Source organism: Cryptomeria japonica, chromosome 9, assembly GCF_030272615.1.
Source record: "Cryptomeria japonica chromosome 9, Sugi_1.0, whole genome shotgun sequence".
NCBI classification, from domain to species: domain Eukaryota; kingdom Viridiplantae; phylum Streptophyta; class Pinopsida; order Cupressales; family Cupressaceae; genus Cryptomeria; species Cryptomeria japonica.
Window position 1 is genome coordinate 498,435,959 of NC_081413.1, and position 144,179 is coordinate 498,580,137.

A 144,179-nucleotide genomic window follows, 5' to 3' on the forward strand; every position below is an offset into this window, starting at 1 on the left:
TTCTTTGCCTTTTCGAGATTGATTGCTAGCAGGCATCAATAGATTTTTATAGTAGTGAATTCCTCCTCTTCTAACGGGGTTGTTGGAGGGGTGGTGGTTCAGGCCGATCTTCGTGGTAGGTGATGCAATTTCTTGGAAACAATGTGGGATTGATCCTTCCCCCACTATTAAGGCGTTGATTGAATGCTGGTTTTTGAATATAAGCTCTACTTCTCAAAGGTTCTTTGTCAAACTCGTTGGTTTTTCCTTAGAGATACAATTCCATATGACGCAAGAAAACATGATGTGATTTAAAGAGTTGACGATTGATATAGAGAAATTTACTCCTCTTGATAAGTTCCTTAGGAAAAGCTATACAAATGATCAAAGAATGTTGATGTTGATGGTTGATATGCATACTTCATTTTGAACACTCAAGCTTACAAAGTCGAATAGAGGGTTTGTTCAATAGGCCCCTATGACAAAGTGCATCAAATGATATGGATAAAGTCTCCCGATATGGAAACTTGATTTGACTAACTTGAATACGTAGCTAGGTATTGTTGTTGAGATAGTTGGATGATAAACTCTTGATCACTTGGTTTTGATACTCCTCTTAAAGATAATTGAAAGATTGATAGCCACCTCCATAGGTGCTTGGTTGGATTTGAAAATTTCTCTCACCTATGACTTCTCCTTGTTTTTGAACTAATTTTTGAGTTTGATTTTGGATGTTTTTGCAAGATATTTTAGCATGTATGATAAGAATACATAGCACACATGAAAACAATGACCATCCTAATGCTAAACATTGAGTGTATGTTGTGTTGAGGACGTGTTCAAATGCTCATTGTTTTCACTGGTTTGGATCGCAATAAATACACATTAGCTTGACTCTTTATTCAAAGGTCATTGACAATATCATAGCCCACTAGTCTCGATACTCCATCAGCTCAAACATCCTTGTCACCCCCTAGAGGGCGCCAGTTTTTTTGCCTTTTTCCAAAAATTAACCCAAAGTGAATTGCTTCACAATTGGGTAGTTATCTAGGGAGATATATGGTAAGTAATCTTGGGGGTGGATTCTTCCCCACCCTTGCACTATGATATTGCCAATGTTTGGCAACTGACTCGGCTCAAAGTGTCTATCGCTATGGCTTTTAGTAACGACTTATGTTCAAAGATACCCTTTGAAGTCGCGCAAGCGCGATTGAGGCCTATAGCCCAACAAAGTACCAAACAAGATGTAGTCATGCAAGCGTGATTGAGACCTCAAGGCCCTACAAAGTGCTTGATATGAGATAACTCAAATATGCTTTGTCCCCCAAGATTTTCATCTCAAAAGACAATTTTTTTATAGGGAGTTAGAATACTTCACTTTAGTCGTACTCACTTGGGTCGTTCTCTTCTCACTAGCCCCCTCAAGGCGTTCAAGAAGATAGGCCCTCTAGAGGATTTAATTGCAAGAAAATAAATAAAGCATGAAAAGAGTGGGTTTGGATTTTTGGTCACCCAATTAAGGGGAGAGAATATACCTACCACTTTCAAGACAAGGCAAACAATGTTCTTTTTATCCTTCCAAAGCAATGATTCTCTAGACTAGGAAGAGGAAATCCTGGTCAACATAAAGTAAAGCACGTTGCTAAAAAATAAATCAATTTGCAAAAATGGACAAGTTGATTGTTCTTTTTAATCGATATTGCAGAATGATGGTTCGTGTTAGCCAAGATAGTAGAATGGAAAGCTCTTTTTAAACCATCATAGCAATGTGAGTGTTTGTTTTAAACCAAGATAGCAAAATGTGCAATTGTTCATTTTAACCCTGATTGTGAAATGTGAATGACTATCCTAGGATTGATCAATTTTCCCAATTAGAATGTGTTAACAAAACAACAAGATTGCAAATGTGAAATTCTTCCAAAACCTGCAAGCAATGTATTAAAAAAACGCTCCTCGATGTCCTGCAAGCACAAGAAAATGGATTTAGAAGGCATACATGAAAAAAAATGCCTAATTCTTTTGCATAAATCAACCTTGATAAATCAATCTTGTATAAAATCCAATCTTGATAAATCAAAATCTTATTAATAAAACTTCAAAATTTATAAAGTCAAATTTTATAAATCAAAATTTATTAATAAAATTTATAAAATCAATTTTTATAAATCAAAATTTTAAAATAAAATAAAAAAATCACATTTAATAAATTAAAATTTATTAATAAAATTTTGAAATATAAAATTAGATTTTATAAATCAAAATTTATTAGTAAACTTTTAAAATTTATCAAAGTCAAGTATTATAAATAAAAAATTTAAAATATTAAAAATCACATTTAATAAATCAAAATTTATTAATAAAACTTTGAAATATAAAATTACATTTTATAGAGCAAACGTTATTAATGAAATGTTAAAATAGAAAAAAAAAATGAAATTTTTTATGTCGTTGCCAACTGTGTATTCCACAGTCACACGGACTGTGTGCTACACAATCGTGTGGTGTGTTCTACACAACCACATAGATTGTGTAGCACACAACCCATGGGACTGTGGAGCTCACAATCATGTAGACTGTGCATGAACAATCCCATGAATTGTGGGTTTCACACTCACGCGGACTATGTGTTCACAGTCTCTTGAACAAAAAATGTCGTCCCTTTTTTTTTCTTTTTCTAATTTATTTACTTTTTTTTGTTTTGTTTTGAACCAGCAAAATAAATGAATAAATAGAAACAAAAATCAGCTACTAAGTATTGGGTATGATACTTGTAAAATAGACACGGTGGGTGCCAAAAATGTGAGCACTAAATTGTGGAATATGCAAGAGAATCAAACAACAAACACACACACACATGAAACATTATGTTAGAGTTAAAAATCCCAAATAGAAACTGAACTAGCTAGCTTCAAAATAAAAAACCCCAAGCGCGTCTCATGTTCCTCTATCTCCAAGGATCCTTCAAATCAGGGTGGCTCTCATCTTGTAAGAGCACTTGATCTCTAGGATGACTACCTAAAGAACGAGAGACATGTATGATTCTAAAATCTAAATGGAATGCAACTAAGAGTTTAGTGATATGCTAAATGGATATGAAACTAGATATGTTACCAAAATGAGATGATTAGTATGATATTAAGCTAGTATGAGAATGTTATGAAGATGAGATTGATATAGCATGGAAAATAAACTAGTATGATATACTAAAACATGATGAAATCTATGCTATAATGCAACTAAGATGATCGAAAAATGCTAAGAGAAGACAATGGATCTCCTTAGTAACTTGTACAAAATAATTTAGCTATAGATTGGATGCAAATGAAGATGGATATTGGATATGAGACAAGGGCTCATCTTATAGAGTTGAAGGCTTAGGAATGGATGGCCAAGATTAATTACCAATCAAGGGTCAAGATTGAAGGAGGAATGTGGTCCCAAGTTGAAAGGCTTAGCCTTGTGACAAATGTCACAAAGGGGAGAGGGTGAGGATCAATGTGGTCCTAGATTTGCAAACTTAGCCTTGTGACAAGTGTCACGAGGGGGAGTGGGGTGAAACTTCAACGTGGTCCCACATGTGTGGTCCCACCTTGGAAGGAACAAAGGTCCCAGGGGGAAGGGAGATATGTGCTCACACATGTGTGAGCAACCTTAGAAGAAACAAAATGGATTAATTAGGATAATGAAGGGATTAAATAGGTTCTAGAAGGATATTAGGATTCTAATGAGAAATGTAGGAGAATGAGAGTGGGGGGGGGATAATAGGTATTTTTAGATAAAATAAAAGGTTTATTTTAGCCAAAAAGGTGCAACTTGCATATGTAGGTTTGTGCAAGTGGGGGGTTATTTACAAATAAATAATGGTTTATTTAAATGCAAGGGGATTTTTAATTAAATGTAAATTTAATGAAAAGGGAAAAGGCTATTAATTAAATAAATAAGTTTTATTCAATTAAGTGGGTAAAGGGTACTTAATCAAACCTTAGTTTAATTAGTGGGTTAGATTGGAAGAAATGGTAGTTAATCAAATCCTTAATTTGGTTAATAGGTCAATTAGAAGAATAGGGATATTAATTAGACCTTAGTCTAATTAATAGGCGATTAAATGATGATTATATGGATAAAACCCATTTAATTAGTTGTGCCAGTTTTAAGTGTCTATAGGTATTATAGTTGCCCTTGGTGGATATGTGGAAGTGGATGGTAGATGATATGAATGAAATAATGAAAATGATAAAATTTGTTGTGGATGTAAAGTGGAAGGGACTAAGTAGGATGGGTATGGTGGAGATTGTAATTATGAATATTGTGGTTGTTGTGAGCATTCATTTTGACATGCTTTGTAGTATGGAGATTGCTTCCAGTCACAATGAATACTAGGTGGAGAAGCATTTTTTGAAGAAACATATTGTCTTTTTAACTCAATAGAATTATACATTTTAAAATCATCATGCATACCTTGATCCTCCCAATTGATGCATGAAGTTGTTCTCGAGTTACAAAGAACACTTGTTCATTTCCATTGTTGTTGTGTTGGGGCTCACTTATAATGTCTATCTCCTTCACTATATCCTCTTGGATAGCTTGACATGTGCACTTATCTTCTTCCTTGCAACAAATAGAATAAATGGTCAAATTTTCATCTATTGGTTCATTTCCAAAAATCTATTGTCCCTCTAAAAATTCATCAATTATCTTTTCTTGCTCATGTATAGGAATACAATTATCCGTTCTTGCTCAATTATAAATTATTTGGGAGATTAAGATAATCTAAGTTGCATTCATTAGGTAGAGGAGATATAAAAATAATCACCTTGTGTGAGCACAATTTCCTCACCAATTTCCTATTTGGTTAAATTTGAAAGCGACAGTCTAGGGGTGGCAGCCCGCACCCCCAAGCACATTGTCTTTCTTATGTGGAGTTCAAATTCTACATTCTTGAAATATTTTTCCTTCAAAATTGACGTGTTCGAACTACCCTGAAAATGTAATTTTTTTAATATATATATTTTTAATTAATTTTTCAAATTTACTTCTTTCTTGTTAATTGAATCACAATAACGGGTGTGGATATAAATGGTTTTACCTTATAAGATCTACCAAAAAACTCAAACCATGCACGTATATGATTTAAAACAACACAAATTACCATTACTCGCCTAGGCAAGGTCGATAATTGTGTGAGCTTTCCTCCTAATGCATTGGTCATAACTCAACTCACTAAGCTAACATGCCTTTGACACCTTTCCTTGGCAACGTTGCCAAAATGATAGGCCAAAACTAGGGTAAATAATACGAGGAATTAATAATTAGAGTCATCTTGGTCTACATGTCAATCTAGGATATAAACTTGTGAAAGATGTCACAACTATCTGCACAAGGGTTGTAGGTAGTGAGATGAGTGGAGATGAAAATATACCTAAAGAAAATCACGGAAACTACTTCAGTGAAAATTTGATCTAGTTTCTCTCTTATGATTCTGTGATAGGAACTGCAACATGAATAGAGTTATAGGAATTGCTATAGGAATAGAGTGATAAGAACTGCGATAAGAACAATGCAACAATCTGTTACAATAACAGTAATAGTGGAAACTATTGCACGAATAGTAGCAAAAATTGTTACAAGAACAACACAAACTATTATAGCAATAGTAGCAGAAACTGTTACAAAAGAAAAAACTGTTACTGAAGCATAAATTGTTGCCATAAATTGTGACAATAAGTGATAGGAATTGTCACAATCTATTAAATACCAGCAACCTTTGTATACTTAAAACAAGATTCACACTTAAAATATTTCAACAAACAGACTAATGTTTAAAAGAATATCAATACTTGCAACCAATATAACCAATTTATAGCTAATTAAATGACAAAAGCATTACTAAAAATTAACACACATTACTGATTTAATTCAACTAAATGAAATCACTAAGTAACCAAAGAAGTGGGCTCCACCTTCTTGGTTTACTAGGTGATAGAATGATTTACTACAAACTCTTTTACTCCAAACTAGTTGATGTCTATTATTTCCTATCTGAAAAATACATTCTCCTTTCTCATGTCATTTCTTATGTATTATATAAGAAAGACATTTATTAATTTACATAATGCTTCCCTATGATCTCTCCACGAAATCAGATCTCAAATGAGAGATTCATGCAAGATATTTCTAACATGGTAGGTTTGTTTGGTAATGAATAACCAATATATCAAATTGGTTTTAATAACATTTATTTTTATCCCATGACTATAATAATAGGTATCATAAGAGTGGTTTATGGCCAACACATTACATTTATTTTATGGCCATTGCAATAGAATATTATAATATATCTATCAAATATTGTAAACAACATTTATTGGTTGGAAATAATTCATCGGAAAATGAACCCACATCACAAGTCATAGGAACCATGTCATAGGTTTGACAAGAAGTAAATGTTATAAGTGACAAGAATCATGTCACAGGTGTGACAAAAAGTTTGCATTCTTCTTCTTCAATCAACATGTTGCATTGTATAGTTTCTTAATATTGTTGAAGGAAGTATAAGTCAATAGAATCTAATAAATATCATTCATTTATATTATTGTATAAATAAGAACTATGTTATATATCTTTCAATTGATAATTTCGTTCTTCTACTTCAATTAAACCAAAATCGCATCTCTTAATTGCACCAATATATTTTAATTGTGTGAACAATTTCAAGCACATTAGCAAAATATAAGGGATCCTTGAAATTTCATTCTTATATGCAATTTCAACCACCTTATTATGTAATGTTGTATTAGGTATTATGGTTGCCCTTGGCGGATATGTGGAAGTGGATGGTAGATGATATGAATGAGATAATGAAAATGGTAAAATTTGTTGTGGATATAAAGTGACTGGAATTAGATAGGATAGGTATGGTGGAGATGGTAATAATGGATATTGTGGTTGTTGTGAGCATTCATTTTGACATGCTTTGTAGTATGAAGATTGTTTCTAGTCACCATGCATACTAGATGGAGAAGAATTTTTTGAAGAAACATATTGTCTTTCTAATCCAATAGAATTATGAGGCATTTTAAAATCATCATGCATACCTTTGTCTTCCCAATTTGATGTGTGAAGTTGTTCTTGAGTTACTAAGAACAATTGTTCACTTCCATTGTTGTCTCGTTGAGGCTCACTTATAGTGTTTATCTCCTTAACCATGTCCTCTTGAATAGCTTGGCATTTTCACTTATCCTCTTCCTTGCAACAAACATAACAACAAATGGTCAAATTTTCATCTATTGGTTCATTTCCAAAAATCCATTGTCCCTCTAAAAATTCATCAATTACCTGTTCTTGCTCATGTATAGGAATTAAATTTGTAGATGCATGTGACAATGGTAATGGGAGATTAAGATAATCTAAGTTGCATTCATTAGGTAGAGGAGATATAAAAAAATTACCTTGCACAATTTCCTCACCAATTTTCTTTTTGGTTAAAATCAAAAGTAGGGGTCTATGGGTGGCAACCCCCACCCCTAGCCACATTATCTTTCTTTTGCGGAGTTAAAATTCTACATTTTTGAAACATTTTTCCTTCAAAATTGATTTGTTTGAACTACCTTTAAAATGCAACATTTTTAATATATATATTTTTAATTGTTTCTTCAAATTTCTTTATTTCTTGTTAATTGACTCACAACAATGGGTGTGGATATATAAATGGTTTTATCTTATAAAATCTACCTACAAAATCAAACTATGCATCTATATGATTTAAAACAACACAAATTACAATTACTCACCTAGGCAAGGTTGACAATTATGCAAGCTTTCTTTCTAATGCATTGGTCCTAACTCAACTAAGCATGCTAACAGGCCTTTGGTACCTTTCCTTAGCAACGATGCCAAAATGATAGGCCAAAACAAGGGTGAAGAATAAGTGAAATTAATAACTAGATTCATCTTAGTCTACGTGTCAATCCGGGGGTAAACTTGCAAATGATGTTGTGGCTATCTGCACAAGGGCTATAGGTAGTGAGATGAGTGGGGATGAAAATGTAGCTATAGAAAATCATGAAAACTACTTAAGTGAAAATCTGGTCTAGTTTCTCTATGTTGATTTTGTTGCACGACCTGTGACAGGAACTGTGATAGAAACAAAGTGACAAGAATAGTCCAACAGTTTGTTATAGTAACAACAATGATGGAAGCTATTACAAGAATAGTAGCAAAAATTGTTACAAGAACAACACAAACTATTACAAGAATAGTAGCAAAAACTATTACAGCAACAGGAACTGCTGCCAAAACTGTGACAAGTATTTTGTCACAATCTATTAAATACCAACAACGTATGTATACTTAAAACATGATTCACACTTTGTATGTTTCAACAATAGACTAATGTTTAAAAGAATATGAATACCTACAACCAATATAACTAGATCACGACTAATTAAATGAAAAAATCATTACTAAAAATTAACACATCGCTGACTTAAATCAACCAAACTAAATCACAGAATGACCCTGCCTCCCTTGTTTATTGAGTGATAAAATGATTTACTGCAAACTCTTTTACTACAAACCAGTCATTGTGTATTATTTCCTTTCTAAAAAATAGTTTCTTCTTTCTCATGCCATTTCTTATGTATTATATAAGAAAGACATTTACTAATTTAGATAATGCTTCTCTATGATCTCTACACGAAATCAAATCTCAAATGAGAGAATCATGCAAAATATTCCTAACATGGTAGGTTTGTTTGGTAATAAATAACCAATATATCAAATTGCTTTAACATTTATTTTTATCCCATTACCACAATAATAGGTATCATAGGAGTTGTTCATAGCCAACACATATTACGTTTAGTTTATGGTCATCTAAGTTGTCGAATCGAGTACGGGTATGTGGGTACGAATCATCCATACGATATAAATTTTTTTGGAGGTTGGGTGCATGCGTGTGTGTGTGTGTGTGTGTTTGTTTTTGGAGGTTGTGTGTGCGTGTGTGTGTGTGTGTGTGTGTTTTTGGAGGTTGGGTGCGTGTGTGTGCGTGTGTGCGCGTGTGCGCGTGTGCGTGTGCGCGTGTGCGTGTGCGCGTGTGCGTGTGCGCGTGTGTGTGTGCGCGTGTGCGCGTGTGCGTGTGCGCGTGTGCGTGTGCGCGTGTGCGTGTGCGCGTGTGTGTGTGCGCGTGTGCGTGTGCGCGTGTGTGCGTGTGTGTGTGTGTGTGCGTGTGTGTGTGTGTGTGTGTGTGTGTGTGTGTGGCTAAAAACCAAAATAAAGTCTAGCATGCCATATAACAATACATATGCTAAACAAAAACATTACAAATTTTAATTTTGAAACATAACTGATAACATACTAATTTAAATTCAGTTTTCAATATCAAAAACTAAAAGAACAAACTACAATCACTAATCAGTAATCATTTATGAGTTCACTAATCCACACCATGTGGGTCATCACCAAAATCAAGATTGTCATCAACATTAACGTTAGATGATGGAATCCCACTACCACTTGCACTAAAAGTATGTTTTCTACTTGACTCCTCAATATCTGAAGATTGTGCAGCAATAGAGAGATCCAAGTCAGTATGCTCAGGTTCTACATCCCACAACTTTGTTGCTCCTTCCTTGTACTCATCATTTTTGTGAGCAAGAAGTCGCAAGTTGGAATGCACGTAGACTAGATCTTCTGCTTTGCTTGATGCCAATCGATTGCGCTTCACTGAGTGGATGAAGGAGTATGTACTCCAATTCCGTTCAAATGAAGAAGAACTAGCAACTTATTGAAGCAAAAGGAGCTCTCGTTAGAGTCTTTAAAACAACAATTTTGTAACTCAAAATTAAACTTTCAAAATAGTAATTTTTAAATTGCAACCAAACTTAGAGAGGGTAAAAATTCATAAGCTTACTTGTGATAAAACTTTGATTGTGAAAAGTTGGAGGTGTGGCATTTTGTGGCCATTGAGGTACCACCAAGAGTGAGCATCCTTCTTGTATTTGTCACGAAGAGAAACAGGAGTGTGACCAATGGAGGTTACAAAATCAGCAAATTCACTTGTGACTACATCTTCCATTTCAGCATCAGGGAAGAGTTTAGTAAGATCTTTCCTAAACCCTTCACCGACTTCTGTATCATGATATGGTGGCACTCTTGTTGGCATAGCAAGGATCTCTTCACTATAATATTTGGGAGTCAATGAGTAGGCAAGAAAATGGAGTGGGGTGGTCATTTTGTTCCATCGCTCAACACAAATTGACTGCACCTATTTGAAGAATGTTTCTTCAAGGTCTTACTCTTTTTCATTTATGATGGATTTTATTTTCTCAATCACTGAATCTATTTCATCATAAACCTCCCCCAAGCATGGCTTGTCTATGTCAGTATAGCGGATCAAACCCAGAATGGGCTCAGTGAAACTAAGAAGATATTCTGCATGATCCCACCAGGTGTCATCTAGAATCTTTTGCTTCACATTTGTTGCCCTCTCAGTATTGGATTGCCTCCATATGTTCCATGCTTGGCTGATAACCATACCAGAAAGTGCCTTCGAACCTTCACAAGTCGTCGCAAGACGATTGTGTTGGATGCAAATCTAATCTCAACAACCTATTTGAAAATTAAAAAACCAAGTAATTAAAGTAAAGAAGAGTGAATATATATAATTAAAAAAAAAAAAAAAAATTACTAAGCATAACATAAAATCAAAATATTACATTATTTGAAATTTGAATTACCTTCAATAGCTCTAGCCGTGAGAATGATCTAAAAATAGCTTGTGATGTGGTGGTTTGTTATGAACATTTGGATCTCTTCAGCTTTAGCATAGACTTCTTTGATCCAAGTTATTTTCGTACCCAACTTCTGTAGCATGAGGTTGAGTGAATGCACAACACAAGGTGTCCAAAATATATGTGGGAATCGTGTCTCAACTATCATACCAGCTACTCTACAATTCTTTGCATTGTCCATTATAACTTGGACAACATTTTGAGGACCTACTTCATTAATGCACTGTATAAGGATGTCGGCAATAAATTGTGCATCCTTAACTTTCCCCTCACAATCAACAACTTTTAGAAACATTGCCCCTTTAGGGCATACAGCAATCACAATAATTAATGGTCTATTTTTTGCATCCTTCCATCCATTGGAAATAATATACACACTCGTTTCTTTCCATGAGGCCTTAATGGGAGCTAATGTAGTTTCTATATGTTTGACCTCTTTCGACAGTATAGTACGCACCTTCTCATACCTTGGGCTCTTGTATCCCTTTGGACCTTCATTTATTTTTCTTACCATGTCTTGCCAATAGGGGGATCAAACCACATTGAATGATAAACCGTTTGCATAAGGCATCTAGCAATGGATCGGTCAACAATATCTCTGTCATCATTATTAGATGCCCTCTCCAATGGTCCCTTTGCTCTCTTTGAATGGCTTTCTACTACGATATCATGAGCTTGAGATGATGAAGTATGTGGTCTACGTAAGCCCTTTTTTTTGTTCAGTGGATGTGCCAATCTACTTTCAGCTTTTGCATATGCTTTTTCTTGCTCCTTAATATATTCTGCTACTTAAGAATCTAGTATAGGTGCATTTTTTTTTCCTGGACATGCTTTAATTCCTTTTCTGGGAATTCCACACAAATGCCCCTTCAACCAACTGGAGGAACTTGTATACTGAATACCACACCCCAGACATATCCAAATTCCTTTTCTGGGAATTCCACACAAATGCCCCTTCAACCAACTGGAGGAACTTGTATACTGAATACCACACCCCGGACATATCCAAATACATGTCCCCCCACCTGGAATATGCTCTACTATTTGTACATGCCTCCATAACGGTGAAGTCGGGTCAACGGTGAATGAAGGATTGACAACAAGATTGGAACTAGTTGCCATGGTAAAAAAATTTAACACCCTGCAATTTATATAGACAAGCTTCAAAATTATTAAAACAAATTAATTAATTAAATCTAAAATATTTACACAAATTTAAAATCTAAACAAAAACTACATATATTTATTATTTAATCTTGATATTAAAATATACTAATATATTATTTTAAAAAATTAATAAAATACTAAAAATATATATATATATATATATATATATATATATATATATATATATATATATATATATATATATATATATATATATATTGGTTAGTAATAGTTTATATTTTTATTGCATCATAAAAAGATAAAGGATTACATAAAGTAGATATTTGATCTTCTCATCCTTCAAAACAACCCATCTTTAGAAGAAACCCATACAACCATCATCATTAAAGGAACCTTCTTCACCTAAACAGACTCATAAACAAACTCATAACACTGTAAAAAACCATAAGAAACCCCCTAAAGCTGGGAGAGCCACAAAAGCCAACCATCTGTAGTAAACATATCCCACTATAAACCATCATTTTACAAAAAAGTCCTATTTCTGCTTATTACAACACGACTAAATAATATCTCTGTATATTTTATGACAAAAGAGAGCCGCTTATCAACATAACCACCTTTATTATATGAGATTTTTGCCACTGCCTAACCAGTCCTAGCTCCTCCTACAAATCTTGCACCAATCTCTTGCCTTCCCCTGATCTTGGTTCGCCTTCCTCTGGGAATCTCCCTCGGCCATGCTCGTGTCAAGCCATTGTCTTCTCTCTCATGGCACAAAATGACTTCCTTGAGTCTCTCCCAAGCCTGCGCTCTTTCCAACTCATAAGCCTCCTTGTCCACCTTCCCTACCCACCTAACAAAGGAGACAATGCCAAATTCGTTAGCATCCCTTACATCCTCAAAACCTTCAAAATAATCCAAACCTACACCAGGCACAACCCACTCCAAAATGGAATCCAAACCTTCTAACATCTCCTCTTCAAAAATTGAAGTGACAACCCATTTTACCATCTCTGTGTCATCCCCTAACTCCAGTCCCCAGGCGATGATCATGGATATTATGTCCAAATTGATTTTCCACCGCATTTTATTCTCCATAAAATAAGGCCCCAAGACCCCTAAGGCAGCGTTGATGACCTCAGCTTCCTTGAAGCGCAACAAGCCCTGCATTCTATCTTTACTTACGGGTCCCTTGAACCCCTTCTGTTGTTTTTTTGTGTTCACTGTGAAATTTGCTTCCATGAAATTAAAACTAGGCATCACACTTCCAGTTCACCTTCTCTCAAAACAGTTTTTTCAACTAAATAACACTACTCAACACTTTATATCTTAAGCCAAGCGAATTTCATCTCCTTAAATGCCAACTACAACCAAGATTACGAATCTAACAACCCACCCTACAAACATGCCAATTCAGTTCCAATCGTCCTTGGGGACTTCAAACCTACATTGCCAGTGGCCTGTACATGCTCGCAAATCCTTTTTGAGGATTTGGAATGAGGTGTCCCGAGAAAACTCGTACATCCACCACCATTAAAAAGATGGGATAAACTAAAACACCGCCATTCCCAACTTTAAGGTCCAATCAAGATCAAGTCGTCATTTCCAAAACATTTAAGAACCACCCACCACCACACTTCACAAAAATATCGCACGATTAACCACTACAAGATGACATCATCTTCCGAGCACCACACAACCACCATCCAACTGTCAATCATAACACTAACACTCCATCTAAAATAAAATCCTCTTGAAAATCTTCAATTCTCGATTCACCTTCCTGCTCAAAGATAAAGCCCATTTTGATAGTACGTCTGCAGTTTGGTTTCCATCTCTGCAAATGTGACTTATTTTAAAATTGTCAAAAAAGTTTAAATCTTCAATGATCAAAGAAATAAACCCTTGTAAATGTCAAGTTCTTATAGCCCCATTCATTATGGCCTGAATTATAATAAGAGAATCCCCTTCCAGATGAAGATTACAGATACCTAGACTTCTAGCCATTCTAATAGCTAAAAATGCAGCATGAGTTTTTGCCTCATTATTTGTGCACCTCCTTTATCTTTTTACTCCACATTTGATTAAGTCGCCTATTTCATCCCTAATAACAAACCCTGCCCCTGCCAAATTTCTACAAGCTTGTGCTGCCCCATCAAAATTGGCCTTGAACCAACCCTTGTCAGGAGGATTCCAACACACACCCAAGACCACCTTATTACTTACCTTATTACTAGACCATGAACCATGTCTTATTTTGATTCCAAGCCATGCTCTTTGTATTCTGCTATCCATAAATGTAAAAGGGGTTGTCAGTGCTAGGGACTGTGAGGCTGTCGCACCAACAACTTCTTCAATCAAGCTGTCACACCAACAACTTCTTCAATTGCTCGGTTGATTCTGCCCAATATCCTTCTAACATCCTCTTATTTATCCTGAAAAATTTTGCGGTTTCGCTCTTTCCAAATTTCCCATATGACTAAAGAGGGGCTAATATGCCACACACTTGAAAGAGTAGACTTACTTGGCTATCTTGGCCAACTTTCAAAGACTTCTTTAAGGGTTTGTTGAAGAAGACCTTGCCAGCTTAACTTCTCTTGAAGATCCAACCAACATCTCAAAGCTACATCACAACTTAGTAATAAATGATCCATTGATTCCTTCGACCTACTACACATCACACATTTGAAGGGCCCATAACCCATGTCGTTTCCTCCTCTCCCCGGTAAGAATTATGCCTTTCACTACTAACCATGTGAAAGCACCAGCTTTCGGAAGGCAATCTTTCTTCCAAAACAGATCCCAAATCCTTGAATGAACCTCCTCCCCATCTTCCAAGAATTGATAACCTAGTTTTACTGAGTAATTCCCATCCCGAGCTCCACACCAAATCACCCTATACTCTGATCCTGTGAGAAAAACCTTCCTCTGGTCCAAAACTTCCATGAGACGCAACTAAAACTGATTAAAGAGATCTGTTGAAGACAAATCTTTCCACACCCATTCCTTTCCAAAGTCCCCTTCTACAACTACCATATAGTCTTTTACACGGTCACCCCAAAGGGGCACCAAATGATTCTTAATAGTAGAGAAAGCTGCAATGTCTTTGATGGCTGAAAACCCTGCCCAAGAGTCATCCCAGAACTTAGCTTTAGAGCCTTTACCAATTTGCCAAGATAGATGATTAGTGACCACCCCTCTGCAACTCACTGTGAAATTCCATATAGCCGAACCTTTGGGAGGGTTACTAATTGTGAAAATTCTATGATCTTCTAAGGAGTCCAAATATTTAGCTCGCAAGACTTTAACCCACATTTAATCCGGATTAGTATAGATATTCCAAACCAACTTTGCCCCTAGATATCCATCTTGTGCCAATCTCTCAAACCTGCACCACCCTTAAACTTTGCTTGGCAAACTTTTTCCCATGCCCATAAGGGGATTTATCTTGATCATTTGCCCCATTCCATAAACAATTCATCATTCTTTGTTGGATCACACTAATCACCTTTTTCAGAATCTTTAGACACATCATTGAGAAAATTGGTATTGCAGATACAATTGATTTTAACATTAAAATTCTTCGAGCCGAAGTAAGCCATCTACTTTTCCATCCATCCATTTTATTAAGACAACTATCAATCAGATTTTTCCATAAATCAGACTTGTTTGCACCACCAAAGAAAGGGATGCCTAAATATTTACTGGGAAGGGTTCCCAACTTCATGCCCAAAATTCTACAAATCTCCCTATGTTTACACGGTTTGGTGTTGAAAAAGAAAATTTCGAATTTGAACCAATTAACGCGTTGTCCTGAAGCCTCTTCATAAACATCCAAAGTTCCCTTGATAATTCGAGCTTCTCTAGCTGACGCATCACCCACCAGGAAAGTGTCATCTGCAAATTGCAAGTGGGTAAGGGGGTTCACACCTTCTGCAATTTGAACACCTTTCCATAAACCTTCACTCCACTTCTTAGAGATCAGTCTCCCTAGAACCTCCGCCATTATGATGAAGAGAAAGGGGGAGAGAGGGTCACCTTGCTGAATACCTTTCTTGGACTCAAAAAAACCTTGAGGGCTACCATTTATAATAACAGAAAAGCGAGGGGAACTGATACAACTATTGATCCAAGCAATCCAATCCTTACTGAAGCCAAATTTCGAAAGGATTTGCACAAAAAAGTTCATATTTACCTCGTCATAAGCTTTCCTTATATCCACCTTAACCATCATCTTTTCTGTTCTTGCCATCTGAATAGAGTGGACAACTTCATGTGCAAGAATAATACCCTCATAAATTGATATACCTAGGGCAAAACCACTTTGTTCACTTGATATCACATATTCCAGAACAAGTTTTAATATGTTAGCCATTACTTTGGATATCACCTTGTATATGGTGTTACATAAAGAAATCGGGCAAAAATCATTAAAAGATGTGTAGTCCACCTTCTTTGGGATCAAGGCAATAAAAGTGTTATTGAAATCCTTTAACACAAAGTATATCAATTGCAAGAATGTCCCAATTTTTTTGATAAAAAAAGGGCAGGGAAGCCATCCGACCCTGGGGATTTATCAGATCCTAACCCAAAAATTGTTTTTTTCACCTCCTCCAAAGACACCAGATCCATTAGCATTTTGTTCAGTTCTTCCTTGACACGTGAAGGAATAACCTCCAGAATCTGGCGAAGATCCCCACCAGGGTTAATTTCACCATTAAAAATATCAGAAAAGTGTCTAACCGCCTCCAAGTTAATCAAATTCATATCTGAGACAAACACCCCATCTCTATTCTTAATTGAAAATATCTTGTTCTGAGTCTTCCTTGCCTTTACTGAAGTGTGATAAAATTTTGTATTTCTGTCTCCATATTTCAACCACGTTTTCCTTGACTTCTGTCGCCAAAAGATTTCCTCTCTGGCTAATACTTCAAAGTAGCGTTTATTTAGAACTTTTTCTTTATTAAACACCTCTTCATCCATTCCTTGATTGATGATCTGTTCATGGAATATTTTTAATTCATCTTCAATACCTAGCTTCTCACTAAAAATATTACTAAAAGACTCTCTATTCGATTTCTTGAATTGCTCCTTTAAGAACTGTAGCTTCTTGAAAAAGATAAAGGCTTTGTTACTAGATTTTTCCAGGATATAATGCCACCAACACTCCACTAAGTTTGTGATGTTACTATCCCTTAACCACATAGCTTCAAACTTAAACGGGCATCTATCCAGAGCACTGTCATCCTGAATTCTGAGGCATATTGGATAATGATCTGAACTTGTTATAGGTAGGATTTCAGCAACACAGTTCCAATGACTTTCTGACCAATCCCCAGCAATAAAAAACCTATCTAGCCGCTCAACAATATTAAAAAATCCACTCCTATTAGTCCAAGTGAAATCCCCCGTTCTAAAGGGAATTTTAAAAAGCCCACAATCCATCACAAAGGCACTAAAATCTGTATGACACTGTCTATTCCAACCCACACCACCCATCTTATCTAAGGGGCATAGTAGAGCATTAAAATCTCTGCCAAGAATGAATAAACTTTCCCTATCATGCCTCGGAATGTTAGATAGATCAGACCATAGCTGCATTTTCAAATTTGTATTATTAGGCCTATAAATATTTATAAGGAAAAAACTAGTGTGTCGTTGTTTTGATCTGATTTTTAGCCATTGCCACCATCTGTTTGTCCTGATAACATCCACGTCAACAACCGAGTCCTGCCAAAGAGTAGCAAGGCCTCCAGAAGCACCTTGAGCTCCAACAAGACTATATTTCCATGATTGGAACTTCCTAGAAAAAACACCAAAATCTTCTTCTTTAATTTTTGTTTGTTGTAAAAAACAATATCCGACCTAACTTGATCAAGACACCTTTTGATCAAGCAGATCTTGTCATGACATTCCACGATAGGGTCCTCATTGCTCCCGAGAAAGGCTATGCCTTTTCTCGATCTCAATTTACTTTGGTCTGCTGCATTGCCCGCCATCTCCAATTTGGCCTTATTAGATTTGCCTCCCCTCTTCTTCTTTTTCTCCCGCCTTAGCTTTTGTTTGGAGAGAAAGTGTCATCTCCAGTGATCTTTTATCTTGCATTCCTACGAGGGCCGTTAACCCCAGTTCATCCTCTCCATCCTACGAGAATGAAGACTCGCCCTCATAGTCTAAATCTAGGAAATCCCCTCAACTGTCCTTTACTCCTTCAAAAGAACTTTCCAAATTTCTTATCGGGGATATTTGAATGTCTTTAAAAATAGGTTCCTCCATATTTGATTTAGGATTGTCATTTTGCAATTCTGAAAAGACCTTACACGATCTGGGTTTGGGAGCATAGGGATCTCCATTTGAGTCATAACTATGACGTCTGTTGCAGGCATCACTGATGTTACAAGGGGTTCATCCCCGCCCTCCATAGGGGAAAAACCCTCTCCAAAAACCCTGAACTCCAGGATTGTAAGGAAATTTTTTGCTTCCTGATCATCAATGATTTCCCTTTGAAGATTTGTCCTACCCTCTGAGTTGGCCTCCTCTAGACCCAAATGAGCTACCTTCTCACACCTTCCTTGAGGAATTGTTGCACAATCAGATCTATTCATAATTAAGTCCACCTCTTCGTCCAACCTCATAGAATCTCCTTTGGTTAAACAACATGAATTTGAATCCTTAACAAAAGTTTCAACATCTTTCTGAAACTCAAAAACATCAGTCTTTTAAAAAACACTACCCGAGTCATTTCTACACTTGGAAGAATATTGAATCTTCCAGTCCTTTTCATTCCAGTGTTGTTCCCAATGATTACCTTCTGACAACCTAATGATTTCCTCCACTAGCTGAAAATGCATCACTATTTTGCCTTTTTCATCTTTTTTACAGGAACCCGGAGGATGAATTTTAGCAATACATTTGGAACAAGATTACATCTCTTCCGCTAGAAGTATCTTTTGCTTCCAAAACCCCAAACCTGTTTTAATCTATATGGTGTCAGGGAGATTGTGAATCGGTTGCCAATTTATACACATCCTAGAAACCATACTAAAATAAGAGGAATCTACAGATTCCTCTGCCATAACAAACTCACCTAGTTTGTTGCCAATTTGTTTTAGCGTTTCCAAAGCCTTATATTCCTGAGGAAGTCCTGGCAGTTTTATCCAAATGAGGACATTGTCCACCAAAGCCTCATAGGGGTTAAAGTTAGGTTTCCAGTTTAAGATGGTGAGCCCTTTCCCTTCCAAAAAAAAAACGGCCCATTCTCTATAATCCAGTCTCGATCTTGGGTTGTTGGGCAAACGACTTGATAGAAGTTGTTTCCTAGGGTTTTGAGATCCATCCCTTCTCCCCAATTTTCATTACACCTGTCCCTAAACTTAGTAAAGGTCGGCCATGCTCCTCCCCATTTAACAAAAAAAGCTTTATCAGGTAAAACACGAATTGACTCCCTCCATTCTTTATTTACTATTTCTAAAGAAAGGACCCTATTGTATTCTGCGTTAGGGTTTACCTCTAAAACCTTTGCTACTTCAGGAGAGGGTTTTGGTTGCCAAAACTTCTCTTGGACCATCTGAAAATCCACCTTTAGGCCTAAGTAAAGATCCTGATAGCCACCAAATCCACCAGATTTGTGTGCCCTAGTTGAGCTAACACCACACTCACCAAAACGATTCCAACCTTTTGAGGTCACCGGAGCCTTCCATGTCCATCTGTTTTGGCTATTTTGCTTTCAAAAACCATTATTCCAGCCATTGTTGAAGCTCTTGCTTAGAGGCCATCCGGATCCTGCACCACCTCTGTAGAGGAAACCCTCATGTTTCCTAAACCTAGACCTACCGCTCTAATCCGACATTATAAACTAACAATTTTAGGATTGAACAAAAAATAATATTGGATTATAGTGTCATTATTAGAACTAGATCATCTCTCCAAAGTAAACTAATATAATTATAATATGCTATTTTATATTGAACAAAACATAAAAATAAAACTATAAAATTAAAATTATAACAATGAAAATAAAAATATAAAATTAAAATAATAACAATTTATAAAACTCTAACAATAAAATTATAAATTTACAACAATAATAATAAAAATAAAATAACAATAAAATTATAGTCCACATTATAAACGATAAAATATTTATCGTGCAAGAAATTACCTGTGTTCATGTGACAAAATCCTCTGCCTGTTCGGACGGAATACTCTGCCTGTGCGAAATCCTCTGTGTGTGACGCCTTTGTTTGGCTGAGGCTCGACCCTGCGTGTCTCGCGTCTGTGTGGCTGTCGTCAGCTTGCGTCGTGCTTGTGTGTGGCTCCCGTGTGGCTCCTCTCTCGGCTTGTGTCGCGTCTGTGTGTGGCTCCCGTGTGGCTCCTCTCTCAGCTTGCGTCGCGTCTGTGTGTGGCTCGCGTCTGTGCAAGGTCGTGCAAATATATAAAAGAAAATGATGCAACGTGTAAGAGTTTTATTGCCATTTTTTGGCACTTCAAGAAGGCAAGCTGGTAGGAAACGAAGATTTCTTTTCAACTCGGGTCTACGTGGAAACGCTTCAAATCTCCACGTCGGAGCAAAAAAACTGGTAAAAAACGAAAAAGATTAGCAAGTTCGATTTTAGGGTTGAAAAACAATCTTGACCCGACTCCATTACGTAAAGTTGTAGATTTCGATTTCGGAGCGTTTCGTACCTGGAATCGACGGGATAAGGGCAATGATTCGGTAACTTAGATGGCCATTATAATAGAATATTATAGTATATCTTATCAGATATAATGAACAGCATTTATTGGCTAGAAATAGTTTGCTGGAAAATGCACCCACGTCACAAGTCACATGAACCATGTCACGGGTGTGATAGAAAATCTATCACAAGTCACAAGAATCATGTCACAGGGGCAACAGGAAGTCTGTCACAAAAAGTCAACATGCTTCTTCTTCAATCAGCATGCTGCATTATATAGTTTCTTAACATTGTTGAAACAAATATAAGTAAATACAATCTAATAAATAGTATTCACTTATTTTATCTAAAAACTAAATTAAATATTACTTATTTATATTTAATCATATGCAACATAAAATGGTAGAATGTTATGACATGGAATATTAAAATATGATTTAAGGCATAAAATGGAACATAAATGGCTCTCCTGACCATCCCTCCCATTTAATAAAATGTGCCCGTACTTTCTGTCCTCTCCAAAGAAATTTCTTTCAATATTTGTAGTGATTGAAAATTCTAAATGTTGGGTAGAGGTCTTAATATAATCACACAACAATAGGAAGATTTTTTTCCCTGTCACATTAATGGCAATGTGCTAATGTTTCATGCAAACTGTGGTCGCTTTAGTCTAAAGCGTGTGAAAGATGGTTATTTGGAGACTAGGCTTGGCTCCTTTTTTCACAATATGTTGCTAGTCGCTAGGAAGATTTCCTTGTGCTGCATCAGTCCAAGCTCGTTATATAGAGTAGTGTGGGTGTTCTTTGCATGAGTTACCATCTAGAGGGGTCATTTCAAGCTTACAAAGATACTTGTTATCCCCAATGAGGACACCCTCAATTTATTAAGCTAATTCTCATACTAGATGATTGGTAACTTCTAGACTAGAGATTTCATTCTAGCCAATTTTAAGGACAAATTGGATGCAAGGATTCCAAATGTAGAGGTGAGAAAATGGATTCAAAGCAAGGTATTGTCAGGAGTGGAGGACGTGATAGCTACAAGGAGTTGTTTGTGGATCTTGAAGAAATCCCAATTTGAGGTTTGAGTAAAGAGGATTTATCACTACAAAAAGGAAATTGTGTCATTTGTTTGTTAATTGACCTTGTACATTGGCCAAAAAAGGGTTAGCCTAAGAGATGGTTGCTTGAAGGTGTCAACCCTATTTACCTTGCCTATCTTCTCAACAAATGGGGTTGCCCATGCTAAAAAGCTAGTGCTTCTGAAGTTGGGTGTCCAAATGGCATGGAGCTGTTCAGGTCTCAAGGCCTAGATGAAGCAGACGATCCAGGGTCGTGATTTCTGCAGGTAGTTTGGACAACTGAAGATTTTCTAGTTTCCGTGTATGGGTTTCCCAAGGTGGGATGGTCTTGGGGCAAACTTGTCTTTGACTATTGCAATCAGATTCTAAGAATTTAAATGAACCTTATTTTAAGAGTAAAGCAAACTGTTCTCTCCAGTACAACTCGAGGCTACTTTCCAATTTCTGGCTCGAAGTGGAATGTAAACTATGTGTCAATAGTACAAAAGTTAATTAAATGGTCCACATGCAAAGGTAATTAAGTTTGAATGCATTCTATAGAGTGCTTCAATACAAACCAGAGCCTGGGTAGACAGACTGCTCTTATTAATTATGCATTAATATGCAATAACTAGCAAGAATTGAAAAATTACCAGCATCAGGCTTGCTATCTTAACTCTAATATCTAATCCCTGGCTAGCTGTAAAGAAAACTTTCATAAAAATAAAGGACTGTCCAATTTTGCAGCGCAAAGTTTGAAATGTCCACGAAAACTGTGTTTAATGATATGTAGAGACCAATGAATTTCAGCCCTATAAATCCACTTCAAATATGTATAACATGGGCCAGACAAAATCTAAGAAACTTGTTGCAGAGATAAGAAATTAATAAAGGCATGACAAGAAAATAATCTGCATTTGAATTATGAGGAAAATTGCATTTGTTGATTTTGTCAGAAAGAGATTCTTGACCAACATAGTTTCATACCCAGATCAAATAGTCTACACTCTACAGTATTTTTATTGACCAATCCTCATCAATCTTGACATTTGGTTTCCTCACAATAACTGCACTAGTGTATGATCTTGGCCGCAGCATAAGTGGACCAGACTCAATAGCAACTCTTCGATTTGATGGTTCGACAAAAGCAGTTCCTCCTGAGATCTTTGACTGTAGACCCAGTATTGTGATTCTCTCGATAATACAGTTTGAAGATAATGTTTTCTTGTTTGACTCATCAGATGCAAGGTTCATAGAGGTAAGTCTACCATTTAAGAAAACAATCCGTTGATGGATATACACCCCCTTTTCATAATCATAACTCCTCCCATCATCCACATAGAGCTCACCTTCGGCCTCCAATGATTGATTTAATGCTATGACCTGAACAACAAACGCACTCAGAGATGAGAACAAGTATTTAATAGCACCTCCACATGTTTATCATCAGCAGCAACAAGCCATTTAGTTTGTATAATATTCTTCTCAAATTCAAATCCATGAATTTCAGTTGCTTAAAAACATATCCTAAGATAGAAGATGATATACAGATAAAGATATTATAAAGAAAGACAAGATTGTAAGTAGTGTCACTAGCCAGTTTCCTCAACTTCTGAAAAGCCCACCTTGCTATTCAAGATTGTCAATATGTTTTTTGAAATTAACTCTCAAATGTCATTCTAATTCACATTGAATCACAAGTGCACTTATGAAACAATATTACAAGATGATATCAAAAGGTCTTGAAAATAAATCAGCACATAGAATTCCCAATTCGATTGGCTTAGTACATAACCCATTTAAACTCTATCTGGTAGTATACCCTTAACAGCCCAATTTGAATGAATTTCATATATGCCAGAAATTGTGGTTGTGTAACTGCCAAGTAATTTTTAAACGCAGATCCATTGTTCATCACTATCCCGTCTTCAAGTCTCTAGAATCTTTATGTTATTAGTGGTATAGCTGAAAGTCTTCCAATGAAAATGCAATTTATATCTATCCATCTCTAGAATGGTATGGTCAATTATAAATTTGTAAACAGAGACCCTCATTGTTATCTATTTACCAGATTTCTTTTAGTCAAGAGGTACAAAAGAGGAAAAACTTTCTGCCGATTAATTTTCCAACCAATGTTAATTCCTAGGCATCAGCAAACAGTTGCAACTGGAAACATCTGAAATCTAAGTCAAAGGCCTTTATTGAGCCAATCAACAAAATGTAATAGTAGGCAATTGGCTCAGTAAAGCACTTGGATCCAAGTAATGAATCTCCAGTTACAAGAGAGAGTGCCTCAGAATTCCCAAAGGTTGAAAAAATGTAGACCAATTATATTAGCACAATACCACAATCTTGTTTGTGCTACCCATTGTTACTCATAAGTATTATAGGCAAAGGTGGAATCAAAATACAATCATTGTATAAAAAGATTAAGATACATTACTAGAGTCTTCAAATTTTCAAAATTTAATCCAACCCAATAAGCTTCCTTTAATCTTTGCAAAGCCATTGCAGGCAAAGTAAACTTTGCCATTGATATCTAATGAAGCCTGAACAAAGGAAAGCAAATCAAATAAGGCCATCTTTTCACTTTTCATTCAAGTGCCCCCAACAAGTTAGAGATTCAAGGTGATGAACCATTGTAACAACAGAAGCAATAGAGTGCTTGAGTACTTACAAATTCCTGTCCAATAAACAATTAGTGAATTAGCTTAGTTTCCTTTCTAAGAGCAGAGTTGCCTATCAATGATTAACTGAGTCAATCAAACATGAAGAAGTTGCCCATTAATATCATCTTGAACCTACTACTAGAAATGTGCATATGATAAGGTTTGTGTGGCCCACTCAAGCCATGAACAAAACATAGGAACCGAGAACAAATAAATGGCCTTAGTCAATGCAAACTTTCCTAATCTATATGTGCATAATTTGGACCTAAATGCACAGAAATACTACCTAAGTGGATTTTACGCTAATAGGATAGACCCTCACATACTACTAGGCATTTTATGAGACAGCATCAAATATAGGGTAATTTACAAATTTGGGGATTGTTTATTATCTAAGACTGAAATAAAGGATTTATGCTCACAGATAAGACATGTGCATTACTGGTTACGGCCAAAATACTGTTTTGAAAATTCTAGCCTACTCTTGCTGATTTTTATTCGATGATTATGTCTTATTTTTTTATCTATCAACCTTACTGAAAAAGGATTACCTATGAAAATGGATAATATTATTGATGTCAATGCCTTGGCTTTTTGATATTGCAGATAAAACTTTGATAATGTTGTTGTCCCAATTTTTGGATTTTCAAAAAATTGACAACCCCTATGATTTTTTACACAAAATGTGTCGTTTTTGTCTCTAAAGCACGTTTTACGAGATGCAAAACTCGTATTTGTTAATGTTCAATCATCAGGGGGTGCGTTTGCCATTGTTGTCCAAGTTTTGGTTAGTTTTGGCCTTCATTTTCCTAGTTTTCTGTGCAATTTCGGGTTTCATAGCAGTCACTGCAAGTAGGAACTTTTTGCTGTCATTGCAAGTTAAGTCACTGCAAGTAGGAACTTTTTGCTGTCATTGCAACTTAAGTCACTGCAAATAGGAACTTTTTCACCTCACTGCAAGTGGTAGGAATTTTTGGATGACATTACAAGTAAATGCACTTACTTGTTATCGGGCCTCTAAGACCCAATTACAAGTAAGCTCATTGATTTAATTGTCAAGTTACTTACAAAATCAGGTCTCTAGAGTATCATTACAAGTTGCATTATAACACTTGCAATTGGGTCTTTAAGACCCGACTGCAATTCAAGTTTCTTTGTTGGTGCATTTTTGTCAATGTCAAGTCGGGTTTTATGTCCATCATTGCAAGTCTCTTTATGCCTTCTTTCTTGCAAGTTATCTCTACTTGCAGTCGGGTCTCTAGAACTCAATTGCAAGTGGTTTTCAACATTCAAACATCACTTGTATAAGCTCCCAAATCTCAATTTTCAAAAAAGTGTTTCATGTTATGGCTTTCTTAAAACCCGATTTGTCTTGTATTATGTTTTATGCAACATGTAACAGAAAACCCGATTATTGTCTCTTGCTGTTGTTGTGTGTTGTGCCTGCTACAAAACCCGATTGCAAATGCCTATTGTTGTTGTTTCTTCTTTATTATGCCCTAATGTTTCATTTCAGGTTTCAAAAGGGTGATTGCAAGTTCATTATCAATGGCTTTCTTTACTTGCAGTCTCTGAGACCTGATTGCAAGTGATTTCAAAGTTGTAAAACATTGCTCTCCTCCACAAAACTCCATGTTCTAATTTTAAAGACATATCATTAAGGTTTTCCCACTCATTTGCAAGCTATTCCTAGACATGCAAGACATGCTTACTTGCAATTGGGTCTTCAAGACCCGATTACAAGTGTTAGTGTAACAGATTTTCCCTACATTGCACTCACATTCCACCTCCCAAGATCTGAAATTGGTCCAAAATGAACTCAAAAAAACTTGAAAATGAGTCTCTAGGATCCAATTACAAGTGCAAACTTGTATTTTCCCATTACTCATGAAGTTTCATGTTTGTTTTCCACAATTGCAAGTCAATGCTCTTGTTTTTCCACACATGTAATGGAGTCCTCAAAACCCGAAACTCACTTGTGAGCCCATTTCTACATCAATTTATCCCTTCCCTTGTCAGTCTTGGTCATTGTTTTATAACAATTTCATCTTGAATATGGTGTTATGGGTTCTTCATCAATAAACAAAAGAAGAAGAGATACAACAGCAATTCATGGGGCAACCCAAGGGCCAATAATCCTCATGAAATCATCCAGTGACAAAGTGAATCAAGCAGGGAGAAGGAACGCAACGAAGAGAAGAATTTCCCCCCTAAAGAAATGGTACTACCCCAAGCATGTGATAAGGTTGAAGTTTGCTAGCCAAGGACACAAAGACTATCAAGGGTGAAAGTTCTTGTTCCGGTTCAAGATGCCATTCCCGAACCCGAGTACTTCAATCACAGAGTGTCTTATAATAGCATGAAGATCAAACAGAGGATGATGTAAATAGAGTCGTTTCTTGGACACTTAAGAGTAGTTTCAATTATGCATTTGTAATTTAGTTTTAACAAATTAAATGTAAAGTGAAAGGTTGTAATTGCAAGTAATCACATTACTTGCATTCTTGTAATTTGTAATCGCATGTAAACAAATTACAAGTCAAAAGACAGTAGGACTGTAATTTGAATGTCATAGTTAGTTAATTAGTTGTGGAATAAGTCTCAGTAAGTTAGACTTCTCCCACATTTTGCTCTCAGCCCCTCTCCTATATATAGACGAGGGTGCTCTATGTAGTCTTCTATCAGTTAGTATGTGCACTCTATGACTTTGAGCTTAGATGTAAATAAAATTGCTTTCAATAAAAGAGGCAAGTTGTGTTGAGACACTGTGCAATTCAAGTTGTTATGTGACGAATTGTATTTAGGGTTATAGGTTTGGTTTTCAGACTTGGTCTTGCAAACTTTGAGCTACTTATCACATTTGGAGCTAGTGTAGAAAGTTCAAGGAGATAACTTGTAGACTTTCTGCTGCTTTTATTTTTAAGACTTGTGCATGTAAAGTGAAGTGCATCATATAGACAGACTTTGAGCTACGGTGTGTTGTACACTATTATCATTTTGAGAAGGTTGATAGGACAGTAGGAGTGTTGAAGACTTTGTGCTTTCATTTCTGTTTTCCCACTCAAGGAAGTGACAAAAGTCTTTGTGCTTTCATGGAAACTTTGCTTCCCTTTATGTTCTAAAAATCCTACAAAAAGTTTCATTTATGTATTTACCGTCGTTGCTGTAACTTCTTTTTTGAAATAAGAGAAAGAATATCCTCTGTTCCGAAGAAAGAGAATAAGATGATATCCCACCCAAATTAGATTAGTGTTAGTAGTAGTAGAGGGGGAGCCTTCCCTAAATTAGGAGAGTTTTATACTCACACACTGTGGCTGAAAACACAATTTTGCACATCTTCTCAGGTGTACAAAATTTTCAACCAACAAATGCAATTATTACTATCAGCTTAATTGAGTGCAATATTGTTCAAACTATTTGCAGAGGTGACTTTTATGACCACCATGATGAAAACTATTCCATTTTACCTCTTCAAATTAAAATAATATGATTGTTTCAAAGAAAATCTCTTTGTAGTTAACACTGGTGACTACACTGATCTTATGTCCCGTAGGATGGACAACTATGTTAGACTCTAGCATGAAAGCGGTGACAAATATGATATAGATAGCAACTATCAAGGATTGCTACAGCAGGTTTAATGAGGTTCATACTCCAGTCCTCCCCAAGGATTGTATAGTAATGCGTGTTTATTGCTTTCCTTGCAGTAGTTGAATAGGATTGCAGTAGAGGTAAACATAAACCATAACGGCTGGCAACTTTTATTTACATTGTGGGGGGCAGGTATAGGAAAGGCAGTTTATAATAATGGTTTCAGAGCTATGTTAATCCTCATCTCCTTTGGTTTACCAAAAATAGAAATCTTATGATGATAGGGATATGTATATAGTTATCATAGGCACTCATGGAGTAGTTAAACACATCAAGTATGAACCAAACACGAAGCATACACATGAATATATGCATACACAAAGTAACACACAAAGACAAGTATTGTTAGATCCTTCTCATTGACTAGAATGCATCCATAGATTTACCCTAACACATTTTGGAATAAATTTTTTTAAGCAAGGAAACAACAAATCAATAACATGCTAAGTAAACTCAATCTACCATAAATGGGTTTAAGAAACGATGACCATTTAATGAATAAGAAAATTATGATAAACATTATGACTAGCTAATTATCCTATAACCAAGAATTACTTAGTTTGGTAGGAGACTCGAAAGGATTTCAGTAAACTGCCCAACCCAACTAAGCCTGAGAGCACGCAATATCCAAGGCCATTTGCATCATGTCCCACAAGAGGCAGGAACGTCCAACCAGAACTAGATCCATCCCTTGGGGTAGTCAATTGATTACTTATCCCACAAGAGGTAGGAACGTCCAACTAGGACCGGATCCATCCCTTGGGGTGATCAATTCATTACTTTAGCCCACAAGAGGTAGGAACATCTAGCTAGGACTAAATCCATCCCTTGGGGTGATCAATTCATTACTTTAGCCCACAATATCCATCTAGGACTAGATCCATCCCTTGGGGTGATCAGTTCATTACTTTAGCCCACAAGAAGCAAGAACGTCCAACCAGAACCAGATCCATCCCTTGGGATGACCAATTCATTACTTCAGCCCACACGAGGCAAGAACATCCAACCAAGACTAGATCCATCTCTTGGGGCAATCAATTCATCATTTAGCCCACAAGAGGAAGGAACGTCCAACCAGGACCAAATCCATCTCTTGGGGCAATCTAACTTGCTTCTTATCTTAGTCATAGGACTGTCACTTCTCATTACCCTTCCATGCAAGGTTAATTCTAAAGAACCCTTGTCTTGCTCATAAATATGCCCAAGCCTACACTTTCCTTTGCATTGGGAGCATAAGTTCTTGCTTCTTAAGACATCACGGTCATCTCTAGAGATAAACGTTCTCTTACACCTTTCCTTATAAAAGAAGGTTTTGTCTTTTGATATTGTGTGTTTCTAGTATTCCTTTTCCCTTGTTTGGGCAACATCAAGTCATGTGGCTTTGTTAATAGCAGCACCTTTGCAGACTATTGTTTGCACGCAGAAATCATCATCGTGCACCAAACCTTGGCTAGAAACCAGAACTCTAAATGTTCTAAAAAGTCAAAAACCCTTGAGCATATGAAGAATTGTTCTCTCCATCATACTGATATTGCGGAGTTTTCTCTGATCAGTGTGAATACAATCACCAAAACAATGAACTTATCATAATTTGAAACCTTAGCAACCAATCATTATGATGGCTGAAAACCTTCGACTCCAGGAAACTTCAAGACTAGAAAACTGCTGCTGAAAATCTGCTTATTGCAAATGTTTCAACCTGTTGATGTGTATTTTGTACACGACCAAACACAGAATAAAATACCTAGAGGTACCTTATCCTCTCTTGAGCAAAGTCTCCGAATGCTGAAGATGTCGCGAAAAGGATCAATTGGGATGACTTCAAGGTTCTTTTATGTAGGTTCTCTACTCGTGGATAAGCTCTTTGTGGTATGATGTGATTTTGCTGGAATCACAAGGGGACTTACATTTGATGACTAAACGTCTGATTTGCTGGAATCACGAGTCCTATTTACTAACTGGAAGATAAACAAATGGCAAAAGATGCAGGGTTCAGGAAGTCTACTCTACTACCTAGAATGCGAGAAGATGGATGAATGACTAGGTGGAGTCCTACTGGGCTGGGTCTCACCATCAAGCTTGAACAATTCGACACCAGCTCAATGCGATCTTCTAAGGGGTGCTTCCAATATGTTCAAATCATACACCATCAGACACTGATCACCATTCAAGATAATGCATGAAGCAATAGACGTGTAACGACTTAAGATTAAGCTCATTTTATTCCAGTTGACCACGCAAGGCGCACTTACCATCATCAAGAGGCTAGTGGTTTGGATTAGATGGATTCCACACAAGTGCATTCAACAATTTCCTTCATTCAATCTAATCATCTACCATCTAGAATTGAAGATTCAACAAGAAACCATGCATATTGCAAGAAACGACACACTTCACCATTACTTCAATGAAAATGGAGTTTATTTACAATCAATGGCAACAATTTCTTGCCTTGTCCTCCTATTCTACTCTAATTGCTATTCTATCAATTGACTACTCACCTTCTAACTATTGACTAACTATTTTCTATTAGCCTTTACAAATGAAGAGCCGAGGCTTATATAGTGCCCTTAATACAATTCAATGGCTAAGATCAATTTGAGATCAATGGCCAAGATTCTACAATGAAAACCCTAATTAGGGTTTGTTACAACAAACTCAATTCTGAGCAATGAAATAATTGTATTAATTGGACACATGTCTTCTCTAGAATATTCGACCAATGGATAGCTGGGGTAGGTACATCGAAGTTTGTGCCACCTTTAATGAGTCAGGTACATTGAATCTGGACATGTTGAGGTGGACCAACCCGACTGGAGGAGTGATGACTAGGATGCCACCTTGTCTGATACTTGCAACTTGGTAGATATCCAATTCGATGATGCTGAGAAGCTAGCTTTAATTAATTCATCTGAAACTATCTGCTTCTTCAACGAACCCTTGCTCTGACTTCTTTTGTCTTCGATGTGCAAGATGATGATGTACCTCGCCTTGGAATGCAGGATTGGAAGAGGTTATTCCTGATGATGCTTGACCAAAGAAGGCCGTCCTTGTCGATGCTAGACTGGAGGAGGTCGTCCTTGTCCTGACTTGATCTTCTTTGATGAGGGTCCGCCAAGTAGTTGATCCTCCGACTCCGGGGCCGCCATTTGATGCCTACACAAAAAGATTAAAGTTAGTCTTTGAGCATCAAACCTTAAAGCATAGAATTTAGGACCTTCCAAGAGAATGGCTTAAGATATTAATTTGAAAAAGACATGATAAAACAAGAATTATACATTTTCAAATTAATTATGAATGGAAATTGGATTTTCAAGACTTAGACTTTACAAAATTGCTATGAAATTACAATAAGTCTTGAATAAGAGTTCCAAACAATTTGATTCTTCATACCTTCCCTTGAATGCTTAACTATAAAACCTTGGAAAATGAAGAAAGAAGACCGGATTTTGATGGACAAGGCTTAGATTATAGTCCTCCCTTGGATGAATTACGCCTCCATTAGCCTTCAAAAATGAATTTCACCTTCTTTAGTCTCCACACTTGGCAAAAAATCGCCTTCAAACACCTTCCAAAATCTGGAAATTATCCTCCAGCTTGCCCAATTTCGCACCTCCAAATATGCTCTTTGAATTCGCATGAGAGATAATGCAAGAATGATTCGAATTTGCTAAAGAACCTCTCCCATTATATAGAGTGCTCACCTTGATTCTTGTTGAGGCCAACTTGACAAAAAGGAAATAAAAAAGAAATAAAACCCCCCTTTTTGAAGGATGGCCGACTTGGCAAATTAGCTTTAAAATAAGATAAAATCCCACTTAAAAGGAGGCCGACTTGCTTGTAAAAGCAAATAAATGTATTTGAGCGCTCACCTTCATTTAAAATTTGAAAATTAATTTCAAGGCTTCAAAGGTGGGTTTTTTCATTTGTTTTAAGGCTTAGAATTTAATTAATCAAATTATGAATGCCTTAATTTATGCGAACTTGCTTTAGTTTTCCAAATGTCTTGAAATAGGCAAATTTAATGAAAGGCTATAGGCTAGCTTAGGAATGTTAAAGCTTGATCAAGACTCCTTAAGCATCAAGATATCCACAGTGATGGTTTGAACCCCTTGTCTAGACTTGCTCACTAGATAAAATTGAAATTTTCTCAACCAATATTTGCAAATTTCCATGCCTTTGTATTCTCAATCTTGTAATTTGCCTTAGATTCAATCAAACAAGGTTGAAAAATAGATTTTTTGATATTTTCGCCCTGGACCCTCTGGAAGGGTCAGGAGCGATTTTTGCTTTTTGTAGCTCATTTTTTATCATTCCAACTTCAGTCCACCTCTCAATGCTAGGAAATATCTTTCTTCTTTCTCCCAACCCAAGTTTGATTTCGTTTTGCAAGGCAAAATGGGAGATTTTAGAATTTCGCCCTGGACCCTCAGCAAGGGTCAGGAGCGAATTTTGAGTTTTAGGCATATTTCTTCATGCTTTTGACTTGACATCACTTCTAAGGCAAAGAACATCACGCCTCCCTCCCATCCAAATCATGAATAGCAAGATCTTGTCTTAATTTTGCAAAAAAAGGGGAGAACTTGGAAATTTCGCCCTGGACCCTCAGGAAGGGTCAGGAGCGATTTTCCTCCTTATCCTTAAAACTTTCATTCTTAACAATCCCTTTTTCCTTTAAATCAATTCAAACATCATTTCAAGCTTATCCCTGGGCCTAACTTTGCTCAACTTTGGAGGAAAAAGTCCAATTTTAGGTTTTTCGCCCTGGGCCCTCAACAAGGGTCAGGAGCGATTCTCCTTATTTAGCTTGATTGCTTCTTTGTTGGCCATCCAAATCATCTTCAAAGGATAAAACATACCTTTTCTTATCCATCCCAACCCAAAAAATCATTATGTCCTTGCAAGAAAGAGGTGTCTTTGGGAATTTCGCTCTGGGCCTCCTGAGAGGGTCAGGAGCGAATTTTGCAATTTTAGCCAAAATGTTCCATTTTTCACTTTGAAACCTCTTTGTCAAGTAAGATCTCACCCTGTGATATGTATGAATATGATTTCATGTCCAAGAGAGGTAAAATACTGTGCTTATAAAGAATTTCGCCCTGGACCCTCAATAAGGGTCAGGAGCGAATTTCCTCTTCTGGGCAAAATTCCTTCATCTTCAAGCGAATTAAGGGCTCTATTAAGTTCATCTCACTATTCATCATACCTTTGGCATTTCAATTCAACCAAAACTGAGAAAAAAACATCTCCTACAAGATTTTCGCCCTGGACCCTCAACAAGGGTCAGGAGCGAATTTTAAGTTTTCAACAAAATCCTTCACTTTTTCAAATTGACACTTTCTCAGGTGGGTAAAGGGAGATGTCTTTATTTCACTCATGTTTTAAGACTTGTTCTTTTTCACTACAAAATAAGGGAAATTCAAAATTTCGCCTTGGGCCTTCAGCAAGGGTCAGGAGCGAATTTACCTTTGTTGCCCAAAATTCACCATTTTCATGCTTTCAAACCTCCAAATGCATCAAGTGACATCTAATCTTCCTTCCACGAGACCCTGGACATAAAAATTTAGCCAAAATTAGTGACAAATAAGCTCAAATAAGATTTTCGCTCTGGACCCTCTGGAAGGTCAGGAGCGAAATCTTTATTCCAGGCTAAACTGCTCAATTTTTAAGTTTCAAAACACTTCACAAGGCAAAATTAGATGGTTTTCAAGTTAGGAACAAGTTTTCAAGCTCAAACAAGGTGGCAAATGAATTTTATAATGAATTTCGCTCTGGACCCTCTGGAAGGGTCAGGAGCGAAATTCTTAATCTTGGCCAAAATCCTGACTTCATTTTCACATTTTTCCATCCAAACAAGTGTTTTGCCCTCAAAGATGCCTGGGAACGAGTTGGTTCTATGTTTGGGTCAAACTAGAATGCCTTATGGAGATTTTCGTTTTGGACCCTTTGGAAGGGTCAGGAGCGAAATTCGCTTTGGAAGGGTCAGGAGCGAAATTTGACTTTTGAACTCTCCGTCGGGATCATTTTATGGAATATAACATTTAAGTATAAGTGACATTTCTTATACTTTAAGTTATATTCCATATATACTTTCAGGATGTTTGAGAGTGGTTTCAGACCTCCAGGAGCTATATTGCAAAATCTAGCTTTTGGAGGATCCTTCAGTTTTCCAGACTTAGTCAAATTTCAGGATCAGGACATTCCAGACTTAGCCAAATTTCAGGATCAGGACATTCCAAACTTCATCACTCATCAACTTGACCTCACCCAAGCAGAACCTGCTATCCAGGTGATCCCCTTGGCGACACTCGAAAGTTAAAGGCTAACAGACAAAACCCTAAAAGACCTAAAAAACAAACCCTAGAAAGCAAAAAGCAAGGGTCCCCATTTGCAATGGGGCGATGTGTGAAATGGTCACAACACAACCTTGTAGATGTATGCTTGAAACCAACGATATTGTGCACAGCTGTCAAAATGTTTGAAAGTCTGTCATAATATATCTGAAAACTTGCTTGAAATGATGAAAAAAATCCTGCTGATATCTGATGAAAATCCTTTGAAGTTCAGTCACTATTGACAAGATTGTTAAGGGTTTAACTAAAAGGGATAGATGGTGATCACAACTTTGCTGACTGTCAAAGAAAGCCTACTGCTCACTAAAATCCTGTTCTGCTGATGACGAAGGTCTGATATGAAGCTATGAAGCATGAAGGCATAATTTATGCACAAAACAATGTTGTTTCCTCCTTCAATACGAATCGGTATCACATCTATTAATAGGTGGTTTGCTTTGTTTGGAATGTGATAAACTTATGACTATTGGGGAAGAGGTGTGCCCTTCATTACTAATTTGTACCTTTTTACTCTTTAATGCTGATCTCACAGGCTTGCAGAATCATGCTTTGATACCATTTGTAATGTCCCCTAATAGGAGGCTGCTAGTTTACCAATAATTAACATTTATCATTAGATATTATTATGCCTTAAATTAAGCGTTAGAAATTAATGAACAACTAGTTCTTCATGATATAACCCATAGTTGAACTACTCGCGACTCGGCTCGACTCGCCAAGCCCCTGGGAAAAAAACTCGGCGAAAACTCGAAAAAACTCGGCGAAAAACTCGGCAACTTAAAAACACACTTAAACTTAGTAAAAAACGCATTTTTTTTGCAATTTTTAATGAGAAGATGCATCCAATGAGTCAATAAATGATAACACAAAAGAAACAAGCTGATTCTAGATATATTTAAATGCAAAGTGTCTACAAAATCGCATCCTCATGAGGAATGCTGATGGCTGGAAGCCTGAAGCAAAATAGTAAATTACTAAATAGTTTTTGTAAAACCAAAAGTAAATACATCATCACAAATTACAATTACAACTTCCTCTTCCCAGCTCTAGCAAAAACATGGGGAGAGGTAGAACTAGAGGGTCTAGACTGTCTAGTCGTATAAGTCTGCCGTGGGACTGGGCGTGACTGTGCCTCCTCGCTCGGTATGGTTGATTGAGACTCATCCTCCATCCTGGATGAAGCTATGTCCAACCTGCCTCTGGCACTGGCAATGAATCCTCATCCTCATCCTCATCCTCATCCTCCTCAATGTCATCCAGCCTGAAACCAAATCCACCCCCCTCCTCCATAGCCTGCCTCTCCAAATCAGTGATGTCAGTGTCGGAAAACAATGGAGGCTGCTCCTGTGATGTCCAATCACTGTAAGGATCTATATCATCCAAGTCAATTGGACCACCTTCTAGTTCCTCTACCTTCTTTACGCGCAATCGAAGATTATATTGCACGTAGACAAGGTCATTGAGCCGTTTCTGCGCTAACTTGCTCCTCTTCTTCGTGTGGATTGCTTCAAACAAGCTCCAATTGCGCTCACAATTGGATGAACTGCAAGGCTGACATAAGACTCTGAGGGCAAATTTTTTGAGATGTGGGGTGTTTCCACCCCAATTTTGCCACCAAGCATCTGCAAAATAAATAAAATGGAAAAGTTAGAAAGCAAAGAGAAAAGAGAAAACATAATTTATCAATCATTTTAGTCTTTAGATCCCAAAATCCAAATGGCAAATGTTATACCTGGGGTTTGAGTGGTTCTTCCTCTCCTAGCTAGCTCTGAAGAGAATAGCTTACCCCTTCCTCCCTCATAATTTTGGAGCTCACTCACAATGAGGTCTCTCTCCTCAACATCAGGTACCATCCTCTCAATGCATGTACTGAGGCCCTCCATGACTTCTCCATTCGAATCTGAGTAAGAACCCCCGAACCTAAAACGAGGGTTGAGGAAGTACCCTGCTGCATGAATGGGTTGGTGGAGCTGATTGTTCCACCTCCTATCAACAATTTCCCAAATGGGATCAACTTTGAGCCTATCCCCCTTGTAGTAATTTTTGATAGACTCTTTGGCCCTATCCATGGCCTCATAAAGATATCCCATTGGGGTTTTATCCCCATCCACCAAGCGAAGAACTCGAACCAAGGGCTCTGACACCTACAATTGAAAAATACAAATTACAAAAAGATCAAAATTTAAATAATGAAGTTACAAATTAGTAATGAGAGACTTGAATCAAGAATAACTAAAATTTAAAAATTAAAGTTTTGAAGTAACAACCTTCACAATCTCTGCAGCCCTTTGTGCAAATTGGTTGTCGAAGACTATGCATGCGACAGCCTCTCCTTCAAGCTTCTTTGAATAAGGTGAGTTAAGCCATTCTCCACTCACAAACATTTGTTTCAAAGAAGTCAATGCAGCAAGAATGCTTTGCAACATCAAGAAAATCGTTGCAAACCTTGTGACACCAGCTCTCACCAAATCTTTCCCTTGCGTGTGTTGTCTCATCAAATTTAGGACCCAAGGGTGATTGTAGATATATTTGGTGATCCTCCTTGCATCTTCCACAACTGGAGTCACCCACTCAAGTTTTCCTATGTCCTCCAAAAGAAGGTCAAGGACATGTGCTGCACAAGGTGTCCAAAAAAGAGTGGGGTGCCTCTCTTGGAGGATTCTTCCTGCAAAAGAAGAATTTATTCTTAAGAAATATGCAACCAAGTAAAACAAAGCCCACAACAAATGAGAATATAGCTAATGCCAAAAGGTGATAATTCAAAAGGATTCTACCTGCTGACACATATGCTGCTGCATTATCTGTGATGATTTGCACCACATTCTCTACCCCCACCTCCATGATGACACGCTCCAACATTCCAGCCAATGTTTTTGCATTTTTCACCTTGTTGGAGGCATCGACAGATTTCAAGAACACTACATTGTCCTTGCAAGCGACCAAAAAATTGATGATGGTGCGGTTCTTGCCATCTGTCCACCCATCAGAAAGAATGGTGCAGCCATAATTTGCCCAATCAATTTTTTGATCCTCCATCACTTCTCTTGCCCTAGCAACTGCATTTGTGAGCAACCTGTAAGTGCAAAGTGAAATTAGGTATTAGTACACAATTTTGATTTAATAAACAAGAAATCTAAAAAAATAATTAAAAATGAAATCAAGTGGACTATGTAGTAATTTACTAACCTCCCACTCAAATCCCTGCGAGAAGGGGCCTTGTACCCCTTTCCTGAAACTGTCATAGCAGTCACCAAATTCAACCAATAAGCATTCTCCGCCACATTGAATGCAATGTTGTTGAAGTACCAAAAATCAGCAACTGCAATGTCAGTTTTCTCATGTACCTCCTTATTCCATCCACTAGCCTCTAATGATGGTTGTCCTCCAGGTGTGTTTCTGGGCACAAAATAATCACCTATCGAACCTGATCGTTGTGATGGAAGTGGAACAGGGCCCCGGCCAGGTACTCTACTAGAGGAAGCAGAAGCAATGGGCGAGCTGATGGTCGGTTTGCGGATACGTGGGCCATGCCGAGAGCCCACTATGCCCTCAAGTGCTTCTTCTTCCTCTTCAAGGTCAATAGAAACACCTTGAGATTCAGCTATGGCTGATCTCATGGCTAGTTTTGCCCTCTCCCTTTGCAGTTTCTTCTCTTCCCCAGCTGCAAGTAGGGCATTCATTTGTCTTTTTATTTCTTCATTGGTCCCAGGGCATGCTCTAGCATCATGCCTATCTATTCCTGCAAGGTGGTATTTGAGGCGGTTGATGCCTCCATGAAGTATTCTCTCACACTTTATGCATATAATTGACCCAGGATCGGGTCCCTCATAGGCATACCTCCATGCCCCATCTCTAGCACCTCTAGGACGGGTGCCTATAAATCCAGATGGGCATGGATCTAGTGGCCATTGCTCCCTTGCCATGATTAATGCTTACTTAACCTACACATACAAAGTGCAAAAAAAAATTAACATTTTAGTTAAACAATTTAGCACTAAGCAAACTATCTACATTAGTTTAAATAAATTTAGACATCATTCGAAGTTTTTTTTTTTTAAAAGTAGGGTTTGAATTTTTTTTTGAAAACTAGATTCTTCAAAAAAATTGTGAAAATTCAACAAGAATTGTGTTAAATCTTGTGTAAATAACTTAGAAATGATTTAGACTACCTAGGAATCATTTGTAATCAATCTAAATGCAACAAAAAATAAACAAATTGTTTTAAAAAAGCATAGAAAAAAAAATTAAAAAACTTACTTGGAATCTGATTTTCCCTTCAAATCCCCTTCAAATCCACTTGGAATCACTCAATAACCACCCCAAATCACCTTCCAAGCCTTCCAAATGAGTTTCCCCCTTCTCAGCCCAAAACATAATTGGAAAACAAAAAACAAATGAATTTTTAAGCCGTTTTCGGCTGTATTGGAAACACGAGCGAGTTTTTTTCAAAAACTCGCCGAGTTTTTGGCAAAAACTCGCCAAAAACTCGGCGAGTTTCCTAGCGAGTAGAAGTCATTACTACTCGCCAGGCCCAAAAACTCGGCGAGTTTTTGTCACTCGCCGAGTTTTCGGCAAGTATGTCATCTATGATATAACCAATAACCAATTATATTAAGGATTTATCCTTGTTACTTCCCTAACCCTAACGGAGGATGGGGGAATTATTGTGCTAGGGCGCTTGAAAACCAATCTACAAGCAGGCTCCCTCAAGTTTTCAAGAACATAGGTCGTTAACCCATCTTGGAACTTCTCTCTCAAGAATTCCAGAACACTTGTCCATACCCCATCTTGGGACTTACCCATCTTGTGAGGAATTACTCCGCCTCTCCCTACACAAACCAACCTATCCTCACGAAGGCATTAGCGGAAGACCAAGTACTAGACCGTTTAATATATTGGACTTTCAACTATTATGAATGTATAAGAAATTAAGTATAAATCTGATTTCTTTATTATTACCAATGCAAGTTATTGACAATATTCCCTAATATACATTTATAAATATAGTCTCTCATATTATAGATATTTATTCTTTATTCTTAATGTTCCATATCATATAATTGCAAATAGTCACTTAGAAATAAGTGAGATATGTCAAACCAGACTGTTGCCACACACAGTAATGATCGATCTTCTTCTCGATGAGTGTAGATCACCCATGTTGTTCCTTTGATCTGATTTAATGATTATTCCTTTCTGCCTTCCCTTCAAGGTTGATCTTAACATTTATATCTCCCCACGGAGTGAAGAGGAATGTCTCTTCCCACGGTCACTGTTTGCAAAGGACATGTCCCTCGTCTTCATGTCTTTTGACCATTCACTACACTTAATTAACTTTTAGTTAAATGATATTGATTATTTCCCCTTGTTCACTATTGGTTTCCTAATCTTGGCATCAGGTGATGAGTATTATGTTAATATTATAAAGGCAGCGATCAGCTTTCTGTAATGATCCACAATCCTTACTTTTCTATCACTGCTTAGTAAATTATATATACAATTACATTTGCTTTATTTCTTAGTTGCTGTACATAACTTTCATTGTTGTATTTTGAATATGTAATCACCACTACCTTTAATCCCAAGTGCTTCACTTTGATATTAATCGCTGTCATATATCAGAGGTTTACACTTTGATCGCTGGTTTAACACTCCGTATTTCATGAAGTCACTGCTTTATAGATTAGAAACAAATTAATGATGATTGCCAGCTGTGGACTGGAAAATTGTGATGTCTTATAAATAAGACAATTTTCCATTTAATCGATTTTAGTTTTACTTAATATATTCTGTCTTTTAAGAATGGTTTGAGGAGGTATTTGGCAAGGCATGACATTCAGACACAAGTCCATGCCATGTTCTCTACAAGCTTTGGTTAATGTTTAACCTACCATCAAGTCAAATGATAAATTATATGGGCTTTCATAATGGAGACTCATCCTCAAACCCCAGGAGATATGTTACATGCTTAAATAAACAAATAATGAGTGTCAAGTCAAATATACTACCACATTGTAGTGTCAACAAGCCTCTGATCTGTCGATGAAGCTGAATGGTTCTGAATGAGCCCACCAAGGATCAAGTCTTGCTGAGTGCAAAACCCCAACATCATAAGGGATGAGGTCGATATCAGGCCCTCAATAACTTTGGCGGAGCTATACCTCTCCCTCTCCCTCTCCAACAAAATAGATCTCCTGCAAGTCTTGGGTGAATCTGACGAAAGAGATTCCCTTCAGTTGTGAGTGAATATGACGAAATAGTGTGTGAATTTGACAAAAGAGATACCCCTCACTTAAGGCATCTAATCTGATGCTGACAACACAAGGCAAGTTATTAAGCCCTTAAAAACACTCAATAACAAAATAATAAATACAGCAGATCATGATTACTGGCACTTAATAATAAGTTCCTCAGGATTAATTCTACAATGGTTCATACTATTTTCATCCAATGTTTAATGATCCCTTGTTCCTGTTGGTCCTTCTAAAGCATCATAGTCATAATGTTAATTCCACCCTACTTAAAAACCTGTCATTTGACTATATAGATCTGTTAGTGAACAGATTTGTCCTTCGAAGATAACTATACAAATAAACTCAAAATGCCCAGAATGAAGGACAAAAAGTACTAACAGTTGGATAGATTATCATTAAAGTGATAATCTTCCTCTGAATTGAGAGGTACAGAGCCAATGTTACCTTGTCATTCGTACTTACAGGCGGATTAGGGATTGAACCAACAAATTTTTAATAAGACAAGGACTCAACTAAAAATTTTGCAAGGCGACTCACTCTTGTTATAAGGTACGAATGACAAGGTAACAAGATCCTAGCAAACTACTCAGAAAAATTTGTCATTTGACTCTATACAATCCTAGCAAACCAAACCACCAGAAAATAGTCATGTTGACGTGTTTTTTATGACAACGTCTAACACAGAATAAAGTTGCCCAATGGTCACTTTACTCTCTTTTGATCAAAGTTCAATTGTATGCTAAGATTGCAATAAGTTCAACAATTGGCTCCAAGGTTCTGATTATGAAATGGATGTGACTCAGTTGGCTTGATGTGATATGCTGGTAATCCAAGGGGACTTACGTTTGAATCATTCTTTCATTCTTTGTTGTGGCTGGAAATTCATCATCAGATATAGCAATTCTATGATGCTTTTGCTTCGAACAAACTGAACTAGAATGGACTGAAATTAAAGGGGAAAGGGTTAGAAGGATCTAGATCTACTCCTAAGGGCAGCGATATCAATAAATAATGCTTTAGTGGACAAATTCCAAATAAACCAAATTCTGCTTTGCCGAGTTTAACTACAACTCCGCAAGAACCGGTGCAATCTTTTGAGGATGTTGAAGGATTTTCACATCGAGAAAGTGCATTTGAATACCCAACACAGCACAATCCAAACAACTATTCACAATCGAACTTAGCACAAATTTGGTGGCTCAAGCTAACTTTACACTACAACTTATAATCAACAAGATGCAAAGAGTATGAACCATGGAAATTCATCAAACACCATTACATTCTCCATTGAAATCAAAGCACTATACTATTTCTACTGTGAGGAAGGTGAAACCATGCAAGTTTTGAAAAATAACTTACGTGGACACCATCAGAGAACAATGTTTCACTGTTATTATCTCAAAACTTATTGCAACAATTTCACCCTCCATTTACAAATGAGGGGGGTCACCCCTTTATATAGGCATGCCTTGGCCACATGCAAAACCCTAATTAGGGTTTTCCCCTAAAAGATTCCCCACACATGATGCAACAAGGTGGGAATCAATAATAAATGCCCATTATGCCCATATACAATCAATTCCAGCCCATTACAATTGGTACTCAAAATGCATTAAATGTACCACTCCTCACTAAATTAGCCCAACATGCACTGAATATTCCTCCATGCAAAAATCGCCCCATCATGTAATAAATGCACCATCATCTCCACGTGCGATGACTGCATGCAAAAAGAATCTACCATAATGCCCTAAATGTGGTGGCTACATGCAAAGAGGTGCTCCATCAATTCGGCATGCGTTGACCTGGTTGCCACTTGGCGAGAAACCCTTGGAGAGAGAAAACTTAATCCATGAAGAATTTTCTTGAAATTTCGAATTTGCCTTGTCATGGAGGATATTTTCATCAATTTTCAACATCTATTTTTTAGGAATTTTTACAAGTTTCAGTTTCAGGGTCCATGAGAGAAAATTCTCACTTAGCCAAATTTGTCATCTTGAAATTCAGATCAATTTTCATGCCTAAAAGAGGATTTTCAATTTTTTCCCCTAAGGAAATTTTCTTTTCAATTTTCATCCTTGACTTCACATTTCCATGCCTTGGAATTCATCCTCCAATCTTGGGTGTTGGAATGACTCTGTGGAGGAATTTTCTTTTGGAAGTGTTGATGTGTGTTTTATGCACATAACATTCAAAATAAAATACCAAAGTACTTTACCCTCTCTTGAACAAAATCACCTGAGATGCTAAGGGTAAGATCAACTAAAATGATTCCAAGGTTTCTACAGTCAAGTCTTGACGAGTGGGTAACTCAATGATCGATGTGAATTGTTGTTTTCACTTAGGGACTTACACAAATGTTCGAATCAATTTCTCTTATCATGGAATGTGGAATGGGTGTGTTGATAACTTAGGATATGGCAATGTAATTATGGACTCGAGACTTACTAAAAAATGGCTAAAGGGAATAGGGTTCAGGAAATCTATTCTAAGCCTAGGAATGTAGGAAATGATGAAAAAATTTAGTGGAATCAAATTAGACAAGGTCTCACCATCAAGTCGAACAGATTTTGACACGAGCTTAGTGCAATCATCTAAGGTATACTTATAGATTTTCAAATCATTACCATCAAACATTGACACCATCCAAGTTGATGCATATCAAGGGACGCATAATAATTGAAGTTAAGTTTGCATAAATTTTCAGTTGACCACGCAAGGCGCACTTACAATCAGCAAGAGGCTAGTGGTATGGATTAATAAATTCCACACAAATATACTCAACAATTCTTTCATTCAATCTAACAAACATTGAAAGCAAATTCTAATCTAACTTGGAGGAATTGAGAACCTTGAATGCAAAACAACACTTGAAAGACAAAATCACCATCAAGTCGAACAATGATTTATATTCAAATAGCTGCAGCATATACCAACAATTCTACAAAAACTCTCCCTTTCAAATGAGAAACAATGAGGTATAAATAGAGTCTCATACAAAATGGATGGCCAAGATTAAAACTAAATCAAGAGCCAAGATCATGCCAACAAAACCCTAGAAATGCCCTAATTAGGGTTTACATAAAAAACAGAGCCACCAACATATGGCCCAATAGAAAGATACCTAGTCATCAAATAGGGAATCTTCTAGAAGATTACGTCCTGCATCTCTCTCTCTCCTAGCATACTCCAAGAATCTAGCCAATACAGAATCTAACTCCTCCACGGAAATGCTGGGTAAGGTATCCTGTTGTAAATCAGTCACGTCCAATGCATCCGAGCAAGCATCCAAAGTGTTCTCTCAATCTGGCATGAGCTTCTACGAACTATGAACATGAATCAATAAAAAGACCAAGTCATCTATCTGACTCTTCTTCAAAGAGTCCAACTGATTGAAATACATGAATTTCATCTTGTCTCTTAATTCTGCCAAGTGCAAACCACTAGCCTCACTAAAATCAACCCCCAATAACTCCTCAATTGAGGCAAGGATCTTCAACTGAATATCATGAGTTGATCCTTCCATCTCTGCACAATTTCATTGTGCGCTCTCATAAGTTGATTTCTTCATGGCTAATGAACAATACCAGCCATGGAAATCGTATCTATCTCCACTGTGCACAACATTCTCCCTAACCAATGTGAACTTAGAAATCTTCTTCAAAGCTCGAAAGCGTGGAATGGTCTTCTCCTAAATAGGTCTGAATTCTTCCCAAAATCCTCCCAAATACTGTATTCTGAATATGAGCCCTGTTGTCTTGTCAAATGCTTGGACAAACTAAGTAAGAAAATCATCCGCCTATCTCTTTGTATTTTCAATCCATTTCTTCACCTCTGAGAGTGTATCTCTCACTGCCTCATAATGTGAATGTAGTCCACAATCAATTGCAATAGGGGAAATAAGGGTGGGATTCTCAAGCCTTATCCCTGCAATGTACTCTTTAAGTCTGATATTCTCTTTTTATTCAATCTCTCTATCCAATCTCGCATTGATTGCCCTAAGGTTATCACCAACCTCCTGAAATTCCTGCTCTCTTGTAGTATGGCTAAGGGCAACTGAAGTAATCTGGAAATCCATGGGAGTAGCAATGTCTATCGTCACACCTGCAATAGGAACAACCACCTGTGCAATCCGCATTCATGTCTCATCTCTAGCTATGTATGACAAAATCTTAGCTCTCTTAGGCTCTGGCTCCTTATTGCTCCTAGCTAAGTAGTCATTAATGTCATCAATAGGCTGTACCTCTATCATCTTCTTACTTTTCTCCATACTCTTCATCAGCCAATCAGGAATAGCGGCCATCTCCATACCATCATCCAGACACCTCTCGATCAAGCTCTCTCAATGCTGAGATAACATCATCATCATCAAGATTATCCCTGGTCAAATCACATACATTCTTTCCCAAACTAACCTCCAAAAGGACAGTAGGGGATCCCGGTTGATCATCATCCTCATTAGGTGGAGCAGATGTTGTTGTGGCATGTCAATCCTGAATATTCTTTGGTAGTATTACTGTGTTGGAACATTGATCAGTTCCCTTGTTTTGTTCTGGCATTTCAATTTTCCTGATTGATGAGACACTAAGGGGTGGTGAAGGAATGATAGTCTTTTGTTTCTTCTTCTTGACCCCCTCAATATTCTTCCCTCTAGCCTTGACTTCTCCTAGTGTGTCCTTCCTTCTCTTGAGAGCTTGACTCTCCTCATCCGCATGAATCCTGATATCACTAATAGTCCTCTGATCATCTTCGGAAGAGGGTTCCTCTGGTTTCATCTTTCATAAGTGAAGGTAACACCCATATCAACTAACTTGTTCATCTGAATATCCACCCATGCTCGGGAGAAACTCAAGACTTCTCTCATCAATACATTCAAATCTATTTCTTCTGATTCTGACAATTAGGCAATAGAATTGCCTTCTTCATTTCATTTTCATATTGTGGATGAATATAATCCTTGTCATCTAACACTTGGTCAGGAATGAAAAAAATTCCACACTTCCTCATGAAATCCACTGACATTCTGGACCACATTCTTCTCTTTACTGCTTTCTCGTCCATCAAGTTGGCCCAATAATCTTCTATGTCTACCTTGTGGATGAACTTTTCTCCCCTGATCCTTCCAACTTTCTTATCTGGATCAAATCTTTCTCTTCTCTTATATGTTGCAAATTGATAGAATGCAAGTTCCTCACTTGTTGTGCTAGCTGCTAAGGCGGACTAGCAAACCTCCAATGTCTTCCCAACTGAAATAGGAAATGACATGTCTGTTTTGTGCTTTTCCTTCTGGATAGAATCAAATTTAAGAAGTTGTCTCACCACTTCCAACAAGATTGCTCTGTCAGAAGGATACCTAGGAAGCCTATAGGGTTCAGATTGAAACCCATGAATCCTAAGGTATGTGAAAGTGGGAAACTGTATATACCACGATCCATATTTCTTTATTAGCTCCATTGCCTCCTTGGACAACCTCCTGTGGACTCCACCTTGCAACATTCGCGTTATGTACATTGTGAATATATCATTCACTCTTTTATAATCTTCAATTCAATACATGTTTAGTTGTGGATAGCACTCATAACTTCTAAATTGTCCTTGTCCATTCCTAAGCACCTTTGCATATCAATCCCTTGTATGTAACAAATCGTGCAAGCAGGTAAACCAAATAGGAAGTCATGGCAAATGACTTGGACCGCTCCACATTCCTCAGCTAAAAGTCCAGATTGTCACTTATGATTCTAGACCAATTTATCAATGTTCCTTTTAGACAATCCTGGATGAAATAGAACATCCATCCGTCGTATATTGCACCCTGCGGCATCCCCATCACTCAGTTAAGCAAGAATATCACTATATTCCTCTTTGAAGTTTGTGCACATGAGTATCTTTGGAGCCTTGGAATGATGAGGCCTAGGCTCGATCATCCACTCCTTGTTTATATCTTTCATATCTGCTCCTCGTGGAATTCCAAACACCTCAGCAATCGCATCCTCAGCAAAGTAGGCAATTATGGCACCCTTAGGAGTCTTGATCATTCGGGAGCGAGGATCATAACATCGTGCACACTCCAGGATAAGCTCATTGCACTGTATGGATTGCGAAAATCTAGCGGCCTGATAAATGCCACTCTTCATAACGTTCACATAGGCTTGGGAAGGAATCTGGCTTCCAATTCCAAACATACGCAGTCGCATCTGGTTCATGTTCAGGAAATGCATGTTCGTGTTTGTAATCTCTTTCCATCTGGATGACATCTTGGATTCTGGATAGAATCCAGTCTCAACTATCTTATGTTGTTCTCTCATTTCCTTGAGTCCGGACTTCGACATACATCGTACCTGTACAAAGCTAGAAGTTAGAACTTAAAAAAATATTCCTGATAAAAATTCTGATTTCCTAATGATTTAGACTAATTTGGGTATGGAAATCAGAAAAATAATACACATTTCAAATAGATTTCAACAATTGAATGCAAAAATGTGACAAGGTTAGGGTATAAAACTCTCATGAAATTCATTAAAATCAATAATTTTCAAACCAAAGTCTGAAAACACCTCCTTATACTTAGAATATATGTTCAAATTGGAGAGCAAAGGAGTATACTGGATCAACAATGACTAAGGAAAGGTGTGAAAGGTTGTGTTTTCACACAAAACTATGTCTAAAGACACCTTCCGAAGTCAACAATGGCTGCCAACAAATCTAAAGACAACCTGCAATTTCACAAATTAATCTCTAAAAAACATGTTACAATCACCCAAATGTGCACAAACTTGATGAAAATCGACCTTAATGATGAAAGCAATCATATCCAGGAATGTAAGTATGGCTGGTAACAATAAAGTTTTCTGAGGACAAGTCTGAAAATTAGTTGTTTAAGACTTACCAGCACCTTGCAAAGCAGTGAAAATCCCTGAAAACGATCAATAAATGACAAAGGAATGAGCTCCAAGCAAAATCGCCCAAATGGGTAGGTGCCTGGAAATGAAGATTTCTGAGGACAGCCGCCTACAATGGAGTTTTCAGACCTATAACAACTAAAAGAGCTCTGAAAATTGACTAAAAATGCCTCCAATCAGCCTCTAGGCAAAATTGCCCTAGGCACAAATGGGCTGGGAACAAAGTGTGAAGTCTGAAAATCAAACTTCCAGCCAGAATGAAGGTATAAATCTCAGCAATGGAGGCAAATAACAGATCTGAAAACATCAACCAGCAAGCTTGCAACAATGGCGGCACACACCAAGGAAGAAAATCACCCAAAAATGGAGGTATAACCTCCCAAACACAAAATCGCCTTCCTCCCAAAAATTGCCATTTCACCAAAAATCATCTAAGTCTGAAAATCTGTGGCAAATTCACTCCAATGGCAGCCAATAAAAATCGCCTTGGGCTGGAAATGAAGAAAAAATGGGCAACAAAGCAATCTTCAACCCAATGTGTCAACTTGAGACTTCATCAAAATCGCCTTTGCAAGCATACACTTGACAAATATAATAATAAAATAATGCTGGGATCTCTCCTTTTAAACTTGCTTTCACCATCAACTTTCACCACACAAGCAATGTGGGATAAAAAACTAGTTCTTATACTTGCTTGGCAAAAATCGATTTGCTTCTAGAAGGTAAAATTCATTTAATGCTCATTGCAAATCAGTTGTTAATTGTTTTTTATTTTTAAATAATCGTCGCACTTCATCAAAAACAATTAAATGAGGCTCATTTATTAAAATATTTCAAAATTTAAATAAAAAATGGCCAATGGGGGAAAATCGATTTAACTTGGGATAAAAATCCCAACAAAAATCATTAAAAATTATTAAAATATCCCCTTAGGGGAAAATCGATCCAAATAGGGATAAAAATCCCTATCAAAATTTCATCAACTTGCACAAAAATGGGTTCAGGGGAAAATCAATTTGAGTCTAGAATGAAACTTCCAATTAAAACTTCATCATTTTGCACAAAAATGCCCCCCTGGGAGAAAATCGATCCTAGTTTGGACATTCATCCGGACACAAAATCATCAAAATCACTCTCAGTGGAAAATCGCCCAGGGTCTGGAATGAATATCTGCATAAAAATCCACAAAATCTTGTCACAAAAAATCCTGGTGGAAAATCGATCCAGGTATGGAATCATCACAAATGTCATCCACAACCTTAGCCATACTCCCAGTGGAAAAACGAAGGTAGTCAGGATAAAATCCCAACACTTAGTCAAAATTAAAGCATCCTGGGGAAAATCGACCCTAGTATGGATTCTCAATGGTGGAAAAATGGGGCATGTCTAAATTCCAAGGGAAATCCATGTCTAGTCCGGATTTTGAGTGGGGGAATATCATGGGTAGTCAGGAATATGAGGGGAAAAGAACCTCTAGTGTGGACTTTTGACCTTTTAACCCTTAAAATATGGATTTTCATCCGGAAAATGATGATTTTTCCACTCAAAACCACTAGAAAACTTCAAAACTCAATAAAACTCATTTGGACTTCGGCAAATTCATCAAAAATTTGAGCGAAAAACAAGGAAACCTATCGGGATAAAGTGCAAAATCAACTTGAATAACTTCCTAGGAGTGACAAAACAACTCCAAAAGGTCTTGAAACACCTTAGCACTTTAAAATCACCGACGTGGACGTTCAGAACCACGTTAATGCTCAAAAGGTCTACACTTGGACAAAATTAAGATCATTTAAAATCTCAACTTTATGTGCTTGACCCTATAACTTCAAAAAAACCTAAACGACAATAGGCATGATCAAAATTCCGAGACTCGGGCACGATAAACTCAGAATTGTCCACTAAGCTGCCAAAACCCTAACCTAACCAGTGCAAAAAGCAAGAAAGAGGGGGTCCCCATTTGCAATGGGGCGATGTGTGAAAAGGTCACAACAAGAAGGAAATTCCTTCCCTTGGTTTGGCACTCCTCTTTATCCTTGGGCACAAATTCCATGCAGTGGAGGAATGTTGACTTCAATGACTTTTCCTTTACACCCCTGTTTTGGTGCCCAACTTCCTGTCTGGGCGGAATTTTGGCATGATGGAGGAAAAAAGTGGCATGGAGGAAAATTCCTCCACACCCTCACTCGAGGGCTCTTCTTCTCCTTTGTGTGCTAAAACAGATGGGTGATGGAATTTTGGGGGTGGAGGAAAATATGGTGTGGAGGAACCCTCAATTCGGCACCCACCTCCATGCTTGGGCACTAAATCAATAGGGTGAAGGAAAATTGTCATGGAGGAAAAATCCTGCATGACCTCACTTCAGCACCCATGTTATCTTTGCTATCCATTCACTGCCAAGGTAAGGATTCTCTTGGATTTTACCAGACTTAGCCATTTTTGCACTTTCCAGATCGGGATGCCATCTTGGATTGAAGTGGATTTCCATGCCTTAGGAGATTTTTTTTCAATGCCTTTCCACTTCTGGAATGAATTAAGACAGCCATTTTTCGATCAACTGCCTACTTTTTCAACCATCCAAATTTAGACAAATATTCAGGAATACTAATCTTCAGTGTTGAGACCCCTGCCTATGAAGAACTTGCCAAAAATAGACTTACAAAAAATAGTAAGTGCTTCAAAATGTTAAGATTAGGGCAAAACATGTCAAGAAAGCGCTTAGTAAAAATAGAAACTTACTAAAAATAGTAAGTTTGATTTTTGGCGAAATAAAGACAATCCGGGAGGCAATGAAATCCCTAAAAAATAGGAACTTTTTAAAAAATAGAAATTTTCTCAAAATTCGCTCAAATTTCATTGGCGGATTCCTTGAAGGGTCCTGATTCCAATGCAATGTTCAGTTTTTCCAAAACCCTAAAGGAAAGGCCTCAAATCCAAGTCCGAAGGATGATGGACAAAACAAACTCCAGACTTAGCCAAATTGCTCAAACGAGTTGCAAACTTGATCAAATTGACCCCCAAACATTTACGAACTAAGAGGATTGACGAGATTGTCGTGAAAAGACCCAAAAACCAAAACTAAAAGATCGAGAGGGCCTAAAAAGTAGGGGGTCCCCATTTGCAATGGGGCAATAAGTGAAAACATCACAACAAGTCACCAAAATTGATCAAAATGAGAGTAACAGGTAAAAATTAAAAGATTCAACTTCCAAGAACAAAATTGTTGATGCTTTGTCCTCCTACCATTTAGATAAAATGTTAGAAGCATGTGCATGGGCATGTTGCAATTTCACTTGTCTAGCACTAATATTTCTCGTATTCCTCTAGTATATACTTGCTAACCATCTAAAGAAGTACATCATGATCTAATTATGTAGGATTTCAAGTTCTCTAACTTTCAATCAAATGAGTTTTAAATTACTATTTCAGATTTCTTAAGTAACAAACCACTCATTTAGTGGCAATGTTGGAAATGCTCACATTTATTTCTTTGGGTTATTATCCTTCCTATGTTTTTCTGTCTCTTGAGTGTGAATAACCAGACCCAACTAATCAAGGCGAGGTTCATTGGAGGTTGTGAGGGTGGTTAAACCACCTCTTGGTGCTTTTTATGTACCTCTAGTGTACATTGATTGAAAAAATGAATAATGACAATATTACTGTAAATGTCCTATATGTGTTTCTTAATCTTCACTCTTTTTCTTCCTCCATTGACCCTGCAGATTTTAAGTGCTATTAGAGGAGACTTATAAGCTGCAGAACAAACAGATAATAACATAGAGGCTGGTGACACATACTAGTGTGTAAGGATCCCCAGTCATTTGAGTAGAGCTGCGCCGAAATCTGTCCTTGCGAGGAATAATAGTCCCACCTCTCTGGAAAGCAGGTATGCTCTCATCAGAGACACCCAACTTATAGTGTTCACCTCCAGTATACACAGCTCCAGTTCTCAAGTCATACCAATACTGTGAACCTGGCAAATAGACTGTGATGGAAGTAGCTCCCTGAAATCATAAAAAATATGAAATACTTGTTATAACAAAGAAGCCAATGCCTCCAAATCATTAACAAAATCCCTATACACAAAAATTGCATCACCTTGCTGTAAATACCCTGGACCAACATACTGCCTCCAACCATAAATGCCTCATCATTAGAAAATGTTAATTTATCATTTGGGAACTCCATCCACAGGGGACGCATGACTGGAGCTCCAGTAACACTAGCCTCTCTAAATAGTGTGTAATAATATGGAAGCAATGCATAACGAATGTGAATTGCCTCTCGAATCAGCTTGGTCATTCGATCCCTGCAAACAAATGGTAAAAAAATGTGTTGGACTGCTGTGGATATTTTCCTTGGATAATAATTATTTTTCTTTCCAATGTTTGATATTAACAACATTCAATTATGAGCAAATCCTTATTGTCCATACACAAATAATGCTTTCAAAACTACCTGTTAGACTCTAAAAGAAAAAATGCAAAAGACACATACATGTCCATAATGTATAGTTTCATACATCAGCTTGTTTATCTACTAAACATGTGCCACCCGTGAATGTATATCATTTTGCATGCAATGAATGCCAAGTGGACTGTTATTACTCATGATAGACAAGTTCTTGCAAACCACTGCTCATGAAATATGGGTCAATATAAATCAACTAGAAATCATACTGCATATGTTGAACAAAAATTGTCATTGATGTCAAAAAGGAAGCTGTCTCAGAAGGAGACTATTGGACACAAGTTTTCAGTGATGTTGCTTACTTAAGCTGTATCTGTAAGGTTGAAGAAGTTATGTTACTTGTCATGTCATGTCAAAGCATTTTGAGCAGCAGCAGTCTTATGCAGTCCCATTGATTGATATGACTGCAAAATTGGATGAGACATGTCTGTACTATCATGGTGCACTTGCTCTGGTAACTTGCTGAGAGTTGCAAATTGTGGTTTGCAAGGAGAGTATGCCTACACGTGTTCTATCAATATCCACTGTTTTCGGAATTCAAGTGTAGCAGAACACAATGTTTGTTTCACCAGTTTAGCTATTGTGTTGCTGACAGACCCTGTTCATATTTTGGAATTAGCCAGCAGTTGTTTTGAGTAAGTGCTGCCCGAAATAAAGGGTGGATATTCCTTACAATCAGATAGATCCTCTGTAGGATCCACATGAGGTGTTTTCCTGTGAGGAACTGTGTATGAGCTTATTGAGCCAGACCTATTACAAGTTTGATATGGCTGACTTGCAGATGAAGTGTAGTGTGTGTGTCTAACGGAGACTGCAGGTGAACAACCTTTTGGACCTACTTAAGCTTCCATGAGAAGCGTGTGGCACTTGCATTGATGTGTGTATAGGCTATTTAGGACCTAAGCTACTACATGTTTGGTGAAGAAAAGCTGTATGGCCAACTTGTAAATGATTAATTATGCTTAGACCGACTTGTAATTGTGACACATATATATGTGTGTCCTAGATTCATTTCATGGCATAGTTGTGATAATGTTGATGTCCTTCTAAGGATACAAGTTCATATCATGCAAACTGGAAAATGAGATAGAGTGTGAGTTCTTGATTCATGTGCACTATTATCGAAATATCATAAGGTTCAGAGGAGATTATATTGAAGCTGATTTGATCAGAGGCAAGTTGTATGTTGAAGGTCCTAAAACCATATCATTCATATTGTTGAGATTGAGGTCCTAGCTAATGAGTTGTTGCTTAGACCTAGGCATTTGAGATTGGTGTCTCTTGTGGATTGGTGCTCACAATAAATAAGGAGATTGTTGTCTCCAGTAGGTTGATGCCCACTTAATCTTTGTAAGTGATTCATTATTCTTGTGAGACTGGATTTAGGCAGTAGATCCAACCAGCTATTCTCGTTGTGGTTTTTGCCATCCTAGGTTTCCACGTACATATGGTGTTCATTGTGTAGGTGTGTTTTGTTTTACATATTTTAATTGTTGCATCATTTAAGATCTTAAGATAAGCGAATTTGTTGATTCATGTTCATTCAATATTGCGTGCCCTTCAATTGGTATTAGAGTTAGGTTATGTGGATGAAGCTTAAAAGCTTGAGGTTGATCTGAGATAGTATACTCAATTGCTCAAGAAAGTTTTTTGATGGATCCAATTATGCTCTTTGGAGTGGAAGGATTGTTGGTGTTGGAAATAAGCCACACCCAGACCGACGATGGACTGGTCCAAGAGGGGCCAGTAGCTCAGTGGTAGAGCACTCCAGCAGCATATGGAAGGTCCTAGGTTCGAGTCCTAACTGGTCCATGTCTCAACATGGTATTAGAGCCAGGTCCAGGCTAGGAGCCCCAAGCACACGAGAGGTGTGGCTTAAGGGGGGGTGTTGGTGTTGGAAATAAGCCACACCTGGACCAACGATGGACTGGTCCAAGAGGGGCCAGTAGCTCAGTGGTAGAGCACTCCAGCAGCGTATGGAAGGTCCTAGGTTCGAGTCCTAGCTGGTCCATGTCTCAACAAGGATGGAGTCCTATTCAATGGGGCTATGTTTTGAGGTTTGGCAATCTGTTATAGATGGTTATGAGTTCCCTAAAACCCCCCCAAGGGATTAGGCTGACAAGAAAGCTAGAGAGAACAATGCTAGGGCTAGGAATGCTATCATTTGTGATTTGACTAACTGTGAGTATGTGAAAGTAATGCATTGTAAAACATCTAAGGTTGTGTTGATCAAATTGAATACAATCTATGAAGGAGATGAGAATGTCAAGGAAGCAAAACTTCAAACTTGTAGAGATCAGTTTGAAGGCGAAGGAGGATGAAAACGTTGTTGCATTTCTACTCCAGGTGGATGAGATAGTTTGCTCAATCAGGGAGGCTTAGTGGTTGTCTAGGTGTTTATGTCAGCTATGATCTTGTAGGGTAGGCTACCGGTGGTGATTCTTGGGCTCTCTCTCAATCGACGTGATAATGGGTGATGAAAGGAACACGATTGACCCATTGACGTGTGACAATGTCAAGAGAAATGCAAAGGTTTGGAAAATTCTGAAGAAGGGTAATGTTACTCCTTACTTAGAACGCCTCCATGTTTCTGATCATAAAGCTTCAAAAAATTTCTTTAAAGGATGGAAGGATCAAACACTTTCAGCCTCTGGAAAGAATGTGGAGATTTCTAAAGAGCTCATCACAGAGATTACTAGGCTCTCAATGGAGGGAAGAAAAATCTTTTGAAGACAAGAAATCCTTTGAGGTGGCTGTGCAAAAATTCCTCAAAGGGAAGGAGGGCAATAAACTAGTTAAGAAAGCAAATGGAGGCTATCAAGTCAAATCCCTCAAACCTATCTAGGCACTTATGGTCAAGGTAATTATGCAATACTTCTCCTTGGATGCAAGATATACTAATGTTTTCGACTTTCATTTTACTTTGTTAAACCACTTTAGGCATAAGCAAAAGGTTTCATTTCCGTATTACTTGCTGGCTTCATTGGAGTTGGGGATTAAAGAGCATAGTAAGAATGCAAGGAACCCTATTCTGCATGAGCGTTTAATCCTCCTCTTACTTGAGCATGTCAAGACCCTTCCCTCTCCTTCCAAAGCTTGGGTTCAGAAGGGTGGCTTCCCTCCAGATGATGATAAGGAGTCAAGTTCTAAAACAGGGGATGACATGGATACTGAGACAGAGAATGAAGAGACTAGGGATGAGGAGTGGAATATCGAAGATAATGAGTCTAATTCCCAAAAGATGGGTGCCTCCCCTCCTCCTAATGTGAAGGGTAAGAGTAAGAAAAAGAAAAGGGCCAATGTGGCGACTTGGAGGTCTAATAGTTCAGATTTTACAGGTGATGGTTCAGTTGTAAAGTATAATTCAGGGAACGAGAAAGGAAATAATCCTAACACTGGGAACCAAGATATCACTCCCATGAGCAAAAGTTTTTTTGGGGCTACCTCTTCCCCTCCCTCTCCACCTTAAGACAAGTGAAGACAGAGAGGCTCACCCTCTTTTTCCAAGAAACTTGCAAAAGGATTCCGCTCTCCTGAATTTCGACAGATGATTTGCTTGGAGTGGCCAGGGATGCGGCTATTGATCAATTCATAATGTCAAAATAGTTATTTTAGAGATCAACCAAATCGATATTAGAATTTGGTCCTGTTGTGACCTTTTTCACACATCGCCCCATTGCAAATGGGGACCCTCTCTTTTCTCACTTTCTAGGGTTTTGTTAGTGTCCTATGGCCTTCCGCATCAATTTTACCAAGCCTTGCCCAGTTTTGAGCAGTTCAGGTCCTAACGATTGAAAGTTAGTTTTTGCAAATCATGTGATTCCAGAATACAAACACCACCAGTTTTTGCAAATAATGTGATTCCAGAATACAAACACCACCAAGGTGCTTAGAAAGGCCGGAGGACGAAGATCGCAATTGAATTGGACGAATTTGGACAACTTTCTATTTTTAGAAAGTTTGCTTTTTTTGCTTTTTCCTATTTTTTAGGAAGTTTTGTTTTTGGCATTTTCAGCCCAATCCCCGGTATGGCTATTTTTAGAAAGTTTTCCCTATTTTTTAGGGATGCCTGCTTTTTGCTTTTTCGGTATGGGAATCTAGGATTTGCACTAACACCACTGACCAGCTTCGACTGGGACCCAAAATTTCCAAGTTTTGACCTAAAAAGCTAGTTCCCTACATTTTAGGGGTTGTGTCGCTTCAAAGGGTTTGCCTAAGTACGGATTTCAAATTTCAAGTCAATCTGGTTAAATTTGGTTAAATTATGAAATTTTGAAATTTTCTAAAATTTTCTCTAAGTCTAGCTAATGGAAGGTGTTGAGTGTTATGGCAGGGGTTCATCAAAGTCCGCCATGTTGGGGAAGAGGATCAAGGACCGCCATGAGGCTATGTTCAAAAGTCCGCCATGTCTTGGAGAAGCCTTGAGAGTGGTCTTAAAACTCTGCCATGCTTAAGGAGGTAGCCCAAAACTCCGCCCTCTAAGCAAGTAGCCAACCTTCCAAAAACTTCGCCCTATGTTGATGGCCAACACTCAAAAGTCCGCCCTATCCTAGCAAGATGATGGTGACCTCCAGAAAGTCCGCTATGTAGAGGTTAAGTTAGAAGTCCGCTCTTGATGAAGAGTCATCAAAGTCCGCCATGCCTTAATAGCCCTTGGTGTTGGAAGTGTCCTTGAAAGTCCGCCTTAACAAGCAACAAGGTGGAGGGGGCACCAAAGTCTGCCCAAGGGAGAGTCTTCAAAAGTCCGCCTATGAAGTTGGAAACTCAAAAGTCCGCCATGTAGAAGCCTTCAAACTCCGCCTTCCATGATACATGCAAAGCTCCACCATGTGTTGAGGTAGAGCCTAAAGTTCGCCCTCCATGTTGATGTAGAGAGGCCATAGAAGTCTGCCATGCCTTGAAAAGCTAGCCAAAACTCCACGCTATGTTGAAGGAGAAGCCTTCAAACTCCGCCCTATGTAGGGGCCTCCATAGAAGTCCGCCCTATGCCTTATAGTTGAAAAGTCCGCCATGTGGAGACCTTCTCAAAGTCCGCCATGCCTTGAAAAGGTAGCCAAAACTCCGCGCTATGTTGAAGGAGAAGCCTTCAAACTCCGCCCTATGTAGGGGCCTCCATAGAAGTCCGCCCTATGCCTTAGTTGAAAAGTCTGCCATGTGGGAGACCCTTCAAAAGTCCGCCCAAGTTTGATGAATATGAAGGTAAGCCTCCAAAAGTCCGCCTAAACATGAAAGTCAAACAAAATCAACAAAAATGCAAGTGATGTCATGAAAATCCTTCAAGATTTCGAACTTAGAAACCAAAATAGAAAGTTCTTTGGAAGAGAATATTGGAAGATTGATGAGGATTTCGAACTTAAAACCAAAAAGGAAAGTTTTCAAAAAGAGAATATTGGAAGATTGATGAGGATTTCGAACTTAGAAACCAAAATGGAAAGTTTTCAAAAGGAGAATATTGGAAGATGGATAAGGATTTCGAACTTAAATCCAAAATGGAAAGTTTTTTTTAAAGGGAATATTGAGGATTACTAAAGATTTCGAACTAAGTTCTAAATTAGCAATTTTTGAAGACTTTCTTTTACAAGCCTAGTTCGAGTTAACCAACTGAAAACAAATTAGAAACTTGCATTATTGAAGGATTTTCGAACTAGAGGACATGACAATACTTTCCCAAAATGCGAGCTGGATTTGGAAACATGAGTTGGACGATTTTAAGTGTTTCTAATTGAAGATTCAACTTTATTTACAAATAGTTCGTTGTAACTTCATTTCTACACCAGAAAGTTCGAAGATATTAAGGAGGAGAGCATAGTAAAATACTTTCAGTTTGGAGTTCATCTGGAGAAAGTTTTGATTGCTGGTAGTTGGACAAACTTCGTGACGAAGGATTCACAGATTTGTGAGTGAAGCCAGCAGGTATAAGGGAGAATTATTGAATATTTTCTAGATTTTCTGAGTGTTCTTGAGAAAATTTCAGCCTTACTTCCATCCATTCAAAGGTGAAATTGAATTCATAATGCAGATTTATGTATTTTCTGAGTATTTTTCAGAATTTGAGAAATGATTTTTAGTGAATTTATTTGAATTTCTAGGGGAAGAAAATCATTTTTTTTGGCTAAGTATAAGAAATTTTCAGAGTTATAACACTTGGTGTTAATTTACGATCACAGCCATCCTTGAAGATTGAAGGGTTTTAAGATGAAATTTCAGTTTTTTTGGCTAGGTATGAGAATAAGATGAAATTTTCCAACACTTAGCCATTTCGCAGCCCTGTTATTTTCTTCAAATTAATTCCTAACTTAAATTTCATTGTTCGTTTGCAGATCCTAGGCATTATGAAATTTCAAGTGGATAAAGATGCTCCTCCGGAGTCAAGGATGACCTCAAAATGGAAAAATGTTAGTGACACCAACCTCGGGCACATCAATTTAAGGGAATTTAAAAAGCGAATGTTTGGTCTGGACAACCTTGTGCCTACCACAATCGCACGAAAGATGATGAAGAGCGGGATCGTGCATGTTGCTGGTTTTCTCCCCACCATGCAATGCACTGAATTAGTGGTTGAATGTGCTAAACATTACAACCCCACCAGTAAGGACATTGTTGCACCTGATGGAAGAGTGCTGGCGAACATCAGAGAGGCCTTCAGGATCCCAGAGTATCACAACACGGTGTATGTGACAAAGGACGAAGCTGACAGTTTGTATCAAGACCACCTAGAGGAATATGATGCCATAGTCAACCATTCCTGGCTGGACAAGCCAAGGAAGGGCGCCTCCAAACTTCAGAGGAAGAGTCTAGTGAGAGCATACTTTAAGGAAGACATTGGAGACATGATCGTTCTACTCAACAGAATAATGGGAAATCCTCAAGGAGCCCCATTCGAGCCCTGGATGTACTATTTCATTAATGAAATAATGAATGGAGTAAAAATGATAGACTGGGCCAGGATGATTAGCGACAACCTAGACAACCAGCTGAGGAACCTAGAGGCGAATAGGACTTTCTTTATGAGTTCGTACCTGATTTATTCCTTGGCCAGGACCTACAAATATAGAGGTCTCACTTGCAGAGGGGAAGTAGGGAACAAGGAGAACCAGTTTCCAGTCTATGATTGCTATCCCCAGCTCCACATGGAAGAAAAGTTCCATTTTAAAAGAGTGAATGATACCTTCCTCATGCACATCACTCGGACATTGCAAGGTAGACTGCACCAGAGACTCTCTCAGGAGTCTATGGACTTCATCAGTCGATTCGAGTATTGGTATATCCAATATCCAAAGTTCACTTACCTTAGAATTCAAGGATTCTCCGAGCCTCCCTACAAGCTTCCAACTTACCCTACCAACCGAGTTGTGTTACTCGAGGTTGTAAGGCAATTGGAAGAGTATATGGTAATTCAGAGGGAAAAACAGAAGAAGGCAGGGACTTTCTCTCTTACAATTGGTAATGGGCTGGAAACATGTCCATCGACACAAGCTACTACGACAACTGAGAAGGAGCTAGCCTGGTATCCCTTTTATCAATATAAGGCGAAAAGGAATTTTGATCCATTCCACAGGATAAAGAAGGTCGAAGGGATAACGTATGAACACAGGGCCGATCTAGAAGATTATTGGGCTAACGCAGCTGATAGCTTCGAGATCAAGAAGAGATTCTGGTCGAGAATTCTTTTGAACATGGTGAGGGCAACAGAGGTATTCAGAGTTGCCGATCAAGCAGAGGATAGCCCAGAGCTTCAACAACCAGGTTTTGAAAAGATGAAAAATGAACCACTAGTTTTAATAAATTGGACAGAGGGAGAGGAATCAGATTTAGCAGACCTCATGAGGACGTTGGTTGAGTATTTGAGGTGGGTGGACATCTAAAAGGACAAGGCAATTAAAGGCCAAAGGTGTGACCTTGACCTACGAATTGATGGGAGTAGATGATTCTTTGTCCGCCAATCCTTGTATCTCTGCAAGTAATGCCCGGAATCCAGAAAGTGTTGGGTCTCCAAAGAGGAAGGAGTTGGTTGGAAGCTCCGTAAAGGTCACAGGGAAAAGGATTGGAGGTGAAAGAAGGGAGTCCAGCGAAGGCCAGTCCATCTTAAGTGCCGCTTATATTGTGCCCGATCAAAATGCAACTGGGGATGAGGAGATGAATATGTGCATGATTAACGATGAAGTGAGAGTGCCTTCTCCTTCGATTGAGGAAGTAATGAAGGAAGTTGTCCAAAGTCCAGACAGAGAGCAAACGGAAGCACCTATAGTCTTCTTGGATGGCATACTTGCAAACCCGGGAGGGACAGATGGTGGATTTGACCAGAACGCCATGGAGCAATCAACTATCTTGAATTGGCTAAGGGAAAGAATAAAGGCCAAGGTTCCCAAGGAGGCCTGTTCTGAAGAAATTACAGTAGCATTCCTGGAGAAGGTAAATGAGCCAGCTGTAGCTAAACCGCCTAAACCCGCCAGAAAGTTTTCTTTAATCCAGAGAGACAGTGCAGGATACAGGACAGTCCAGATAGCGGTGCCTAAAGAAGGAAAAACTAGGGACAACGTCGCCGCAGATGATTACAAGATCACCACCATAGAGCTAGGTAAGCCCACCCAAGACCAAGAGGTCCAGTATTTCAATGACTCTTGTAACACTCTGAAGGCAAGTTTAGCTCAGGAGATAGAGAAAAGAAAGAAGGTTGAAGAAGAAAACCAGCAATGGAGAGAGTCTGTTCTCCATCTCACCAGGCCACTTAACCATGAGATCCCGGTTACCCCTCCACAACCTCTTCAGCAGGAATCGATGAAGGATTATGAGGATATGAAGGGTACATTCACACAGGCCAAGGAGTGGATTTCGAATACCTCAGCACGTGCAGATATACTAGTAGAGAATTTAGTGTCAGCACATGAGTCGGCCTCTTCACTTGTCAGCCGTATCCAGGACTTAGCTGCCAATTGGGAGGACGTGGAGGAAATTCAAGATGAAATACTTCCTCATCTGAAGGTTATCCGAGGTTTGTTGAAGAGAAGTTTGGTGGATGCAGGTGTCATACAGACCGGAGATAGGTATGACTTTAACACCTGGTATTACACCTTGCTTACCCGGATTGAAGTTTTGAAGAAATCCGAGACCAAGTGCTCTGAAACAAAGGAGAGTGTCAGGGAGATTTTGAGCAAAGTATTTCGTGTAGCATCTGAGATTTGGAAGAAAGAAAATATAAGGGAGAAGCACTTGCAGGCAGAGAACCTGAGAGCCAGGATTCAGTCAAGTTTCTTCAAGGATTCAGGGATGACTGACAAGGGCGATCTTTCAAAGATTGCAAACTTTCTCTTCATCAATGAAAACTTTCTTGCCCAGGCACTTGAGTGGGAAGGCATCCTCGCCACATGTACCGAGGATGTGGACATCATTGATTTCCAAATTAGCAGTTTGCCAAGTGTCACAATGGAGGAAGTCAGGCTTATTGTGTCCAGGTACGTCGAATCTGCGAAAGAGGAAACTAGGCACTCACCCCAGTGAAATTAGCAGTTGTGCCACGTGTCACTTTCTTATTCACTCAAACTAATGGTGTTTTGGGAAACCCTTATTAGGGTTTATTGCTTTCAATCTTGGCCCTTGATCACTGTTCGATCTCGATCGTTTATTTATTTTTGAAAACTATATAAGGCTACCTCCTCTCATTTGGAGAGTGTGAGGTTTTTGATGTATTGTTGCGTAAGGTCATTTCCAGATAATATATTGCATGTGCGCTTGCTTTGTAATCTCTATTGTTTGAATGATTTGCATGGTTTCAATTTCCTCAACACCTAGTTAAAATTAATCTAGATTTGCTTTCATTGTTGTTAATTTGAAAGAAGGATTTGATGATTGTCAATTGATGGTGTGTCTCCGCTCATACTTTTGGTGAATGGATGATTTCCATTCCACCGTGCAAAGTTAGTCTGAGCTCATCCTCTGTGCATCCTAACATCTTAATCATAAGCACAATCCATTGAAGATTGCACCGGCTTTGTGTAGTTGTCCCTAGCGTGGCGAAGCAAGGTTTGGTTTCTCAAGAGCACCCAATTGATACCGTCTCTGGAGTTCGTAGGATTAGATTAGCCTTCTTAAACCCTATCTCTTTTCTCCTTTCTTTTGAAAGTCTAAACCCGGAAAATCAAAAAAAAAAAAGAAGAGCCTAAAATTGCTAAATCCATCTAAATCCAGCAATTCAAGACAGTTGTTAAACGTAAGTCCCCCTTGAAATTTTCAGCATACACTACCCAAGAAGCTATTCCACTAAAGTCGCTTGTTCGCACATATAAACCTTGGAATCAGCAGTGATTTTTCAAGAGAGGATAGAATGTCTTTGGGTATCCTATCCTAGTGTTTGGTAGATGATAAAACAGACACCAACAGGTCCATGCAAAGTAACATTGCTTCTTTTCAAAATAAAGAAGGTAATCCCAAGTCTGAGGAGGATAATAAGAAAATGTTGCTAAAGATGTCAATACCATGAAAACGGACAATGAAGGGTGAATTGTTGGGCTCGAGGCCAAAGTTAAAAAGGTGCATGACAATCCGGTAAATAAGGCCACTACAAGTTATAAGGCTATTCATAACAACGTTGAAAGAATTAAGTGCCTTGTTTATATGTGGCAGAAGATTCAGGCTTCTAAATCTTTTGACAATACCTATGTGGATTTGGAGAGCTTTGATAAGGGTAATCAAGTTGCGATCGAGAAGAGACCATGTTCTCGTACTCGGGGCAACTTAAAAAAGTCTGCTGAGCAAGCTAAAAATGATATGCAAGAGATGAACAATATGTATCAAAACATAAACCAATTGGAGGTTGAGGCTGTTGATACTCTCAAAAACCTCCATTAGTGGTGTTTGTTTGTTTTTTGTTCTCTAATTGGTTTGTGCTTGTGTCTTTGTTGCTAGTGTTTTCCTACTTTTCTGCTGGCTGTTGGTTGCTGGTCGGTTGTGAGTATCTTTATGGCAGCTTCTTATAAATAGGGTTTCGGGTCCCTTCAAAACCTGCTTTATCCTTAATCAAAAACTACAATTAATGAATCGCAAAAACATCACTTTTATTTAAAAAATGGAATGTTATTCATCATTCAACTTTATGAAATATTATTGTAGTCACTTAAATTCTTTTCAATGTGTCTTTTTGTCTTTGTTGGTATGTGGAGTAGGTGGCTTCAATCCTGAAATGACCATGTTCAGGCACAAGCTGTGTGGCTTCTATGAGGGAGGTTTGTTCAGTGAGCTATTACCCATCCTACAAAACTATGGTTTACTTTTGGAACCTGGTAAATAATCTATTCAATCAGAGGATTTCAACTTCCACAACAATTCATGAATTCTTTCACGTCACTTCTAAAGCCTATTTTTAAAAGTGCAAAGCATCTTACCTCTCAATTCTATGTTTGTTATGCTCCTATTGTTCATAGAAACAAAACATGTTTTCAAAGAGATGCATTTGATCATGCACAAAGAGGTGCACTTTCACTCCACTTTCAAAAGACTCTCTCAACATCCACGATGCATCTTTTTGACAAGAAAGGGCAATGCTCTAATAGTCTAGACTCTAAACATTTTGGGCATCTTCAAATAGGTTGACTTTGAACAATCTTATCTTAATTGCAAAATCTGCCCATGGTTTGAGAGAACATTTGAAGGCTTTAGAACTCTTTTGCCAAGAGGTCAGCATGCAAGTGAACGCCAGCAAGACCAAAGTGTCATGCCCCCGATCTTTCCTCATTTATAAGCTTGTAAGTGAAATCGTCTTACAAGGTGAGACTTCACAATTTCACCCATAAATTGTTGCTAAGGTTAAACAATGTCCAATCATGCTATATACATCATGATTGGTACAGCTATGATCGGTTATATTGGTCAAAACCATGTTAAGGCTGTTACATCTATCAAACATGTGTTAAAGGTTGAAGAGCCACATCTAAAAGAGCATGTCCATTTGATAAGACCCATTGGTAAAGAGTCATGTCCTTACAACCAAACCAAGGGATATAAAGAATCATGAAGGAGATCATAAAGCAAGGGGGTGCTCAACAAGAAGACAAATCATATTTTTCTGACAAATATCATGTGGCAGCCAACTGAGTATGTTGTAGCTTAAAAGAGCATGTCCATTTGATAAGACCCATTGGTAAAGAGTCATGTCCTTACAACCAAACCAAGGGATATAAAGAATCATGAAGGAGATCATAAAGCAAGGGGGTGCTCAACAAGAAGACAAATCATATTTTTCTGACAAATATCGTGTGGCAGCCAACTGAGTATGCTGTAGCTTACTCATAATTAATACTGATTTACAAAATGTTATATATGAATTCTACTAAGAATAAGAGGGCCAATATAGGGTCTAATACATGTTGTAGTATTTAGCGATAATAGAACAATCAAATTTATATTTAATTTCTTATACATTCGTAATACTTGAAAGACCAAGATATTAAACGGTCCAGTCCTTGATCATTTGCTAACAACTTCGTGAGAATAGATTGGTTTGTGTAGGGAGAGGCAAAATAATTATTCACAAGACGGATAAGTCCCAAGATGGGGTATGGACAGGTGTTTCAGACACATTGAGGGAGAATTCCCAAGATGGAATAAGGAACTGTGTTCCTAAAACCTTGAGAGAGCCTACTTGTGGATTGGTTTCCAAGTGCCCTAGCACAGTAATTCCTCCATCCTCTGTTAGGGTTAGGAAAGTAATAAGGATAACCCCTTAATATAATTGGTTATTGGTTGTATTATGAAGAATTAGTTGTTCACTAATCTCAAACGCTTAATTTAAGGCACAATAATGTTTAATGATGTATTTTAATTTTTAATAAACTGGCTACCTCCTAGTAGGGAACATTACAATTGGTATCAGAGCTATATCTTGCCATCCTATGAAAAGATAAGTTAATGCAACATAATCAAAGGGCACAAAGAATCTTAGAAAGGGAAAGAAAAAAAACTAGCTGCAAGCTATAACCCCAATCAAAACAATAACATGGATGAACCAAAGGGAGATGAATTGAGAACATTCACGGAGTTGACAACCAAAGCATTAATGGATCAGAATGAAAGAACCCAAGTACTTCTACAGGCCCTACAAAACACGCATAATTCAATTAATAATCTTAAGACCAATTTCTCATATGGAAGGACATTAGTTCAAACTATTCAAAAAACAATAATGGGTCCTCTACATCTAAGATACCAAGACCCCCTTTCCTATTGTTGTGACGTATTCACACATCGCCCCATTGCAAATGGGGACCCCTGCTTTTTGCTTTCTAGGGTTAGTCTTCCTAGCTTTGTCGTTTTGGTCTTAGCAATTAATCTTTGCATTGGAGAGTTGCCAGAGGGCTCATTAGGATAGCAGGGTATGCTTGAACTGAAGTGGGTCAGTAGGTGGTCCAGGTCAGGGTCTCTTTGAAAGCCTTCTCTAGGTCAGGCCTTGCTCTAGTCTTGGGGTTATGCCTTGATTGAGTTTGGGAGAGACATTGCATTATGTCTAGAGCCTTGTTTGATACCAAGTTTACCCTTCGAGGAGCAAAGAACATGAAGATTGAGCATGAAAACTTGAGAGTTGAATGAGGAATTTGAGTGATAGTGTCAAATTCGCTCCTGACTCTTCTAAAGGGATAGGAGTGAAACCCTCCTTAGCTCCCTTTTGACTCCTATTCTAGACAAAACCTTCACTTTAAGGTGTGGTTTGGAAGGAAATTAGCTTGAATTCACCCTTTGGACGCCTTGGACAAACCTAGACTTAGAAATTTGGAGAAAAGGTCATGAATTTGAGCATTATTGCAAAATTCACTCCTGAGCCTTCCAAAGGGTCCAGAGCGAATTTCCTTAGACTCTTCTCTTGCTCCTAGTTTAGACCTCAAAGCTTGCTCCTACGCCTTGACTAAGTGAGGAATGACCTATCTATGCCTTGTGAACAAGTTGGAACGAGATAGGATGAGGAAATTGAGCCTAAAACATCAATTTCGCTCCTGACCCTTCCAAAGGGTCCAGAGCGAAATCCTTCAAGGGACCTCTTATCTCACTTAAACAGTTGAATGAATCCTATTTCAAGTAGATTTGAGGACGAATAGACTTGATAGAGATGGAGGGAGGACCCAGAAGCGAAGTCTAAGAGCAAAGTTGATGGGAAAATTTGGAATTTGAGCTTAAAGAAGAATTTCGCTCCTGACCCTTCGAAAGGGTCCAAAGCGAATTTCTCTAAAAACCTCTCTAGCTTCTAACATGGGTTAAAATCCTTGATTCCACGCCTTGAGTGAATGAAAAATGATCTATCCATGCCTTTGGAAGTGAGTTCCAAAGGGTCCAGAGCGAAATTCCTCTTTAGGTCTTGTCCTTCCAAAGGTAACTAAGCGAAATTGTCAGGATGTGCTTGTGATCCAACATTTTGAACTAGGCACCTCCTTAAGGTGATTTGTTAGCATGTCCTAAGGTGAGAGCAATGTGAATGAGGGTGAAGTATTGAATGTTTGAATGATATTGAGCCTAAAACATCAATTTCGCTCCTAACCCTTCCAAAGGATCTAGAGCAAAATTCCTCTTTACGTCCTGCCCTTTCAAAGGTACCTAAGCGAAATTGTCAGGATGTGCTTGTGATCCAACATTTTGAACTAGGCGCCTCCTTAAGGTGATTTGTTAGAATGTCCTAAGGTGAGAGCAATGTGAATGAGGGTGAAGTATTGAATGTTTGAATGATATTGAGCCTAAAACATCAATTTCGCTCCTGACCCTTCCAAAGGGTCCAAAGCGAATTTCCTTAGATCTCCCTTCTTTGCATCAAGCTTAGGTTCCAAAGCTTTCATTGAGGTTGATTGAACTTAGAGGCACCCTTAGGCATGCATTTGAGTAGGTTATGATCACTAAATGTGAGGGATTTGAACATTATTGTGAATTTCGCTCCTGACCCCTCTCAAAGGGTCCAGGGCGAAATTCATCTAAGCTCCTGACCCTTCCAAGGGGTCCAGAGCAAAATTCTCCAAAGGACCTAATCCCTCACTAGTAACATTGAATGGTGGTCATGCATGGCAAGAAAAGGATTCAAGAGTCAAGTCTAAAGCAAAGCTAAGTGAAAAAGGATGTGAATTGAGCCAAAAGGAAGCAAATTCGCTCCTGGCCCTTCCAAAGAGTCCAAAGTGAAATTTTCTTAGAGGTCTTATACCTTGCTCAAACCTTTGAACTAGCCTATTCCTAAGCATTTTTTAAGGCAAAACACTTGTTTTTTACGAGGAAAGGTTGAAAATGAAGTCAATGAAGGAAAAATTTAGCCTAAAGGGGCAAATTTGCTCCTGACCCATACAAAGGGTCCAGGGCGAAATTCATCTAAGCTCTTGAACCTCTCAAAGGGTCCAGAGCGAAATCCTTTGAAGGACTCCCTATTTCACTTAATGCACTAAAAGGATCTTGTTTTAAGCTAAATTGATGGCGAATTGACATGATCTTGATAAGAGGAGGTTTGATAAGTTAAGTTCAAGGCAAAGAAATGATGAATGGAAGATGAATAGCATTAAAGGAAGAATTTTGCTCCCGACCCTTCCAAAGGGTCCAAAGCGAATTTTCCTAAACAACTATTTACTCCTTGTTTGAGACCAAGACCTTTGTTCCTATGGCGCAATTGAGAAAGGATTGATGTATACTTGCCTTGAGAAGTGGATTGGAGCAAAGGAAATGATGAAATTGAGACTAAATGACAAATTTCGCTCCTGACCCTCTCAAAGGGTCCAGAGCGAATTTTCCTAAGACCCTCCCTTTTGCTTCAAATATGGACTAATTTCATGCCTTGGAACCTCAACTAGGACATTATCATGCCTTGGAGACAATTGAAGTAAAGAAAAATGATGAGAAAGTGAAGAATTTGTGCAAAATGCAAAATTCGCTCCTGACCCTTCCAAAGGTTCCAAAGCAAAAATCTCATTATAGGGTCTATATCCTTCCAGAGGGTCCAGAGCGAAAAATCTCATTATAGGTCCTGACCCTTCCAAAGGGTCCAGAGCAAAAATCTCATTATAGGGCCTGTCCTTGGAGAGGGTCCAAAGCGAAAATCTCATTATAGGTCTTGTCCTTGGAGAGGGTCTAAAGTGAAAATCTCATTATAGGGCATGTCCTTGGAGAGGGTCCAGAGCGAATTACATTATAGGGCCTGTCCTTGGAGAGGGTCCAAAGCGGATTTCATTATAGGGCTTGTCCTTCCAGAGGGTCCAGAGCGAATTTCATTATAGGGCCTGTCCTTCCAGAGGGTCCAGAGCAAATTTTATTATAGGGCCCGTCCTTCCAGATGGTCCAGAGCAAATTGATCCTAATGCCTTATTGTTAATGGTTTGAAGTGAGAAATACCATGTTAGGATGAATATATCATATGTGCTTGACACCATCTTTTTTTTGTTTTGTAGATCTACAAGACCAAGTTGGAAGAAGATTAGGCAAGGACAAGGACGACCTCTTCAAACCTCATCATCATCAAGGACACCTTAAGTGCAAGGAAGAAGACTAAAAGTGTTGAAGACTTCAAGTGTTCAAGGAATTGCAAGTAATGGAGCTAACCATCCTCAAGGACCTCATTCTACCACATAAAGAATTCACAAAATGTCAGAGGAAGGATCATACAAACATTTCAAGGCGATATGAGCTACCAAAGGAGTGACTTGACCGTGAAGAAGCCTCATCAAACACAGGAGAGCCAAGGAAAGGTACATCGTTCCTCAAGCACATCAAGGACGAAGGAGGATCAACCAAGGTCAATGCAAGGGTACGTTGAAGAAGCAGATAGTTTCAGAAGAGTTAATCAAAGTTAGCTTCTCATCATCATCAAATTGAATATCAAGAAATGCAAAGTTCCTTGACCAAGCACAAACGCAAGACAAGGTGGCATCCTAGTCACTATTCCTCCAATCAGAAGTCTCCACCTTAGCATGTCCAGATTCAGTGAACCATGTTTGCACATGAAGGCACAAATTCCAATGTACCTACCCTTGTTTCCTATTGGTGCTCATGCATTGAATGTAATTTTATCATTGGCTAGAGGAGTTGGTTGTAACAAACCCTAATTAGGGTTTTCATCTTGAAATCCTAGCCATTAATTGTAAATCAATTAGAGCCATTGAATTGTAAAGAGCTCTCTATATAAAGCTCTGGCTCTTCATTTGTAAAGGTTAATAGTTAGTTAATAGTGGTTAGAATAGCTAATAGTAAGAATAGCAAATAGAAAAGCAATTAGAGTAGAGTAGGAAGAGAAGGCAAGAAATTGTTGCCTTGGTTGTAAAAGATACCATTTTCATTGAAGATATGGTGAAATATGTTGTTTCTTTGCAATATGCATGGTTTCTCATTGAATCTTCATTTTAGATGGTAAATAATTAGATTGAATGAAGGAAGTTACTGAATGCACTCGCGTGGAATCCGCCTAGTCCAAACCACTAGCCTCTTATTGATTGCAATTGTGCCTTGTGTGGTCAACTAGCATTGAATGAGCTTAATCTCGAATTGTTATGCGTCTATTGTTCATGCATTAACTTGAATGGTGATCAGTGTCTGATGGTGTAACGATTTGAACATATTCGAAGCATCCCTTAGAAGATTGCACTGAGTTGATGTCAGATTGTTCAACTTGATGGTGAGACCCAACCCAGTAGGACTCCACCTAGTCGTTCATCTATCTTCTTACATTCTAGGTCTTAGATTAGATTCTTTAAACCCTACACCTTTTACTATTTCTTTATTCTCCTTGGTGAGTAGATAGGACTTGAGTTCCAACAAATCAAGCATTCATGCATACAAACGTAAGTCACCTTGTGAATCCAGCATAATCAAATCATACCACAAGAGCTTATCCACACATAGAGACCCTACATATAAGAACCTTGGAGTCTTCTCAAATGATCCTTAAGCAAATCTTCAACATCCGAGAGATTTTGTTTAAGAGAGGATAAGGTACTTAGGGTATTTTATTTTGTGTTCGAATGTGCATATAAACACATCAACACCTACCAAGGAATGACATACCAAGGGAGGAAGAAGAAATTAATCCTCCCACTAACAGCACTAAGGAAATTGTTGTAGCATACACAAATTCATACCCTGAGGTGAGAAGAACCATATCATTTAGTGAATTTTGTGAAACAAAAAAACATGAGGTACCTAGAAAAGAAAAGGGACATCCAAGTAAAGACTTGAGACATAAAGTAAATAAAGTAACTCTTCCAAACTTCAATGGATCTAATAAAATAACAGCCCATACATGGTTACAAAAGTTGAACACCTATTTTACTCTTAGCCCAATGACATAAGAAGATGCTGGGCAATTCGCTATCCTACATTTAGAAGGATTAGCCCACGAATGGTGGCACCATTGAATCCACATCCAAGGATACCAAAATGTAACTTCCTATGATAAATTCTCCTAAAACCTGATGAAAAGATTTGACCGGAAACATCCCCCAAAAAGATTTTAAAGAACTAACTCAGTTAAAACAACAAGGGACACTAGAGAATTACATAGCTGAATTCCAAAGAATTTCAGTCAGAGTTTCAAGAGTTGATGAAGATAGGCTAACCTATCTATTTGTTGAAGGATTGAAAGATTCACTCCAAGGATTGGTAAGTGCCCTTAACCCAATATCTCTAGAGGATGCCATTGAAAAGGCCTGGAGACTAGAAACATCATCTACAAGTAACAAACCCTTAAACAAGCACACAAAAACTTTTCACAAGGAAGATACATTACATAAAGTCTTCTCTTTAAGAGATGAACTTAAGAAAAAGAACTTATGCTACAAATGCAAGGAACCTTGGGAATGCGGGCACATTTTCCATAAAAGTGAACCTGAGGAGAAAAATTTATGCTACAAATGTAAAGAGAAATGGGAACCAAGGCATAAATGTGAAAAGATAGGTCGAGCTCATAATATAGAAGCAACCACCAACAAAGAGATCAAAGAGAATTCTAGCAAAAAAGCAAGGTAAGATGAAGGGAATCTTAAAAGCATAAATCAAAACAAGAAAGGACAATGAACAAATGGAGGAACCAATCTAGTAATCACGACACCCCCATAACTATGGCAACTGAAACCCCCTCATAAACCCTCAAGGTTTCAATGTCAAGAAGGGAATGAATACATTCTACTTAATACGAAGGATCTAGTACTAATTGGCATGTGTATGCTTCGTGTTTGCATATAACCACGTGTATGCTCTGTGTTGGGTTCATACCTGATGTGCTTGTCTACTCTACGAGTGTTTATGATTACTATAAACATATTCATATCATCATAAGATTTATTTTTTTGGGTTGTACTAGAATATGAGATAACATTGCAATTGAGGTCATAAAGGTGTGTCATGCTTCTAATCCACACATAAGTTCTTGCCTTAATGTAAGAGATCTATGATATTGTGCAAATGTTTACATTTTCAAGTGATGAGAAAAAAAAGATAAGAGAAAACTTGTCTTAAGATTACAAACCATGCAAATTTCAATTCATTAATCGAGATAACTATTGTGTCATTTTCACACATTGCCCCATTGCAAATGGGGACCTGTTGTGACATTTTCACACATCGCCCCATTGCAAATGGGGACCCCTACTTTTCGCTTTCTAGGATTAGTCCTCTTAGCTTAGTTCTAGGTTAGTGTTGGGTCTTTCGTAATGAACCTTTGCATTGAAAAGGTATAGTGAGTCAAGAGGTCAAAGGTTGATAAAGTTTGTCTCTTTAAGATGAACCGAGGTTCGACACTTCCTTTGCCCAGCCAAGATTTAATCATTTCCACTTCTCCCAACATTGCCCATGGGTGCCCAGGCCCGATCACTCTCATTTCCATTCCTCGCCTTCGCCATCACCATTCCACCCTTCTATCCTTTTTGTCTCTCTTCATTCCATAACCCTCCATCTTGACGTCTTTCCACTTCCCCTTTTCTACCATCACCATTTCACCCTACCCTTTCCGCTTCCATATCCCTTACCTTCTATCTCTCTTTATCTTTTATCACCTTCACCTAACATACTCGTCTACTACCATTCACCTGCATTTACTCCTACCACTACACCCCTTAACCTCCATCCCATCCTAAACCTCCCTTCACTAACTTCCTTTCCACCTTACCCCTACCCCTATTCTATCCTAACATCTCCCTTCCTCTCTTCTATCTCACACTCCCTTTAACCTACCATCCACACTACCTACCCCTTTATTCCCCTAAAATCACCTATTCTAACCCACATCCCATAAGTCTTACTTCCTTTATTTCCCTAAGCTTACCTCTACCACACCTATTAACTTGCCCTTTCCACCCTACCATCTACCCTCATCCTAGCCTACCCATATCCTATCCCTATCCCAACCCCCTTACATCTCACACCCCTTACCCTTTTCACTACCCCTTATACCTCCTGCTCCACTTTACTCCCCATATCCTAACTCCTACCTCCCACCGCAGCACTTCTTATAACCCCGTATTCACTTTCAATTACCCCTTATGTCTCCCTTTCCCCAGCATCTTCTCCTTCCCTTCCTCACGTGGCATTTCCCTTACCACTCTTCCCTTCCTCCACAACACCTCACATTTCTTCAACGATCTCTGCCTCATCACATCTTGGGCCCCAGACACTCTAAAATGGAGAATTAAATAAGTTCTTTCAAGGACTCTCCTGCTGGGCCCACATAATCTGAAATGGAGATTTGGAAAGCTTGTTTCAAGACATAATATTTCCTTTGATTTCCTTTACCACGTAGCTTTGATTTGGCCCCACCAAAATTTTGAAATAAAAGAAAAGTTTTTAAAAGAATCCTCAAAAAAAAAAAAAAGTATCCACCTCATTAGTCTTTGCAAGGTGTGGTAACACAAAATAAGGAGCTGGCCCTTAATGAAGATGTGTCACTTTAGTGAAGATAGAAGAAAACAGACCCTTTAACATCCACCGGCTATATAAGAAGACACTCATCCTCATTCTAATGCATCGATCAAAGCAATTTATACAATCTGCTCTGGATAAAATGATTGATCATTTCATTGATCAAACATACGTTGACAAGGAGAATTGGAACAAATCTGAGTTTAAGGCAAGTTGCAGCAGACAGAGAGGCAGAGCTACAAATTCGAGGATCAAAATTCAGATCAGAACTGATTGTTATTTCCCAAATTTCTGATTGTTATTTCCCAGATTTGAATTAATGATGCATTAAGGGTGTGAAGAATTGTTTTGTTTGCATGTTTCTCGATTCATTATATGTCTTTCAGGTTTTGATAGGAGGATCGGAAGCTGATAAAGAGATGGTTTCAGACTACACTCAGGCAAATTGAATTCAAGGACTCACACATCAATATCCACATTTGAAAAGGGACAATATCAAAATTTGTGAGATTTTGCCAAGATCAAGAGCACAAAAGAGAGACAATAGTATGACAAGAACAAAACTGTATTCTCATCAATATGCAAATGATCAACTGGATTAACCAATACAATGAATATGGACCTGCTTATATAGGCAAGGCCATATGGATATGTGAGCACACAATCATGACATGTGGCTCAATGAGAAAGAAGGGTAGGTAAGAAAAAGTAGGGGTAGGTAGGAGAAATAATATAATATTCCACAAGAGGTGGATGACCCACCGAATGTGGAGTGTAACAGCAAGACCAGACCACAAAAGGTGGAATTTCTCCTACAAGCTATATCCCTATGTGCACACTTCCCTATGTGCCTCATATCCAAACTACGATGAGATGCATTATCCTAAGTTAACTTAAGTAAAGTGTAATAATATCCATGATGAATACTTATTTACACCAACACCCCTCCTTAAGTGCAACTTAGGGGAATGAAGACTCAAGTCAACAATGCAAGATGGGTCCCGGCTACTAGGCCATGATAGGTACCCATGTACAATATGCAAATGCAAGCAAACCTATCCAATGCAATCTCTCAAAAACGGAGAAAGGGAGAAAACCCAGTGGGAAAAAACTCCCCCCCAAAAGAGAGATGAATGTACAAAAGAGACTCAAAAAAGAAGGACAAAACTTCAAAGAGGAAAAAGTCCCCCCAATAAGAGGGGAAGGAGAAGTCAGCCGACCCCCCTAATAAGACATCCTACACCCCCAAGAGAGCTCGCAACTACTGGAACTTACTCTCGGTGAAAGGTTTGGTAAAGATGTCAGCAACCTACTCTGCAGTAGGAAAATTTTGCAAAACAATGACCTGCTCCTGAATCAACTCTCGGATGTAGTGCATATTGATCTCAATGTGTTTGGTCCGCTGATGTTGGATCGGGTTCTTCGAGATTGCAATAGCACTCTGATTGTCACAATGTAGGACTGTCAGTCGTGGTGTGGTGAACCCAAACTCTGTGAGAATCTGCTAAAGCCAAATGGTCTCAGTCATTGCGTTAACAACCCCTCGATACTCAGCCTCAGTCGAAGAGAGAGCAATAGCATGCTGCTTCTTGATCTGCCAACAAATGGGGCCCGAACCAAGGTGAAAGTTGTAACCTGAAGTAGACTTACGATCATCAAAATCACCAGCCCAATCGGAGTCTGTGTAACCAACCAAGCGAAGTCCTGTGCTTGCTGCATAGTGAATCCCATAGTGATGCGTATACCCTGGATATAATGAAGGATGCGTTTGGCGGCTTTCCAATGAAGCTCATGTGGTTCCCGCATGAAGCGGGAAATCATGCCAACTGCAAATGAAATATTAGGGCGTATGTGAGTCAAGTAGATGAGACTACCCACAAGCTGATGATACAATGTGGCATCAACTGGTGGAGAAGAGCACTGAGCCTCAAGCTTGACTCCTGAAAGAAAGGGAGTCAGTGCAGGCTTACAATCAACCATATGAAAGCGTGCAAGTAGATCAAGAGCATACTTGGGCTGCGATAGTGTAATCCCGGAAGGTGACTGTGAAATCTCTATCCCGAGAAAGTAGTGCAAAAGACCCAAGTCAGTCATAGCAAATCTGTCATGCAAAGCAGATTTGACCCTGCTAATGATGGATGCGGTGCTCCCTGTAATGATCAAATCATCAACATGGAGCACAAGTATCAAGGATGAAGCCAGCAAGTAATACGGAAATGAAACCTTTTGCTTATGCCTAAAGTGGTTTAACAAAGTAAAATGAAAGTCAAAAACAGTAGTATATCTTGCATCCAAGGAGAAGTATTGCAAAATTGCCTTGACCATAAGTGCCTAGATAGGTTTGAGGGATTTGACTTGATAGCCTCCATTTGCTTTCTTAACCAGTTTATTGCCCTCCTTCCCTTTGAGGAATTTTTGCACAACCACCTCAAAGGATTTCTTGTCTTCAAAAGATTTTTCTTCCCTCCATTGAGAGACTAGTAATTTCGGTGATGAGCTCTTTATAATCTCCACATTCTTCCCATAGGCTGAAAGTGTTTGATCCTTCCATCCTTTAAAGAAATTTTTTGAAGCTTTAGGATCAAAAACATGGAGGCGTTCTAAGTAAGGAGTAACATTACCCTTCTTCAGAATTTTCCAAACCTTTGCATTTCTCTTGACATTGTCACACGTCAATGGGTCAATCCTGTTCCTTTCATCACCCATTATCACATCGATTGAGAGAGCCCAAGAATCACCACCGGTAGCTTACCCTACAAGATCATAGTTGACATAAACACCTAGACAACCACTAAGCCTCTCTGATTGAGCAAACTATCTCATCCACCTAGAGTAGAAATGCAGCAACGTTTTCATCCTCCTTCGCCTTCAAACTGATCTCTACAAGTTTGAAGTTTTGCTTCCTTGACATTCTCATCTCCTTCATAGATTGTATGCAATTTGATCAACACAACCTTAGATGTTTTACAATGCATTACTTTCACATACTCACAGTTAGTCAAATCATAAATGATAGCATTCCTAGCCCTGGCATTGTTCTCTCTAGCTTTCTTGTCAGCCTAATCCCTTGGGGGGGTTTTAGGGAACTCATAACCATCTATAACAGATTGCCAAACCTCAAAACATAGCGCCATCGAATAGGACTCCATCCTTGTTGAGACATGGACCAACTAGGACTTAAACCTAGGACCTTCCATACGCTGCTGGAGTGCTCTACCACTGAGCTACTGGCCCCTCTTGGACAAGTCCATCGTCGGTCCGGGTGTGGCTTATTTCCAACACCAACACCCCCCCTTAAGCCACACCTCTCGTGTGCTTGGGGCTCCTAGCCTGGACCTGACTCTGATACCATGTTGAGACATGGACCAGTTAGGACTCGAACCTAGGACCTTCCATACGCTGCTAGAGTGCTCTACCACTGAGCTGCTGGCCCCTTTTGGACCAGTCCATCGTCGGTCTGGGTGTGGCTTATTTCCAACACCAACACCTGTGACCATGTCTTTAGTGTTGAGCTGTTGAAGATAGCGGTAGTTGAGGTGACCAAACCGCTCATGCCAAAACTTACTTTCTGAATTTGAATGAGTAAGCAAGGCCCTAGAAGGAGAACTTGGCACAAAGTGGGAGAATGAATAAAGCCTTGAGTTGTCATTGACTTGTCCCACTACGACCAAGGCATCATTATCAAGTCCCTTTACCACAACTGAATCAGGTGTAAAATCAACCTTTTTCCCATTCCCATAGTGAGTGATTTGGTAGATAGAGAGAAGATTGGTAGACAAGTTAGGAACATAGAGAACATTCTCAAATGTTCCATCATCCATGTCAACTGAACCTTTCCCTTCAACCTCAACTTGTGTGTCATCACCTATGTAAATGTGAGGTACCTTTGATGACTCCAATGAAGAAAACTGCTCCTTTGTAGAACCCATGTGATAAGAGGCACCCGAGTGAAGTATCCACTGCTGTGAAGAACCTGTTGTAGCCACAAATGCTTGCCTTTTTCCCTTAGACTGTGAGGAAGAGGAAGGAGATGAATCCCTCTTGTTGTAGGTGGATGGCAAGTTGATGTTATTTTTCTTAAGAAGATTTGTCAACTCATCAACTTGCTGAGCGTGGCATCGATGCTCATCATGTCCATACTTCTTGCAATAAGCACAAGTTGGTTTATCCTTTTTAGGTGGAGTCCCCTTCTTGGAAGAGGATGAAAAATAGACTTGTGATGGAGAGGATGATTGTCCTTTTTCCTACTGTGGCTTTGACTTAGATTGCTTCTTCTTCTTGTTGGAATCTTTGCCTTGACTCCCTTGATTAGCCACCAAAGCCTTGGACTTTGAAGACTTGAGAAGCCCCATGTTCAACAACTTTTATTGTTCCAATATCAACATTTCTATGAAAGCATCAAATGTAGGCATAGTGTAGGAACTCCCCACTGTCAAACGATGAGTTTGGAAGCTAGAAACAAATGCTGCATATTCAGGTGCAAGCTTGTCCAACAAGTTGAATATCAACTGAGCATCCTTTTTGTCAATTTCACAATCCTTAAACTTTGCTCTTAGCTCATTTGCTTTGGTGACATAATCTTGGATTGCATCAAAACTCTTGGGATCCAAGTTGGTGAGCTCATTGTCAATCTTGTAATCTCTGATTTCATCAACTTGACCATACAATTTCTGAAACATTTCCCAAGCCTCTTTGATTGTAGAACACTTCTCAATGTGAAAAATGAGGTCATCTGATACATACTTATGCAAAGTTCCAAGAGCCATGCGATTCTTAGTGAGCCATTCTAACTGAGCAGTAGGATCAGCCTTAGGATCAGGTGGTGTTGCTATTGTTCAATCTATGTAATGCGTGAGTCCTTTTTCCATTAATTTGCTCAATGTTTTAATTTTCCAAGATGCATAATTATATGGAGTTAAAGGTGAAAATTTATGAGGACTCTGTTGACGTGTATTTTGTACACTATCAAATACAGAATAAAATACCCAAGGGTACCTTATCCTCTCTTGAGTAAAGCCTCTGAATGCTGAAGATATCGCGAAAAGGATCAATCAGGATGACTTCAAGGTTCTTCGTTGTAGGATCTCTACGTGTGGATAAGCACCAGTGGTCGTTGTAAATGTTGTTTTTTCAAGGGGCCTTATGTTTTCGATTCATAGGAACAGGATTTTCCTAAAGCTAACAGGTTCTCAAAAAAAATCAAAAGATAGGGTTTGCAAGAGATGAATTCTAATCTAATCCTAAGAATGACTCAATGTAGGCTAGACTTGGTAAGATTTTACCAATTTCAGTATTGCCAAGGAATTACAACTCTACTGGAATTGATGCGATCTTCTAAGGCGATTAGTGATTTTCAAATCATCGAGAATTATAGATACTACCATAAAGATACATATCAATAGTTCAATAATGATTGAAGGTTCCAGCAATCCAAATATCTCCAGTTGACCACACAAGGCGTCCTTACAATCAGTAAGAAGCTAGTGGTTTGGAACGTGAATCTCACCAAAGATCAAGCCCAACACTTAGTCCTTCGAACTTAAATACTACTTCGACCGAGAATGATTCAAGAAAGTAAACAACCATGAAGATAGCCACAAGAATTGCAATAAAACACCATAACTTCAATATTTTATTGATCTCAAAGCCAAAATAGACAACAATTGTTTGAAATTCTTTCTTCAATACTCAATCTTGCTACAAAATAACTTTCTTCTCTCCAAAAGCTCTAACTATCTCCTTAATATCTAATCTCTAATCTTCTAATTTCTAATTGACAAAATGAAAATGAGTGAGGATATATATAGCATCCTCAAATACAATGAATGGCCCAGATCAAAAGAAGATCAACGGCTAAGATTTTGACACCTAAACTCTAATTAGGGTTTGTTACAAAAAGTCCCCTTCTAATTGAACATTATTAAATGCATAGCCAAATATTTAATTGGCACAAAAATCGAGGGAACATAGACCAATGATAATTAAGATGCCACATCATTTTATAACAACCTCTCTTCTAGAACCTTATTCCCCTTCCAATGTTCTTTCTTAGCATATGCAACGAATCTGGACACAATTCCTTCAATCTCAGCAATAGGAATCTCGAGAAGATTCCTCATTCGCTCCTCCAAGTGAATAACCTTATCAAAGGCCTTGAGAAGAGCCGTTTCCCATTCAGGTTCGAGTTCTTTGATCTTCTCAATCAGGAGCATAGTAGTGAACATTAAATCCCGTTGCTCATCTGTGATGACATTCTCATCTTTGCAAAAGATGACCTTGACTCTTTCTTCCAACTCTTGAAGGTCCACATTTGTCTCAACTTCGATCCTCCTGCCAAGAATGGTACACAACACTTCAAACACCTTATCCTGAATTGGATGGATGATGCCCTCAACTTGATTGCATTTGGTGCTGATGTCTTCGAAAAGAACCTCTTTCATCTGGAGTAGAGTTGACCACTGAAGTAAATTATGAGCTCCTCCATCCATTATCTTTTCTTGTGCTAGGATCTTCCTTGGTGTTTGCCTGATTACTTGCAGAACAGGAATGATAACATCTATAGTGTGAGCGAAAGCGGCTACAGTTATCATTAGGTTGTGGACGATCTCAAGGATCTGGATAGCCCGAGGATTGTCTGCATCATTCTTGTTGTAAATTCAACGGCTACTGTGTGGGATTTGTCAATCCAAGAGCTCATAAGCTGAACCAAGCTCTTGACTCTTTCTGCCTCACCAACTGATTCGAGGGGAAGTGCTTGTACAGGAGACACTGCTGGATCTTGACGTCCCAAGGGCTGATTGAGATGACTAAAGTAGCCTCTCCAAGCACCGACTTCTCTCTCAAGCCTTCTATTCTTTTCCATTTCTTCCTTAAGCTTGTCTTTAAGTGCTTGAAATGAATCGGTTGCCTCATCCAGTGCCTGTTCAGTAGTGAGGGGACCAAGCTCAAATGTTTCTACATCATACTCATCTGAAAGGATTTCACCTTCGTACTTGTCCACTACTGGTGTAGCTATCTGCAATTTCCTGAATCCTGCCTCATCTATGATCATCTTGAACATCTTGGTGGCATTCTTCTTCTCCGTTACCTCTTGAGAATTCCCTATAAGACTCTCTAAATCAATTACATCATCTTCATCTTCAATCACAATCACCCTTGTCAATCTCTCCTTTAACCAATCCGGAATGGCGGATCTTGTCTCTCTAACTTGTATTTCCTTAAGCAATGGTTCGTCTTCTCGGAGAGGGGATGTCACTTCATCATCATTCTTCTCTTCATGTAGCTCATCAACTTGGGGAGATCGACTTGATGAATGCTGAGGTGCCTGCCCCTTTTCAGGTTTATCATTCTGTACCATCGACTCCATAGATTCATCAACCTCAGGCACCGTCTTCTCTTGTCCTTCAACTTGACTTGTCCTTTTTTCATGTCGAGAAGATGTGCCTGATGAGCGATCTCGATTGGCCTCTTGCTTCTTCTTGGAGGGCTCTCTTTTCTCAAGTCTTTCTTTCCTCTTCGCGCCTCTAGGATGAGAACTGCCTTCACTTGCGCTTGCTCCTCCTTCTTCTGGTCTTTCCTCCAAAGTAAAAGTCATTGGTATGTTCTGTTCTCTTAACTTTTGATGTTGTACATCCACCCATCTGCGAGTACATGACAAAACGGGAGCCATCAAAGCTCTCAAGTCCGAAATCTTAGGCTCGTTCCAATCTATCTTCACTGCCTTGTCTTCTCTCTCATAGGATGACTGGAGATGTCTGCCACTGTCCTGAGCTTGATCGGCTACTCTGTAAACTTTGCATTTCCTGATGAAATCTAAAGGTAATCTGGAATGCATCTTTCTTTTCACTTCTAAATCACTTGAGAGATTCATCCAAAAGTCCTCTACCTGAAATTCGTGCTTGTACTTCCTACCAACTGTTTCTTCCATATAACCATGAGGATCAAAATTCTCCCTCGAGGCAAAGAACGTGAATGAATGTAAAGCCAATTCCTTCTCTGCATCATCCAAGGCTTGAGTATTAGGACATACCTCAACTGAATTCCCCAATATGATGGGCACGGGAATTCCATTTCCATGCCTGTGTTTGAATGTCTTGGCATAAGCTGCCAACTATCTGGTCACCTCAAGTAGTACTATCCTGTCTGTCGGATACCTCGGCAACATGTAGGGAGGTGAAGGACACCCATGAACTCTAATACATGTAAACTTTTGAAACTGGATGAACCAAGCACCATACCTCTTCACAAGCTCCTATGCATCTAGAGATAGTTGATTGTGAATCCCACCTTGCAATAACCTAGTGATGTTCATCGTGAAGGTGTCATTGACTAACTTGTAGTCACCTCTAGGAGGATGATGCAAATGAACATAAGAGTCACAAACTCTCACTTCTCCGGGTCCTCTTCCGATCACTCCTCTGTGAGGTAGCCCTGCATATTCGAAACTCCTGATCAAAGCATATATGACGTATGAGCTCATGTGAAATGACTTGGTAGGCTTTAGTCTTCTTAACTGCACATCCAGACAATGGCCAATAATTCTAGCCCAATGAATCGTTCCTTTTCCTTGGACTATCACTTGGATGAAGTAGAACATCCACTTCTCAAAGTAGAAGGCTTGAGGAGCCCCTGTAACTCGATTGAGCAAAGTTATCAAATCTCTGTACTCCTCCTGGAAGTCGATCCTATGTGGTGTGTTGGGAATCTTGCTCAGGCAAGGACGACTTTGGAGTAACCAATTCTTATTGATGATATTCAAGCAAGTGTCGGGATCATCTTCATACATTGACCTGGCTCCTTCTAGGCTTTTGTAAATCATATCTTTATGCTCTGGAAGATGGAGAGCCTCACTTATAGCCTCCTCTGAAAGGTAAGCCAAAGTGTTCCCTTCCTTGGATACGATCGATCTTGATTGCGAGTCATAATGGCGGGCACACTCGATCATCACCTCATGACACTAGACTGCTGGAGGGAAACCGGCCGCCTTGATGATGCCACTTTCAATTATTCTCTTTGCGACAGGTGATGGCTTGCCAATGTAAGGGACCTCTCGAAACTTCTTCACACTGAAGTTTCCCAAGTTGGTATCTCCAATATTGCTCCACTTGGACACGATCCTGGTCTCCAACTCTTCATTCTTCTGATCTTCCTTCATGAGAGCTGGACGACTAGTAGATGCTCCTGCCTTTGGAGTCACCATCTCGACACCTACACAACATTTCATAATGAGTAATATATCTTGAAGCGTAGAAATATAAAGTAGAAAGGAAGATTTAAGATTTTAATTAGGAAACTTCATGATAAATCTTGAGTTATCATTTCCTAATTGATTACATCAAACTTAGAATGCAAAATTCAAATCTTCAACAATGGTGTTAAGGTGATTACGCCATACCTCCACTTGAGTACTAATTCTAAGAAATGATGCAAAAATAGGAGAATTCGCTAGGCAAAACGTAGATCAAAGTTCTCCCTTGAGCAAAATGCGCCTCCTTTAGCCTTCACAAGAATCAACTCCACCTCCTTCTAGCCTCCAACACTTGAGATAGATTCGCTCCAAATAGACCAGATTTCGCACCTTCCTCTTGCTCTCCAAATTCGCACTAGAAGTAATGAGTGAATGATTGATTAAACTTGATCAAAACACCCCTATTATATAGGGTGCTCACCACTTTGCTTCCCCATAGGTCGACTTGGCAAAATAGGCCTAAAAAATAAATAAAATTGCAAAAAGGAGAGGCCGACTTGATAAAATAATAAAAAATAAGCCCTCAAGCGCTCCATTTTTAATTTTAATTTCACAAAAATTAATTTTAAACGCCTTTGTAATAAAAATTCGATTTTTTTTTAGGCTCAAAATTAATTTATTAAATGTCAATGTGTCTTTTATTAAATGCCAATTTAATTTAATTTTTCCAAATATTTCGAAGTTAGCAATTTGGCATCTAATGCAATTTTGGAGGATATCAACGCTCAAATATGGCGAAAATAAAAAAATGCTATCAACTTCGCCCTGGACCCTTGGCAAGGGTCAGGAGCGAACTTTCAATTTAGGCCTTGTATTCCTCATTTTCTTGTCCAAGACTTCATCTAGGCGTTAAAATGGCACTTTTAATTGGAGTTTTGAGTTTAATTTCACTTGATCTCTAGGAGGAAAGTGCCTTTAGGACTTTTTCGCCCTGGACCCTTGGAGAGGGACAGGAGCGCCTTTTCACTTTTGCTCATAATCCTTCACCTTTTATTTGCCAACTTTCGTTGTGGGGTAAGTAATGATCTCTTTCACTTGTTCCATGCATGCTCAATTTGCTTTCGCAAGGCAAAATAGGTGTTCTAAAGATTTTCGCCCTGGGCCTCCAGTGAAGGACAGGAGCGATTTTAGCAATTTAGGCTATGATTATCAAATTTTGAAGTCGAATCTTTGTTCACCATGCTTTAGAAGACTTTTTTCACCCTTGCACAACCTTGCCTTAGCGTGATCTTAGAGGGAAGTTATTGGTTTTGTAAAAATCGCCCTGGATCCTTGGAGAGGGACAAGAACGCTTTTGAGTCCTTTGTACAAATTCTTGATCACTTCAATCTTCAAATTACCCTTAAGGCTTAGAACATCATTCTCCACTCCCTTTTGAGTGTTGGAAACAAAAAGTTATCTCGAAATGCAAGGAAAGTGGGCACACTTAGAAATTTTGCCCTGGACCCTTGGTGAGGGACAGGAGCGAACTTGCAAATTGTCATCAAAATTCGTAATCCTAGCATCTCTATTCCACCTCAAGGCATTTCAAACATCATTTCAAACTTGCGCCTTGGCTTGGATTTGTCCAAACTTGGAGAGAAAGGCTGGATATTAGGTTTTTCGCCCTGGTCCCTCAAAGAGGGACAAGAGCGATTTTGCAAATTCAAGTTTATCCGTCCTTTGTTAGCCCTCCAAATTATCTTCAACGGGCGAAACACACCTTCTTCCATTCATTTCAATTACAAAACTTGCCTTGTCCTTGCAAGAAAATTGCACTTTTAGAAAATCGCTCTGGACCTTCAGTGAGGGACAGGAGCGCCTTTTGTCATTTGGGTTGATTTCCTCCTTGTTGACCACTTCAAATTATATTCAACGGATAGAACATGCTTTCCTTGATCTCTTCCAATCATAAAATCACTTTGATCTTGCAAGAATAGTGCAAATTTGAAAATCAAGCTCCGAACCTTCAGTGAGGGACAGGAGCGCCTTTTGCCATCATGATCAAATCGTTCCACTTTTCATCTCGAAATTTCTTGGCTAAGGAAGATATTATCTTGTTTCATGCTATGAATAAATTCTCATGTCCCAAAAGGTCACAAGATGACACATATAAAGAAAATCACTCTGGACCTTCAGTGAGGGTCAGGAGTGAATTTTCACCTTTTGGGCAAAACACCTTCACTTCATCATCCTTGATCAAATCTGGATACCTCATTATGCTCATACTATCCTTCGCCATGCCTCTGATGTCTCAATTTGACCAAACAAGGTCAGGAATGACTCTAATAAGTTTTTTCGCCCTGGACCTTCAGAGAGGGACAAGAGCGAATTTGATGATTCCAATAAGATCTTTCATCATCCCAAGCTAAAACTCCTTCCAGCAGGTGGAGAAAGTCACTTGTTTTCCATTCATGTTCAACACTTGGTCCTTTTTCACTGCAAGATGAGGGAAATCAAGATTTCGCCCTGGGCTTCCAGTGAAGGACAGGAGCGATTTTTCCTTTAACCTTCAAAATTCACCATTTTCATGCATTCAAATCTTCAAAAGCATCAAAACCACGTCCAATCATCCCTCCTGGAGACCCTGCACAAGACAAAATTAGAAAAGTCAGTGACAAATATGCCTTAAATAGCATTTTCGCCCTGGACCCTTGGCAAGGGACAGGAGCGATTTTATCCTTTCTGGCTAATCCATCCAAAATTTAAGTCTCCAATCACTTCACAAGGCAGAGTTAGGTCATTTTCAAGGCCAGGAACCAGTTAACAAGCCTATCAAAAACAAGGAATTGCACTTAGAATGAATTTTGCCCTGGGCCCTCAGCAAGGGACAAGAGCGATTTTTTTGTTTCAGGCATCATCCTACCTCCACTATTTGACCAAAATTTACCTAGGCAAGAACACACAATTTCACCTTCAAAATGCTAACACTTAGACAAAATTTGGATTTTTACCCCTAAAAACCCTGATTAGACCTAACCTGAGACCTATTTAACTCCCCTGGAAGGCTTACCTCACTTCAACAATCTCAATCCTAGGGAGGACGCTTAACAACTTTCAAAATTTGACTGGACTTAGCTTGAATAACATCTGAAAGAAACCCCTAAGGTTTAGCCCTAGCCCAGACAAACCACTTACTCACTCAAAACCCTAAAAGCAGAGAAAAGAACAGGCAAAACAAAAGCGAAAAAGAGGGGGTCCCCATTCTAATGGGGCAATGTGTGAAATGGTCACAACATACTCATAGCAACAAAAATAAAAGAGCACAAGGAAAGAGAGGCACAATCACACAAGACACCCCCCAAATTCACTCAATCAAAGAACCCCCCCCCCCCCCCCAAAATGATGATTTGGCACTTTATACTTAGTGCGTGTACAATGGGCCACTTGCAAAAAATGGCAAAGTGGACTTCTGATTTCAACTTTACAACTGTCTCAATGAGCCCAAAGGAGACTCAAATTGATAATGCAAGAGATCTAAACTAAGATCCAAGCAAATTACAAGTACCAAATAGGCCAAAAAAGACCAATATCCACTCAAAATCTTTGCAAACTGATCATATATTATGAAGGTAGACGAAAAATTATGCACTTTCAAAAAAAACGGCACCTGAAAAGGAGGTCGTATGAGCTCAAACGAAGCCTTTGAAGTTGCAAAATCGAAGATTGGACGGGTACAACTGAGAGAATCCGCAAATTCTAAAAAACTTGTGCACCAAAATCAGAAAATAACCACACCACTGTGGAGAGCACAAAAAATTAGCCCAAATCAAAAAAAAATTGCACCCAAAAAGGAGCAAAATTGAGCAAGTTATGAGCCTCCAAAGTTGACCCAAAAGCCAAACTGCTCAACAGAGAGGGGTCTAAAATTTTCAAAAAAATGTTGATGTTAGCAAAACACTGTGTTAAATTTGACGGTCGTATGACCATCAAAATGGTCGTCGCACCCCTTGGTTGACCGTATAGACAAGTTGTCTGGGTGCTGACAGGGCGTTGACTGGGCACTGACGTGTCAAAGGATTTCCACGGGCCAGTGGCCTCCTCCCACGTGGCGGGCGTAGATTTGCCAATTTAAGCGCTAACGGGGCCCAGTGGTGGGCGGTGGCCTGTGGGGTTCCCGGAGCTGGTGGCCGGAGCCGAAACCGGTGGCGGTGGGCCTAGTTGCCGGCGGGAGGCAGCTGCTACCGTGTCAGGACTGCCAGAGCAGGGTGAGCGGGGCCACCGAGGACCGGAGCAGTCGTGGCCGTCGGGAGCTGTGCGATGGCCGCGGGAGGCGGCGAGTTGTCATGGCCGTCGGGAGCTATGCGGTGGCTGAGGGAGGCAGTGAGCAGTCGTGGCCGTCGGGAGCTATGCGGTAGCCGCGGGAGGCGGAGAGCAATCGTGGCCGTCGGGAGCTATGCGGTGGCCGCGGGAGGCGGAGTAAGGCAGCCTATGGACGGAGCGAGCCGGTCAGCGAGAGAGTTCGTCGGTGACGGAGTAGTCAACGCCACCCGTCGGGCTGCAGAGTACGGAAAGGTTCGGGGGTGGGGTTAAATGAACCCCCCGAAACCTGAACAATTCCTTTCCTTTTTTTTATTTTTATTTTTTTTCAAAAAAAAAACATTTCCCTGTGTAGAAATGTTTTGCTTTTTTTTAAATCCAAAAAAATCCATACAGTACCACCCGAATTGGGCAAAAATTTTCTCCACACCCAAAATTCGACTTTCACCAAAATAGGTCAAGTTTATACTCAATTTTTATGGAACCGACCTCCCAGACGCAATGGTGAGGTCGAAAACGCTCTAGGATGCCTCCAAAATGCGCAGTACCTCAGATCCGAAAAATGAAGTCTTCCAAGATGTCTCCCAAAACCAATCAATGAAGCCCCAATGGCTCTGATACCATGTGAGATTTTGTCAAGATCAAGGGCACAATGAAAAGCACAAAAGAGAGACAATAGTATGACAAGAACAAAACTGTATTCTCATCGATATGCAAATGATCAACTAGATTAACCAATACAATGAATATGGGTCTGCTTATATAGGCAAGGCCATATGGATATGTGAGCACACAATCATGACATGTGGCTCAATGAGAAACAAGGGTAGGTAAGAAAATGTAGGGGTAGATAAGAGAAATAATATAATATTCCACAAGAGGTGGATGACCCACCGAATGTGGAGTGTAACAGCAAGATAAGACCACAAAAGGTGGAATTTCTCCTACAAGCTATATCCCCATGTGCACACTTCCCTAACTGTCTCATATCCAAACTACGATGAGATGCATTATCCTAAGTTAACTTAAGTAAAGTGTAATAATATCCATGATGAATAATTATTTACACCAACAAAATTCAGTCACATGAAGAAGATGGATCAGACCATTACTATGCACTTACAGAGCTGAATGCAGGATATTCAATACCTTAAATAGAATTGGGGTTTGATACAAAGGCAAAGGGGCAGATTTCAAAGGAATTCCGGATCATTTTCCAAGGTTCTGATTTGATGTTTGATATGAAGATAGAAGAAAAGAGAAAGATGAGCACCTAAGGAAGCATGGAGGACAAGTCACGACAACATCAATCTAGAAGATAATTATTCAGAAATAACTTCCTCCACCATTCAAGAGATCTGATTACACTTACATTGAGAAGCAGGTTGAAAGGAAATGCTCCCTGATTGGAGTAAAATCTGCTTCCATTGCTCATAGTTGGGAGCGATGTAGGCACTTGAATGGATGAAATGAAAGGAGTGGGTAAAGGATGTATTAAATTTCAAGTTTGGATTTCAATTTCATTTGAACACTTGAGTGAATTTCCTAACTTCGCTCATGTACCTTCCAAAGGGACAGAAGCAAAGTTATTCAAGCTCATGTACCTTGCTAAGATCAAGAAGATTGGATTGGAGAAAGAATGGACAAAGAGAAGGAATTGACTTATACATGCCCTTGGGAATGAATTCAAACCAAGTTGAATGACACGAAGTGAGGAATTTGGGCAAGTTTGCCTAATCTGCTCTTGTCCCTTCCAAAGGTACAGGAGCGAATTTCCTAGTGGATCCTGTACCTCTCTAAGGTACATAAGCGAAATTGTTAAGATTTGCCTTTGATCCAACATTTTGAACAAGGGGACCCCGTAAGGTGATTTGTTAGCATGTTCTAAGGCCAAGGCAACGTGAATGGAGGTGAGAAGAGAACGTTTAATAGATATCCAAGCCTAATACCTCTAGTTCGCTCCTGACCCTTCCAAGGGCACAGAAGCGAAATCCTTGAAAACTCCTAATTCCTCACTCAAGCAATTGGATGAATCTTATCCTAAGCGAAGTTGAGGGCAAATTGCCTTGATTGTGGTGGAAGAAGGATCTAAAAGCTAAAGTCTATGGTGAATTCAGTCAAAAGAAGAAATTCGCTCCTGACCCTTCCAAGGGTACAGAAGCGAATCTCTTGGAGGACCTCCCATCTCACCTAAGGCATTGAATGGATATCATCCTGAGCAAAGTTAGGGAGCAAATTGACTTGATCATGGTAAAAAAGGGATTCAAAAGTTGAATGGGGGATGAATTAAATCAAAAAAGGAGGAATTTCGCTCCTAACCCTTCCAAAGGTACAGGAGCGAACTTCTTAGAAGGACCCCCTATCTCACTTAACGCACTAAGAAGATCTTGTTTTAAGCTAAGATGGAGGCGAATTGACTTGATCATGGTGAGAAAGGAATTAAGAAATCAAGTCTAAGGCAAGATAAAGGAGGAATTGAGTGTGAATTCAGCTGGGAACAAAATTCGCTTGTGTCCCTCTCTAAGGTACCAAAGCGAAATGCATTAATGGTGAATGATTTGCTAATAAAGGCACGTTAAAGGATTTCTTCGAGGTAATTTCAAGTGGCCAAACATCCTAATGATCATAACAACTAAGCATGCCTCCATTGAAGAATCAAATGATAACAAAACTTCATCATTTTTCAAAAATCGCTTGTGTCCCTCTCTAAAAGGTACCAAGGCGAAATGCTATCAAGGACATGTACCTCTTGAAGGTACAAGAGCGAAGTTATGAAGAGGGTATAGTGCTTCATGATATAAGCTGAAAGAATGGAGGAAAGACTAAGCAAGCAAGTCGGCCTACAAAACATTTGATGCATTGATAAATCTGATTTCACCTTTTTGGCACCAAGAACAATTTTGAATTCCTAATGAGAAAGTCGGCCAGCTTTGGAATGGATGCAATTAATTTTATTCATTAGGACAAGTCGGTTGTCATCAAGAAGGTGCAAACCCCTATGTAGGCGCCTATAAAAGAAGATCACACATTAGTCATTTCATCATTCATCCAATCTTTCTTCTTTAGATCGAAATTAAAAAGTGTAATGCCCCGCCAGGAAACCCCGAAGGGATAAGCCAAAATACAAGAATAGAGTGCAAATTTTTTTTTTTTAAAGTTACAACACATAAGATGCAACAAGATATCAAAGATTCAGAATACATAGCAGAAGACATCAACTAACACCTAAAGAGTTTCCCAACGAGATTACTTAAATTTCACAATTCACTTAACTCACACAATTAATCCAAAAGCTGAATATCTTAATAACGAGATAATTCAAATCAGGATAATTCCTTTCAAAAGAGGGAAATATAAATCACAAGCGAAGATTCATCAATAAGATCCATTCATAATCTTCATTCAAGCTTTTCATTTAAAATTACAAACCATACATCTAACATTCTAATACACTAGGATTTCATCTTAACATAAGAGATCTTTCCAAGCATATTTAAATTCCTTAACAACAACTGAGTATAATACATTACTCTAAGATACATTCTTTCATATTCCAACTTATTGCATTTCAAAAGACGATTGCATACTAGCATCTACGATAAATCTCAATTAAACCACTTACGCATTCGATCAACAGGGCATTCAAGAAAGAACTGAATATAAGCATTTATAGATAATTCCATTTATCCACTTAACCATTCTAACATAAGCTAATCATACATGATAAAGCTGAATAAAGGAAACATAAAAGAATACATCACATAACACCATAAAGATCTCGGAGTTCACCCCTAAAGGGCTACTTCTCCGGGTCTGCGCAACTGCAAGACCCCTCTGATAATTAATAAAGTTAAGAATACAAGAGGTTACACCTACAATCCAGCCATCAAGGCGATACATGAACAATATACAAACGACCGCATCGGTCAATTAATACATAAACGATCCTTGAAAAGAACAGGATCCAGCTGAACAAAATCAAGCTAATACAAAAGTCCAGAAGAGCATCCACAAGACTGAGCCATCACCACCCAAGGTCTATCATGAAACCGATACTCACAAGGGCAGAGACAAAAGAATGACCCACGAAGGTACTCTAAACAGGACAAAACGACAACACACTAGCGACGTAGGGACAAGTGTCATCACACAACCTGGTATGGTTACCATGGCAAGTCTTCATAGGTCCCGGCCCCATACACTGGGTCACCCTGGCAACCTAATCTGAGCTTCCGGCCCATCCAAGTCTCATGTGGACCCACACATCCTCTCGGGAAGACAAGGATGGTGGTTTGCCATTTCAGGCCTTCTCACAGCATGTCGAGTCTATGATAGCACGCGTCCCATGTGTGAGGCACAATTATCTTACTTAGAGATTACATTCTAATCTACTTAGGTTATCACTTATTAGACTCACTTTCGACGGGTTACCCAGCAACCACCTTGGGCGCGGCCCCCAATCGAAAGCCACTTTCCCATACGACACTAGACTATACTCAGACGAACTCAAAACCAATGAATACACATGGTCAGACGAACGAAGTTCAAGAAGAGAGAAACAATCATCTGGTCAAACACGACTCAAGGGTAATCACTTACTGACGGTACTCTAACTAGAGACCCGACCAACAACGGTCATCCACAATCATCATTTGACTCACACACAAGGAGGATATGATCACAACGACACTACCACAATACAACAGTCAACTCGGAATCGAGGACTGAAACAGGTACCCCAAGTCAAGCCATACGACAGGGTCCTACTAAACAAAGCAAAACATGCCATTTCATAATTAAAGGCGAATACAGAAATTAAACTCGCAAAGGCAATAATCAAAAGAGACAATATTTCCTCAAATTGATTTAATCATTAAAAGTCGATCAAGTTTTCTACAAGATCTAAAACAGATTTCAGTTATCTACCTCAACTGGGGATAAGTTGTTCTTGGTTTTCTAACTCCTAAGGTTCAAAGCATCGAACAGGCAAATTAAGCCATAATGAGTTTTTAACCAAATCATATTAATAAATCTCAGACAACCATTAATCAACTAAAATAAGATATTTAATCTCCAATCAAAATGTCATTAACATACTGGTCTAAAATCAATCTCTACAGATTCATAATTTCAATTCCAGATACATTATACGGATTACGGAAATAAAAATGTAGAAAGAGAATCTAAATGGAGATAATCATTTCCAAGAGCATATCGTTTCAATTCAAATACCCAACGATAAATATTTCACTACTTCTCAATTACTCAAATGATATGTTTTAAGATAATATTTAATATCATCAATTAGTAACTACATCGTATTTCAACGATTTTCCAATAACATATTATTCTCTATTGTGCTTTTAAACAATACTACCTTAATTAGCCAAATGCTCTAATCAGCTAGAAGGTAAGATCTAGATTCATTAATCCAAGATCAATCAGAATATAAACAACAATATTCAATTGCAAAAATTCACAGTTGTAGAACTTAATTAGAAAGGGTACAAAAGTCGTGAAATGAAATTGGATAATGATTAACCTATAACTCCATTATAAAATTAATCAATACCAATTTAACATTTAACATGATATTCCACCTTTAATCATAATTAAGAATCTAACTAAACTTAATCATTAAAAATACTTTCATTAAAATGATATAAAATATCATATGCATTTTTTTTGAATAGTAAAAAAAATACATTAAAAAAAACCCTTTAACAACTATGCTCTTTTTAAAAAAAAAACGCATTGAAAACAATGAGGCGAGGGCGGGCCATGCCCTAACCCTAGCGCCAGGGAAACTCCCGCGAGCGGCGCTCACGGTGGTGCCCGCAGGTGCCGCGGCGCCCTGCGGCCACCGCCGTGAGCCGCAGGCGCTGCGGATTGCAACGGTCTGCGAGCATATAGAAGGGAACGGGGAGGAGTAAGGGGAGCGCGCGGGGGAAGGGGAGGAGGAGCGGGTGGAGCTCCGCTCCCCGCCCTCCAACCCCAAACCACAGTTAAAAACAACCACGCACAGTTCCGATACAACACAACGCCCAGCTCAATGAAAAAAATATATTTTTTTTTTAATAAAACACACAGTTCGAAATACCCAAAAACGCCACACCCACTGTGATCAAAAATTTCGATTTACTATAATTTCGGTTTAAACAAACTGAGTTTGGTGTCATATTTCTTGATGGTTATCTTGTTCTTTACAAACACCCAAGGGTTTCAAACGCCCAAAAGCAAAGAGGAATTAACAACACCTCAAAAACACTTCCAGCCAAGCTGGTTAATTTACCAAATCAATTCATAAGCATGGCATTCGATGGAGAATCTAAAACCATGATAAAACCCCCATTTCCATTTTAAACAAAAACTAAAATTGAGAGTTGGATCCTACCTGATCTCGCGATCCTGGCAAGATCGACTGAAGAGTCCCAATCTCCAGCTGCCAAAACCCTCCTTCTCCATCCAAATTCCCCAAATTCATCTCCAAAATTTTCTTTCAACCAAAATTCCTCCAAAAATGTCCATCCCCCAATTTTCCCCAAATTTTGGGTTATATGGAAGAGTTGACCAAAAATTCTTTTTTTTGGAATTAAAAATTTTATTTACAAATAATTCTCAAAAATTAATTCTTTTCAACTATAGCAACAATTAACTTGCTTTTCAAAACCAAAATCGATTTCCTCATTTAATTAAATTTAACCTTTCAAATCAAATAAGCCAACAGAACACAATTAACTCTATGGCGATAAAATATAAAACTTTCTTTTTTCAACAGCATATATAAAATGCATTAAATATTCAAGATCAGTCATTTAATCGAATTTACTCCCAATTAAAAATAAGCAATTCATTAACAACGAAAATCGCATAACGAATTCCCGATTAATTTAATCCATTAATCTCTAATGCACAAACGCATATTTAATCAAAATAATTACTAAAGACTAATTAATCAATTTAACCAAGCACACCAAGCACGCAAACCGAGAAAGTCAACCAAACAGACGACTCGCAAACCCAAACAAAAAGGGATAACCGACGACGACTGGCGATGCTCACTTGAGCACGACGAAGGTCAACTAGGGTCTTACGACCACCTAATCCAACTCTAAGGATTAAAAAGGTACACTCAAACCTGCAATTCAAGTGAAGAAGAACCTCACACTCAAACGGCGTTGTACTTGAAATCTCCTGCAACCAAGAGTCATACATGCATACATATATAAAATTTAATGAAAGCGTTAGCCCGATATTAATACCACGAAATCGGTACACTAAACAACTAGCATATACTAGTGCGAAAATCACATCCAGAGCTATGCGTAAAATCAACATCTGACTATAACATAATATTACGATAAACTAATCAAGATTAAACCAAGGTTAGAAGTAGATTAGGGCAGGGGTACTACAAAAAGCAAATCAAGAGGCGAATTTTCATCAGCTGATGTGGAGCGAGTTTTAGAAGGAGCTAAATCCAACAAGATCAGATTTGAAGAGCGAACTTCAGCAGTCAAGAGGTGAATTCTCAAGAAAGGATCAACATGTCTCCAGCTTAGACCTGATTCAAAAAAGTGAACTTAAAGAATGAGATCCACCAACACTTAAAGGAGTGAATTCCAGATTTGTCGATTACAAGACAACAATCTCCACAAGCTGAAGTTCATCAAGGAAAAGAAAGAAATCAGAAGGACCAGGTTGGAGGGAGATCGGAACGAGAATCTCAAGAAGGATATTTTGACATCAAAGTCAAAGGAAGACCTCTTCAAGAGGATCTCATAGGCAAACACAAGAGTCAAGGAAGGGTACATCGTTCATCAAGTACATCAAGGACGATGGAGGATCGACCAAGGTCATCACAGAGCAAGTACCAAACAAGGTGGCATCCCAGTCACTATTCCTCCAGTGAGAAAGGTCCACATCAACATGTCCAGATTCAATGAATCACGCTTATGCACGAAAGCACAAACTCCGATGTACCTACCCCTGTTTCCTATTGGTTCTCATGCATTGAATGTAATTTTATCATTGGCTAGAAGAGTTTGTTGTAACAAACCCTAATTAGGGTTTTCATCTTGAAATCCTAGCCATTGATTGTAAATCAATCAGAGCCATTGAAATGTAAAGAGCTCTCTATATAAAGCTCTGGCTCTTCGTTTGTAAAAGTTAATAGTTAGTTAATAGTGGTTAGAACAGCCAATAGTCAATAAGTTAATAGTCAATAGAATAGAAGTTAGAGTAGAGTAGGAGGAGAAGGCAAGAAATTGTTGCCTTAATTGTAAAAGATTCCATTTTCATTGAAGATATGGTGAAATATGTTGTCCCTTTGCAATGTGCATGGTTTCTTGTTGAATCTTCATAGTAGATGGTAGATAATTAGATTGAATGGAGAAAATTGTTGAATGCACTCGTGTGGAATCCGCCTGGTCCATACCACTAGCCTCTTACTGATTGTAAGTGCGCCCTGCGTGGTCAACTGGCATTGAATGAGCTTAACTTCAAATTGTTATGCGTCCATTGTTTATGCATTAACTTGAATGGTGATCAATGTTTGATGGTGATGATTTGAACATCTTCAAAATTCCCTTAGAAGATTGCACTGAGCTGGTGTCGAATTGTTCAGTTTGATGGTGAGACCTGGCCCAGTAGGACTCCGCCTAGTCGTTCATCTATATTCATACATTCTAGGTCCTAGAATAGATTCTCTAAACCTTATGCTTTTGATATTTCTTTATTTCCCAGTAAGTAGTTAGGACTTAAGTTCCAGCTAATCAAGCATTCAAGCATTCGAATGTAAGTCCCCTTGTGATTCCAACATAATCACATCATACCATAAGAGCTTATCCACACATAGAGACCCTACATACCAGAACCTTGGAGTTGCCTTGATTGATCCTTAGGCGAAATCTTCAGCATTCGGGGAAACTTTGTTCAAGATCGGATAAGATACTTAAAGTATTTTATTCTGTGTTCGCATGTGCATGAAAAACACATCAACAGAACCCCCCCACTTTTTTTTGCTTTCTAGGTTAGTTGTTGTGTCTTTTAGCTATTAGCCTTTCATTTGGAAGAGGTGTAGTATCTTAAGTGGCTAAGAGGTAATCAAGTCAAGGCTCTCTCTATGGATGAAGAAAGGTTAGTTTTCAAGGCTTAGGAAATAATGATTCACATCTTTGCTCGCTCTAATGGAAATGAAATGTTGAAATTTGGCTAAGACAAGTTGCTTTCGAAGGGTAAATATTCTAAGTTTGCATTTTGTAGAACAGTCATTGACCCCCCAAAAGTGCAAGATAAGCTTCTAGGGACAGTCATTGACCCCCTAAAAGTGCGACTTAAGAGATTGATCACTTCCTTTGCTATGCTAAAAGTGCGACTTAAGGGTTGAGTGATTGCCATTGACACCTCCAATCAGCGAACTAAGGTTTTTGCATTCTATTGTTTGAAATGAGATCATAATCATGCTAGGTGCATTGCTAAGAAGGTGATTGTGATATCAATTGATGACAAGTTACGAAGGACATCAGCACTTCCTTTGCCTAGCCAAGGCATTGACACCCCTTTGCCCAACCATGGCATTGGCATCACTTCCATCTCCCCTCATTTCCATTCCCTACCACCGCTATCTCCCTTTCACCCTTCCATCTTTCCATCTCATTCCTTCATATGAAAGCCCTTTCACCCTTCCATCTTTCCATCTCATTCCTTCATCCGGTAGCCCTTCCATCTTCTCTTCCTTCCATTCGCCACCCTCCACCCCCCTATGCCTTCACCACATTCTTCACCTCTCCATTTCCATTTCCTTCCATCTTTTCTTCACCTGCCTTTTCCTTCCATCCTTACTTCCTACCTTTCCACTTCACCTTTCACTCCTATCTCCTTTCACTACCTTTCTTCACCTTCACCTATCATCACCACCCCACCTACATCTTCTTTCCCTACCTTCCTTTCACCTTTCTACCTTCTCACTACATCTTCTCACATTCTCCATCCATCCTACATTTCTTCTTCCCCTCACTTCCTTCCATTTCACCCCATATCCTTTACCTTCCACCCATCTTTCTCCTTCCATCCTCTATCTTTCATCCCTTATCTCTCCATCTTTCTTCATCTTTTATCCTTCCATCTCCTACCATTTTCGCCTTCCCATTTCCTAACATCCCATCCCCGCTCCTATCCTAGCCCACTCATCCACTACCCACCTTCCTTTCCCACGACACCCCTTACCCCTCACTTCCCTTTAGCCTACCCCTTTCACTACCCACCTTCCTTTCCCATGGCACCCCTTACCCCTCACTTCCCTTTAGCCTACCCGTTTCACAAACCACCTTCCTTTCCCACCGCACCTCCTTATCCTTTTTACTCCCCTTAGCCTACCCTCTTACCACCTTCCTTACCACTCACTTCCTCTTCATTGCATCCCTTTACCCCTTATGACTCCACTGCAGCACTCATCCTACCCCCACATCCCTTCTACCTTATCCCCACGGCATCTCTTTACCACATCCCCTCATCCTTTCTTGCCACGGCATCCCTTCCAACTCACTAGCTTTGACTTCCCTTCACTACCGTGTTATTGCTTGGGCCCCACAAACCTTACGGTGGAGATTTAAAAGGTTTTTAAGGCATTTACAATGCCACCATAGAGGCCAGATCACCAACATCAGCAATTCCTTTGGTCACCAAAAGGAGAGACTTAAGCATATCAACACTGCCTTTGACCACCAAAAAGCACGAACTAAGCATTGAATATTTCCTTCGCTTATCCAAAAGCGCGATCGAAGCCTTGTCACTGCTAATGCCTGGCCAAATCAGCTCTTCCTTTGCCCCCCTAAAAGAGCAACATAAGGATTATGTGACTGCAATTGATAAGGATTATGTGACTGCAATTGACCATTCAAATCAGCAACTTAAGAGATTAAGCAATTAAGCTCTTACTTTGCCCCTTAAAAGTGCGACATAAGGAATTGATTATTTCCTTTGACATATGAAAAGAGCAACATAAGGATTGACCCCCTTACCTTTGTTAGGCTAAAAGAGTGACTTAACAATTGATGACTTCCTTTGCTATGCCAAATCAGCAAACTAAGAATAGTCTGATTTCCATTGCCATGACAAAAGTGCAACTTACGACCATGCGATTGCTATTGCCCATTCAAAAGTGTGAATTAAGGAGTTGTTTATTTCCTTTGCTATGCCAAGGGTGCAACTTAAGGTTTTGTTCATTTCCATTGACACCCAACATGTGCGCTGGCAAGGATAAGGAAGGCCGGCTCATCAAGGAGGCATTTCAATTAAAATTTCACCATTGAAAATAAAATAAAGCATCACATAGCAGGTCAATCTGGAGCAAAATTTATAGTGTTTATACCGATTTCCAGCCCAAGTTTGTGGCAAATTTATTACGGTGGAGCTAATCTGGTGTAGACCTGAGCTAAGTCATTAAAAATCAGACTTGATTGAAAGTAATTTCCCAGCTAAGGCATTCTGATTTGAGCAGATTTGTTCACAGTCTAATCAGATTTTAAGTTGAAAATCATTTCCAAACCTTAGTTGTTCATTTCCAGAATTTCAAGAGGAAAATATTTCCAGACTATTGAAATTAAATCAGAACATATAACATCTATTTTTCTGGAAATAAGGGTAAATTGATGTGTTTATAATCAATACACAATCATGATTTAGGTGCTTTCATTGTCTTTTCAGGTCTGATACAGGGAGTCAGTATAAGGAATAATGGAAGTTGAGCAACATCAAGGCAAAGAGTAGCGATCAACATGAAGCATTCAAGGAAGAAATTTTTACAATCTTGAATTTCCTCCAGATTTACAAGAATCATTGCTAGTATAGCCAGATGAAAGCTCTAGGGCGCAAGTGATCAAGATGGAAGCTAGTTTCAGAAGAGTTAAATAAAGTAAGAGGATCGATTTGAGCAAAGTCATCGTCACATCAGGCACTTGGAAATGTTGAGTATCAAGAGATATACCTCAATCACCTACACTTGTGATGAGTTACAAAGATCAAGCACGTTGAGGTGGTGCCTAGTCATCATTTAGCCAATCAGATAATTCTAAGCTAAAGCATCCAAATTCCATGTACCTGACTCATCCATCAAAGAGATAACTACCACATGTGGGCATAAAATCCGATGCACCTACTTTGTCATCTATTGGTCAATTATTCAAGAATGGGTATGTGTCCCATCAAATGTCAATTTATCATTAGTCAAGCATTAAATGCTTTGTAATGGGTGTAACAAACCCTAATTAGGGTTTCTACCTTTCGATCTTGGCCATTGATTGTGAATCAATCTAAGCCACTCAATTGTAATAAGTGCGCTATATAAGGCTCCACTTCTTCATTTGTAAAGGTTAATGGTGGGTAGTTGATCAATAGTAGTAGAAAGTAGCTCGTAGATAGTTAGAGTAGAGTAGGAAGATAAGGCAAAGATTGTTGCCAAGACATTGTTGCAAAAGACATGTAAACTTCACTAAAGATATGGTGAAATTCATATGGTGATTTGGCAATTTGCATGGTCTCTACTTCTCACTTAATTTCATGTTGTTTAGATGAATGGAAGAACTTTGTGTATGATCAATGGTGAAATTGTATATCCATACTACTAACACCTTGCCAATGGTAGAGTGTCTTGCATAGTCAACTGAATCCATATTAGCCAAGCTTAACTTCAATTATAGCTCCTTCATTGATATGTTTCACCTTGAGGGTATCTATGCATGTAGTGGTGATTTTTAAATCATCAAGCTATCCTTAGAAGATCGCACTAACCTTGTCGAGATGTTCGTTGCATGTCAAAACAATGCTTAGTTCAATTTCATCAAAGATTGTCCATCGCTCTTATATTCCTAGAATTAGAGTAGCTTCCTAAACCCTATCCTTTTTTCCTTTTTTTCAAATCAAGTAATTTCCATGTTCCAACAATATTCAACCATTCAATGTAAGTCCACCTTGTGATTCCAACAATATCACATCAGACAACTAAGCCTATCCAAGAGCACATCAAGACCTGACATTCGAGAACCTTGGAGTCACTTCCTATGATCACATAGCTTAAAATAAGAAGGATTTTGTTCAAGAGAGGATAGAATACTTAGTATTTTATTCTGTGTTGCATAGTGCATAAAAACACCATCAACAATAACCTACAGTGAATTGGAGACAATGACATATGCATCAAGGATCAAAAAGTTAGCTTAGGGATCCTCCCATTAAACGGACTTGGTTAAAAGTATCACTACTTGAGGACAAGTAAATTTGGGAAGGGTGGATTGTCCCTGATCTTTCCTCAATAATAAGTCTAAGTAAAATTGTCTTACAAGGTAAGACTTCACGAATTCACCCATAAATCGCTGCTAAGGTTAAACAATGTCCAATCATGCTATATACATCATGATCGGTTCAGCTATGATAGGTTATATTGGTCAAATCCGTATTAAAGCTGCTACAACTATCAAACATGTGTTAAGGGTTGAAAATTAACATCAGTTACAAGGGAAAGAATCAAAAATTAACATCGATTGCATTAAGACAAGATTAATAATGGTTAAAGCCTCACAATGGTGAAGAGCCACATCTAAAAGAGCATGTCCATTTGATAAGACCCATTGGTAAAGAGTCATGTTCATACAACTGAACCAAGGGATATAAAGGATCATGAAGGAGATCATAAAGGGAGGGGGTGCTCAACAAGAAGACAAATCATATTTTTCTGACAAATATCATGTGGCAGCCAACTGGCTATGCTGTAACTTACTCATAATTAATTCTGATTTACAGAATGTTATATATGAATTCTACTAAGAATAAGAGGGCAAATATAGGGTCTAATAAATAGGCTGTAGTATTTATCAATGTAGTACAATCAGATTTATTCTTAATTTCTTATACATACAAAATACTTGAAAGACCAAGATATTAAACAATCTAGTCCTTCATCTTTCACTAATGCCTTTGTGAGGATAGGCTGGTTTGTGTAGGGAGAGGCAAAGTAATTCCTCACAAGACGGGTAAGTCCCAAGATGGGGTATGGATAGGTGTTCTATAAACCTTGAGGGAGAAGTCCCAAGATGGGGCAAGGACTTGTGTTCCTGAAACCTTGAGGGAGCCTGCTTGTAGATTAGTTTCCAAGCACCCTAGCACAATGATTCATCCATCCTCCATTAGGGTTAGGGAAGTAATACGGATAAACCCTTAATATAAGGGGTTATTGATTGTAATATGAAGAATTATTTGTTCACTAATCTCAAATGCTTAATTTAAGGCATAATATGTTGGCATTGTATTGTCATTGATGTCAGCCGGTATGGGATGACTACCGATAGAAGAGATGTTTGTGCAACACTGCCATGCAGAGTACAAGATGAGATATCCTTGATATCACCTTGTGTTGCAAATCACTGGTAAGGATGCTTGGATGTTGTTTGTGATGAAGAGGTAGAATGTTACCTAAATCACATCAACACCGGAGGAGAAGGATGTACAGGTCACTGGTATGCTGTGAGGTTGCAGAACAGCAGGATTCCCACTGGATGAAGATACAGTCACCATGCGAAGAAATGACTGACAATGAATGTACCCACGCCGGATCACATGTGCCCGTTTGAAGATGTGTTGCACAAACAGGGAAGTCACATGAGCGCATTACAGGATGCAGATGACAAGGTGTCACTCCATCGGATAAGGAAGAAGAGATAAAGGCAATTGTTTAAAGGCTCACACCGGATCTACCGGTGAATCAAAGGAATGCCTCAAGTGCATGAAATCAGGGATATGCACTGGACCGACAAAGAAGACATGTTGAGCTGCTGGAACAGATTAAGTGTGATGTGTTTGTCACTTTGACAAACCGGTTGAGATATGGTCCGGTCTGATGATGTAGAAGGCAAAGTGGAGCAGCTGAAAATAGAGAATGAAACCGGCATGCAGATGCCTTAGTTGGAAACCACTGAAGGTTGATGACACGATGTCATCAGGATGGCTACCAGTAAGCATGAGAACCGGTAAGGAAGCGAAGAGGCTAAGAGATGTGACTCTACCTGATGAGAATGAGCATGCTATGGATAGACATGTCTGGTGACCGGTTAAGGAGTTCCACCAGCAGTACAGCAAAGAGCAGACATGAAAGTTAACCGATAAAGTGTGAGATACCGGCAGAGTTAGTAAACCGGTAGAAAAGAAGAACCAATTGTGTGGTAGGTCGATGATCCTGTTCACACCAACACAGATGATCTAGCAGAGGTGGAGGTCGACGTGGATGCCACATAGAGATGATGTGGCAAGCTCGCAGAGGTCGATGAAGTGTCATGTAGGGATAGGTGTTTCTACAGGTGTGCATTTAATATGGATCCTGTGATTTGTGGATCGGATCAAAAGAGTGCGGCTCGAGGAAGAATGAACGACAGAGAAAAATCAGGGAGTTGTTGGCCCCTGAATCAAAGCAAGAAAATCAGATTGTGAGAAAACCTTGAGAAGGAAACAGCAGAGATATTAATGGCGTTTTGACAGATGCAGGTCGAGATACAAGGCCGTGTTTGCTATGTTTAGAAAACGTGTATTGGAAGGCATGTTAATGGCAGTGATGTGCAAACCGCTGTCTGGGAGATCAGATCGAATAAGATCTGATTGGATTTGGTTTGCCTCGAGGTTGATGAGGAAACCCTAACCGCCTGTGATTTGAATTGGCTTTTCGGCGGGAAAACCAAGTTATAAATAAGCCAAAATCATTAAATGTCGCTGCTAAAGAGAAGAAGATAGAGCTGTTGCGAAGAGATTGAGTGTTGCATGAGAGAATCAGATCAGTCAGAGGGAAAATAGCTGAAGATAACAGAGGTTGAGGGAGTGAAGGTTAAATCGGTGATAGGGTTTAACAGAGGTTTAACCGGTATGGTTTGAGCAACCGGTATAGCAGCTAGAGTGCATCTGAGGACATAACCGGTAGGTGCTTGTACCGGCAGGAAGACAGTTGAGAGAACTGAAGAGCAAAGCAGTGAGGAGGAGATCCAGTAGACCAGAAGAAGAGTAGAGGTGAATTGGTAGAGTTTACCGGCAATGCAGCAGATGAGTGAACCGGTGCAGCAGAGAAGGTGTCTCATTGACAGAGTGAGGTATATGAAATGGTTAAAAGATTCACTTGTAACAGCATGACTAATTTTTGTATTTGAAGCTATCATTGTGATCACTGAGTTGTAGCTCAGTGCAGGGGTTGTAGCTCCTTTGGGTTGATGCCCATAAACTAGCAGGGGTTGTAGCTCCTTTGGGTTGTAGCCCATAAACAAGTTAGGGGTTGGTGCTCCTTGGGTCAGTGCCCTAAATCAGGGGTTGTAGCTCCTTGGGTTGGTGCCCTAAACATTGTAACAGAGTTTCATTGTGAGGCTGAATTGGAGCAGTAGTCTCCAGCAGCATTGCTCACCGAGCTTTTTCCCATCTTGGGTTTTCCTCATACATGCTGGTGTTATGTGATGTCCCTTTGTGTGAATGCATTTGTGTCTAGTCTCCTCACTAACCAGTAAGTCTACATTCAGCTAGATCTGTTAATCGGTATACTTTCATAGGAATAGTTAAAGGGAAAAGTTTGAGGACCACTGATTCACCCCCCCTCTCAGTGGTGCATTGTGTCTAACATAATAATATTTAATGATATATGTTAATTATTGGTAAACTAGCAGCCTCCTAGTAGGGGGCATTACACGATGCATCTTTTTGACAAGAAAGTGCAACGCTTTGATAGTCTAAACATTTTGGGTATCTTAAAACAGGTTGACTTTGAACAATCTTATCTTAATTGCAAAATTTGTCCATGGTTTGAGAGAACATTTGAAGGCTTTAGAACTCTTTTGCCAAGAGGTCAAGATGCAAGTGAACATCAGCAAGACCAAAGTCATGATCTTGTCCTTGAAAAGGAAAAAACAATGGGTTAACTTTATCTTTAAGGGAAGTCCTTTGGAGATAGTAGAAGAATACAACTAGGCATTGATTTTCACAAAAAAGATTCAAGGCGGATGGAAAGCTTCTTGCCTTTTTACGAATAGGTGTAGGAAAGTAGAGTTATGGGATTGGAAGACCAAAAAAACTCTTTTTGGTTTGTTGGTTGTGCCAATTATCTTCTATGATTGTGAGGTTTGAGGGAGTAGCATGTCATAACACAAGTGGAGAAAATTAAAAAGAAATAAAAAATATCTAATCACTAATAGTCTCAAAGTCAAATCAACAGTCTATGACATCCCTTTAGCTGAGGCTGATATGTTACTAGTGGAGGCATCGGCGATAATTCGTTTTTTAAGCTATTTAAAAAAAGGTTAAAAACATGGATAAGCATCACTGGCCCAAAATGATTGTTGAGGAATTAAACCATAAGGAAAAGACTTGGAGGAAGCAAAACAGCAAATGCATGGACAAATGAGACATTGATTTGCAAGAATGTCCTAACACTAATGAGGAGATAAAAAAGTTGATGTTAGAAAAATCCAAGACTATCATGTGGACAAAACAGATTGGTCGAGAAAAAAAAAGTGCACCATGTCAAAGAATTCAACCCCACGTGCAAGCATGATGGAAAAGCCTATTTGAGGGCTTCAATTAAGGGAATGGCTAAAATATTAATCATGCAGTTGAGGACTGATTCTCATCATCTTGGATGTGAAACAGGTAGATGGACGGTCCTCAAGAAAGATTTGGAAGAAAGAACTTACATTTTTGTAGAAAAGGGGTGGTTGAAACTGAATGGCAATTCATCATAGAATGTGCAGCATATGAGTATATCCGATATCTATATTCAATTTGAAAACAACTTGAAGGTGGACAAATAAACGAGCTATTTAAGGAGACAAGGCTACACAAAACAGCAAGTTTCTTGGTCAAGATTCATAATAGAAGAGCTGGCATCAAAAGGAATTTGAAAATGTGTTAATTTTATGTCTCTTGGTCACTTAGACTGCTTTGTCTTGTGGAAGTCATTAAATTCCTTCATTCATTCATTCACAATATTACTCATTTTGCCCTCTCAATTTTGTATGCATGCCACTGATACAAGTTTTAAACAGAAAGTAATTGTGTTTTCAATTATTTATAGTCATACGTTGCCTTTTATTGGGGCAAAAGTTTTCCTTATTGAAGGCTTCCAGTCAAAGTTGCCCTTTGATAGTGCAATTACGTACAATTGTTTTCTCTGTTGTAACTTATAAGTTTCCAAAGGCAAAACAATATCCAATACCAATGACTAACAACCAACCTTCAAGTGAGACCATGCTTTCTTGACCAGGTTATCCACCCTTCAATTGCCAAGATAGTTATGGATGTTTCTGCCCTAACGCAGCAAAGCTAGTTAAACTGCATCATTACCAAAATCACAGCCTCTAATTAGAAAGTGCACCCTGATGCTACTTCTCTTAAAGAAATGAGCTGCTGCCACTCCCTTGCAGCACAAGAACCATGAGACGGGTTGGAGGGGGGCAGATATGGACCACATTAATCCCCCTCCTATTTGTAGTTAGAACCTGCATGGGTCATGCTGCCACAAGGAGCTGTCCTCTTAACACATGGAAGTGTTGCATTAGACAGTGTAGCATTAATGCAGCAGCTCTACATTTCTGGCAGATGATTTGTGCGCACTGCAAACCTCCAGCCTTCAAATGTTTGCAATCTTCAAGTTTGTGTCCAGAATAAGTGAAAAGTAAAAACTTGGTAGGATTGCACAAATATATGGTACAGTTGTTACAGCTCTTGGGTGATACAAAGCAGGGCACACGTTCAAAACTTGCTACTGCTCCTTTATAGCTAAATTTTGAGTAGAGGCATAGTCCCCAGTCATTTTGGCTCTCTGAAGCTAATCTTGGGAGCCTTAAGTGCCTCAAAATCACCATGCAGACTTTTTTCTTTAAGATTATTTTTATGAGCTAATTGGAACGGTTACCAGACACTATGGAAACTCCCTTAGCTGTCAACACATTTTGCCATCCCTAGTGTGTGCTTAGGCAACAGTTGCATTCACATAAAATGCCACATCCAGCAATGGAAAATACTCTGCAAATGATGGTTTTGATCAAGTTGTAGTTTAAATAAGCTTGCTGCCAGCTACTTTGTTAACCTAATTTAACATGTGCAGGAAATAGTACATTCTTATTAATTCACATACAGTGCAAAGTGTTCAAGTGTTAAAGATTGTAACTTCAGTAGATATCATGCCTGCCGTATTTATGAAATTCTCGAGCTCTCATTTGTATTCGGTCTTCAATAGCTAGAAAATGTTTCGGATTCGTATTACATCTGTCACTGATCATATTTCTTGCATCGAAGTCTTTGTATGCTGTCACCGACCTTGTATTAGCTGGTAAAACGTTTATTTTCTTCCGCTGGAGTTCAACGGCTCGTGGTGTATGTCGGTGTGTAACTAGCATCTTCCTTAATGCTTGGCCTTCCGTCTTCTTCGTGAGCCTTATCGGGTCTTGTGGTGAGCTATTTATTGATTTGCCAAGGGTCATAATGAAGGTGATCGACATTCTGTTTTGATGATCTCTGATAAAAGACTCAGAACTTGGGTGCTGTGATATTGCATCTTCTTTAGTCTTCCAAGATAATTATCCATGTTCGGCTGTGTTCATTGGTGTGTGGAGATTTATTCTATTAGCATCTTCTTCAACCTTATTTTGTAAGCAGTTTTCTGATAGTCGTCTTCTATTTGAGCATTATCAATCATTGTTAAATGATTGTCTACTAAGTGTGAGAGCTCTGTACTTATTTTGAGCATTCAATAAAATCTATTTTTGGTGTGGCTGGGTTTTTCACCCTCAGGTGGAGGGTTTTCCCAGGATAATTTGTTGTGTTTCTTGTTCTCTTAAGCTTTCTTAGTTTTATTGTCTAAGTTTGTAGCTTTCTGGTTCTAATTTTAACATCAAGCAGCACACTTGAGTACATTTCTGTGATGCATCACACTATAATAAATGTCCTTTTGAGATGCTTATTGCAAGTCATTATTATTTATAATTTTTTGTGAAACATTTGGTAGCATATATCTCAACTGGAATCTTAAAGTGGATCTTACTTGAGTCACATGACTCACATTTCACAAAAACTCAGAAAAGATGAAAAGTAAGAATACAACCAATATGTGCGAAATGTGTGCAGACATATCTGAAGAGCACTTGGAATCATGCTCTTCTAAAGAGAGCCAAAAATGACCCTATCAAACACCTCATAAAGATTTATGTTGTATTGTGAAAAAATAATGTTAGTTGATCAAATGGCTAAATGGTTCTCATGTGTGTCAGGTTATCAGAAAAGCATGGTAATTTGTAGGAAAGGTTATATTTTTACCCAAACAGCCAGGGCTCCCTCCTCTTCGACTCAAGATGTGCATGACCTCTAAAGAAAGGATAGTAGGCACCTAATTGATACCAACGAAGTAATAATTCAGGCTCGGGATTTCCAAAGTATCCGCCTACATCAGCACCTACAAGACCGTTGAGTCAGGTGTAAGCTTCCTTGTAAGAAAGAGCTAAACAAAGGATTTTTGCAACAACAAAAAAAAATGCAATCATGCAACAACAAAAAAAAATGCAATCATTTTTACCAGAAAATGCAATTCCTGCAAGACCAAGAGTCAACACCATGGGAACAGAAACTTTCAAATGCTCCCATTCTGCTGTATTATCTCCAGTCCAAACTGCACCCACCCTTTGGGTTCCCGCAAAAAATGATCGTGATAATACAAATGGCCTATCATTCCCACCTCCTCGTCTCAAAAGACCATCAGCCGTAGCCATATGAAAGTAATAACCATAAGCATTGTGGACATCACGATGCTCAACATCACCATAATGAAGAGCATCTCTAGGCATTGTCAGCTGCACTAGAAAAGGAACTTCAAATGAAAGAATTAAAATAGTGCTCTTGATTAAGAAATGCTTATTTCCAATAGATATTCATGGATTTCGATCATAAGAAGAATGGGACAATCAGAGAGGTGACAAATGTTAGCTATCTAGCCAAAAAATTTCAAGAGGTCCTCAAATATCAATCAATTGAAAATGACGATTTGCTAGTCTTTATTTTTGCTTTAGGAATTTACGAAATTTTTGTATAAACCAACATACAGAATAATTTAAAAATTGGGAATTGCATAGTTTTACCAGGCTTATTAAATCAGGAGCTCAATATTGAAAATGTTTGGCAGAAATTACCAAATCCGCTCAAATGCATGGTTCCAATGATTTTTTGGAGGAAGAAATGTACCTCTGGACCATTAAAAACAGAAGGCTCGTTCATATCATTCCATATGTACAAAGAAGGCGTGGAGCCACCATAGTTGCTCAGAGAAAATTTGACAGCCCACCACGATCTTATCTCTCGATTCAACATATCCAAATAGGATGATGCACCCGGCCAACACCATCCATCATAGTCCTTACCATAAGCATCCTTGACATAATATCCTTTCCGAGCAGCCTCCTTGTGCAGTAGAAACCCATCATCCCTCTTAATATGAGGATCAACAATGGTCACCAGGTGCCGACCCTTGGCTGCGAGCTTATTTTGCATCTCCACTGAGTGGGGAAAGAGTGTCTTGTCCCAAGTAAAATATCTCTTCCCATCAGTGTGCTCGATATCAAGCCAGAGAACATCATAGGGTATATCAAGCTCGTCGAATTTAGCATCTACCAAAGCCACATCTTCCTCGTCCCTGTAATTCCAGCGGGACTGATGATACGCAGTGGCAAAATGCTGGGGCATGGTGGAAGTCCCTGTGAGACTAGTGTATTGCCTTATCACATCCTTGGGTTTGGGGCCTAAGAAAAAAAACCCATCGACAATACCACTTTCTGCCATCCAGTGTGTGTCAATCGCAGCCCCCAAGCGATCCCCATCCCAACCAGGAGCCATGACATCTATTTGCATCTCTGCTGCATTAAGCCAGAAAAAGCCCGTTGTAGACTCCTTGGCGTGAGAGATCATAAAGGGAACGGAACCATAGAGACCAAAGGGGGAATCCGAAATGTACTCAAACACATCGAGGTTGAACAAGCGGTAGGGCTCGGATTCGACCTCGGGACCTCTGGTTGGTTTCAGAGTCAAACCGGCAGCATGTTCGGGGATTCCATACACAAATTTAGCTCCATGAAAAGACACGTCTAAACTAATAGACTGGGGACCATGAGGCCTTGAATCGGTATGGCCACGAAAGCTTTCCTCCCAATTCTCTTCATTTTTTTGTCTCAAATGTTCAAAATGAAAAAGGCCCTTGCTGTTAAACGAGATTAAACGCTCCTTACCTTTGCGAACATAAACCTGAAAAGGATCGTGTTGCAGGACGCCCTCATATCCGGGGGCGAGATAAAATACAGATGACAAAACGCCGCCTTTATTCTCTTGTTTTACTCTTTGCAGCCACAGCTTATTGTTCTCCACATCTTCCACCAGCACATCGGGAACTTGAAAGCGCTTTCTTTTGCCTTCCGCCGCCTCTTCGTCCACCTTGAAACGCAGAATTCCGTCCTGGTACACGGAGATTTCCAGCATCAAGGCTGGGGAAACATAATGTTGGTGTTCGAGCCTGGCGGCTAGCGCTCCGTCTTGGAGGGAAACGTCTAGGGCTTTGAGGTAAGCTATGTGGGGTTTTCTTGCTCGTCCTTGTTTGCAGAAAGGGGTTTGCCTGCAATTTCGAAACTCCTCCTTTTTCCAGCACGATACATTTGCTATTGTTCCGAACACAAGTAGCCATGCTAGTACTAGTTCTACAGACCGTTTTGAAATCGCCATGCCCCCGATTCTTGAACTCAATTGGCTTGCCATTTCATTCCGCGATACTTGCAGGTACATACTCGGCCTACGACGCTCCGTTTAACTGCTGTTAACCACAAAAATACATGTTCAAAATATATAGTCAAGTCTACTTCGACGAGAAAGGGAAGCTGAAATTGTTAGATCGACGACTGAGAAGCGGTAATAGAGGTGGCGAGACTATAGAATTCATCTTCGCCCAACACATATCAAGATGTCACGTCGTTGAACAGCAAAAGGCGTGTCTACTGATCTTTTCAACGGTGCTTCACGGTCAATTTTTCGTTCCAGTAATAAATGTCCAAAATATGGTCCTGCCTGGGTAATTTGCCATCCTCAAAATACCCGTAGCGCCGATGTAGATGTCGCGGAACACACCCTGCAGCAACACCTTTGGCATTTGCTTCTGAAACCGTCATCTCCAAAGCAAGAAGAAGTTCCAGGAATAGTAGAATTTGAATCTCTAACTTGATTATTTATGATCTCAGACTTCACCACAGGAGTGCCGGATTTGTCCCCAAAAATGGGAGGCCACGTTCCCCGAGCTCAAAATACTTTTTCAAATAACTTGTCAATATTTAATTTTTTTTTTTAGCAAAACACAATGAAACAAGCATCCCGAGCCATCATCCAACACAGTACATCTCCATTGTTGTGTTTTGAGCTCGAATCAAGCGAGAGGTGATCTTAATTCTTTAGAGTATATCTGTTGTTTTCCAAAATGGTAAGGAAATATGATACCAATTTCAAGCAATTACACATCTTTATACTTCACAGTTGAAATGTAAGGAGACGTCTCATGCAACTGCCTTTCAAAAGATTGATCATTTCACGCCACTCTAAGGTGGTTGGGGTCTTATAGACGGAGCTTTCTAAAAATAGAGTTTTTAAGAAAATCTTAAATTAGGTGGTCTCATTAATTTTGTAGTTCAGCTTAAAAATTTAAATTTTGAAATTTAAGGAAACTAGTGATCTTATGAATATGATATCTTTTGTATGATCATAATAAAAACAAGTAAAAATAATTTATTTCCTTTCAAAACTATTTTTTAATAGAAATTAAATTTAGATGTTTGAGAAGTGGCAAATAACATCTCTAAATTGGTGGGGCAATTTCTAGCCCTACCCCTTTTTCACCCGCTCAAATTTGCATGCCAAAAAAGTAGGGGCTTCTATTTTTTTGTAAAAAATCCAAATAATCCCGCGGCACAAATTTTTTATTCATGGGACTACCTCTTCCTTAAAAATAGAGCTTAAACCCCCCTCATAAGACCCCTGCCTAAAAGACTAATCACTTCATGCCACTCTAAAAGATTGATCACTCTGTGCCACTCTATATAGTGTGGTGTGAAGTGATCAAACTTTTTGAAAGGCAGTTGCATGAGACGTCTTCTTATATTTTAATTGTGAAGTAGAATTTTTATTTTTATTTTTTAAGATAAGTGCTATCGTTAATGGGGATAGCTCCCTATATTGCAGAATTTAGAAAATTACATATTGTTTCATACATCAAACAAGACTAGCCTTGCCTGCCATAGCCCACAGTCCTATTACATTTGTCCACCAATAGCTTAGTATATCGTTGTTGCAAAATCACCAATATTGATAGCATTACGGATGGAGTTCTCAGGGAGCCACCAGTCATCTGACTCAATCAATCTTCGGAAAGGCGCCATGTTCCCATTAAACACCGCACATCTGAACACTTCCCATGCATTCTCCCCAAATGCCTTTATATGCTCATGTTCCTCCTTCCATACTTCCCTTCTAGCCATCTCACGTATGGCATCACTATCGCCAGAGCCACCACTGTCCTCATCTTCAATGTCCTTAGATTCATCCTTCGTCTTTCAGGGTAAGTAGTTTTCAAACTGGAAATATACCTTCAATATGCTTACTTTGACATCCTCGTCCAGGTTTAATATGACATTAGCAACATTGTCTGCAATGAGTGGCTTCACAAATCCAGCAAAGAGTTCAATCACACGTTCCCCAGAGTCAATGACATCAACCAGAGGCATGAGGACTGCCTCCAGCATGACTGCATCACACCAGTGTCTCTCAAAATTGAGAGCGATGCCCATAAGCCCACGAATTGCATCATAAACATGATCTTCAGTGATGAATAGGTTCCTCAATTGTATTCCCAAAGTGTTTTTGCAGTTGACACAACTTTGTTGGCATTTGATGAACCGGTATGTTGGCACATGATGATATGATAATAATGTATGTTGTCATTGATGTCAATAAGTATAGGTCAACCAATATGAAGATTGGAAGCAGTTGTTATTGATGATCAAGTTGAGGAACCGGTATGAAGAGATGTAGTGAACCGGTGTCAGGGTTTCACTAAGTGTGACTACCGGTTGGTAGTCTCAGCTCTACGGTTTTCGGTTTGGCAATCTAGCTTGTGCAATGCAACCGATGATATTTTGTGATGAATTAGCTAAGAAATGAGGATGAGATCGAGATACCACATCAGTTTTGTGCACATGAAGGATTTCCTTGAGGATCTTGCATGTGAAGATCGACTGCATTAAATGTCTACCTCGGGAATGAACATTCTTCTTAGCGATATGAGAAGAAAGCATGATGGGTTACTGATTTCTATGTGCAGTGAAGAATGGACGATGCAGATTGACTTGTGATCTGTTTGAGATTGTTTCATTCTATGAAAAGTGTTTGGACAGTCAGGATTGGACTCCCTGTAATTGTAAACCTAAATGCTTAGGGTTTAGGGTTTATGCTACCGACCTAATTGTTGTCTATAAGGTCGATGATGTTTGTTATTGTAAGTTGTTGGAAAAAGTTGTGTATGTATCCGAGTGATGAGATACTCGCCAGACCAGTGAGAGAAAACTTCAGAGTGTGATTGCAGAGTAGAGGAACTAAAAAGGATCTGCCTTAGCATATAGTGTTGTTATCAGATCAATGTTTTACCTGTTGTCTTCTAACCATTTCAACAGAAGGAAAATCCCTTTGTTGGGTAGCTTTAACAGGCTAACTGTAAATCCTCTAACCAGGTGACTCAAGTTCATTGAGTTCTTTAAATCCTCTAGCAAGGTAACCTTTAACAGGGTTTCAACCTTTAACCTGGTATATAGCCATCCCTTAACCGGGTGATCTTTAACAGGATCAGTTCCTAGCATAACCTTATTGTAAAGTCTTTAATCGGACTAGGCTCCTAACAGAGAGAGCTTCAAAAGAGTTCAAAACAAGCTTGTGGGTATTCATCCCCACCATGGTTTTTCCCATTTGGGTTTCCACGTGAAAAACTGTGTCATGAGTTGTGCATTTTCATGTGATGATTAAGTATTCTTTGTTTAAGTGATTATGCATGCAGAGCCAATGGTTATGGTATTGCTGATATACCACATGCATATGCTTATTGGTGAAGTAGTTATCAAGTATTGAATGTATTTGAAGTATTTAGTTTTACATGTTTATGTTGTCTGAAGTCTTACTGTGTTTAACCGGTATTGCCATGGTTAAGTTCAGTAATGAAGACAACCGGTTAGTATTGTTTTAACTTGATAAGTTGTTGAGAAGTTTTTGTATGTACTGATTCACCCCCCCCTTCTCAATACCATTTAGAGTATTCATTGTTCATCATTATTCATCAAACTAACCATACCAAAATAAGCCATCAACCCCAATTCAATCTCTGCATACACCACAAAAATGACACATTCGACCGTTGAGTAAAACATCTCCTAGAGAGTCTTTTATAGAAAGACGCAGCTTGCAAATCAGAATCATTCCTGCTATGCCCATATCTATTAGAATCTAACTCTGAACTGAAGCACATTCGATGCGATGGTGTATCCCAAACTAAATAGTGAACTGCCCAGGGGCAGACCATGACCTTCCCATGTGATTCCACCACCAAATTGGATATCATTACCTAAGCAGGTACATAACCCATCAATAATCAGAGTCGTATAGTTCTTTACTCATCTGAGGCATATATCGATGCCACCACTCATCCCAAGCAGGCATGTAGATCCAAATAATGCAGGCATACTACCCGATACCTTGTCGTGAAGATCTATGGCAATCCATCAAACATTGTCTTGTAATATCCTCCGTAGCCGAGGCTCGACTAAAATAGACAGGGTCATCATTTCATCCAACCCCAAGATTCACAAGGTAATCGGCCACTTGATTGCCTTCTCTATAAACATGCCCAATCTCGTAGTACTCGATTGTTTTAAGATGGTCATTTATCATTGGTAACCATTTATTAAGTTTCCAGTTATGCAAACTTGACTTAATAATCCCATTTATTATAATCTGCGAATCGCCTTCTATTATGATTCGAGAGATTCCCTACATAATACATAGGCATAATCCTACCTCAAGTGCACGGATCTCAGCTTCATTGTTTGTGGCAAATCCAATGCCACCAAACAGACCATATAAGATATTACCCTGCTCATCTCGGATTATGGCTCCAATATCGGATTCACTAGGATTCCCCTTACTGGCACTGTCGAAATTGAGTTTTGTCCAATCCTTTGGAGGGGCCATCCATCTTATTAAGTTTCTATCAACATACTTCACCGGGGGAACATAAGTTTGGGGTTCTTTAAGAGCCCACCATTTTTCCATTAAGGCATCCCAATTATTGTATATTTTAGGACCACCTTTTAGTTTCTTACCATTTAACACTTCCTCGATTTCAACTTTTATTTTGTCCACCAGCATTACATTTGACAGTGATGTTTCTTTGAAAATTCTCCTGTTCCTTTCCTTCCAGATATTCCATACAATTATGGATGGTTCAATCATCCATATATCACTCCATTTTGACTTCTGTTTGGTTGGCTAGGAAAGAATGAAGTCAAAAAGTCTTTCATTTTTCACCGTAGCCCAAATGATCTTTTCAAGAAACCAGTTCCAACAAAATTTTGCCACTGGACAACTGAATAGAAGATGAGTTGTAGTTTCTTCATCTGCACAACACATAACACAGCGGTTGGGACCCAAGATGCCAATAATTTTAAGTCTATCACCCATGAGGATTCTACTATGTAAGGAAATCCACAAAAAAGCCCCTAATTTTGGAAGTATTTTATGATTCCAACATAATTTATTCGGCCAGGTATTATAGGAGCCCCTTTGTCTTTGAACTTCATACCCAAGTTTGGAGTTGTACACCCCGCATTTCGATGCACACCAAAAAGATGTTGTCTTCTTCACCAGAGTCTGGTATTTTCCTGTCTTTTATTGCTTTCCAAAAATTTTCACATAATGAAGGATTGCCAATATTGATTTTCTTCCATATTCTCAGACTATTCATGTCCACTTGGTTTTCCATGTAATTGCATATATGTTGCCCTATGCAGTTTTCCACCATATCTATCCACCCCTTGTCTTCAAAAGAGTCCGAGAGAGATGGAAACCCGTCCCATGAGTTCCTCCAAAATAACGTAGTTCTACCATTACCAATCTGCCATGAAATATGCTTTGTGATAATATGTCTGCAATCCCATAAGAAGTTCCACGTAGCCGAGCCCCTTTCAGTATTGGCCACAGTGAGAATTCGATTAGGGTCTTCTGAATCTAGATATTTCTTTTGGAACAACCTGCACCACATTTTTTGAGGCTCCTTGCACTCCAGGAGAGCTTAGCACCAAGGGCATAATTTTGTAGTTTCATTTTCCTAAGGCCAACTCCCATGGGGCATCTTCCTTAATTAGGCATAGTGTATCCCAATTGATAAGAAAAATTATCATGTTATCTTTATCTCCATCCCACACAAATTTCTTGAGTTAATTATTCAGACTTTTTCCAATAGTGAACAACATTTTGAAATAGGACATACTGTATATTGGGATGGCCGATAAAACTGATTTGATCATGGTAAGTCTACCTACTTGGGTCAGCCACCTATTTTTCCAATTTTCTGATTTAGATTGGCATGATTTAATAACATCTTCCCAAATTTGAGATTGTCTGCATCCTTTCTTAATACAAACCCCTAAGTATTTGATCGGGAGCTCTGCAATTTTTATGTCCATGAGTTGTGCAATTCTGCCCTGGGCCTGCCTATTGGTGTTAAAGAAGAGCAGTTGGGATTTTTCTTTATTCATAACCTAGCCTAAGGCCATTGTGTACTCCTCAAGTGTGCTCTTAATGCCTGTAGCTTCCTGGGTGGAAGCTTCACCAAATTTGATGGTATCATCAACAAATTGGGAATGTGTAATTGCCTCAAATTGCTCATGAACTTTGATTCCTTTCCAAATGCCTTCATTATGCCTCTTTTTTATTAGCCTCCACAATACTTCCGCCATGAGAACAAATAGTGAAGGAGATAAAGGATTCCCTTTTCGCAGACCATTTGTGGCTCCAAAAAACCCACTCAATTACCATTGACAAGAATTGAAAATTTAACTGTGCTAATGCAAAATTTTATGCATTCAATCCATTTTTCTGGGAAACCAAATCTGGCAAGGACATGAAAAAGAAAATTCCAAATCACCTTATCATAGGCTTTGGCTACATCAAGTTTAATAACCATACCTTTTAGTTTTTATTTGTGGAGTGAGTGTATGATTTTTGATACCAGGATGATGCTATCCGCAATTTCCCTACCCGGAGTAAATCCATTCTGATTTTCAGATACTAGCTTTGGTAGCAATACCTTCAATCTTTGAGCCATTGCCTTGGATATTATTTTGTAGATGGTGTTGCATAATGATATTGGTCGGTAATCAGACATGGTGTCATTTGGGAATAAGACAGATAATGGTGTGGTTAATCTCTTTCACAAACTTATGCTTTTTCCGAAATTCTTCAACCACATTCCAAATATCTTTTCCCATGAAATCTCAACATTTTTGAAAGAGCTTTGTCATAATGCCATCAGGTCTAGGAGCCTTATGAGGATGAAGTGAGAATGTGGCCTTTTTAATTTCCTCCAAGGAATAAGGGGCAAGTAGCATGTCACAATCAGAGCAGGAAATCAGGGGGTTAATGACTTCCTCAACAATTGGAATTGCATCTGTATTTTCTTCCTCAGTGTTGCCCAATATTTTCTCGAAGTAATTAAGAGCAATTCGCTCCATATCTGTATCTGAAGTTTTTAAAATCCCATTCTCATCCTTAATTGAACATATCTTATTATTGATCCCTCTAGCTTTAGAAGAAGCATGAAAAAATTTGGTATTGAGATCCCCCTCGGCAATCCAAAGTTCCCTAGTTTTATCTTTCCAATATAATTCATCCCTCTTCAAAATTCCCAAATACTGTGCTTTAAGTGTTTCTCTAATTCTAACTCCACATTGGTCATGCCAAATCGCATTACCCGATTACCGACCTCTTCTAGTTTTTCCTCTATTCTACCTTTCTCAGCAAAAACATTTTTTAATGAGTTCTTGTTCCAATCCTTAATTATTTTTTTCAGGAACTGAATTCTTTTGATAAACTTGAAGCTAGGGGAGCCATAGAATATTGTGAAGTATAATTAAACGACATATATTAATATGCTAATACTACGGTCCAATAGAGGGTTTTGCTAGAATTTTTAAGCAGAAGTGGTGGTGCAATATTATGCCATGGTCCCATTCTGCCCATTATTTAGATTTGTTGTTTAAATTTTATAAGTTAAAATTATGTATAATGAAAGTCTAAAGGGGTGGGCAGTTGGTTAATAGTTTTGGGTTCGTCTCTTGTAGGTTCTAGATCAATTCTCTCTAGTTTGAGTTATTTAATAGTTGGCTCATTTGACTCAATCATTCACCTCAAGAGGTTATAGGAGGGCTCACTTCGTCAAAGAGCTAAGCTTTGAGTCATTGGACTAACTTGTCGATCCTCTCAAATATAGAAAAAAAGTGTAATGAGAAATATGTCACATGTTAATGGATATTTGGTTGAGTAATGAAGTTGAATGGTCTTCAATGAACTTGTGAAATATCAAGTCTTATATTATAAATGACATAAAATGTTGTATCGAAAAATATATTAGCATAGATATCTTAAATACATGTATGATTAATCAATTTGGAGTTAGTTTATTTATTATAAAAATATTTTTTTATTATTGAGAGGAATCAACATGTTAGTTCCATTTTTTTTTTATTGAGAGGAATCAACATGTTAGTCCAGTGACCAAAGCCTAAAGCTAGGTTAATCTAGACGAAGAGAATCAACTTCGAGACCTATATAGAACTGTGTAACCAGAAATCTAAAATGCATAAATTATCAAAAGATAACCACTAAATCCTCTAATCTATGCAAATATCTAGCTACCCTATGAAGAAAATGAAAATAAGAGGTGTGAATGAAATAAACATAACAAAGCATGCTCTTCTCATAAATACACAAATTACATAAAAAGAAAGATCAAGCACAAGTAGTTAAAGAGAAAATGGAGGAAGAAGGTTGAATTTACAAATTTTGAAGAGGGAAGATCAATGGTCTTTTTGAATATGTTCTAGAAAAGATGGATGGCTAAGATTGTGTAGGACAAAATTTACCCAAGATGGGGGAGAAAGTGGGAATATGGAGACAAGTGGAGCGGTTGGAAGAAATAAGAAGGTAAGTGGTTGGTGAGTAGGAAATTGAAATTAGATCATTAAAACTATTTAATTTCATTTGCAAGGCTTGAATAAATAAGGATTTATTCATTTATTTGACTAAAAGAAAAAAAATTAATAATTTATTAAATTATATAGAAAGTGTTAGATGGTCAAATAATTCAAAAAATGGTTTAATTGTGAAAGGTAAAAGGAATATGGAAAAGGAAATTAATTAACAAAGGAAATTAATGAATGGTATTATTAAAAAATAGAGTTTTCAAAATGTTGTGCTCTACATTTTCTCGCACTCTCGAATTTTCTAGAAGATAAATGAAAAAGTTCTCGCGATGTTGTTTATGTTGATGGAGGTCTTAAGGGTAGGGCTTTGTTAGGTGATATCTCCATTCTTGATGCTTTTGGCCTAGATCCCAGGCATAACTCTGGGAAAATTTCTATGGAGACACTACAGAATAATAATGGGGTTTCAATGGTTGCCTTGTGCCCTTATTTTGATTGTTTCTCTTGTCAAGGTTTGTCTATTGTCTCTAACTCGCAAGGTATGGAGCCCCCTCTTCCCTCACCTTTTGCCAAGCTTGTGGATAAGGGTTCACAAATTTGTCAAGGTAGCGATACTAGATCTACTCCACTCAGGATTTGCATTGCAGCTTCTAGGCCTCGCACACCCTAGGCCTGTTGTTGTTCTTGGGATTTCAATATAGGTTATCACTTGTGTGTATATTTTAGATGCCTCTAGATCATCCAATTCTCTTATGAACGATGATGGCACTACTCCAAAGGTTTCTCCATTATTGCACATGCTCTTGGACTTTGCTTGCACCAACCCTAGCAAAGTAGATGGCACTAGGGTTTATGACATATCTACTACCCCATTTGAATATTCACACCATTTTACCTCTTGTAATGGCTCTGTTGAGGTTAAAGTTGAACTCCAAAGAATTAACCTAAAACTTGTTAGCCCATCATACAATATAAAATTGCAAGCTATAGGAAAATTTAACTTCAACCAATGAAGTAACATGAAATAAGTAAAATAAACAAAGTTATACCTTTCATGGTTTACACCTCATTGTGTCCTAACTCCATTGTTCTTGGTTGCAGATGATTTGCTCTTAGACAAGCACTGGTAGCTTCCAAGATGGTATATGAAGAATGGACTGATAGTTAACTGATACTATGATATGCATATGCAAATGATATTAAGCTATGAAGGAAATTCTAAAATTGCTTATTGCTTCAAACTCAAACTCACGGATGTAAGATAAAGACTCCTAAAATGACTATTAGACTAGCTATTAGTTTCAAAAATAGCTTAGGAGACCTCTTTTTATAGATTTTTTAGTGCAAAATCTTAGGTGGCAGAGATCAACTGTCATGGTCAAATCTTGCAGATTGGATGGCTATGAGCAAGAGGTTGAGATGTGAGAGAGAAAGGTGGAAAATGTTCCTCCTACACCTACAGGATGGAGAGAATGGGGGAAGGAGAAGACAAGTGTCACTCATCTCACCTTGACTAAGGATGAAGACTAAGAGAATATAGGATAGTTGGAGAGGATGTAGAAATGAGAGGATAAGTGGACTCAAGTCCTCCAAAGATGTAGGAAGGTTGGAGAGAATATAGAAGAAGGTTAGGAAATATGTGTACGTACACAATATTCATTTATTTTGGAGGTTGGAGATAAGTGGATAATAAATATTTTATTTTATTTTATTTTGTTGAATTAATTTAGCCACATGATGAATGAGTTGGCAAAGAGGAAGATGAAGTGGAGATGGAAAGATGAGTTGGAAATGAATTAAATAATTATAAAATTATTTAGTATTTGAGACTATAGGATATAAGATAGGGGAATAATTAAATATTAGATATTTAATTAATTGATTAGAAGAAAAGGATATAACGAATTAATTAATAAAATGTTAAATTAATTAATAGAAGGATATGGTATGAATTAAATAAATTAATCTTTTCAAATTATATTTAATAGAAGAATAAATATTAAATAAATTAAAATATGTATTTAATCGCTCATAGCCATTTTTATGTGTATACATTTTGCCCCTCTTTGAAATAATGTTGAGACAACATTGTTTCAAAGATTAAATCAAGTCTCAATAATGCACCCGACGAAGATAAAAATCCTGATTGTGTGCCCCCTCGAGAGATTGATTGTGAAATTGTTTGAAAATTTTGAATGATTAATCTCACAATAATTAATTTGGAAAAAGATCTCTCAATTAAATTCATTTTTGAAAAATAAATAAAATTGCCCCACTTAAAAATCATTAATTACCCTTTCAAATGGTAATTATAAAATTAACCTAGGTCAATTTTATCCTCATTTGCATTCTTGTCAGCTTTTGGAGTGAAAAAGAAATTGGTGTGCTAAGCTGTCAAAATGGTAATTTAGTTCGAGAGCCATCGATTTGAGCATGTACGACAATATCAACGACCTCCTGAGTATGGCCCACCGGTATGTACCTTATCCCAAGCTTGTTTGTAGTTTTCCGTACAAATTTCATGATTTTTGGCACGTGTTAGGGCTAGTTAGCGAAATTTTTTATTTTTGGCACTTGTGATTTAATGCATTTGCATGCTAGTTTAGCGCATATGCATTGAATGTTCTCGCATTTGTTAATTTAGCGCATATTTGTTTTTTGTTATTATTTTTGATAAAAATGTTCACGCATTTGATAGTTTTCCGCTTTCATTTTTATGTGTTTGCGCATATATAAGAAAGGTTAGCGCATTCAATTGTTTTCACACTTTTACTCCGAGTGTTTGCGCATTTATTAAATGGATTCACACATTTGTGTGTTTTAGCGCCTGTGACTAATAGAATAACGCATTTATTTTGATGAATAGTGCATTTGGTATTGATGAACTTGTTTGATTTTGACTATGTTAAAATTCATTTAGATGATTTGATTTGATCTTTTGATGTGCGACTATGATAGATAGGTATGCAATTGATGCCTGATTGATAGAGAATTTGAAATTTTTTGATTGATAGGATAAATGATTGATTGATAGATTGATATATTAGCTCTAAGAGACCGATTCAGTCTCTGATGAAGAGCATGATAGAGTTTGATTGAACTTATTGATTGATAGAAAACCATAACTGATGATTTAAAAGTTGATTTGATAACCAAATTTTGTTGATGAAGCCGATTTAATTGATTGATAGACATGATTATTTGTTTGATTGATAGACTAGAAGTCCCTTAGATTTGATAGATAGATGATTGATAAAAAAATCAAATTCTCTTGTTAAACAAGAGAAACTCGATGTTCTCCAGTGTCAGGAGAAATTGTCGGCCATGCACCATCTAGTGCTAGAGCTTACACAGGATGAGATTAGACACATAGATGCATGTGGATTACAATATTTGTTATACATGCCTGATATTACCCATAATGGGGGTTTGTTGACTGCCTTAGCAGAGAGATGGCATAGTAAGCATAACACTTTCCACCTGCCCACTGGTGAGATCAGTGTGACGCTCGAGGATGTCTACAAGATTCTACACATCCCCATGAGTAGCGAGTTAGTCCAGTATGATTTTTCAGGATCTTGGAGGGACAATGGCTTGCATAGCCATGTTCGGTGATGAGAGCATTTCTAGAGGAGAGATCCGATGGGAGGATATGATTATGTACTACGAGACTCTCCCAATTATTCTTGCAGGGTTGATTGGCGGATTTATTTGTCCAGATAGGAGATCTCGAGGTTTCGTAGTTGGTTGGGATGGGATTTTATAGAGCATGATACAACATCAAACTTGATATGCTTGGGGTGTTTGTATGCTTTCTCATTTATATCATGATCTTCATTAGGTTGTCTATGATGATAGTGTTAGTCTGTCTACAGGATGCACACTTTTACAGATCTAGTGTTGGGAGCACATTGTTGTTACTCGGCCTATTCATCATAGAGTTTGTGGTGATAGGCAACCATATGTCTATTTATACGCAGGTGTCCTTACTAAGCCTAAGCTGGGTAAGATGGATTATGGGCATTGGGTTCTGGATTCAATGGATAACATCATTTAGAGACCTTATGTTGATTGTGAGCCATGGATGGATGATGCACGGATATTACCATATATTTTACAGAGTAGATATTTTATTGGTCGCACTCCATACATTGTTGAGCGACAATTGATTGGTTGCATTTTGAGATAGTTTGGGATTATTCAGCACATGCCTACTAGTGTTTCCATGTATGCACGACGATACAAGGATAGGAGAGATTGGGAACCTTCTTTGTCTTTTGAGATAGCACGCACAGAGTTTTTGGCTTCTCCTATGGTTGCTTTTGACTTGAGATTACACATTTTGGATCCCGGGGTCACTGCAGATTATGCTCAGTACATGCTTGCACACCCATTTCCTTATATCACTAATCCAACAAACCCTCCTCCTAGCTCGGGAGATGAGGAGGAGGATTCTGATGATCCCATCATTAGGAGACGAAGACAAAGATGAGAGCTTCTCGATAGGCCAGAGGGGATGAGGGGGATGAGGGAGGAGATGGAGGCGGTAGGAGACCTGGGCGGAGAGGAGTTCGATTGAGAGTTTGTGGAGGACCTTTTGGACCGATTGGCAGGATTGGGAGACCACTTCCCATGGCAGGTAGGGTCGGGAGGGATACAAGCAGAGCAAGGATGAGAGCAGCGAGAGGATTACCCTCTCGTGTAGGAGGCAAGAGTATTGAATTAGATAGGGGTCAAGGGAGAGGCATTGATTTTGGTCATATTCATCCAGATCCTGGGGTTATTGCAACTCAGGGCAGAGGGGATGAGGGAGAGGAGGAATCATAGGATCATGTTCCTCTCATTAGACGACGGGTCATGAGAGCTACCCAGGTTGAGACTCCAGCAGGTGGAGAGGAAGGTGGAGATGAGGGTATGTAGGATGCACCTTAGCATGATCAAATCAATATAAGTAAATTCCATCCATCCAAAAGAAATCCATCCAAAAGAAATCCATTTCATTCATATCCATCCATGCATTCCTTTCCCCCTCCAAGCAACTTGGATGCCAAGCATAAAAGTCATAAGTCTAAAAATCCACATGTATTCAAGGATCAACATGTCCAATATAATCGACATGTCAAAACAAAGAACAATATGATCTATAAAGAAAAGGAAAAATCCAAAAGGCCACAAAGGCCCACTGAGCAAAATAAAGCAAAGTCAAAATCTATATGGGTTCCTAAATCCCTTGTGCAAGCAATGCACTCCAAGGAACCACAAAAGCATGAAAAATCAAAAACCATGTGGATCCCTAAGACAAATTCTATGACAAATTGCTATGTCAAGAGTATGACGCATGAAGCACAAAAATAGGGAGCACTAAAGACAATTTAATTAGGTGGAATTGCAATTAGGAAATTAGAAAATAGGTGGAAATTAGAAATTAGGAAATAATGAAAATTAGAAATTAGGAAATTAGAAAATGAGAAAATTAGGTAAATTCATTAATAATCTTTCATTTATTAATTAATTCACAAGAGGAAGAATAATTAGCCAATTAAATAAAGATTTAATTGTAACTTAGGATTAATAAATAATTTAGTAACCCTAGAAGAAGAAATGACAAATTAGGTTAAATGAATAAATCATAAAACCTTAGAAGATGAATTAGAAATGCGAAAATGACAATTAGGTCTTGATTGAAGATAATTAATGTCATGATTTTGAATTGATAAATGACTAGTGCGACAAAATGATTTGATTAAGAAAATGCGCCAATTGACGAGGAACAATGACAAATTGATCCAAATTGACATGATTGAAGAGGACAAGGATCGATGACAAATCGATCGCAATATGACAAGATTGACAAGAGGACAACGATCGATGACAGAATATATTGCAAAACGATAATATTGAAAATGACCACGATCAATGACAAATCGATCGCAAATGACAAGATTGATAATGATAAAGATTGATGACAAATCGATAAGAGGACAAAACCCTAATTAGGATTGACGGTGTCCAAAATGATAAGATTGATGATAAGATTGATAAGAGAGCAACGATTGATGACAAATCGATCGCAAGATTGACAGGAGGACAAAACCCTAATTAGGATTGACGATGTCCAAAATGATGACAAATTAGCACGCACATTGATGCAACAAGGTAAGTTCGATCAAAATCATGATTGGATAATGTTGTCGACAAGACCAAATTTGAGGACGAGATGATTGAAGAATGTAGAAGAATGACTCGATGTTCGCAAATGATAAAGACCAAGTGCGAATCATAGGAGAAATGTTAATGCGACGCAAAAACCTAAAATGAGGCAATGCGCAAATGTTAAAGTATGACCTCGCAAGCGTTGACCATTTTTAGGTGTCTACATTTTGCCCCTCTTTGAGACAATGCGATTTTAAGCGTTGTTTCAAAGAACAATAACTAAAATGCCCCAGACAACTGACAATGACATATGCATGCCCCCTCGAGGAATTGGCCGGAAATAGGTAGAGAAGAGGCCAATTGATCGATAAAAATGATAGAAAACAATAGGAGCAAATAGACTGACAAGACTGACTGAAGAAATGTTAGTAAGAAGAAATGAGATAGAGGACAGTTAGAGATGAAGAAAAACTTGCTTTCAGTAATGCACTTTGTAGGTGAGAACCTTTATTTTTATGTAGCAAAATGGATGCGTAGCATCATGGCATTGAAGGCCAGAGCTGAAATGCAACCCTTTTTGCAAAAGACAGACACATCACAGACAAACGACAATCACAATCAAAAAAGAAAAAGACCATGAGCCATCCCAGTCACTCTAAATCACTCAGTGACATCATCGAGCAACATAGGAACATGATCGAAGCTAAAGATAAATCAATAAAAAGATAAGATGCACAAATTCCAACAAATCAAACAAACACCTTGATCTTCATTGTCAAAAGTTGAAAGTGCTGAGAGGACGATCATGCTGTCTGGTTTCAGGAAATGCGGTACCCCGTCTAAGACAGGACACAGTCTGGTTTCGAGTATACCACACCTTGTATAAGACCCATGATAATAGGAACAAGGACAAATGATATCGATGCTGATGTTCGATTGAGATGACAATTTTGATCAGGTTGAATGTTTGGTTTGAATTTAAAAAGTTCATCTGGTTAAGCATGATTTCATTAAAGCACGATGTTGAATTGATTGTCGTTGGATGTATGCTCGGTGATCTGTCCTATGCACAGGGGGGATCTTTTATTGATAGAATGCTTATTTTTGGATTTTAATGTTTTGAAATGTTTTTGTGTTCATTTTTTCAGGACTTTTTATGATTTTTATGGATTTTCATTTTTAGGACATTTTTCATTTTTTTTTTTGAATTATTTCAGGACATTTTTCAATTTTTTTGAGATTTTTTCAGGACTTTATTTGATTTTTTTGGGATTTTCATTTTTTCAATTTTTTTAGATATTTTTTCTTCAGGACATTTTAAATTTTTTTATGAAATTTTTTCAGGACATTTTAAATTTTTTTTGTTTTTAGTTTTTAATGACTTTGCCCCTAGTGTCTAGCAAGGCAAGGAATATGACAAGTGAATAAATAGGCTTGCTGAAATGATGGTGGATAGAGGGAAGACAAAGGCCTTTTATCGTGGAGACAATGCGAATGCAATTTTCAAGGGCTATTGCGTGATGGGACAAGAGACTAGATATGACAATGTAAATCAGTGACATGGCATGAGGGACATGTCAAGAGGTTTTTGAAACCATGTTTAAATTTTGCGTCCTTATGTCAGATCAAGATCAAGGAATGAAAAAGAGTGTATGGATAGTGATAAGATATAGATAGGATAAGCAAGACCAAGAATGGATAAGGGACATGGATTGAAGGTCGGGATTGGCTAAGGGACAGTGGCAGAAAGTTGCAATAAGCTAGGGAATATGGATGAAAGGTTGAAATAAGCAAATGGATAAAGACCAAAAGCTATGATAGACTAAAAGCTGCAAATAATATGCATGATGCTCATGATGATCCTCAGCCTTGTCAAGATCAAATGTGGAAAGGGAAAATGAACATGAGGGATGATAGGACAAGGAAGGGTAATGACATGGTATGATAGGATAATGAAGGGCAATAGGATATGAAGGAGGAAAACTGCCCCCAAGTGTGATTGTGCAAGAAGTTCATAGATTACGCATGACACCTGTTTGCCAGGTTTTCATCACGGTACTTTCCCAAGGCACCTGTTTGCCAGGTTTTCACCAATGGACGAATTATTTTTCTTTTCTTTTTTTTTTCTTTTTCTTTTTTCACTTTTTTGATTTTTTTTGACTTTTTCAATAGAAGATGGACACATGATAGGGGATGGAAGAAGGACTCAAGTGTCTTTTTTTTTTTTTTGGATAGTAGCCTTGAAAAAAAATGGACCATGACCTTTAACAGTATGCTCAAAGACGTTGGTAGGATAAGGACATGGAAAATGAGATGAAACTAAGACAAGGATTTATGCAAAGGATTGGACCAAACGGATGGAAGGATAGAAAATATGCATTGGATAATGGATAGGGTATTGGAAAAATTGGGCTTGAGTGGATGGAAATGTTGGCAAGATCGACATTGGCACACACCTTGAGGGGTGATGGACTGATGGAGGAAAGACGTATTTTGGATATTGAGATTTGGATGGAGGAAAGGCTTGGGATTTTGGGACATAAGGGCCCAAAATGGATGAAGAAGGTGATGGAGGAACAGACTTGGAAGGTTTGGATGGAGGAATAGCAATTTTGGATGCCAAGTTGGATGTTTCTTTAGGCTTTTGTGCTTCAAGGAGCTTCTTAGGGATCCACATGGTTTTTGATTTTTCATGCTTTTGTGGTTCCTTGGAGTGCATTGCTTGCACAAGGGATTTAGGAACCCATATAGATTTTGACTTTGCTTTATTTTGCTTAGTGGGCCTTTGTGGCCTTTTGGATTTTTCCTTTTCTTTATAGATCATATTGTTCTTTGTTTTGACATGTCGATTATATTGGACATGTTGATCCTTGAATACATGTGGATTTTTAGACTTATGACTTTTATGCTTGGCATCCAAGTTGCTTGGAGGGGGAAAGGAATGCATGGATGGATATGAATGAAATGGATTTCTTTTGGATGGATGGAATTTACTCAAGGATGTGTGCCTTTGCTGATGTTGCATAGGAGATGGAGGGATATAGGGACCTAGAATGGATGGAAGCGATGATGGGGAAGGTGGACATTTGGATTTTGACTTTGAAGGGATACCAGTGCCTTGAGTGTGAGCTCTGTAGCCATGACCATTAGTATATTCTTTCACATGAAGGGATTCTTGCTCATGAAGGTCTACTCCTTTGCCTTTATGAATATCTTGACTTGTAGGATACTCTTTTCTTTGGGAAGAAGACACGAGTCCATTATGAGGTGGATATGATATGAGAGAAATAATGAGATCTTGAAGTGGATTGGATTGGACCAAAGTGGAAGAACCCATTATGCATGTCGAGGGTTCATGAACATCTTGCACTGACACATTAGAATCATGAAGGGGATTAGGATCATGAGGGGGACTAGGATTGTGTAGTGGACATGGTTCAATGATAGGCTCTTCAAGAGATGGAATGGGAGAAATAATGGGATCATCAAAAGGAATGCGATCTTGGAGTGTATGTGGAGCATTTGGATGTGGAGATGGAGGAACAAAAGGATCTTGTGGAGGATTTAAAGAAATAATTTGATCTTGACAAGGAGGAAGATCATTGGAATCCTCTTTAAAGGTGCTTTGCTCTTGACTTTCAATGGGATCATCATAAAGGATGGAAAGGATATCTTGAATGTCAATGGGATTTGAAAGGATATTTTTTTCATGAAATGGAAGGGGATCGTTTGGGATTGGATGGACTGGGATATCTTGATCTGCCTCAGGGAATGGAATGTCAATAGGACTTTGGATAGGATGGACAAGAATAGGGGAATCATCATGAGTTTCTGGGAAGATGAGGTCCTGGTCAACAATTGGATGGGATGATAAGATTTCGGGATCTTGATCTTGATCTATTTTAAGACACATTTCTTCATGCTCTAAATTATCCTCTTGACATGGGGTTGGACTTTGGATATGCATGGGGGATTCTGACAAGGGATCAATGATTTGGCATGAAGGGGATGCACTTTGAACATTTGTGATAGATTTTGGCAAGGAATCAATGCTTGAACATGAGGAAGAGTGACTTCGAATGGGGTCCTCTAAAATAGGTAATGGGAATAAAGTGCATGGTGGCATTGGGTCTTGTATTTCTGAAACATGACAAGGATGTGCATCATGAATTGGATTATCTTGGCAATCAATTATGGATAGCTCTTGGATAATTGCATCCTTGGGTGTATTGTTTGATGAGGACAATATAAAAGATTCTTGTGAAACTTCTAGAGGTGTGGGGATAGATGCCACTGGAGAGTCAATTTGTTTGCGAGGGGATGAGGCATTGCTAGACATAGGTGTATTATTTTGATCTTCCTCAAAGAACTCACTTGGTCATTTCCTTAAGAGCATTGCAATAAAGCCGCCTTTCTTTCAAGTTTTTGACATAGTTGGATCTGGAATTTGAATTTGTTTGGAAAGGAGTTGGTTTTGATCTAATGTCATGTTTTGATATTGGACTTGGTTTAATTGTTCTGACATGTTTGAGACTTGGGTTGGTGTGTGCTGCAACCTTTGTTTTTGAATGTTTGGTGGTGGTTGTTGACATTGATATGTTGATTGAACTTGTTGATATTCCACCATTGGTTGAACTATTTGTTGACATTGTATAGTTGGTTGGACATATTGTTGAAATTGGACCATTGGTTGTGTTGGTTGAATATGTTGGACCATTGGTTGAACCATTGGTTTTATTGGTTGAATATGTTGGACCATTGGTTGTATTGGTTGAAAATCTGATTGATAGTAAACACCTTCTTGTTCTTGTTGTGGAGGCACATAATGTTGAAATTGATGTTGTCTCTTTTCTTGAAATTGTTTCATCATCTCTATTTGGGAGAGGAGAGCTGGTATGTCTGATTGTTCAAGAAGAGATCTTACATCAATTGGCTCAATCTTTGGATTTTGACCTGGAAATTTTTGAAACACTTTGGACATTTGTGATCTATTCTTCACAATGTTTTTCACTCTTTGTTCCAATATCTCTTGTTCTTGTGCTAGTTTCTCCTCTAGTTTTTCTATTTGGAGACTTGTTTCATCATAAAAAGTTTGATCAATATTGCCTTGTTGTTGGGTTGGATAGAATTGTGATTGCATTGTCGGTTGATATGTCAAACTTTGTCGCATCATTGGTGCTTGGAACCTTGTTTCAATAGTCATGTCACTATGCAAATGCAATATTTTTGGAATTTTTCAAGGATGATATATGATATGCAACTAAATGCAAACTAAATGAATGAGAATGCAATCTATGGCAAAAATGCAACCTATGTTTTTGGTTGTTTTGAAGATTTTGACAAACTTTTAGAATGCAAATCTAAAAAGAGACCCTTAGGAAATTGGAATGATGTCTAGATCTCAAAGGACGAAAGGACTTAAGTGACAAAAGGACAAATGACAAAGTCTCCCCTATATGCTTGGATACTAAGCTAGGTTTGACCAAATGACAATAATGACATAAAGAGAAAAGGCTTGACAAGGTCTAGACTTCTTAACAATGACTTAGGTTTGCATCAAAGATTTGGATTACTCAAGTATGACAAAAACCTAATTTTGGCACTATATGCAAAGGGACATTACTATGCAAGTGACCTTAATATGATATGATAATGACCTAAGCTTAATGAAGAGACCTAGGGTATGCAAATATGAATGAATGACAATGATATGACTTTGATGCAAGAGGACACATGCAAATGGATGACCCTTATTGATATGAAAAGGAGTATAACCTAGGTGAAACCTAACCTTGGTACTTGACAAATGACTTTGCAAAATGCAACTTAGGATGAACCTAAATGTAAGTGACATGCTTGTTGAGACAAGATTTTGAACAATGTTTGACAACCATGTTTGAAGGTGTTTTGAACTTTGTTGGATGAAATGCTCTTATGTTTAACCTTGTTTTGAATCAATTTGTTTTGCTCTTGAAATGAGATACAATTCAACTTTTGACAAGCAAAGAATACAAGATATTGCAACTTAGACTCAAGACAATCATGCTCATTTCCACATTTCTTATGGTAGGCAAAGACATTAGGTACTTGAGAGGTAGACTCATTATGGGATTCAAGGAGAATACATAGATGCTTGACCCCATGGGCTCCCCTCCGCGACACTCACTTCTCAGGGCATCCAAGAATTAGTCCCCATGGAATCTCCCCATGGCAAACTTAGTATCTCTTCCAAGTATCCGAATTTGTCCTTCTCAAGCAACTAGAAGGGTTTTTAGCCTCTAAAAACAAGGTGTTTAGTAAAGATTTCTGTTAAGCGTTACTCCTTGATGTCATGCAAGAATGATTGAGACATTAAGCCCATCAAGATACCAAACAAATGTAGTCGCGCAAGCACGATTTAGACCAAGAGGCCCTACTTAGATGTTGATATGAGAAAGAGTCCAAGGGTCATCACTTCCCAAGTTACTGCAATTCCCACGTAACACTTCCTTCAAAGCTTTCGCTCATCGGGTATTTTTTTATAGTGAGTTAGAATGCCAAGGAATTCTAGCCGTACTCACTTTGGGTCGTTCCCTTCTCACGATTATCACTTGCTTGCAAAAGCAAAGTGGTCGGGAAGGCAGGCCCTCTAAAGGAGACACTCAATCAAAGACATGAGCATGGTATCGAAGATCTAGATTTCTAATCACCCTAAGAAGGATGAGAGCATACTCTCCTACTCCAATATCATACTTAACAATCAAAGCAAACAAATGTTCATTCCCACCTATTTATAAATCACTAAGTGCCTAATTAAAAATCTCAAACACACAGTTTGGTTGTTTCTCCAAGGCAACCTGCAAAACCCAAGTTAGAGGTTTGATTTGTTGTCTTTGACCATCGATTCTGCATAACACATGTTAGTAGTTTGATTTGTAGTCTTTGCCATGCGTATGCCAAGATTCTGCACAAATAATTAGTACCAAAATCCAAAGCACAAAAAATAAAATGCAAAAACACCAAAAATTTCAAGTAAAAACTATATTTTTCACCTCTGTTCTGGACTTTACACAAGCGCAAGATGCATGACACAGGCGCAAGATGTATGACACAAGCACAAGATGTCACCTACACAAGCGCAAGATGCATGACACAGGCGCAAGATGTCTGACACAAGCGCGGAAGTGTCCAGAATACCTTGCACGGCCCTGTTTTTGGTTTTTTTGACCTGCAAAACAACTTGAAAGCACTCAAAAACACAGTAAAGGGGTTAGAAGGTTAGTTTTCACGTCGGGTTCACCAATTAATGTTGGATAGAAATTAGGAATCATCACAAGATAAGTAGATCAATCAAAACACACTAGACATGATAACTCAATCATAAGAGCACTCATTGCAAATGAACCTATCCTAAGCACACTCAATAGAGATATGAAAACAAAGCATTCAAAATGAAAGATTATGCAAACTAGATGCAGAATTGAATGCTCCTTCCATGCGGCTCCATTGTTCTTCTTTCCTCTTCAATGGATTTGTGGATCTCACCTACAAGTGCACATACAATTGAAAGCAAGATTGATGAAAAGCTCAAGAGTACTAGAAGCGTAAGTTCGGTAGTTTGATTAAGAATTCGGATTCAAGATTCTAGGGCCTTGATTGAAGAAATTCATCCAATTTATAGGGAAATTGGAGAAATGAACAAATTAGCATGATAGTGATTCGAATGGAAATTCAAATCAAGAATAGCAAAATTATGACATGTTGCTATGCAAAGATTTATGACAATTTTATGACAAATTCTATGACAAATTGCTATGTCAAGACAAATTCTATGACAAATTGCTATGTCAAGACAAATTCTATGACAAATTGCTATGTCAAGAGTATGACGCATGAAGCACAAAAATAGGGAGCACTAAAGACAATTTAATTAGGTGGAATTGCAATTAGGAAATTAGAAAATAGGTGGAAATTAGAAATTAGGAAATAATGAAAATTAGAAATTAGGAAATTAGAAAATGAGAAAATTAGGTAAATTAATTAATAATCTTTCATTTATTAATTAATTCACAAGAGGAAGAATAATTAGCCAATTAAATAAAGATTTAATTGTAACTTAGGATTAATAAATAATTTAGTAACCCTAGAAGAAGAAATGACAAATTAGGTTAAATGAATAAATCATAAAACCTTAGAAGACGAATTAGAAATGCGAAAATGACAATTAGGTCTTGATTGAAGATAATTAATGTCATGATTTTGAATTGATAAATGACTAGTGCGACAAAATGATTTGATTAAGAACATGCGCCAATTGACGAGGAACAATGACAAATTGATCCAAATTGACATGATTGAAGAGGACAAGGATCGATGACAAATCGATCGCAATATGACAAGATTGACAAGAGGACAATGATCAATGACAGAATATATTGCAAAATGATAATATTGAAAATGACCACGATCAATGACAAATTGATCGCAAATGACAAGATTGATAATGATAAAGATTGATGACAAATCGATAAGAGGACAAAACCCTAATTAGGATTGACGGTGTCCAAAATGATAAGATTGATGATAAGATTGATAAGAGAGCAACGATTGATGACAAATCGATCGCAAGATTGACAGGAGGACAAAACCCTAATTAGGATTGACGATGTCCAAAATGATGACAAATTAGCACGCACATTGATGCAACAAGGTAAGTTCGATCAAAATCATGATTGGATAATGTTGTCGACAAGACCAAATTTGAGGATGAGATGATTGAAGAATGTAGAAGAATGACTTGATGTTCGCAAATGATAAAGACCAAGTGCGAATCATAAGAGAAATGTTAATGCGACGCAAAAACCTAAAATGAGGCAATGCGCAAATGTTAAAGTATGACCTCGCAAGCGTTGACCATTTTTAGGTGTCTACAGGCAGGATTGGGAGACCACTTCCCATGGCAGGTAGGGTCAGGAGGGATACAAGCAGAGCAAGAATGAGAGCAGCGAGAGGATTACCCTCTCGTGTAGGAGGCAAGAGTATTGAATTAGATAGGGGTCAAGGGAGAGGCATTGATTTTGGTCATATTCATCCAGATCCTGGGGTTATTGCAACTCAGGGCGGAGGGGATGAGGGAGAGAAGGAATCATAGGATCATGTTCCTCTCATTAGACGACGGGTCATGAGAGCTACCCAGGTTGAGACTCCAGCAGGTGGAGATGGCTACCGTGAGGATGGCTACCAATAGTAGTGGGGTCATGGGACCTCCTCAAAGGAGTGGAGATCGTGGGGGACAATCGTCTGGAGGATCTTCTCGTCTGCAGCCACAAAGATAGACAAAGTCAGGTGGTAGTAGCACATGACAACTTTGACTTGTAGACTTGATTTATATTGATGAGGCATTGTATTTTATTATTCATTTGATATCATTGTATACTTGGACTTTTTATTATTTTATGATGATATATATGCAGACATGGATTCTATATGATGATGATGATTCATGATTTATTTATGCATGCTACCGATGATGATGATTTATATACTTCATGATTCATATATGCAGTGATTAGATGAATGCAGATTTGATGATCTTTTTTCCTTTTTTTTATGTTCTATGATGATCTGTATGCCTTGATGATACTGATCTATATGATGCGATGAGTATGGAATAAAAATGCATTTTTATTTTGATGATCATGAATGCAAATGCAAATGATTCTATAATGCTTTACTTAAATGATGCAAATGCAATGATCTATATGAAAATGCTTCTAATGATGACATATGAATGTTGATTTATTTACTCTTGATGTATATGCATACGACGAAATGATTTTGTGAAATGATCTACATGAATTGTATTTTAATTTTTTGATTTCGAATGCACTTTGGTGGTTATTGATGTAAATGAAAATGATAGTAATTGATATGCTTGATTAAACTCATGTGATGAGTGCCTATATGATGATGCATATGCTTATATTAGTGAGATGACGTTGTGATGCTTATAGATGTGATGAGATGATCATAATGAGATACCTATAATGATATGATAAATGAATTTAGGTGCAAAAGATGCAATTAAAATTACCTTAATGAATGAAACGGAGCAATTAAATGCAAAATGTTTTTGATTACGGGAAAAATAGGTTTTGAAGGGATCCCAAAACCCTTTACAAAATATCCTTAAAAGATAATAGCATTAAGAAACATTAAAAGACATTCTACCAAAAAACCAACACCGTTATGGGGAAAAATTAGCATAAAAGCCCAACAAAACCAGCAACATCCAACCATAATAGAAAAAAGACAAAAGACAAATTAATTAATGTTTTTTAGGGCATTAGCCAAATTTTTGCCAATCCCTTGCAAATATTTAATATTATCCCTAAGCTTAGGGATATCCTTGGAAGAGGCCACATCATCTTTTTTCATGCTCGCCCTTGTTCTTTTTGCCGCACCACCAGGAGCACTTTCCACTATCCCTGCCTCAATAGCATCCTTATCAATATCTAGGTTCACAACAGGTTTGGAGGTGCTGGAGCCATCAAGGAACTTGGTAATTTCCTCTAAATTCTTATTCACAGAGGTAAGGATATCCGAAATCATTACCAAAAAGTTTTTCATAGCTGTTTTTCCTTCCTCCAGTTCACTAATCTGAGCTTCCAGCTTCTCCACTTTTTCCTCCATACCCTTTTTCTACTGCTCCTGGTTCATTTCAGCTTTCTTTTGTTTCTTTTTCTGTTGCTTATCAATTTTTTCCAAATTCTTGATTCCTTCATAAACCCACCTGTCAAAACCCATTCAAGCCTCATACTAGTTTTTGAGTTTATCCAGAATCATCCCCTCTCCAGCTTTATCTTGATCCCTGCTCGAATTCTCCTTGTCCTTCTCCTGCTCAATTTCCATTTTCCTTTTCTCATTAATCTTATTGTCCTGCTCCTCCATTGGTTGGCTGTTAACATTACCTATACTCACACTATGGGTAGGACTATTCTGATCAAAAACATCCTCAGCTCCTCCTTCCTCTTCCCCCACTTCCTCTTCTTTCCAGCTCTCCTCTCCTTCAGACACATTGGTCTCCATCTGCTTCCATATTTTCCAATGTCCTCTGAATCAATCTCTGTATCCTTTTGATTACCCTTGTCCTCTTGAATTCTCTCCACAGTGGCTTTTTTGCCCTTTTTGCTCTGTGTCAACTCATCCTTGTTAGGCTCACCTTCCTCCATCTTCCTCTTTCCTTTCCCTGGCGATACCAACAATCTCTTGTTTTCCTGGATAGCCAGAATCTTGCAATGCTCATAAATGCAAAATGTTAATGAACCTAATACAATTATTTATGATATAATACAAATGATTAATGAAATACACTTAATGCAAACTAATGAAATTAAAATGATTATGATTGAATGCAACTAATGAAATAAGTGATAATAACTAATATGCAAACCTAATGATCCTAAAGATAAATGACCCTAATATGATCAAATGCAAATTGTTTTTGTTTTATCTAAGTATACTCAATCCTTATTTTGACCGTTGATCTCTGAATGAAATGAAATGCAATGCATGCTTATAATGCAGATGAATAATGAGCTAATCTAAAAATGATCTAACTAAAATGATACTTCCATTCTTCATATGCTATCTTCTAACAGTGCTTGATTTCATCATTGAACTGTTAAATGTTGTCAGAAAATACAAGAAACTTGACATAATGATTCAAGCTAACCCAAGTATTTCTTACATGGATTTTGATATAGAAAGTTTATACAAGCAACTTGATATAATAAATCAAGATGACCTGAGTAGTTTTTGCAGAACAGACAAGGATTATCTCATTTCAAGCATGACTCAGAATGTCCTCCTTGATCTTTTGCCCATCATATCCTTAGACGAGTACATACCTTACTAAGAGATAAACCACAGAAAACAAACAAAGAAAATAATCATGCCCCATCATAGCTACTCTAGTTATGGATATCCTTGAGTCGCATAAAGTACATGATTAGCAAAAATCAATATATAGACATTGAATCTTATATGTCATACACATGTTTTCATTGTCATTAATTGATATAATCATTTTAATGAATGATCATTGATAATCCTTCATTACTTGCTAGTTTATCCATTGTTTCCTGAGTTTCACGATCCAATTGTTACAAAAGTCTTGCTCTTCATTACCTTGTTGCTCGTTATCTGTTTCAAAATCCTTAGTATTTTTGTTTTTGTTTTTTTCTAATTTTTTGAATGTTTTTGGATTTTCTAAGATTCAAAAGTGTTGAAAGTAGATAGCTTCGGTCGGTTGAATATTTAATTGACCTTAGATATTTTCCTTGTAAATCTATTCTTCTTATTCCGATCATACATAGATAATCTATGTTACAAATTATTGATTGGTTAATCCTATAGTTAATGTTATAATATTAATTGTTTACCTTACCATTTAATTGATTGCTTGTATTTATCGGTTCCTTTGTTTGACTGACACTATGCATCGGGTTAGTGTCTTGGACCGTCGACATGGTTGTTAAGCATCGGTTCATAACTGACGTGACTCCACATAGGAGTCACGACTCCCTGTGGGATCATGTCGATCCCACAAGGACTCCTTTGTGGGTCACCATTGACAGCATATAACATGTCGTTAAGAAGAAAAGAACAATATGAAAGATAATCGTTGGCAATTGGTTGAATCACAGACGATATACAAAGGAAGATAAATATATCAAGCAGATCGATACATACTAAAATATCAGTGCTAAGATATACTGTTGTTGAAACTTCATGTTTTCAGTGTGTATGTGAACCGATATACATATATATATTCATAGCAGTGATCATAAATTCAGACTAGAACTGAAGTCTACTGTGTTCAATAATAAAAATTATAAAATTATCTAATCATATAAATCGGATCCCAAACTTAACATGGTATTAGAGACAACATAAGGATAAGATCAAATCAAATTTATTTAGGCAAGACTACTCTGCATATACCCTCAATTTTCTCATTCTCTTCTATAAGTTGCAATGGTGAATGGTGTTAGATTCGAGGATCACCTTGAAGGAGCTTCCAACTTTGTATTTTGGAAGTTTAGGATTATGATTGCCCTAAGAGATAACGAATTAGATGAATTCGTAAAGAAAGTTGTACCTGAACTAGATGATGAAAGTGAAAAGCCTCAATGGATGAAAGAGAATGATAAAGCCATGAAAATGTTAGTGGATGCAGTAAAAGACCACATTGTACCAATTATCTCAAAATTGGAAACAACCTATGATGCGTTCAAATCATTAGAAAGTATGTATGAGATAAATAACACTAGTAGAGCTCTCACATTAAAGCAACAACTCCACCATGTTAAAATGATCAAAGGCGAAACGATCACCACATACTTCATGAGGATAACCGAACTAAGAGACCAACTCTCCACTGTTGGTCATACAATTGATAGTAAAGAGTTAACCATGTTGGCTCTTAATGGTCTCCCTTCTTCTTGGGAAGCTTTAATTCAGGGAATAAGTGCACGATCTAAACTTCCTAAGTTTGATCGCCTAAAAACTGATTGCATTCAAGAAGAGTCACGACTTATCACAAGAGGTATTAGACACACCTCCACAAATGAGGACATTCATGTACTAGCCACACAATCCACCAAGAAGAAAGGAAAGAAAGGATACTTCAAGAGGAAGAAAGACACAAAATCAAATGGTGGTTCTACGTCCAAGAGAAGGAAGGATATGTCAAAAGTACAATGTTTTAGATGTGATAAATATGGTCACTATGCTATGAAATGTCCTACCAGGACCATGTCTCAAGCCTCCATTGCACATGTTGATGAAAGCCTTCCTTAAGGAGATTCAGATGGATTCATCTTCTTTTCATCTCTCTCAAGTCATGTGGCTACCAATCACAAAACGTGGATAATTGATAGTGGAGCATCACACCATATCACAGGATTTAGAGAACATCTAGACAACTTGGTGAATAATACTTCAAATGAGAAAGTTACCCTTGGAGATGACTCTAGATATTCAGTAAAAGGAGTTGGGACTTCTACTTTGCATCTAAATTCAGGCGTCTCTATACAATTGACTGATGTATTATTCGTACCAGGGATAAAATGGAGTTTGGTCTCCATATCGGCCTTGGAAGACAAAGGCTACCGAATTGCTTTCATGGATGACAAGGTACTAGCATGGCCTAAGAAGATAACTATTAAGAAGGCTCAAACTATAGGAGTTTGCCATGGGAGTCTCTATCAACTTAACACTACTTCTTCTCAAGAACTAATCCATGATTCTACAAATACATGTGAGATTTGGCATAGGAGATTGGGACATCTTCATTTTCGTGCTCTACCCTCGATGGAAAAGATGGTGATAGGACTTCCAAAGATTAACCAAGAGAAATAAGGAACTTTCAAAGGATGTGCCTTGGGGAAGAACACTAAAGGTACTTTTCATAACAGTGAAAGTAGATCCAAATATGTTTTAGAACTTGTTCATTATGACTTATGTGGGCCAATGACAGTAGCTTCCTTAGGTGGATTCTTGTACTATGTTACTTTCATTGATGACTATTCTAGGAAAACTTGGATATATTTTCTGAAAAGTAAAAAATCTGATGAAGTACTAATGAAGTTTAGGGAATTCAAAGCCCTAGTTGAAAACATGTCAGGGAAAAGAATCAAAACCTTAAGATCAAATAATGGAGGGGAGTATACCTCTATTAACTTTAGAAACTTTTGTTGTGATGGTGGGATTAAGAGGGAGTTTAGTGTTCCCCATAATCCTCAACAAAATGGTGTGGCAGAAAGGAAAAACATGACCATTGTAGAATCAGCCAAAGCCATGATCCATGACCAAAATCTTGATACCTCTTTTTGGGCTGAAGCTTCAAGAACTGTTGTTTACATTCAAAATAGAAGCCCTCACAACATTTTGGAAAATAAAACATCTGAAGAAGCATTCATAGGAGTAAAACCAGATGTAAGTCACTTGAGAATATTTGGTTGTCCAGTATACATTCATATACCCAAAGATAAAAGATCAAAACTAGAACCTTCAGGCAAGAAGGGAATGTTTTTAGGCTACAGTGAAACATCTAAAGCCTATAGGATCTATATTCTAGGACAAAAGCTGATTGAACTAAGTAGGGATGTGATATTTGAGGAAGATGTTGCATTCATAAAATCCAAGGATATTCATGAAGACATTGAAGATCAAGAGCCTCCTCAAAGTATGGAAGAAGACCATGCTCCTAAGATTCAGAGGGAGACTCGTGAAATTGTGGAAGATGGTAATCCAAATGAATCCCTGGATCCTACTGATGGGCCTAGAGACATTGTTGTAAACTGGAAAAGACCTCTTTGGGCAAGAAAAATGATATAAGAGGCTGAAGGATTTGCAGCACCAAAAGGAACCTTTAGGGAAAGTAAAAGACCTCATAGATTCTCCAGCTATGTTGCATTAATGAGTAATATCATTGAGTCAGAACCCTCTAGTGTTGAGGAAGCCTCTAGTCTTCAAGTTTGGAAAGATGTTATGACATAAGAATATCAATCTATTTTGAAGAATGATGTTTGGGACATTGTTCCTAGACTTGAAAGTAAATCAGTTTTTTCCTCTAAATGGCTCTTCAAAATTAAACATGATGCTGATGGAAGTATAGAGAAATATAAATCCAGATTCGTAGTTAGAGGTTTCTCACAAAAGGAAGGAATTAACTACAAAGAAACATTTGCTCCTATTGCTCGGTACACCTCTGTTAGAACCGTGATTGATATTACTGCATCTAAAGGGTGGAAAATCCATCAAATGGATGTAAAGATGACCTTTCTCAATGGTGTGATTGAGGAAGAGGTATACATTGAGAAACCTGAGGGTTTCATGATTCATGGAAAGGAGTCTCATGTTTGTAAATTAAAGAAGGCATTGTATGGTCTTAAGCACGCTCCTCGTGCTTGGTATGAGAGGATTGACTAGTATCTTTTGGGCTTAGAGTTTTCCAAGAATGATGTATATTCTAACTTATATTTCAAGAAAATTAATGAAGAAATATTAATCCTAATTCTTTATGTTGATGATCTATTAATTACAGAAGAAGACCATCTCATTATCAAATGTAAGCAAGAACTAGCATCTGAATTTGATATGAAAGACCTAGGTCTATTGCACTGTTTTCTTGGTTTAGAAGTATGGCAGAAACCTGATTTAATCATCCTAAGTTAAGGAAAGTATACTATTGACATTCTTAAAAGGTTTGGGATGATGGATTGTAAATCCATGGTCACACCTATGGAAACAAGTTTGCATAAGTTAACAGAAGATCTAGCTCATTCAGACTTGGCAGATCCCACTCTTTATAGGCAAATGATTGGGTCCTTGATGTACTTGGTCAATACTAGACTGAATATTTGTTATGCAGTTAGTGCGCTTAGTCAGTTTATGAGTGAACCAAGATAAATACATTTGGTTGCAGCAAAGCATATTCTGAGATACCTATGCGACATAATTGGATATGGTTTAAAGTATGATGATGTGGACCTGAACCTTCATGGGTATACTGATTCTGATTGGGTTGGGAGTGTAATTGATAGAAAAAGCACATCTGGGTGTTGTTTCAGTTTGGGTTCAGCTATGATCTCCTGGTTCAGTAGGAAGTAAACTTTAGTTGCACTCAGTGCCATAGAAGAAAAGTATATTGCAACATCCTTGGGGACTAGAGAAGCTATGTGGCTCAGAAAACTTCTTGTAGGATTGTTTGGACAATCCTTAGACTCTACTATCATCCATTATGACGATCAGAGTTGTATAAAGCTTTCTGTCAATCATGTGTTTCATGACAAAACTAAGCATGTGGAAATTCCTTATCATTATATTAGAGACATGGAGGAAAGGAATGTTATTCAGTTGAAATATGTTAGTACAAATGAATAAATTGTAGATATCCTAACCAAGCCTCTTGCTAGAATAAAGTTTGCATACTTTTGAGGTAAGCTTGGTATGTTAGAAAATATATCTTTAGCTGAGATCGAGTCTAAGCTACATTGATTTGGTTTCATAATACTAATGTATTCCTTTAAGATGTTTAAAGTGTAAACTCTTATTAATAAAATTTTAATTTGATATGGTTCATGATTAAGTGTCATGTGTGTGACTCCATGACTACATTGGTTCAGTGCTTGTTGAGCCCATGTGAACATTATTTGGAGGTGACGATCTCTCAATAATGGACACTTGTATTTCTGATCTTTATTGTAAGATGACGATCTAACAATATTGATCTCACCATCATGATGGATATCATGAGACGTGATATCCATGGACATGTCATGATGGTTGTTATCTCTAGGTAATATTTGTCATGGTAGATATCATGAGAAATGATATCCGTGGATATGCCATGCTAGATGATGTTACTATAAGAGATGTTCATGGTGGATATTATGTGACGTAATATTCGTGGACATGCCATGAATCACTATCCTTGAATTTGCCATTAAGCTGGATATCATGAGACATGATATCTGTGGATAAGCCATAATGGTGGGTATTACATTACGAGATCATGGTGGATATCATGAGACATGATATCCGTGAATATTCCATATCTTCTGATATCACAATGAGGTGATATCTTCCCTTTATAGATGAATCTATTGTGATCCTAATAGAGTGTTGTAGAATAGAAGAACATCCTCCCTTGCTAAGAGGGAGTGTTGAAAGTAGATAGCTTCAGTCGGTTGAATATTTAACTGACCTTATATATTGACCTTGTAAATCTATTCATCTTATTCCGATCACACATAGATAATCTATGTTACAAATTACTGATTGGTTAAGATTATAGTTAATGTTATAATATTAATTGTTTACCTTACCGTTTAATCGATTGCTTGTATATATCAATTCATTTGTTTGACCGACACTATGCATGGGGTTAGTGTCTTGGACCGTTGACGTGGTTGTTAAGCATCGGTTCATAACTGACGTGACTCCACATAGGAGTCACGAGTCCCTGTGGGATCATGTCGATCCCACAAGGAGTCGTGACTCCTTTGTGGGTCACCGTTGACAGCATATAACATGTCGTTAAGAAGCAAAGAATAGTATGCAAGATAATCGCTGGCAATCGGTTGAATCACAATCGATATACAAAGGAAGATAAATATATCAAGCAGATCGATACATACCAAAAGATAATTCCTAAGATATATCATTGTTGAAACTTCATGTTATCAGTATGTATGTGAACTGATATACATATATATATTCATAGCAGTGATCTTAAATTCAGACTGGAACTGAAGTCTATTGTGTTCAATAATAAAAATTATAAAATTATCTAATCATATAAATCTGATCCCAAACTTAACAAAAAGATCACCTTAGCAAAAAGAGACTAGAATTTTGCACCCAATGGAAACAAATATTATTATGGATGTATGAAGAATGATCCAAACCATGGTAGGACATGATACATATATGATAAAATCCAAGACACTGCCTACGCTAAGTATGTCAAAGATTGATACATTTTTCTTGCTAGTGATTAAGAGCAATATATGCGAAAGATGAAATGGATAAGATAGGATAGATGGAAACGATAGATAGAATGGATAGATATGCGAAGCAATCTCATAGATGGAAGAACTCACTTTTTAGATAGCGCCTGCTTACAGATTTTCACCATCTAAATTTATTGCATTTTTTCCATGTATTTGATTTTTTTCTTTTTACTGTTTTCGCTATTTTATGCTTTTTAGGGATTTTCTGCTTTTTTTATTTTTATTGATTTCTTCAGGACTTTTATATGCTTTTTACTGATTATTTTCAGGACTTTATATCTCAACCATAGAATTTCTTGAGATGCATATAATTGATGGGCTCATTAAACCAATCACCTTCAAGTGTAGATAACTTGTGTGCTCCTGAGCCATATGTTGCTACTATAACAAAAGGACCTAACCAATTCGGTTCAAACCTTCCCTTCTATTCTCTATCTTGTTGATTCCTTGGATTTTCTCTTAGAACTAGATCCCTAGTCTGTAAGATGTGTGGCTTAACTCTATGATTATAACTTCTCACCATTCTTTATTGATAGGCCTGCAAATGATCTGTAGCATTTTGGCGACATTCTCAAATCAGCTCAAGTTCTTGAATTCTAGAGACACATTCTTCTTCTTCTTCTGGTATAAGACCTTTCAAGGATACTCGTAAAGAAGGTATCTCTAGTTCTACTGGTAATATGGCTTCTGATCCATAGACTAAGCAATATGGAGTTGCCCCCGTTGGTGTGCGAATATTAGTTTGGTATGCCCAAAGAGCAGGATTTAGCTGAATATGCCAATCTTGTCGAGCTTCATTGACTTTTTTCTTCAGGATTTTTAAGATTGTCTTATTTGATGCCTTAGCTTGACCATTTCCCTATGGATAATATGGTGTAGAAAACCTATGCTGAATATGAAATCGCTCACATAGTTCTTTCACATCTTGATTCTTAAATGGCCTCCCATTATCAATGATAATGGTCATAGGGACTCCATAGCAACAAATTATATAATTCAGGATGAATGATGATATTTTCTTTCCTGTCACTTTCGTCAAAGGTACTTCCTCAATTCATTTAGTGAAATATTCAGTAGCAGTCATAATTAACTTGTGTCCATTAGAGGATGAAGGATTTATCTTACCTACTAGATCAAGACCCCATTGGGATAATGGCCATGAACTTGCCATAAGATTCAGTTCTTGTGCTAGTGTGTGGATGAGATTCCCATGGATCTGACATTGTTTGCATTTCTTGGCATATATGTAAATGAATCTCTCTCCATGGTAGGCCAATAATAACCCAAATGAATAAGTTTCATAGCCAATGTTAAACCACTTGAGTGTGTGCCACAAATACCTACATGGACTTCGTTAAGAACTTTCTCAGATTCTTCTCGTTCGAGACATCTCAATAGAGTGTTATCTAGACCTCGCCTATATAAGGTATTAACAATGATTGTATAGTGGGATGATTGATGGATAAAATTTCTTCTTTGATTGCGGGATAAGTCGGGAGGAAGGATATTCTCTTTTAAGTATAGATAAGTTTGGTTATATAGGGATTGATCAATTCTAGATATATGGCAAATCATGTAGGTATTCTGGGATTCAATTGTAGGATTTAAGATATCTTCCACCAAGAATTCATAATGTTGTTAATTCTCCTGATTTTGCAAAAGAAATGCTATTGTAGCCATTGCATCTGCTGCTTTATTCTCATTCCTTGGGATTTGAGTGAATGATATTTCTTCAAAGTGTTCTTTAAAATCTTCAACCAACTATTTGTAAGGTGTCAGCTTGTCATCCTTAGTTTGATAATCATCATTTATTTGGTTGATTATAAGCTATGAATCACCATAAGCATGCAATTCCTTAATGTTCCATTCAA

At 38.2% G+C, this 144,179-nt stretch overlaps 3 protein-coding genes across 3 annotated transcripts; all 3 read right to left on the bottom strand.

The window, feature by feature from the left end:
- Positions 1–16,403: 16,403 nt before the first annotated feature.
- Positions 16,404–17,396, bottom strand: LOC131858466 (uncharacterized). The gene has a single exon (XM_059211705.1). It carries the CDS (start codon positions 17,394–17,396, stop codon positions 16,404–16,406), a length of 993 nt encoding a protein of 330 aa, XP_059067688.1.
- A 5,127-nt stretch (positions 17,397–22,523) lies between these two features.
- Positions 22,524–109,791, bottom strand: LOC131073371 (probable glucan 1,3-alpha-glucosidase). Its single transcript, XM_059211071.1, has 6 exons — positions 107,511–109,791; positions 106,849–107,122; positions 106,593–106,728; positions 51,557–51,767; positions 51,256–51,462; positions 22,524–23,018 (listed from the first exon to the last, which is right to left on the bottom strand). Exons 1-6 carry the CDS (start codon positions 109,092–109,094, stop codon positions 22,644–22,646), a joined length of 2,787 nt encoding a protein of 928 aa, XP_059067054.1. The 5' UTR covers positions 109,095–109,791; the 3' UTR covers positions 22,524–22,643.
- Positions 35,170–38,337, bottom strand: LOC131858094 (uncharacterized). Its single transcript, XM_059211072.1, has 5 exons — positions 37,492–38,337; positions 37,080–37,378; positions 36,573–36,970; positions 36,038–36,449; positions 35,170–35,927 (listed from the first exon to the last, which is right to left on the bottom strand). The coding sequence occupies exons 1-5, from the start codon at positions 38,226–38,228 to the stop codon at positions 35,488–35,490; spliced, it is 2,286 nt and encodes a 761-aa protein (XP_059067055.1). The 5' UTR covers positions 38,229–38,337; the 3' UTR covers positions 35,170–35,487.
- Positions 109,792–144,179: the final 34,388 nt, after the last annotated feature.

What these genes read in the sequence shown, in the direction of transcription:
- LOC131858094 (XM_059211072.1), bottom strand. Translation starts at nt 38,228, where the DNA reads ATGGCAAGGGAGCAATGGCCACTAGATCCATGCCCATCTGGATTTATA. An exon ending in GGGCTGCAGAGATTGTGAAG is followed by an intron (nt 36,450 to 36,572) that starts GTTGTTACTTCA and finishes TTTCAATTGTAG; the next exon opens with GTGTCAGAGCCCTTGGTTCG. An exon ending in AAGAACCACTCAAACCCCAG is followed by an intron (nt 35,928 to 36,037) that starts GTATAACATTTG and finishes TTTATTTTGCAG; the next exon opens with ATGCTTGGTGGCAAAATTGG.
- LOC131858466 (XM_059211705.1), bottom strand. Translation starts at nt 17,396, where the DNA reads ATGGGTGGTGTGGGTTGGAATAGACAGTGTCATACAGATTTTAGTGCC.
- LOC131073371 (XM_059211071.1), bottom strand. Translation starts at nt 109,094, where the DNA reads ATGTACCTGCAAGTATCGCGGAATGAAATGGCAAGCCAATTGAGTTCA. An exon ending in TCCAGGGTATTTACAGCAAG is followed by an intron (nt 51,463 to 51,556) that starts GTGATGCAATTT and finishes TTATGATTTCAG; the next exon opens with GGAGCTACTTCCATCACAGT. An exon ending in CTGGGGATCCTTACACACTA is followed by an intron (nt 23,019 to 51,255) that starts GTATGTGTCACC and finishes TTTGTTGTTCAG; the next exon opens with GTCATAGCATTAAATCAATC.